The following is a 142158-nucleotide window of genomic DNA, read 5'->3' as shown; positions in this document are numbered from 1 at the left end:
GGAATTAATTTCATTTTCGAATTCAGATAACTTTGAAACGAACTTCAAGTGAATATCGCTATGAAATATAAATGACCTGTGCACGACCTCGAGATGATTATAAACTGAAATGAGATTGATACGGTGAAATGATTTCTGGATGGCACTGATCCTGACATGACCTTGAACCATCTTCGAATGACTATCGAATGGACTTTGAAACTTGTATTTTGTGAGCGCAGTGAACGATATCTTCAGCCAATTAAAGCGAATTGTTTGTAATAGAAAGAACGAAAGAATATTGTGCATACACCACGCTAAGTAACAAGAGAAAAAAATGTGAAACGTAGAACTCTGAAAAGGAAAGTGTTGAACAATTTGCCTCTGAAAGTGCGAGGCAGTCAAAGAGCAACTCGTTACTTTGATAAAAGTATGGTGGACCAAGTCGAGCAGTGCAGAATAACCAACGCAAGTAATGCGTGCATAATGACGCATGCACACGCTTAAAAAGAAGTGTCAGAAACGAAAAACACGTATGAAAACAGTAACATCTTTTCCTCAATTTTCTTTTTTTTTTTTTTTTTGAAATAATTGCAAGCTGTTCTATAGTGTGGCATGAGTGTCACATCGTAAAATATCTATCGAGACCATTCGTATGTCCGATTTGAAATACATGTTATAAGATGCATTTCCTTCCTTTCATCGTAAGAAAATTCAATGATGTTCGGTTCGCGGAATAATACGCACGACGTGAAGATAATCCGCAGTCGCGTCACGCTAATGAATGCAACGCTCTTTTATGTAACCGCAATAAACAATGCAGCGGCGAGATGTGAATCATTCGATCGTATACGAGAACGATTTCATCTGATAAATATTAATCTCCTTCGAGTTGGATCATACTACAACGCGAGGTATACAAGTTCTAATCGAACGTAATTATCCGCCAAATTGCTGTTGCTAGCCTTGACAAAATCCTATGGATAGAACTGCTCTTCGTCATTTCTTTAAACACATTGACTGCAACGCGATATTCTTGTTCCCAGATAGATATTTTTAAATAACTGAAATCTGTCTACCTATCATCGACGAAAAAATTTTAAACAATATGAATAACAATGAAAAATACTGTAGATTGTTTTAGAATTAAACCGGATGATATAGCTATTTCAGAATTTTTAAAATTTTGTATTTCAAAACTATCGGAACGACCGTCCTATTATTCTGTTAATAAATATTTCAGAATTTTAAAAATAATATCTCCGACGAGACGATTTTAAATTAACAATAAATCATTAATACCTGGATACCAGGAAATGAATGATTCGTCGTGCTTTTATTGTAACGCCGTTTTATTTTACAAAAATTCCGTTCGTATTTTCGCGTGGCAATCGCCCCCCGTGTTAAATTAAATCGCTGCCTCCTTTCTCCTCCATCACTTCTCTCATCAATTGGAGAAATATCGATTGGGTATCAAATGCTAAAATTTTAGGGGAACGACGTTGTTTTTTCGAGCCGTCGTGATCCTCACGTACGAATGGTCTCTTGACAAGTGTGTCCGTGAATACATAGAGAATTCTGTTACGTGTGTTGCAGCTTACGTATCATCTCGCCGTCGGGGTCGCAGATACTAGATAGTCGACTCCTTCGAGTCATCAGCAATTGTCCTGAAACGTCAACGATACACAACAATCATTGACGTTAGTCCGACGTGCAATGAAAAATTCCACCCGATTACTATTTTCGCATACGTCGGTGTTTCACGATGACCCGGCATTTTACATCGTGTAAAAAGCTTCCGCGCCATGGCTTCCTCGACCTCGCCACGTGGCCACCTCCTCGAATTAACGAGAAATTACCTTGCAGCTAGCTCGGTTGATATTCAGAGCCGAACGCCTGCGACGCAAATAGCTTCATCCCGGACGAAATTAAAAATGCCGATTGCAGGTCACACGGATGATGGAGCGGCGGGGAAGGAGACGCGAGTCGTTCACGTCAACGGAGATTAAACGACCGTGTCAGGCAAAAAAATCGTAGACTTATCCAATGAATACGTAGATAAATCTGTTTTTTATTTTTTTTTTATTTTTCGGGACGAGTGGATTAAGCTGTGGATCGTGGAACTGCGATCGTCACATTCGAGACGATTGCGCGTTTCTAGATCAATGATTCATTATTGTTGGACCACGGATGTATACGTGCAACTAAACGAACAAAGGAATCGAATCTAATTAGAGATTCGATTCAATCGCCTGTTGGAACAAGTGTCATACTTTGAATATTTTATACATTCTTTTATTATTATTATATGTCCCATGTTTTGCCTTCCGCTGAAGAGATAGAATCTAATCAAAGATTTGTTTCACTCATCGAATGTTATCGAATAAATGTTATATTTCAGACATTTTATGTATTTCTTTTTATAGATGTCTTTTATAGACATCTGACAGAGATTACATTTCTCTATTACAAAAATTTAAGACAAACGCCCGCTTTAGAAAGTCTACCTTTCTTTAGGTTTATACTACTATCAAAGCTAGGATAATTGGATTCTGTTCCCAGGTTGGCAAATCTCTTTAATGATTCTCAATTCCTGCTAAAGCCTAAATCGATTAGAATAATGCGTCCTATTTTTCAACTCGTAATTATCTAATTCATCTAAATTTAATTATTCGCCGTAGAAATCTATTGTCAACGTTTTCTCCTACGTATCCTTCTCGTAAGGACTGGCTGCGGTGTACCACCCGAGAGAAGGGTTGGAAAGCCCTTGTCGGGCCTCGATATCGGTCACCCTTTTGCATCCGATGTGCCAAAGGTAGGGTGAACAGCCGGAGAAGTCGTGACAAGTGGTTGGCTGGTTGCCACATACCGTTCAATAACGCCGCAAAGTGTAACATACCGTGGAACGTTTACACGGTCGTTTCTACGGTAGCTACTTGACGCGACGCCGCTAATGGAAACCATCCCGATAGTTCTCAAAGTGTTACGATCCGTTTGTTGGACGGGCGCGTACACCGTTCGAAAGAGTTTCAGCTCGTTTCAGCATCATTTGGCAGTCTCATTTCTCATTCGCGACAATGGCCGCGCGAACAACTTTTTCAGACGACGTTTCGGCCATCTTAACGCGAACGTTTCGGAGCCAAGAAGTTGCTGTGAAGTTTCCAGCTCTTCGTATCACCGCTTCGAGTGGCTTTCGTTCGTCGGCACACGAGTGGATCTCTTCGAAGCCGCACGAGAACGATTAACCGAGCACGGCGTAGAAAGCGTGGAGTACTACTTTAGCCTCGAAAATTCGTGACCTACAAAGGACATTTGTCTACCGTTTCTATTCGCGGTGGTTATCGATTACGCCGGAGAACGTCGGTTGCCCTTTACCCATTGGAAAACACACACACGCGTATATACATGTGTGTCGGAATCGGACCAGACGAGATTATATTGGTTCTCTCTCGGTTTCGAGACAGAGTGCGTTAACCGATCGATCGTTTTACCGAAACGACGGGCGTGGAATTCTACGAGTTAACCGACCACATAGGGGAAACGTTAGACGCGAGGGAAGGAAAGAAAGAAAAAAAAAAAAAAACAAGGCCAGCCCTTTTGCTCGATCCGATAAATAGACGATCCGGAACAATTGAGGTCTGCGACGCGGGATAAGATCGAACGTAGGGTGAAAAACAAACGAGGGTAGGTTGCCTACATATGTATGTGCGAAGCAGAAACGCGAGCAAAGGAGAAAGAACTTACTGGGCCTATCGTTGTCGACATTCTCCTTATCGGCACTGTACGTTTGACGTTGGGAATGATGGTGCTTGTGATGGCGACGGTGTCTCCTTTCGCCTGGCAGATGCACGCCCACATACACCGTGTGCGCTCTGTGACCTGGAAGCAGATGAAAGCAGGCTCGGCGTCAGTGGCTCTCGAATCGACGTGCCGCGACGTTCCTGTGATGATTATCGGTAATAAAAACATTCTATCGAACTCTCCCGGCAGAGAGAGAAATTCATTCGCGATCTTTTTTCCATCGGTCGAGGACACTCGAGGTGTCTCCCCTATGCACATGCATCTTTGACCGTCGACCGACACACCTTTGTCGTCAGGTTGCTTCTTTCGACACGACCCGACGTTTCTTAACCCTCGCTCGGCGGCTGCAGGGTCACTTTGACTCTGAATAATTCTCGTTTCGCTGTTTCTGAGCTGTAAGAAACGAACGTTCACGTTGCTACATTGAGCCAATGATTTACCGATGGTAAATGTAACGCAAAACGACACGTACGTTAGTAAGTTTACGCACAAATAAATATTAAATAATGCATGTGTATTATTATTTCTTATTAAATACTCATGTATGTAATAATGTTATTACTGTAACACAATTATACATCTATATGCGACATTGCACACGTATAATATTTATTACACGGAACGGCAAATTGTACGTAAAATTATGTTTATAATTATTTATTACATAATATTTTGAGCAATAATTTCCATCTTTCTAGCTCTTGTTACTAAGAATCAAATTGACCCGCATTCGAGAATCCAATCTGCGTTAGTCAACGTAAACAGCTACGAGTTCGCCGAGATAATCCGAATCGATTCGATCGTCTGTAGAATGTCGACGGTTCAAGATCGCAAGACCGGGACAGGTGACCTCGGGGGCCCGATGTTGAACGACATTGCTGAACGAAATAACGATTTTCGAAGCACCGGCAACGCGTTCTATGAGCAAACACCGAAGCCAGATCTGTGTAGATCAGTCCGGCTGACCTACGCGCGAACAGCAGCCATCGTCGGCCTGATTAAATCGTACAGGGGACGTAAAAGTGCGAAAAGTAACTTTAGAGGATCGACGAAAGCCTCTTTTCAGACGATGAGAATGAAAACGGAAGTGATATCGATACCTTCGTAGTCTTTTTCGGTGTAAGATTGATGAGTGATCCGAACACCGGGATCTTTCGGAGCCTCGTCGTCACCTGTCCCACCTGCGTGGGCCGCGCCACCTCCACCCGGCTGCATCCACGGTCTAAAAAAATAAATCGAACGCACAGGTGAAACCATCAAATGATTATGGTGATGAGGATTCTTGGCAAAATCATTCGGTGAAGTTTCTCGAGGGACAGACTGTTCGTTCCGATTACGGCAACGAACCCAAATTTCATCCCCTGGTCAGTCTCTATTGCTAAATAAATCTGTTGATGGCAAAAATTAAATGAATTCGTCGTTTATAGAGTTTTATTCTTTTGTGAGTTTGTTTAATATATAAATGATGTTTCAGTAACTCGTGCTGTCACTTAGTTGATTAGAATTGACAATTAACGTTCAAAAATGGTTTCGTGTCTAATTTGTATCATGTATTTACATCGCAAAGTAGGAAATTATCTTCGTAAAATCACTGAAAGCATTATTTTCATAATAAAACATGTTTTAAAAGATACAAAAGACGACTATGAAATTCTTTTAACATTTTTACTACTAGAACCGACGGGGAGACGAAATTGGGAACACTCTCTTCATCATTCAGTTGGAGAATACTTTCTTTCACATATCCATATATATATTTTTTATTTCATTTCTGAAATATGAATTGATCACGAAAATTGACAGAGTCTCTACTAAGAGTTCAAAGTGATTATATTAATTTCTTCAGACTGAAAAATTGATTTTGTCTTTGATGCGAAATTATCTCGCTGGGGAGATGAAATTTGGACACCTTACTCAGTAGTCTTGGTCCCTCGCGAACGATTTACCTTGGCCGGTCGCAATGGCAGCGACACGTTGGAAAAAAGAAATTTTCTGTCGGCTCGTTATCGAAGCGGAATCCGCGTGAACGCGATAACGACTCGTCGGTAGCACTGGCGGCGCTCGAATACACGACTCTTCGCGAGAGAGTGACCGATAACGTGTAAATCGTTCCCCCGAATTCTCATCTTTCAGCGACGTTCATGAAGGAGAAACGCGCGTGGGATTGCGAAATAATGCGGGCACGGCCGTCTGCCACGGCTGTTACCGGCGATGCACACGCGATTTTATAATAATTAAACTTCCTCGACGGGAAGTACGTTGTTCGTGTCGCCGCGCGAGCACGCACGCATCCTTTTTATCTTCTCGCTTATTTTTTATCGAATCTTTGCGCGTTACACTTTTCCACGAAATGTTTATCCTGCGTCAAACACGAAGACGTTCGGTCTAACCATCGAATAACACAGTGTTGCTCGAAAAACCGTAGACGTCGTGGCTTGCGAATTAAAAACCTCGAAATGTCAATGTTCGTGTATCGCGGATTTTATGTCAAATTAAATTAATCTTTTCTTTCTATATCTCCTCCTTTTCAACCATCTTTGTCTCATGATTTTCTTTTCGAGCATCTTCGACAAGCGTTACTTATTGAAATTAATGTTATTGTTGTAAATATTAAAGCATTATACTTGTTAATGTTCAACGTGAGAGAAACTTAAAATTTAAAGTGACAATTGAAATTTCGCAGGATCGCAATTCGCTTTTCCTTCGAAATTGAATCATAATCTTGTCCCACGAGTACGACTTTATAAGATAAGGGGTTAATTGAATTTTAATGCAACTATGCATCACGTTAGACAGCCTCAGCTATTTCACTTATTATATTACTTCCTCAGATTTATTCGTATCGTTCAGAACTTGCAATTTAGCCAATAATTTTTCTGACGAGTTAAACTTTTTTTCCAGCTCATTTAAAAATTGTTACTTAGAATAGTATTATTTCATGTTATTATTTTTAATACTAATATGGTCAGTGATTAATTTTTAATTTTTTTAAGAAAATCTAATAGATTCATAGGTGTATATAATTTCATAAAATCATATAAATAATTATAATTCGTTTGTTATAAGATACATCTATGTAAGAACAATAACATACAAATATATTTGTATTATAAATTGATTTTTATACTAATGTTTAAATTTAAAAATTGTACTTATAAATTTATCAATTCTGTTTCTCCTCTGTTCGTTGTGACATATTATATCATTACAAGCATTTTACTTTATAAGACACTCCACTGTAAGAGGTTGTATTCTTTCTGTTGCGTTATAAACGTTTCCCTATTTTTCACATAAATTTCTCTGATACAAGTCTTACACTTCAATCATCAATAATTCTAATTCTGTTTACTTCTTTCTTCCCCACAGACATGAAATAAATGAGGAAACGCAGACTCACGAGAGATCATTCCTGTCAGATCGTTCCTCAGGGTTCATACTTGGTCGCGTTTTTTAATTATGTACGTATTACGAGAAGCTGCGTTGATAATAGTGCTCGACCACGCATTTGCGAAACAATGAGAGGGAGTTCCATGCATTTCTGCCACATGCGATCCACTTTACTTGCCTCTCGTGTTTCGTGTTCACACTGCGACGTGTGATTTTCGTGATGGTAGGTGAAAACGCGTGACATCCGGTGTTCCTTAAAGGAACTCTTGTTATCGAGCTGACGACACTTGTTAACGAGCCGAAGTAAAAAAAAAAAAAATCGCATATCATTAGCTGTCACGTAAATTTTAACGTAGGCAATAATTGAATGGTGAATTGCTAATAGCTGTCACGCGATGTGTATAATCGACACGTGCGATTACAGGCGCAGGCTTGATTGTTATTTCCGGAGCAGGTTCGCCGGGTTTGTGTCGCGCAGATGTATCTCATAAAATCGCGGCTCCTCTAGCCGTGTGGATTCTGTGTTTGCTATGCCAAACCAGTTAATGGTGATAACTGTAACAGAGATGATGATACTGGAGAAAAAAAAAAAAATATTAAACGAGAATTTATAAACGTTACAGACAAAAAAACTTAACAATCCATCCTGCACGACATTTCTACACAATTTCGGTTTTACGATGGAAAAGTCGTTCGACGGCCAGATCGCGCACGTTTATATCGTTTTACATTTTTATGAATATAAAAGAATTCGCTTCATCTGCTACGTATTTTACATATTTTTGCACGTTGTATTTTTAGGTCATAAACGCACATTTCATACGTATTTTTCCATCTGTTGATCACTTATTTTCCATTTTTTTTCTCGTGTATCGAGGAAAAGTAATAAATCGCTTTAATGTCGTTGTAAAAATAACGAGGAAATTCATTTGTGAGCAACGGATGCAACGGCTAAAAGGCTATTAAAAAGCACGTGAGGACGTATACATGTTACAACAGTTGGTCGCGAAAGAACATAGTGCAGAAATGCAATCGATTATTCCATATTTACCATGTGCATTTTATGTGTGTTTTAGTACTAGTCCAATAAACGATATTCTCGAATGGAAAAGTTGAGTTCTCGGGGAAAATAAGTTGAAGCATATAATTGAGTTCGAGGAACGTAGCAATTTAAGTTTTATCATAAATTGCTCAATTTGAAAATGTTTCATCACGGAGAATGAAAGAAACGCAGAATAAACGTGAATGCCCAAAATTTTACTAATTATACTATACAAGAGAGTTGCCAATCTCTGCTTGTTAGGATAAATAAATCTGCATGAATTTTAATAGTTCAGTAACAAATAAACTGTGGATTTTAATAAATCGTAAATTTGTAGGAAATTTTAGAAATTACATAAATTATACAAATGCGAGAAATGATATAAAATATTAAAAATTCTGTATTCTAAGTTTCTATAACATCTCGTATATTAATATTTTCTATTGAATGTTTTTATTTTTTCAATCGTATCGTGAGTTAATATGAGTTAGCACAGAAATCCTCAGTCTAAGTATTACGCGGTTATGAATCACTCGGTCATCGCAAAACTCCGTGACATTTTCCAACATATGTATGTAAATACGATAAAACGATTATCGCGGACGCAAGTTGCATTTAAATACAATCGTCAAACGAAGATACGCAATTAACTATTCGCAACCGGTTTCTCTGCTCGTTTGCCTGATTAAATTACCTCAAAACACGAGTATACAATGGCTCACGAAAGTATTCGAACCATAGACATTTTGAAATTTCATTATTTCATATATTTAGAAAAAAAAAAAAAAAAAAAAAATGGATGTAACCACTTTAAACATATAACAAGTTAAAAATGCTTTCATTGAANTTTTTTTTGTACGCATGAATCTATATACCTAAATAGGAACATAACAAATATTTAAAAACCCTCTACGCTATTTAAAATTCATGAAAAATTGCTTGTCGAACCTTTGGACTTTTCGCGGTAATTTTAATGACACTTTACCCGATTTAATGCCTAACCGATTTGAATAATATTCCGCTCCGTGCAAAGTATATTTGGATAAATAAATATTCTGCGTTATATAACATTCTAATACATATGGAACATGGAATATCAATTTCTATTCAATTGTATTTTAACATCCTATCCAACTTCGATTAAATTTTCAATCACAAACGTGACAAAACTATCTTTCGAACGTGATTGTTAATATTCTTCCAACGAGGGAACACGCAGCCAAGATGAAAGAACGACAAAGAGCAAATATTGTGAAAATCAATTGCGCGCTTTATTATTTCAAAGGATCGTTTGGAAACAATAAAGCGATTAACAAAGAAATGCGCGTTGGAGAAGTATCTAATCACGCGGTCGAACGATAAATCCACTCGTTGGTAAATCATGCGATTCTTGCACGAATTGCGGGAAACTTGCGGCTGGTGATCTACGCGATCACGACCACGTGACAAACACTGAAAGCACGTGCTTCGCATCAATTACGGTACGAAACCAAGCGAACAGCGTCCGGGGAAGGAATTCCACGCAAAGTGACTCGCTTCTTTTCGAATACAGAGACACGCTATACGTGCGTATGTGTGTATGTCGCCGCGCGAGGTTTCGCAACCGCGAAGAAAGAGATGCAGAAAAATAGACAACGGAACGTGTTGGACGTTCCAGCTGGAAGCAAAGTGAGAAAAATGAAACGTGTCATCGTGTTAATCGGCTCGGATACGGCGGAAAAGAGAATCCAGAACGATACTGAAACACAATTGCCACGGTGCAACACGTGTAACGTAATTGACACCGCGAGGGCAACATGGTTGACACCGATCTAAGGAATAAACGGAAATGCTATAGTATTTCGTACAATTTAATTCTACTCGGTAATACGACGTTTTCCTTCTTCTCGCGCGATGTTAAATAAATCAATGGAAAGTCCAGATCGTAGATCTTCAATTTGGAGATCAAACTCTGATCAATTGAATTTCAGAAACGAACGACTCGTCGATTTTATTTTCACCGATTTCGTTTGATCGAATTATAATATCAATATTTAAACGAATTTGAACATTCGTCACACTAATCGGCAGTGGTGTTCGTAAAACAAATGTAAAGTGAAGAAATTATTTCAAAGAAGAAAATAGTACCGAGTACGAGGATAAAGCGGACCGACGATTGATAGGAATTGTCTCGAGTTAAATTGCTTGGTGTCTCGATGAGGAATCTCGGATGAGTCAGTGTGGCACGCGTTGAGCAACTTTTAGACCAGCTAAGTATACGAAATGTAAGAGAGAACCGAGGATTACAACACGTTTATTACTTAGAAGTTTTGCTTATATGCGCGTCTGACCTCATCTTTGGCATCTGCGCGACAAGAATCCTGGAAAATATGTATGTTGTGCAAAGCGCAGCCGAAAAAGACACAGAGAGAGAAAACGAATGTATTACGAAATCGGAGTAGGACGAACGAAAGTGTCACCCTCGAAGACTTCGATTGTCGTTGAAATCATCGTTAAACAAAGGCAAATTTCAAATTAATAAATAAACAAAAATATTCGAAAATTGTCAGAAGAAACTAATTAAAAATAGACTAGGTACTAATATATATACATTTGTATATATGAAACATAGATTATATTATTATACATTATATATATTTTTGCATACGAAAGAAAGATATATTAAGTATCATATTAACTACAGCTTTCATTTTTATAGTAGGAACAGAAATTATTAATAGCTGTAAATATCGGTTTGACCGTAAAAATCGTTAAATTTTTCTAGATTGTACATGTATATGTATGTATGTATGTATATGTAATGATTATATAAGTATATTAACTACAGCTTTCATTTTAATAGTAGGAGAAAAAACTATTAATAGTTGTAAATATCGGTTTGACAAGAAAAATAATTAAATTTTATAACGAAACCACTAAACTATATGATAAATATATGATAAATAATGAAAAATACTAATGAAAAATATATGATAAATATATGATAAATCTTGTAAACTTTTAGAGACGTTTTAACAAAGAAATTCCTGAAATTTACAAACTACTAGAGATATACAAGAATATATGAAAATTCCAAAGTTATGTAACTAAAGTTTAAAGAGTAAATCTCTACCGAAAACATCCATCACTTCAATTCACGACCTTTGACATAACCAACCTCCGAGTTATATGACAAACGTAACATTTCGCAGGATTAAATGCACCCAGACGTTGTTTAATCCTCGCCGATGGAACAGAACGAAGCAAAACGAAGAATTTACTTACTCGACTCTCGACGTCCGCTCAATTACACTAAATTTCTCGAGAAAAGGACCGTTGCCAAAGGTTTTCGCAAATAATGCATCAGGCATTGCGTTCATGAATTCAACGAAAGAAAGTATTGCGAGGACGTGGCGGCGGATGACGACGATAATGGCAAATCGCCTTGGCGACCCGATCGGTAAATCCTTGTCGCCACGATGTCTGCAACGGCGGAAGATAGCCACCACCTCCTCGGGCAATCTTATTACTCATCGTTAGAACAAACCGAGAGTACCTCGGTCAAATAAAGCGAGAAAAACGTTGGCAATAATAACGTGCTCGACAGAGACAGACACGCATTGGTACGTACAGTACAGTTCATAAGTATTCGAACAGTTTGATCGGTTGACGGTTATTGGATTGTTAGAATTGGAAAATTCTGTCGTTTTCTTTTCATCTTTCATTCCTTTCACCTCAATGTGCTTTTATTCTTTAGAAAAAATATTGTGGATCTACGGGAAGGCCAAAAATCACTTCCTACTAAATCTGTAATTTGCGAACGCTCTGGTGGTCAAAAGTCATTAAGTTTGAACTTGAATTTAATGTAAAATTAATAAAATTAGTTTTATTCTTATATTTTGATGTTGATCCACTACTGTGTGGACGCGCACAGTACAAGTACAGTACAGTTTAAACCACTTGCGCTGATTGCGGACCATAACGAGTGACCAAACCGTATACAATAATTCGTCGCTTTCTTTTTAAACTCGTCGGTATTATATGATATCACTGGACAGAAATTATTGAGAATTAATAAATTTATTATTTGTTTCGGGTTATACTTAAATACACTTAAAATTGAGAAAAATATTGCAATTTTGGAAACACAAAGTTCTCGACGTGCGTGGCACGTCATTCCAGCGCAAGAGATTAATAAATTAGTGGAACAAGTATGCATCAGATCGAAACGTCGGGAAATTTTATCGTTCTTCTTTTTTTTTTTTAATCTATTTAGCGAAAATACTACAAAACTGTTTTAAATATGCAAACCAAATGCTTTTAAATCTTACGTTAGTCGATATATATATTTCTGCAAAAATGATCGAAGCTTCAGACATGCACATACGCTCATTTAATACTTGACTGTTGAAGTTTAAAATTACGTATCGTGCAATAATTTTCTAATACCTATGTCAACATTTCTCGTTCAATCGCAAGAACTACGTGATCCCGTCCGAAAAATGCGGCAACGATAATGTGTATCATTCGGAAGCGATAAGAGCGTTAAGCGCGATAAGAGTGAAAACGCAGTCTGGAAAGTATACAGACGTTGTGTATTTTTCGAAAGATACGTGTTCTTCGACACTTTTTCGCTGCAACTGTACGATTACGCTGCGCATTATAATTACACGTGTAAGCCGAGTCTATATACGTTGAGTGGCTGTTACTTTGTCGTGAAAAAAGTCTATGGAAGTGAGCGATATTTAGTCACGATGATCATATATTTAAAAAAAAAAAAAAAAAAAAAAATGGATGTAACCACTTTAAACATATAACAAGTTAAAAATGCTTTCATTGAATATGGAAGCTCGTCTGTGTAATGGATTGTGATTGTTTAAATAATTTTGTAATCTCTGCGAGATATAATTTTCTTTTCATACCTGACCAATATAATTGTATGGTTAATATACTTTTCTGATCATGTACAATACGTGAAAACTTTGTATCGAGGAAGTGCATTTACGCGAAATGGCAGGGGATTGTGAGAATTTTCACGAGCGAAATTTCGGTCAAATCTAGTACAATCGAGGAAGCTTCTTCTAATCGAGGCCGATTGGCGGAATGTCAAGATCGCGACAAATGTCGAACCGGTCAGCCGAGGATTACCAGCCGTCAAGTAGATAATTACACTATGATTATCAACGTTCCGCCTGTGTGTATGTATATATATATACATGTAGTTTTACATAATGGTCGGCCCTCTCGTTTGTCGCTTCAACAAAAGGAGAGTGGCATAATAAACGAGGGAAGCACACGATAATTGTTTAATTGTTGGAGGTCAACCCGGTATCCGTTGATATGAAAAGACGAGATATATATTCCCCAGACATCACGCCTTTTCTTCTCGTTTGTATAGGAATGTTAATGTATAGGAACATTTTATTAAATTGTGTTACGTGAAATACTTTGATAGTTTATCAACTTGTAGCGAGGTTCAACTGTCACGATTATATTAATCGAAACGATTAAATTAATTTCTATACATGTATATAGATATCTATTTAATATGAGTGTATATGGACATCAATTATTTAGAGCCACGCAAAATGAATACTTTAATACTTTGCTACTCGTACTATTCCATTCCAGTGTCTCCAACGAATATCTTTTATCGAAATTTCCACTACTAAAACATTTTCACCCCATGCTCCACATATCTAATATCCTATGTCTCGTATTCGATATCACTAATCCTCATTCCTTGAGCCACTTTCCACATTTTTACTCCATATCACGCGCAACTTCGATCGTTCGACTTCGAGAAAGCTAACTGGCAATTAATCGATGCATGCGACAATTTCGAAAGAATATCTGAATGAAACGGGCACGATACTCGAATAGATATATACATTAAAAATTTAGATTAATAGTCTGTTATATATATAATAACGTATTAAATTTAAATTAAAAATTATAATGTGCTAAAAAACGCGACGAAATTCACGACGATCGCTGAACAGCGGAAAGTGCATTAACGAGCGTCAACAACGTCAAATGAAAAAGTCCTTGTGATACGGCAAATATTTTTTTTTCTTCCGATTCATCTGCGACAAAGTTGTGCCGCTCGCACGAACACCGGTCGTGTATAATTGAAACGTAAAAGTATAACGATCGAAATAATTGCTCGTTACGAAGAATCGTCTGAACGACCGAGCCGGTTATGAGTCGGCTCGATTCGTGGGACGCGCGGAGAATCACGATTGATAGAGACTTCTTTGCCAAGAATAGAAACGATCTCTAGAATTCCGATTAATTTTTAAACTGAAATTCGAAAAACAAATCTACGTATATACTATCGGCCAAAAGTTCTGCGTACGAAATATGTGGATCCTCTAATATCAGTAGACATACTTCTGGTATCGATAGTGATTCCCTTGTATAGAGTATATATTTAATACATCTACCATTATTGGCATAGCACAGCCAAGAAATATGCAAGAAAAATAAAAAACTGAAAGATACTATAATTTTTTTAACTGTACAGTCTTTTAACTAAAAATCAGAAAAATCTTAACTTAATAACTTAATTCAAGTTATTATAGTCAGTTCAAAGATGATCAAAATGATTATAGTCATTTATATAATCCTAATTCGAGAGGAGTAAAACTTGTACAAGCTCGTATATGCAAATTGCGATGAAAGTTATGTAAATTGTAATTCTCAATGAAATATTGCATTTGATATTATATTTTCTTTATCAGCCATCGTTCATATTAAAAGGTTTGCTTATAGTCGTTAAAATTAAAATTTGGTGGCATATTTCATCTCATTAAAAATTTAGATTAACAGTCTGTTATATATAATAATGTATTAAATTTAAATTAAAAATCATGTATAATGTGTTAAAATAACGTATTAAAAATTTGGATTTTTTTTAAATCCATTTTCATGTAAATTTGTATATACAAATATAGATCTTCAAGATGGACTGTGTCCAATAAAAAGAAACGTGTCAGATGTTTTATCATCCATAGGAATTTTAATAAAATGTACTGATCCAATATGTTCCTTTGAAAATACATGTAATACAAGTGCAATAAAAGTGTAACCGGTATTATACTGTACTATACGTAGTAATAAAGAAGTCGTAGAAAATCTCTTTACTGTAGATAGCGTTGCTTGCAACGACCATAGCTGGATGACTAGGTCGTTGGAACAACTTCATCGCGGAAAAGCAACGACGCGCTTTAACATTAAAATTATTTTCGCGCGTTGGCGAGTTACGATGAAAATTTCGCAACGTAGCGTGTTAACGCGCATCATTTCCAAGATTACTGTAATGCGCAAGGTGAAGTCGTCTAAGATTTTAAACTTGGGAACATGCTTCTTGCTTCATTATCGCGGGGTATCGTCGAGGTATCACTTCGAAATCATCGCGGTATCAACGATATCAAATCACTTATCATCTTGACAGTTTGTTTTCTTTTATAGTTTAATATTACCATCTTATATATGACGCACGTTCTCACGAAAATATTTGAACTTTCTGCGAATACATTACGTGCATTACACAAAACACTTTGACATTTTATTAACACGAGATTGCAAGATATATGACATATATTTGTTATTACAAGATATTTAATATGAATATGTATTTTGCAAAATTATTTGAACAACTACAACTGCAAGCATGTTTATTACTATTCTATTTATTTTTTGAATATATTATATGTGTGTTATATGAAACACTGACATCGACATTTTTTTATTACCACTGTAGTAAGATCCGACTGTCCTAATTATATTGGTGAAGTTCAAAATGAAAAAGATTATAAGTACATATGTTTTATACTAATTTTTAAATAAATATATAGAAATTCACTAAAGTAGATTATCAAAGCAATTTAAACAATTACAATCCATCATATAAAACATTCAAAAGCGAGTCAGCGTAAGTTATTTTTAAAAATAACTTATAAAAATCTCCTGTGTTACCTTTCGATTCTTTTGTCATCAAAATCTTCAGTCAGAGGAACTGTTTGATTATGATATCGTAATAATTATATTACAGCAATTAAAATTACCTCGACAATCGTCTTTAACATTTAACTCATGTAAGTACACTTCATTCATGTAAGTACCTAATTGTCTGAGGGAGCTTCCTCTTTCATTATCGCAGAGTATACACTTTGATACCATCGCGTTCTCAATATCAACGATGTCGAGTCACTTATCGTCTAGACAATCTATTTTCTTAATTTTCTTCTGTTGTTTTGCGTTCTTTTATTGATATTGGCATATTTCTTCAGTGTGAAATCGCGCGTCACGCCGTTTCAATTTTACGACGGCGAGACTCACTTTTATTTACCGTACGAAATTTAATGAATTTCCAATGCTGTTCGCGTCTGAGCACAGACAGACGAACACCGGCTTCCGCCATTTCGCCGAAAATTCGATGTAGAGTGACACCAGAGTCGAATGGAATGAAAAATGGGTCACCGATAACGCTGTCAACAAATAAACCAATGTTCCCGATGCTCAACGATTCCATTTTAACGCGGTATCGAGCGGACGAGCTGTTTGAATCAGGCATAATTTGAACGAAACGAAACCAGTGAAAATTGCGCCACGGAACGACAGACGAGCGCTGTTGCTCAACGTTGATAAAACGTGGAAATTTCGTTCGGGCGATAAACAGGAAAACGGTATTTAAACGATAACTTTAAAAATAACTTTAAACACACGTTGATAAGGATTCGATCCATTGTGTTGAGTAACATGATTATTAAAGTTGAAACACCGTTGAAAGCCAGCTGACGTTTAAAAGGAAGGGAAAATATTACACCAGCACTGAAAAAGAACGTTCTTTTACTTCTCGTCTTTTATTTGAAAAAACCTAGCAAGATAAGACAGTGTCGTACAGTGTCTCGATGAATGGACGAAAATTAAAAATTCAAAGTGTAATCTTACGGCTTCAATAGCGAAACGTAGTTTGCGATATTACCAATGACCTTTAACCGAGTATGTCAATTTGTTAGAATTAGAATTTACGGAACAAATCGATGCATTTCTCCAAACACGTGCCATTGGCAGACGATTTGTAACTTTGATTCGATTCTCACGAAATGTGTTCACTGATTGATATTTATTTAATGATATGTCTATACGAATTTTGTCCCACAGATGTGCGTGACAGATGACAAGTCAGTGGGAAAGAATCGATTCGATTCGACGATCCTCGGAATCGTTAGGAATTTGCATCGTGCTCGAATTCCTTGCCAATTAAATCAAGGACAAACGTGGTTACCTCAAATTGTACAGTTCGTGCCTGGGAGTGTTCGAATTCATGGTCCGGCGTTTCCTCCTCCGAAAATATATGCTCGAAATTTGGAAGCTAGGGCGACGCTGATATCGAAGCCGGTCGAGACGTTGCAGACGATGAGATCGGTCAGACGAGGATCCTCATGGCCGAATTCGATTAGCAGGGAAATAGAAACGTGGGCGTGATGCACACGCTGGTGATACACGCTTTGGTACGGTGGTACGTTGGCACGCTGACACGCTGGCTGCTAGACAGACAGCGTAATCGCGGTCCGTGCCGGTTAATCGCACTCGCGCGTCCACTCTCACACTCGTAGCTTCTATGGACGTTTACGAACGTCTAAACGGCACGATGATCGCCGATCGACTGTTTACCATCGGCTGACACCGGTGTGTGTTTGTGTTCCAAAGGCTAAAGGCTTTCCACTCGCGATGATCGGCGACAGTCGTGGAACATGAATCAGCCGACGCTGACGAGTCGAACACTGACGAGATAATGCTCCGACATCGTGTGCTTTTCGAAAGATCGTTGTTCGAACGTGTATGAACTTTGTTATCGTGACTCGGGAATTTTTCTAATCTTGCCTCGTAGTTTTTCTAATCTCACGTCGGTTTGCAATTCTTTCGGATGTTTTAGACGTAATTCTGCGTGTGCCACGACTTACAACAAACTTACAACTTCCTTGTTGATCTTCTCACGCGATTTCTGCTCGCATATTTTTACAATTTCAACTCGTGACTTTCCTAGATTTTCCAGAATATATTAAAACTCGCCAATTTCTCAACCTTCGTCTCGCAATCTACACCGACTCGAGAGACTTTAAAAGTCACGACTTCCCCACGACTTCACGGATTTTCCGAGCGATTACTTTCCCTCCCCCGCGATCGGCAAACTCCTCTTCTCTTCTCGTTTCAAGCCGCGTCCACGAGATCGATGGGCGACATTTCAAAAGAAAATCGAGCGTGCGAGCACGGCCACGCGTGCCAAGTGTAAATAGACGCAATCAATTCTCGGGTAATCCGCAAACGTTTACGCTGAGAAATTGATATCGCCGTTGTCTGTTTGCCCGCTCTTCGCAGCAGCTCGCTAAACTTCTGTTCAAACAGCCAATTTTTCAGTTTGCTTTTTTCATTATAGCCGGCGGACTGGCTCGAGGCGGCGAACGGTGATATCATCGCCAAACGATCATAGGTCAGACCGCGTGTCGCAATTATTTACGCGACGATCGTTAGAAACTTATCGTCGCGTTGACCTCGCGATCTCCGAACATCGATGGAAACCGCTCGAAGCCAGCTAGTCAACTAGTTACGCAGTCAAGATTTTCACATGATTGAGAACAGGTGACAGGTTGGCCAAGAGGTGGGAAAACACGAATGCGGTGCATCAACAGCGAACTGCTTGGCCTTTCGCTCGTTATCAATCGACGATAATGATCGGCAGAAATAACACGGTTCGATAGTCGATCGCTCGCGGAAAATTACACGAAATATTTACACGCGACTTTGTCGTCGAATTTTCGTTTCATTTCTTTATGGACAGTTCTTTGACAAATTTTTTAATTATAAGTCGACAGTTGATCAAGTCTTAGTTCTTAATCGTTTAATTTTCGTACGAGTGGTTCTTCTGTTTCATGATAGTCCTTTGGTGGTTCTTGATTTGACAATGAATTGATAATTAACTTGTAAGTTTTAATTGCACAAGCATTTACGTGCGTGTTTGCCTTGCTCGATGCTAGTTTTTTTTGATTGATGATAAATCGATGGTTGATTTGTCGCATTTTCGCACGAACAGTTCTTTAGGAATCTTTGATTGATGGTAAATTAATAGTCGATTGGTGTTTTTCCATCGTTGCATTTCCAGACAACGACAGTTCCTGACTGATGATAAATTGCTGATTCATAGTCATTGAATTTTCCTGTGTTTTCAGCAGTTCTTTGGTAATGTTTGTCGATGATAAACTGATTGTTTATTCTTAGTCATTAGATTTTTAGATAGTTCTTGCCTTGATGGCGGTTCTTTAGTACTTCTTAATTGATAACAAATTGGTCGTAGTTCCTAATCGTTCCCTGATAATTTTTGTTTGATGATAATCTGACAAATTAATACTTTTCAGCTGACATTATCAAAAACGTTTATCTTTGGACACGCATCCATTGTACCTATCATTCAAAGTGATTATTTGCTTTGATCTGTGATTAACGCCTAATTTGCGAGAAAGAACATTAATCGCATCAAACTGGAAGCAAATAACTTTGATAAGAAGACACCTGATAAAACACATTATCTTTACGCGTCGTTTGTTCGGTTTTGGCGACGAGTTTGTCAACTATTCGACGTTTCGTTTGATTTCGCATTCCCTTTACGCTCGTGTCGATGAAAACTCGGTCTCGCTAACTCTCGATGATTCACACGACTTCTCCAAATAAGAAGTTGCTTCAATTTGTTCGAGGGAAAAGAAGGGATCTTCAGGATACTCACCTTCTAATTCGCTGGAAGACTCGAACGCCGTTTGATCACACTTGTGTAACTGTTTCTCCTTTGCAACGCGATCGCGTTCTATCAGGCAATCTGCATCACCGCGCGAAAACTCGCACGTCGGCGCACTGATCCGGACACCTTGGCGATTTTGACCGCTAAACCACCGGACCCACCGATACCCACGATCAGCACGTCATTTCACGTTCTCCATGGATACAACGGCGCACGCTGAAAGCAGAAAAAGCAGAAACGCGGCCGATCTGTCACGAGTTCCTTTTGTCGTTCACGCGTCGACACGCGAGATGAAAAGATCGAAAGCAAGCTGAACGAAAGGGTTTTCGAGAAGCGAGACTCGTCAGCAATTTACGCCCCTCCCTTGCCTTTCCGATATCACCATCTTGCCGTTTCGGGATCGAAATACAAAGCGATCGACTGCCTCGCCCTTTCTCTGTCTCTCTCTCTCTCTCTCTCTTTCTCTCTCTCTCTCTTTTCATCCAGATGACATTATTCTTTGAGCAACTTTTTCTTATGGGCAAGAGAAATTTGTAAATATACTTGCAACATTGAGAGAAAAAAGTAAGAAGAAGGTTTGGTGTCTGGTGAGATTGGTCAAAAGGGAAAGTCGTTCAATTTGTTTCTCAGCTGCTATCCGCGAACAACGATCCAAGCATCGACCCTCATACTGTTCGCACTTGAACGAGTAAATAAAACGATTCCATTTTCACCGTATTCCCGTTTCTTCTGTCAAACTTTCTCATTCGGTGAAAAAAGAACGAGGCGATAACGAGGCGAACGAGAGCGTCCCGGCGACATTGTTTGCAAGAGAGGCAGCCGAGTGGCGAATCCGTTTGGCGGAGAGTCGGTGGTGACAGGTGTCAGGCCGATTAGAAGGAGAGGCAAGGGTCAAACGCCGAGCGAGTCTCTTTCTCGAGAATTGGTTTAAGACCTCGGAGATTCCCTCGGGATCGCAGTCGAGTGTCATGTTTGTACGGCCACGGACGAAGAGGAGAGCGAATGGGAATCCTTGGCGGGGGCAGCAAGCTCGAATTGACGATAATTGGAAGCAAAGGGAAGATCGAGTGGCTGGAGTACGCGAGAGTACGTTGCTTGCGTAGTCGTTGAACCCTGTGCTGTGTGCTGGCTGCTCACTGTGTGCAAAGGCTCGAGCGAGGAACGTGCGGCGCGTATCCGCGGCGCGAGCATACTGCTACTCGCAAACGGTGGAGGCAGCTTCACCCTCTTCGGTATTGATCCACGTGGCCAGCTCGACTCTTTCCGCCACCAGCCCCACCGCCTCTTCGCGACCGTCCACCGATGGCTACCGATCCATCTACTCCAAACTGTTCATCCCCCTTTTTTTTCCCTTCTTTCTCGTTGCTTTGCCTTTCTTCTACCGTTCGACCACCATCATTGCTTCTGAATAGAAGTCACCGCTTACGTACGTGTACCAAACGTGTACCATGCGAAACGTGTATGAAGGAATTGACGTTCCACGTTCTCACGCACGACTTTTCATATTTTATCGTTTTTATATATTGTATACGTGCCTTTTAAAATAGTATGTGTAGTATATGTACGTCTTTCAGTTCGGGGAATCCGCGAATGTTACAGGTGGATGGCGTTTATTGTGACGAAGACTTTGTTGACTTGATGAACCATGTTCCTGTTCTGCTTCTTGAGCATGCTCGTCCGACGCGAACGCAATGTTTGAAAATCGTGTATAGGGAAACAAGAATATGCTTCTTCATTCAGCGGCTATAATCAATTAATCAATTTTTTTGTTCTTTTATAAATAAGTGAAATTGTGGTTATCAATTCCGATAATAATTGACAATTGTCGGTTTCGTAATCGTGCATCGACGAAGCACGATATGTGAATACATGAACGTATATTTTACAAGTTGCGCTATGATACAGCAGATATATTGTATATATTCTATTTACTCGAATTAATGATCCTTAAATATTCGTTTGATATTTTTGTTATGGTGAATGCGTCAAAGACTTCTGATTGAGTGAGGCATGTTGCTACTTGCGAAGAAGGACAAACGAATTCATTTAAAGGATCCTTCGTCGTCGTAATTCCTTTTCTTCTGTAGTCGAAAGGGGAAAAATGAATAAAAATTGCGAAACTGAATTTGTGCTGCTGCGAAAGCAAAGTGAAAGTACGATCGTTCCTCCCTCAGCGTAGGGTTGGAAGCTGAGGGCGGAGGGATTACCCGCTTGGATATATGTAGGTCGTTGCCCCATCTCTCCGTGCGAAAACACCTCGAAGGCGGTGCCGTGATTGATGTTTTACTTCAAACGAACAAAAAGCTTTGTCAGATCTCAGTGCTTAGAAAGATCAACATTATGTAGGTTTTATATTTTTCTCCGCAAGCTCAAATTCTTTTAATAAACTTTGACCAAAGTTATCATGATAGTGATAGTACAGTAGTACAGACGAGATATAGAATTAAATTTTGTCCTGATGAGTAGGCTAGTTCTAGAAATTGACAAAATTTTCGCACATCAGCAAACATGCTTCGATAATGAGTAGAAAATCTAAAATCGATGAGTCTTTAAATATATTGTTAGGATTTCGTCACGCTGTGTCGTTTAAGGTTCAGTCAGGGATCAAAGTATAAATCAGAAAGATATATCAACGAAAATAGCCCACACACAACATTTTACCAAAATCTTACCTTGCTCCAAATATAAATTCTTAATTATATTTTTACAACGTTTTCATTTGTCATTTTCCTTAGTTAAAAATTAGCGGCCTTTATTTCACGTGTACATAAACCTCAACTTCAGAAATCCGGATCTCAGTTTATTACGTGTAGTTACATTAAAAACTTTATAAAGTATAAATCATTTATACTTAAAATCAGATATTAATAATTTTAGAATTTTAATTTATTATATCCAAAGAAAAAAACCATCAAAGTCCGTAAAACATGGATTAGATCTCTTTTTTATATGTAGAAGAATGATTTCGATTAGTTACTAGCTTGATATATCCATATTGAAAGTTTGATAATACTATAATGGATTTCAAAACGCCATATTTTTGGCGCATTCACTATTTGACCAACTTCGATCGTTTAACTTGATGTAGTTCTCCAATCCGCCGTTGTTTAAGCGTAGAGAGCGCTAAAGAACCAATGATTTTTTTTTTTTACTATGTCGGTATTTCAGAACATGGGTACATTCATTGACTCTTCCTCAGACGAGGTATATATTTCACATATCTCGTCTGTGTTAGGGCACTCTATGCTTAAACAGTCAATTGGAAAACCAAAGCAAGTAATAGCAAGCAGAGACGAGCAGTATAAAAGAAATGAAACTTGTTTAATTGTTACAAACGAGCTAAATAACTGTCGAATAATAAATAGATAGATAGATCTTTATTGATTTCCCAAAGGATTATAATTTCCGCTCCATCACATTCTACATACATTTTTCTTATAAAATAAAACACATACAATAGAATAAAATAAAAATAAAATAAAGTAAAATTCTAATTTCTATTTCTAAGTTCTATTTTCCCCTCTCCATCCCCAACAGCATATATATTTCTGCCAATCTCCATACGTCGTTTTTCATTCTAACTTTCAATTTATCCACTCCTCCCCTACCGATCTCGGCTCTTTCACTTCCAAGTTCTTCCTCACCTCCACTAATATACTTCCTATTCCTTTTCCCTTCCTGTTTTTCCTACTTGCATCCTGTCTATGTCAATCAAATCTTATAGCTTGATCTTTCCCCAACCTTTCTTCTCTATCCATGTTTCTAACATGAACATAACCTCCCTCTCCTAATTTCCCCCAGAATTCGTTGTCCTTATTTCCTAATCCTGCCACATTCCAAAATATCACTTTCCAATTACTCTCCACCTTCCTTCCTTTCTCTTTCACACCTTTTCATTCGCTCCTACGCCTCTCTCTCTCTCTCTCCTGTCACCATTACCTCCGGCTCCTTTTCTTCTTTCTCTTCTTTCTCCCTTCTCTGTTAATAAATTATAAAAACACCAAATAAACATTGGAAACCAAAATAAACAGATCAGTATTTGCAGACAAAACAAAATTTCAAAGTTTTCGAAATTGCGATTTCAAATTTTCGAAAATTTTTCAAAACAAAGTGTGTTTACATCAAAAAAATGTAAATAAACATTGGAAACCAAAACAAACAATCAAAAAAATGTAAATAAACATTGGAAATCAAAACAAACAGACCAATGTTTGCAAACAAAGCGAAATTTCAAAGTTTTCGAAACTCCGATTGTAAATTTCCGAAAATTTTTCAAAACAAAGTGTGTTTACATAAAAAAAATGTAAATAAACATTGGAAACCAAAACAAACAATCATAAAAATGTAAATAAACATTGGAAACCAAAACAAACAGACCAATGTTTGGAAACAAAGCGAAATTTCAAAGTTTTCGAAATTCCGATTTCAAATTTCTGAAAATTTTTCAAAACAAAGTGTGTTTACATCAAAAAAATGTAAATAAACATTGGAAACCAAAACAAACAGTCAAAAAAATGTAAATAAACATTGGAAACCAAAACAAACAGACCAATGTTTGCAAACAAAGCGAAATTTCGAAGTTTGCAAAACTCCAATTGCAAATTTCCGAAAATTTTTCAAAACAAAGTGTGTTTACATCAAAAAAATGTAAATAAACATTGGAAACCAAAACAAATAATCAAAAAAATGTAAATAAACATTGGAAACCAAAACAAACAGACCAATGTTAGCAAACAGAGCGAAATTTCAAAGTTTTTGATATTTCAGTTGCTGCAGTTTATTAAGTGATCTACAACACGTGTGGACAGTTCATATTGGGTAAGTATGGGTAAGTATTCGTATGTTAATTTAGTTCTAAGTGAATTATTATGAAATTGTTTCTAACACTTGTGGATAATTCATGGATACTGGGTAAGTATAGGTAAGTATACTTCCAATCGAAATTCCAAAAACTTTGAAATTTCGATTTGTTTGCAAACACTGTATTGTTTGTTTTGGTTTCCAATGTTTATTTACATTTTTTTGATTGTTTGTTTTGGCTTCCAATGTTTATTTACATTTTTTTGATGTAAACACACTTTGTTTTGAAAAATTTTCGGGAATTTGAAATCGGAATTTCGAAAACTTTGAAATTTCGCTTTGTTTGCAAACATTGGTCTGTTTGTTTTGGTTTCCAATGTTTATTTACATTTTTTTGATTGTTTGTTTTGGTTCCAATGTTTATTTACATTTTTTTGATGTAAACACACTTTGTTTTGAAAAATTTTCAGAAATTTGAAATCGGAATTTCGAAAACTTTGAAATTTCGCTTTGTTTCCAAACATTGGTCTGTTTGTTTTGGTTTCCAATGTTTATTTACATTTTTTTGATGTAAACACACTTTGTTTTGAAAAATTTTCGGAAATTTGCAATCGGAGTTTTGCAAACTTCGAAATTTCGCTTTGTTTGCAAACATTGGTCTGTTTGTTTTGGTTTCCAATGTTTATTTACATTTTTTTGACTGTTTGTTTTGGTTTCCAATGTTTATTTACATTTTTTTGATGTAAACACACTTTGTTTTGAAAAATTTTCAGAAATTTGAAATCGGAATTTCGAAAACTTTGAAATTTCGCTTTGTTTGCAAACATTGGTCTGTTTGTTTTGGTTTCCAATGTTTATTTACATTTTTTTGATTGTTTGTTTTGGTTTCCAATGTTTATTTACTTTTTTTTGATGTAAACACACTTTGTTTTGGTAAATTCACTTATCAACTAATTGTTCCTGCAGTTCAGTTTAGATTGTGAAATGAAGAATGGAAAAAAATTTGCACGATCTAAACTGAACTGTAGGTTGCGTAGTTCTTAGCTTGATATCGTTTTACAAACTTTAATGTTTGTAAAATGATATCAATTACCAGGTCGCACCACGAGGAGGTGACTACGCACGAGACCCGCTCTAGATCCTAATCCTGTACAGTGTCAAATATAACTTCTTAATTTTTTACGTGTTAAATTTGAAGTTATTCTTTCGCGATACAAATTTTTATGTTACATTTTTATTGATATGTATTAAATAAAAATTTACATAGAGAAAGTTATGTTAGTCAAAAGTCAAGTTAAGAAGTGATCGTCTGAATAATCGTGCAGCATATAAAAATTTTCTTTTATTTATTGTTTCTGAGAACAAGAAATGTATATATTATTCAATTCTTTTGCATTATTGTAAATAAAATAATTTAATTGTTACAATATATTATTGTTAAATAATGTGACACGATAATGGTAACGGAGCATCGGATGCCCCGAAATCTTGGCGGAAAAAATACATTGGATGCAATGTCTATTCATATACCTGATCTGTGACTATTTTTAGTCAATGCTTCCATTACTAGTAGCGCTGTAGTGCAAAACCTGATTAAATCGATATGGTAAGAAGTGACACGAAAATTAAACGAGGTCGAATAGTCGTATATGCTAAAGAGTGGAATATATGTTAAATTTTTCATTCCAATTTTCATCAATCTCTAATTAAAATCGTTACATTCTTTCATTGATGAAGTACTACCATGTTGAATTCAATAAATAATTCTCGAAACAGATCGGGCAGCACTGTCCATATTTTTTGATTTCAATTCTCATCACTAGTGTGAACTGCGCTGCAAAATCTACCTGAATCGGTATGACAGGATGCGACACGAAAATGGTAAAGGAGCCTCAGGAATCGTGGCCAAAAAAATACATTATATACAATATCCATGCATATACACCTCGTCTGTGTCTAATCCTTAAAATATGAGCGCAGAGTCAATAGCACAGACAAGATATATTCATATACCTCGTCTGTGATTGTGATATGATCAAGTTATTAACTGAAGATAAGTTAGATCTAACAAAAGAATGTTTTCACATATTTCCCAGAGATGTTGCATTCTGGAAGAACAAAGGTATTGAAATACTCTTTCAACGATCGATAAAACAGAATTTATTTGCCCGCATTTGTTTGAAATTGAAATTCATCAATGTCTGTTTGTATTTACAAACTTGTTTAAATGCAAAGGAAAAAAAGAAAATATTATACATATGTCTAATTTAAATCAAATCCAGTTTGTATCTTGTAGAAATTGAACATCCATTAAAATCGTCAAACAAGAATGCTTAACGTCAGTTTTGAAAATGCAAACTCGCGAAATATTATATATATTTTTAATTTCTACATACTTTTATTACATTTTCATTCTCATTATAATGTTTTATACAAATATATAACGGTTCAAGGCTGTAAGACAGCAAAAATAAAACGGAAGCGAATAAGAGGATGAATGGATGAACACTGGTCAGAACGTGACAAGAAAATCGGATAACGAATCGTGCCTCCTCTAACGTTTCCTCCTTTGTTTGGGAATTAAGATAAGGAAGCGAAAAATAAAGGTGTAAGGATCGTGGAAGCCTCTCTGTTTGAGTCGAAGCAGGAACAAACCAGACGCACCTCCTTTTCTTTCGTTCAACTCAAATATTATCGGATACGTGAACGCGTAACTGTGTGCTTTACTTTCGGCACCTGTGACGAACGAACGAACGAACGAATGAACAAAATACACGCTCGTTACACGTGTCGACTTCCCTTGTTTGACATTCCGCGCGGTTTTAAACTATGCAGATGGAATTGAAACTTGTTGGTGGTTGCGCGTGACGATAAATCTAAATTAAATAATAATTATGATTCTGAACGTATACTACATAGAGGGTTGAAGCATACTCTTATCAACATTTAATTCAAAGAATGTTACAGAAAAGAATTATTTTCCATGGAACGAGGATTATTTCGTATTAAACACTATCTAATATTTCCAGCTTTGAAACAAATGTAGTATTTATTCTCGAGTTTTCGAACAGATTCAAATACACATGGGCGCGTGCAACTCACAGTTTCCTTTATACTCGCGTGTTAAAAATTACTCAGCTCAAGATCAAGATCCCGTTTACTAAGCGTGAAATGGGAAAACCTCTAACGATTATGACCTAAGTACATAGGAAGGAATTCGTAGGAGAGCAAGATCGGTGTTGTCCGTTTTAGCCGGGACAGGCTGCCCTGTACTTCGGTGAAAAACCGATTTCATTCGTTCAAGTTTTCTATTTGCCGTGCACTCACGAACGTCGGCGGCCGAGAAACGACACCGGGGAACAGCCGTGCGGTTTTTCCGGCCACGTTGCTAGCAAATATTTACCGGAAGGTGGAGGAGGTCCTCTTTAAATTCCACCAGCAATCGGCGCCTCGGTATATGCCGAAAATAACTTTAACGATCTTTCGGCTTAGTCTCGAATAACCATAAAGCTGGTAATGACTGGGAACGCGATGCAAGGCCGCAACGGAACACTAATAATAAGAGGAGAAGCGCGGTGCACTGTCACGCGGACATTGCGATACGTGGTTCAAGCACGGGAATAGAAACGCGGATGAATTTTTAGCGACGAGAGAGAGAGAGAGAGAGAGAGAGAGAGAGAGAACGAGAGGAAAGAGGACAGCGAGAGGGAAAGAGAAGGGATAGAAGATACAGCAACTGGAAAGCCCGGATTTCGTTCCCAGGACGAGCGTTCGACCGCACTACGCAGGATTAAGCAATCACACAGGCCGATGGTTTCTCGATAGCGATGCTAATGTCGGGTCGAAAGGGCCAAGCACGCGTTTATGGCCCTTCCGTTTGCTTAGGCAAATCGAAGACATTCGCGGCAAAAGGGCGGCCCTGTGTATCTTCTTTCAGCAACGGCCGGGACTGCAATAAAAACTATGACGCTCGCGTCTAATCTTTTCAACGGTGAAAGCTATTCCCGCCGAAATACCCAACCCAACTCCATCGGTCGTGATTTACACTATCATACACAGTGTACTCGTTATTGTCAGACGTTGACGCGCAAGTGGAACATGGCGCCATGGTGTGACATGGCCGGCCCGTACGATAAATATCGGATGTTCTCTCCTTGTTTGTTCCCGCGAATGGGAATGAAACGCGGCAAAGATTGTTTAGGCCTTTCCTGTTCACACATTCAAATCCTTTGTCCTCGATTGGATTACCAGACTCTGTACACACATGCGAATTTACTCAATTAATCCTCGGACTTTTCTAATATGCTTCAAGAATAGCGTGGGACTATTCCATTCGATTGTTTCGTCGTCAATTAGGGTGATTTAGTATTAACTTCTTGATTTCGTCAGCCGTCTGTTAACTTCTGTTTCGTTTCAACGTCCCGATATGGCACAAATCAATTCTATTTTCATTTATATCATTTCATCTTCTTCCACCTTGGTGGAAGAAGATGCATTGATACATTCCTTCAAGTTCAATTGTCACTGTTACGCGTATGATATATATATAGCATCTGCTGTAAATCCTCGTCCAAGATAAGATCGAAAATCAAAATTAGGGTGTTCTCTAGACACATTTTCGACGCCTTCAGATATTCACGAACGATAATGTGATACTAGGGTGCCACGCAGCGCCGCGACTTCTCGAAGAATTCTCGCAGGGGAAAGAGAGGCGAGGACGACGAGAAGAAAAGAAGCGCGAGGGGCGAGAGTGGACAGGTATCGGCGAGGATCGAAAATGACCCGGTGCCGGGCCCGTGGCAAAACGCGCGTCTGCGTTCCATTATCGCCTAATTGGATGAAGATGCACATCCCTTTGTCCCTGGGCCGGAAAGAAGCCAGGGAGAAGCCACGAGACCCCGGGTTCGTAATCTCAACCCGCTTCCTACGGTTGATCTCGTCTTTCGTAGGCATTCGGAGGAGGTAACGACGAGTCGCGTTTAATTGTTTTGTCCCGAGATAATTGGGGAGGCAGTGGGCCCGACGATTGGCTGTTAAGATGACTTAAGCGTTCGCGGCGTTAAAGTGCTCCATTGTTGCACGACATCTGTGAAGTGACGGGCGGAGGCTGTCTTTAAGTAAGAGTTAATCGCTACCAACCCCACCCTTCTGACCCTATCCTTCGTTAAGCCTCTCTATCGACTCGGCTTCTCTCTCTCTCTCTCTCTTTTCCTCTCTCGCTCGCTTCTCTCGGCTTTCTCACGAATTCCGCGCGATCCTATGCGAGAGTGACCTTGTCCTCCTGCCTTCTTCGCCCGCCGGAAATTGCTTCTCCCGGAAACGGACGAATTCGCCGAACCATCGTCGCCCACCTCTCTCTCGATCGTAACGATTAGTTCGACGCGCGTCAGTTGCGCCACATTCTGATCGATCGTACGCGCGGGCAAATTGAAGAGGCGGAGCTGTTGTGACAAAGTTTTATAACCGAACGATTTCGATTCGGGCTCAACGATCTGTGATGAAAGCGTGAGATCGATTCGAATGCCTCGATACATACACGTTGATCTCCCCCTCCACCCCAATCGCTGCCACGTATAATGGATATAATAGACAGGCACGCGTGTGGAGAGGTTGATCGTCATCGATCATTCTCTGCCCAACTTCTGGGGAACGTTCGTTCCATTTCGATTTTAATTTTAATTTCAACCGGTTTATTTGTCGTGTTAATCTAGTCGTTGATTTATTTGTTTATTCGTTCCTTATTATTCGTTCATAGGAATTGAAAGCTGGTTTGACAAAATCTCCGATGTTAAAAGTCGTGTCCGTCTGCGACATTCTATCTAAATGACTATGCTGAAATATACCTATGTATTAAGAATAACGGATCGTTATTTTCTTGATTCGCGTGTGTCACGTACTGTATTTTAGTATACAGTACAAGACCGCAGTCTCTACTCTAACCTTGTCGAACCTCGTATCGTTCGCTCGCACGAAATTTCGTAACGCGTTCAAACGACGATGGACGGATCAGTCGGGAAGGGAAAGAAGTTCGAACGCGGCCCCAAAGAAGAGAGGCGTACGGAAAGCAAACGTATGGGAGTTTCGTAGTAGGAGCCAGCTCAGGAAGGAAACGCGCGGAGACGAGAGAAGCAAGCGAGCCGGCCCGAGGCAAAGACATCGTCCGGATCGCGACAGTCCCGACGATAACTGTTTGCCTGCGTGAAGAGCGTTCGAGCGCGTTACAACTCAAACCTTTTAGCCGTTGTTTGCACGGTGCTTTGTATTCTATTTGTACAACCGCTTAAACAACTCCGGCTGGACGTATAAGCCTGGCTCGAGCCTCCTCGAGGGAGTTGTGCGAACCCTCGAATCGACTGGAGGGTGCCACTTTCCGGGCCAACCTGTTGACGCTTCGATCCACCGATTTCTCCTCGCTTGCTCGCCTGCTTCCTTCGTCTCTCGTTCGCTCGCGCGCGTGGAAGAAGAAGACGAAGAAGAAGAAGAAGAGCCTCTGGATCGTTAACGATTCGTGTTAACGTGACTCCCCTGGCGAGGATGAAGATCGAGGAGGGAAGAAGCTGGTCGGCGCGCACGGCGGCGGAAAAACGTTCGGCGACGTTTCGTCATCGACGCATCGGGAGCACGGCCGCGATCGCTCTCTTTGTTTCCACATTGGATTCCACGTCGGCTCGCTAGCCACCACCGTTTTGTTTTTTTCTATTTCTTTTTTTTTTTGGTTTTCTCTTTGGGGTCGTCTCGATTTCACAATCTCGGGGACGTCGCGTCGCGTTAAGCGAGAGAGGATACGATATCGGCTACCATCGCGTTGGCCGATCGATGATCGGCCAGTCTTCTCGACGAGGAAAGACTCGTCGTCTCGGCCGGGATAGACGAGACGGGGAAGGGGCGGCAGGAAAAGAGGGAAGCGAGAGGGAAAAAGAAGGACGAGAGGGGAAGAAGGAGAGAGACGCAGGGAGATTTACCTGCACGGAAGGAATGAGCTGCTCAGGAGCTAGAGAGTAGAGACAGGTAGGTGGATAGCAGAACGACGGAGCACGATCACTAAATTAAGCTGGATTAGCCTAATCTGGCCCCGCGGATCGTTAATTAACGAGGCTATTAGTCAGCCACGGTGACTATTAATTCGAACGATAGTCGTGTCTCGGCGATACGTTATGGCAATATCGTGTATTTGTCACTATCGTCTGGCTCACAAATTGGTTACAGCGCACCTGGAATGTCGTGCTCCTTCACAGAGGGATCCTGCTCTCAATGTTCTCTCTCTCTCTCTCTTTCTCTCTCTCTCCCTCTTTCTCGTCGTTTCTTTCCCCTCCCTCCCGCCCCGTAGTTGCTGCTGCCACTGAAATTACCTTTCTTTTTCTCCATTTTGATCTATCCTCGTCGTGCGCACGCATTCTGCCGATGCCCGCTTTGTCGTGGTCGGCGGTCGTTCGGCTGGGACTTGTTCGGTGGGAGCGTAGCCCCGATCGCGTCCCACAGGTTAGACGTTTTGCGCGAAATGCCTGCCACCGGGTCGTTCGCATGGCGATGGGATCCGTGCGTCGATCGTTATCGTCCCTCATCAACGTCGTTTCGCTATTAATTTATCGTCGTGTCGCGGCAGAACCGACCGACGGTGCCGCTCTGCCCGGGACCACACTCGGGATACCTATCTCGGGCCTTATGGGCTCGCTTCATAAATTACGACCACGGACGATCGATTAATTTACCGAAATTGGATACTTTATCGTCGAATACTTTGTGAAAGTCAAACGATCGAGAAATCGATCGACGGCCTCTGGATGTATTCCAGTAGCACGCCACCAGAGCCTCGAATCGTTCTTTCGTCTTTTCGTTCCTCGTCTTCCTTCGGTTCTCGGAGGAAACGGGCTCGAGTACCCGGGCGACGAATGGACCCGTTAAAATTGTCACCGAGACGACACGGCAACGAGACAACTAGTTCATCCGACCATTCATTGGCTCAGGTAGGAAGCCACTGCAGGGTTCCACGGTGGATGTCACTGGCTCTTAAGAAGAACGAGCTTCCCCTTTGACCGTGTCTTAACTAGCGTGCATCCGGGTTGTCCGATCCGACCAAAGACTCTATCGCCACCTCTCTCACCTGGCTATGACAAATTCGGGAAATATTTGTAGGCACGCCGCACAAAGGACGGAGGATCGCGTACGCGTATCTTCCACTTCGGGAAGAGAACGGGCTCAATGGAAAATCACCGAGGATAGCTAATTCGGAATTCTGGTGACCAAGGCCCAGACGAAGAGAGTGTCTATCTACATTGTGCAGCGCTGCTTCTCTCCTCCCCGATCTTACGTTTCTATTTTCTATTTTTTATTTTCTCGAGCGCGCCGATGCATCGTCCGCATGCTCCTTTCGTTCCTCGGTCCCGGTTCGCACGAATTCCGCGATTATTAACGATTTTGCACGGGGCGTTTCGGGGCGAACCGCGCTAGAAAACCCGTGGAGCTTTCTGCGCGTTTCCTCGCGCCGAAATTACAACAGGACGCCTAATTATCGTTCGAAGGGAGGGGCCGGCATTACCGCGCATCTTTTACCTACCGCAACGGTCGTTGATTCGTCCCGGGTAAGAACGTCGAGAATACCGCAGCTTCGCCACCTCGCTCTTCACCCTCACGCCAGCCTCGTCGCGCATAATAACTTTATTCTTCAAATTACTACGGCAACGATTCTCTCTCGCTCGCTCCTTGCGGTCCGCCACACGGAGCCGTGGCCTCGCGTGGCTTCGTCCAGGCGAGAGAAAAACTTTCGACGACGAGCGGTTGTTGCTCGAAAACCGTACGCGTCGCTCACCACCCGGTGCACCCGGGTGGTCGCCGGAGAACGAACGGCCGGGAGGAACTCAGGTCGTCGTACCCGTCCGTGCCACGGGAACCATAGTTACACCTATTTGTTCTTCGGATTCCACGTAGCCGAGGCATTTCTGATTTTTCACGCGCGTTAACGTCTCCGTTTGGCTCGCGGGTGGCCGATCACCGGATGCCCATCCGTGACCGTTTCGTCCGTTTTCGCAGCCCTCCCTGCTTTCTTCGCTACCATTCATTTGACCCATCTCTCCTCCTCTCCCCCCCCCACCCTCCCTCCCTCCTCCTCTTTCCTTTCTTCCTCTTAATTTTTAAACTTCGTCGTAAAGTGAAGTTTTGCACAGGCGTCGTACACGCGCGTGAAAACGGAGGCCCCTTCGACGAGACGTCTGTGTCCCTGTTCTCTCGCACGCGGGAATGTCCGAACTGTTGCGAATTTTCGTTCTTACGTGACCTGACATTTGTTTACTATCCTTCACGCCAATTTCTTTCGACTGTGAAAACGAAATATTACGAGTTTCTCGCTTAAAATGGAAAATTGCAATTCAACCTCGCAAATCGATAAAAAAGACAATTGTCCATTAATCTATTTACTATCGAATATTGACCACTTGCGCTGGCAACTGTATGCGAACCGTAACGAGTGACCAAACCGTACACAATAGTTCGTCGCTTTCTTTTTGAACTTGTCGGTATGATGTCACTGGATAGATACGATGGAGAAATAATGAATTTGTTTTGCCTATTTTTACTTGAGTTTCTCAGTTTATACTTGAAACTGAGAAAATATTACAGTTATTGGGACAAAAAATTCTCGACGTGTGTGGCATGTCATTCCAGCGCAAGAAGGATCATTTCTAGTGTGACTGAAGCATGTTCTTTATACTCAAGTCTCAGCAGTTGAAAAAAACTACACTTTTGGGATTACACACGCGTTCATTTAAATACGCGTTTACCGCGGGCGTACACGTGTATACTAGCTTAACACTAGAACTACCGAGTGGTCAAAATGACTAATTCATGATTTCCTTTAGATATACTACAGATGCAAAATAGCGTATTTTCAGAAGTTTAAATGATTTTTTATAAACAAATACATGAACAAAAGTCTGTGTATTCTACTGTGTTTCCATTTTCTTTCACTTCAACATCTCTGATCAAAATTCTACGCTTTAGTTTCCTTGGTAGTTTCTAGTGTTAAGATCGACATTCGACGCGCGTGTTCGCGCAATCTTCCGGGGACGAGGAGGTGGATACGACACGATACGATATGGAACAATAACGAGTCTTGGGAACCGGTCGATAAATCTCGTAGCTGCCGTCGATCGAGCTCGTCGCTCGTGAATCCTGCACGGAACGGCGGAGACAAGCTGGCTGGGCCCGAAGGGGGCAGGAGGCGAAGAAGAAAAGGGAGAAAGAAGGGTGTAGTAGCTCGGGCGGAAGAAAAAGGAATAGAGACGCGTCGAGACGCATTCTTCGCGTGACGGGACGCGTTAATATCGATCGGCTCGATCGTTCCGATCTGCCAAGAAATGACGTATCGTCGAACGCAGCGGGCCTGCCGATTCGCGGATCGAGGGGAAAAAAAATTTACGAGGCGGATCCCGCGGTTGGCGCGAACCGATCTCCTCGGAAAGATTGCGCTTCTTGTCCTGCGGGCAGTGTTTCGCGCGTGCCACGACGCGTCGATCGGCTGTCGGCCGTCTACGGTGACGGAGTAAACGAAGGCGAACGCTTCTGCGCGCGCGCGTGCGCGCGCGCGCGTGTCACCAAGAAACAGACGTCTTGGTTCCGTCTCGATGCTCGACAGCCTACCAAGCGCACCTCCAAAGGCGCGCCGCGTTCCAATTCGACGGAAACGCCATCGCCGATGGAATAAAAATCGTCCAGCAAGGGGAATCGATCAAAGGTTTTGCGGATCCGTCTGTCACGCGCCTCTTTCTCCCTTTCTTCAAAAATTCGACCCGTGAATTCTCGTCGATCGTGTTTTCCGTCTCGTGCACGTACTTGCGGACCACCCCGTAGCCCGCCGGTCCCGCGAGCAGACCGAATTTTTGTTTCATCGTGGCAGCGAAGTCGTCGTCGTCGTCGTCGTTCGTTTCCCCGAGGTCTCTCTCTCTCTCTCCGCCGAGAGGAAAAAAAGTAACGAATGCCGTGGGCGCGCATTAATAAATCGGCGTGGACGCACGGGGCGTAGATCATCGTGTCGCGGGCCCACGATCCACGCGGGGATCCATGCCGAGGTTCGGTGCACCAGGGCGAGAAGGAAGAGAGAAAGAGAGAGAGAGAGAGAGAGAGGGACAAGAGGCGGATGAAGATCGAAAGAAGGTACGGACGGGGGGACACTCCTCTTCTCCTCTTAATTGCTCCGATTAATTAGCCACCACGGTTTCGCTAGAGCTAATGGCCGGTCGTACGTTTCCCCGTGGCCCCGCGGACACGCCGGATATATACGTTTTAATAACGTTGCGTTAATCACGCGACACGCGAGGCGAATCGTCGAAAGGCCCTGTAACTGGCCCGAGGCTGCGCGAGCGTCTCTCCTCTTCCTCCTCCAGCATCGGCGACCTCTCGGCGACCTAACGCGAGAGCGAAGCCAACTCTCCACCGAATCTCGGATCACGAAGATCGTGATCGCGCGCGCGAGCAAGAAGGCCTCGAGATCGAGCCACCCAGGATCGATCCATTAGCGCTCCGCGGGACGCGTTCCCTCTCCGTCATCGATATCTACGATTCCCACAGTGGACCACGAAAGGGTCGAAGACCCCCTAGAAGCCTCTGTTCGGTAGGATTCAGCATCCTGCCTGCTGGCCTCTCGATCGCTCATTTTACCGTTTTATCGTTCGATCGATCCGTCCCTTCGAAAAACGTTCCTCGCGCGAGTGAATCGAACGATATCATCTAGAGAAGATGCGACGAAACTCATCGTACTTGGACTGATTCTGTCATCGAGCTGGCCAGTTCGAGGAAGAGGCTGACGCGAGCACCGTGAATCACCGGGTTCGGCGGGTCCGGTCGCGCGTCATTTCCGCAAATCGTTCGCACGTTCCGCGAGGCTCACCTTGACGTCGTTGAGTCATCTTCTTCGGTGATGTAAACGAACGAAAGCGAGGTCGAACTGGGATTGTTAGAAAATTCCACGACGATCGTCGATATCACTCGCTCGTAACATTCGAACTTCCTGGCTGTGCTAAAAGACGCGTACTCTGTTACATGCATACATGTATTTACATACAAAAACACGTGTAACGTGTACTGCGAGATCTGTTTAACGTAAAAAGAAAACGGATCCTGATGGGATCAAACCGACAGAACGTCGTCGTTGCTTCGTGAATTCACCGTTAAGAATCGGACTTCCCCTCGAGTTTAGAGTAGGACAGTGGATTATCGACGAGGACGAGCATCATTTTGAAGCGGACGGTTCGCGCGACGAGCGGAGAAATCGGCACGAACGAAATCGATTTCGCGAGGTCGCACGGTCCGGACGGAACCGGGCCGACTGGCCGAGTTCAACGGGATTAATTAATATTAGTAACACTGGGGGAGGCCGTAATTAATTACCGGGCCGGGGCAACCATTCGTCTTAATACGGGCGCGCTATGCGCCCCATGGCATTCGCTCGTTTGTTCGCCCGGGCCAGATAATGATCGCGACCTAATGAAAACATTATGTTCGACGATGGGCTCGAGGCGCTTCGAGTCGACTCGAATATTATTATTCCGAGTTACGAGCCCCTGCGAATCGTAAACGGTTCGTTTTTTCGGTCAACCCGTTCTGACTCACTTTCCACACTGCTTCGCGACGCATGTGACTTATTTATTTATTTATTTATTTATTAAGAGATCAAGATCTGTTGGATTAAACGACATATCTCTTCATCTCTCCTCGCTTAGGCCTCCGATTCGATCACCAAAATTCGTGCCTCGAGTCTTTCTCTTGCCTTTTCTTTTCTTTGTTTCATTTCGAGAGTCGGATGTTAAATTGATTAATCCGAATATTTCCTACTTTCTAAATCTGCCAAGCTTTATTTTATTAATGTCTGCCTATAATTCTTATTCCGCTCAGAGATGTTACGTCTGTGCCAAATTCTGTATAAACAGGTAAGCACGAGTTAAAATTAAAGATTTCAGATCTCGTGTCGAGTGCACTCGTTTTACACTCGAGAAAGAAGTCGATCTACCTCGTCGAACCTCGATTTATAGCTCGGCGCACGAACGATCGGGACAAATAACGTTCCGAACAGAATGGCAGGACACGTTGAAACTGACCAACGACTTATCCGTCATTATTTAATTTAATTTGCCATTTAAGCTCGTTGAATAACCACTCGAAAGGCCCGCGGCCTGAAAAAGCGGCATCGGAACTGAGAACAGTATCGCATCAATGAACGACTTCTACCCAAAGTTGGGAAGAATGTCGCGAAACGAGAATAAGAAGGATCGCGTGTCCTCTCTTTTCGTTTTGCCATTCCTCCCGGAGTGTCTCGGTGCTATCTCTTTCTCCCCCCCTTTTCGGACCCTGGCCAGAGTCCCCGCAGCGAGAACCCGAACCAGTGGTAAACGTGTATCGATCACGGTCCGTGACGTTATTATGCCAGCCGTTTGTCCGGCAATAAATACATAAATGTTTGCCCGTTAACAGAGGAGATAATTCGGCTCGTGCAGGCCCCCATGGATGATGGTTGTTGCTTCAGGTACTCGTTCGAGTTGCTCGAGGTGGCACCAGAATCTCTCTCAGGTGAAGCCGCCACGGCACGCGTTTTCGTTCTCGTGAAATCGGTACGGTAGTTGAAAAATCGACGAGTCGCACGTTCGGTGTAACGTATTTATTAAGTCGACAGCGGCTTTCGAAAGGAGACGGGAGAAGCAAGGTGTACACGCAGGTTACGAGTGACGTTGTCCAGCGACCAGGCTCTGGCTCTTTCTTCGTCGCTGACCAGACCTCGCTCCGTGGCGAATCTCTTCATCCGCGAACGTCTGCGAGTTTTCCTAGAACTGACGAGAGCTTCGTTCCCTTCATCCGTGCTGCGTTCGTTTCTATTACGAGCCCGATTCACCGTGGAAACGACCGAGGCAAAATCGGCTGGGGAACGCCTCTCGCAACTTTTTTGCGAAATCATCGCCGACGATTGTTCTGGAACATCAGGCGGCAATTTAGTCATTTATCTACTTATTTCGAAACTAAACGGGGGGGGGGGGCTTCTTCTTCTTCTTCTTCTTCTTCTTCTTCTTATTATTATTATTATTATTACCGTGGAATGCAGATAGTTTTGAAAACTAGACAAAAGACAGCTGGAGAGAAAGATGAAAGTTTTTGAAGCTTTTATGGGCGATATTGGTTCTAATTTAGCTCTGTGGATTGATCGATCGCATTCAATGCGTGTTATGATAGATGAATTAACGTGATCGAGTCCGGATGAGAAGGATCGAGGAGAACCTGTTTGAGCACGATGAAAGTTAATAAGGCTCGATCGAGCCGACCATCAGGCTGGTTTGATAATCCTCCTGATTAACAGAAAACGTGAAATCATACCTTCTCGCGGTAAGTGAATAAACGTGATCACGGTGTTGAAACCCTCGTGTAATTAACCAGTTGTCGTAGCGCGACAACGACGGAAGTGGATCGGCACGCGTGACGAATGATTCGCGACTGTGCGTCGCGCCGAACCGTGGAATGCAGACCGTGGAACGAGGAATCACCAGCGAGTGCCGAACGATCAGTTCTCTTAATTAAGGTCGTCCGCGGAGGAATGTTCGGGAAAGCAGGTTCATCCTGCCACGTCCGTTTCCATTCGGTCAGCCCTAGCGAAGGTGGCGAAGAGAGCGGCGACGGGGGAACGTTTGAGAAGGGAAAAGAATGGGATGAGAAAGAGGGAGGGGGAGGGAACGAGAGGGTGAGAATGGCAGCGCCTATCGTGCAGGCGCCACCGCGTTCACCGTTCCGCTTGGCCGGCATCGAGAAACAATAATTACCTCTCGCGAGTCCTTTGATGTCCACCGACGCGTTCGCACCCCGCCCAGAAATCCCCTTGGTAGGTGTCCGGGTGGTCGTAGACGGTCACGCACACCGAGAATGATTCGTAGCTACTACGAACACGAGTTCGTGGCCGTGTACACTTTCGTCGAACCGAAACCCGCTCGGATTCGTGTACAGCGACGCGCTCGGGTTTTTGCATTCATCCCCCCGTCGTCGGGGGTTTGGAATCCGAGGCGAGGACTTTCGGCTCTCCGACTGGCGCGTCCTTCGGACTTTTTTGCCCGCGGATGAGCCATGGAGAGAGATGAGGCAACGGGGGCCTTTATTTTCTCGGCTCGTGGCTCCTCGGGTGGGTTCCGTTGTGAAACCGATCGCTCCCCTTCCCAACCGTACGGAAAAACCGTACTCGTGCAGAGGCTAATCTAGGAAGTAGGATGAAAGCCGATTTTCCGTTTTCGAGAGAGGGAGAACGAACGGAGCCGAGGAGGATCATCCGAAACAAACGAACCCCCGCGCGTTTGTCGAACCCACTGGGCTTTTGTTACCCGTTTATTCGGTTAGTTAATGAGGATGAACGTTAACCTATATTAAGATAATCCATCCTTGGAAGGATCTTCAGTCGACCGCGAGCCTCTTGAATTCTTCTTCCAAACACCTGGCGTCGCGAATCTTCGGAGGAAGAGAGCCTTCCTTCGTCGTCGCCTTCCAACTTCCTCCAGATTCACCGTTCGCCGTGGATCCGATAAAAATCGATTTCACGCGCGTACTCGCGCCCGTTGCGGTCCGTGAAATCGGATTAGTCGACGAAAGCTTGGAATCGAGGGGGTGCGAGGAGTGGAAGGCGGACACGAAGGTGGGCACGGTGAACATCGAGTCGACGTTGTTACCAAAGAGTATCCGGCTGTAGGTACCGTGCACGCAGGAAGAAGCATTTAGTTGCGCGCGGCGGTGGGACCGAGCACGCACAGGAGACAAAATATGCGGGGTGGTCCGGTCGAGTTTGCGGCGGGCCACAGGCCGCAACTTCATTTACACCTATTCAGCCTCCTTCCTTCTGAACACGGCCTTTAGATTTACGAGCTATCTCGCTCTCACCTCGCCTCACCTTGCCGTGCCCTGCCTCACCTTGCCTCACCTTTCCACTCCTTTCCTCTCCTTTCCTCGCCCTGCCGAGGATCCTCTCGTTTCGCCGCGCCTCTTCCACCATCTTCTTCTGTTCGCCGCCCCACCTTCTCGACTCGATCGGCATCGAGCCCCGAGCGGCGTTAGATCGCGACGCTTCCGACTTTTTCGTTCCAACGGTACACGTTCGAACAGCTCCACCCGCGCATCCCTTTTTCAAATGTTTCGCGTCGCGCGTCTAAATATATATATATGTATATGAGTGCACAAACATGCAAGAAAGCATCGATAAGCTGGTGATTTATCGGTGGGTCGAGTAAAAGGGTATCAGCGGTAAAAGCCACGCGCCAGATCCACTCGCGCGGTTTCGAACAGCTCCGCTTATTTTTATCCCGTAGCTTCGCTGTTCGCGCCGGCCGCGCTGTTTAATTATTTTCGTCGAAACCCCGTAGCCGCGGTTACGCGCACGAAAGCTGCGCGTTCGATCTTGCCACCATCGACTTTCAGAAGGAGAAAAAAGAAAAAGGAAAAAATAAAAGAGAAAGAAGAAACGCGGCAACCTCCGTTCGCAACACTGTTACAACGCGTCGACATTAAGTCATTACCGTTGAGCGTCGAGCCGAACGAGCAATCGGCGCGGACAGTCCGTCACGCGAGACCAAGGCCCCGCTCTCGGCGATTCTGCTCGCTAACAGCTTACTCGCCCGTGACTCGGTCGCGATTATTTCAACGCGAGTCCGAGAAGAAACGCGAGAGCAGCACGCCCCGCGGCGGTCTCGCCAACATTAGCGGCAATTACAGTCGGATATCTGGCTCTCGAGCGTTTCGACTTTTCCTCTCGGCCGATGATCGTTAGATCCGATCGTTAGATCATTAGAGCCGGTAGAAAGGGAAAGGAAATGAAACGACGATCATTTGTCGTCCGGAGATCGCGAAACAAGACGAAGAATACGCTGTAGAACGATCGCGAGTATAGTTGCGCATGTGCAAGTAGATAAGGGCGTACGAGTCTGGCACGCTGGACCACGCGTTGCTGCTCCACTGTCTCGTACAGTATACACACATTCTACTAAAACGTGTTCTCCATCCAATTGCGAAAGAAAGTAGTTCGTTTCTTTTCGATCAAAGTTCGCGTGTTAACAACTCGATTTGATTCGGATAGTGGGGGAAGTCTCTCCAACATGAACGGTTATGGATTAATGCATTAATGTCACGGAGACGCAACTTATATAGAAAATACTAATAAGTGTAACGCTGTAAATAAGAAGGAAAAAATAGTACTACTTTACATATTTGTAATTACTACGATGGTATCTCTATTTGAGATTTTATATCAATTGCATCTGCAAGAGTTCTCCCAAAACTGCGAGTGCACGTTACGTGTCGTGTAAATACATATTGTTAAAATACCAAATGTTGATCTAATAAATTAGAACTTGGCCCAAAAATTACGCCCCCTTCTCACTCGAACGCCTATCGCAGTCTCCACCTGTAGCAGACTGCTATCAATTCAAATCTTCATCGGTCGCTTATCGCGTCGGCGGTTAAAGAAAAAAGGGCGAGAGCAAGGAGGTTTTATCGTGGCACGGTCGATCAATTTGGAGACGTCGACGCTGATCCGCGCGCGGCGCAGCGAAAGAACACGGCCAGGGGAGGAAAGGTGGGTATCAAGTTGGTCCGGGAACGGCGAGCATTCCCGCGGTATAATTGCCGAAGATTTTGCCGGCGACGAACTCGTGGTCCGCTCCTTTCCCTCTGCCCGAGTTTCCAGCGCGATCCATAGAGAACGTTCTTCCTCTTTTTCCATCTCTCTCTCTCTCTTTCTCTTTCTATTTCTCTCTCTCTTTTGAGAGAAAGAGCGAGCGAATACGCGCCACGCAAAAACGTAATTGCGCTCTCGTCGCCGCGACGATTTACGCCGATCAATCTCCCCGTAACTCTTCGCCAGGATCGCGACCGCTGCGAGCTGACCTCGTTCCCGAATATCCGCCGCTCCGATCTTTTTACTCCGCCCGTAAATTGCCCTTTCTTGCCCCGCCATCGCCGCGTTCCACAATCTCTCCTCCTTCTGCTCCTCGTTCGTCCTTAGAGTACGTATACAGCGAAACGACGAGGAACGAGGAACAGCGGCGAACCGAGCAACGCGGTAAAATCGAACTAATGTATCGTAATGCGCCTTCTTCTCGCCGCTTCGCCATAAACGCTCGCATTGCGATACAATTGTGCGTGTGCACGTGTGTGTGTGTGTGGAGAGTGGAGGAGGGAGAGACTAGTACTCCTACGCTTCCCATTAGTTACTTCACCATTAGCTGAGAACATTTATCTTCGTCTATCGACAGATCAAGTTAAATATACAATTTCTGATCTGATCTGTCTTGTCCCTGTCTCCTACATCTCCATGTATTCACTAACAAGGGTGCACATACCGCTAACGTGTCAATCACCGATTTTGATTTGAAACTTGGCATAACTGTAGTTTTCGGAAAAAGTATTTGACACGTATCTTTTTTTCTTTTTCTTTTATTGGCGATCGTCGACGTCGAAGGGGTAAAACTACCCTCAAAGTTGGAGGTTCGAAATATATTTTGTCTCGGGAGTTATTTCACACAGTTTTCGTTCAAACTGATGAAATTAGTGTATTTTTTAACGAAGAATTGTGAGTCTTCTTCGACTCCGGGGGAGACAGACGCCCCCTACTCTTTCACCTCCCCGGTACACCTAACATCTTCAACTCTCGCGCAAACTATTGTACTGCGGCCCCGGTGATATCAGCTTCATTTTACATCGGTAGGCACAAACCCCTTACTCTTTTCGTTTTCCATAAGCGACCACGCTCCTCAGTCCTCCGCGTTTTCCACCGACGCTGACGGAATTCGCGGACCGATGAAAAAAACTACGGTCGCGGGCCGGCTCCGCGGATCCATAGGTACGCGCGGCGCGCTTCTCTTCTCGCATTCCGAGCCACGTTCCCACACACGCATGTGCACCACCACCTTTCGATTCGTGCATTCTCGCGACGTCGAGCCGGGGGAGACGGAAGCGGGCCGAAGAACGGAGACGAACCAGCTGCGACGGCCAAAGGGGAACCAAGGAACGAACGAAAGAGAGAGAGAGAGAGAGAGAGAGAGAGAGAGAGAGAGAGAGAGAGAAGAGAAGAGAACGAGAACCTCTCGACGTATGAATGAAAAAAGAGGAGAAAGGAGAGACGCTCCGGAGGACGGACGGCGAGAGACGGTGGGAGAATTGAGAGTGAGAGAGCGTCGCGGCGTTCGTGTTACTACTCGACTTCAGCTCGAAGGGGGAGAGAAACGATAGAGTAGATAGTAGGGGGAGAGAAGAAAAAAAAAAGAGAGAAAGAGAGTGAGAGAAAGAGAGAGAGAGGGTGATATCTGGGAAGGTTTTCAGAGAGTGGGAGAGCTTCGACAAAAGTTGCGCGATGACCACGAAGAACGTGGTGGGGAACTCGACAGGCGTGGCCTTGATAAGGACCGCCCGCCATTTCCCCTTGAAAGCCACGTGCTCGTCAACGTGGAGGAGAGAGAGGAGAGAGAGACGGTTCTGCCAGAGAGAACCTGCTGGTTTCACTCGTGGTCCAGCAACCCTCGTGGAGAAACGTTCGCTAATCCTTCCGCTTTATGACCGACGCTCATGTTGCCAACCACTGACTCTTAGTCCTTCCTCGTTCGCGCCCTATCTCTCGATGAGTCGATCGGTATGTCCAGGAAGCGAGAGGAGACGATCTTCGAGAACAGACGGACAGTAGTTCGGTCGAGGGTGATTCGAAGGTGACTCCGACGCACGGCGGGAAGAAAGAGGAAAAAAGAAAAGAACGAAACGTAGAGTCGGGGAAGGAAAAAAGGTGGAGGCTGGGGAAAATCGGAGAAGCAGCAACGAAGAAAAAAATCAGAAGAAGAAGAAGAAGAAGAAGAAGAAGGGCAGGGATCGGACGAAGAGAGGCGGGGCGAGATTGGATCGGCGTTGGGGGGTCCAGCGATTGCGAGCAATCGAGGGGAAGCGGGCGCCGCTGCCGCTGGCGTTGTGTCGAACGACGGAGGAGAGAGGAAAACGGAAAAGAAGAGGAAGCGAAGAGCGGAGAAGACCGGCGAAGAGAAGCAAAGCGAAACGAAGAGAAGAGAAGCGAAGAGTAGCGAAGAGAAGCGCGGAGAAGAAAGGAAGGAGGAAGCGCGACGCTTAGCGGAGTAAGAGAGAAGGCAGGAGCCAGCTAGGGGGGAGAAGAAACGAGACGCGTAGAGAAGCCTTGGGGTGGAGAGGGGAGACGGTTCCGTTCTCTCTCTGAAGAGAGATCGGCTCTTCCGCGGAGGAGCGCGTGCAGTCGCTAGCCGAGGCCTATACTTGTCCGTCGAAGGGTATTGGTTCTCCAAGTCGGTACCGTACCCCCCGAGACCGAGCGAAAGAGAAGGAAACGACGAGTCTCCCCTTGGCGCGTTCTCTCGCGGGTCGACGCTCGTTTGCTCGCTGCTCGCTTGCACGTAACGCGTTCGTTCGTTGGTCCCTTGGCCGGTTCGTCGATTCATTGGCTCGATCGGCCGATCGGTCGATCGATCGATCGCTCGCGCGCGCGCACTCGTCACGCACTCTCAGCTCGCCCTCTCGATACGCGATAACACCGAAGGAGGAGGAGGACGTTTGCTGCTGCTGCTGCTGCTGCTGCTGCTGTTGCTGCTGCTGCGTCTCGCAACGCTAGTCTCGCGCGAGATCGAAAGAAACGGGACAAAAGGGAACGATCGGATATACGCGACGACAACGAGGACGACGAACGATTTCGGAGGCTGTCAGCCTGCCTTCGACAACTCCATTATTAGCTGATCCCGATAGAAGATCCCAACAGGAAGCATCGGAGGAAGGTTGCCAGGTATCCTTCGGCTTCAGTGTGCCTCTCCCACCACCTCTGATTCGGCGAGAACTCGGCAAGGGTGACACACCCACCCCTCGAAAAAAGCCCTTCGGGGGGTGAGTTTCCGGCAGTCGACGTCACCCGGTCCGTTCTACCAACTACAGTCGCTCGACGAACGGCGTTACGGTTCTTACGATCGAGCTAGTATATACCGCCGCCTTTGACAACTGACCCTACACATCCTACGTATCCAGCTTCGTGCATCCTACTACTATCGAGACACCCCGGGCCCCTCTGAACGTTCCCCTCTTTTCCGATCTCACCGAATTGGCGAGATTTCTCCAGTAATCACCTCGATGTCGACGATGATCTAGACGCTCGTTGATCGAAACGATTATTCGGCTAGCGTTCATCCCCGTCTCTCGACCTCGGTCCACGAGTGTGTCCACGACGAACCCTTCGACGTTTCTACTATGTGCGCGACACCGTTCCCGACGACGAGTATCGTGTGATGTTTCTAATCCGGTGAGTGAGCGTTGGTGCGTGGTGTTTTGCCGCTCGACAAAGGTCTCGACGAAGCAGAATCGCGAGAAGCAGGTCCGCGCCGCTGTTGTCATCCGATCGCCAACGGAAGATGAGACTCTGGGTGGTCATCGGCGCTCTGGCGGTGGCGATCAACGCGTCCATCGCCGAAATCACCAGGAACAAGAACCGCGGCAGAGGATCGATGTGGTGGTAAGTAAAGAGACAGCGTGACAAGATCGACGCGATCGATCTCGATCGTCGATTGGCGTTGGTTGGCGTTGGCGCGTAATTAAATTTCGGTGGGTTAATTACCGGTAGGGGAGCTGCGTTCAGAACACCTGTCTCGCGTCTTCCACCGAGCCAACCAGTGGCAGCGACACTCGCGCGCCTTCTTATTAATTCATTAATCATAAGCCTCGGCTCGTTCGTTTCAATCCGCCAATAATTTCTCATAGGTTCAAGCGTGCGCACGTCGCCGGGGAACAAGAAAACGCTGGATGGATATTAGATAATGGCTAACTTCATTAGCCGGGTAATAAATAATGTCGGCGGTGCACGATCGAGCGGACGAGCGAGCAAGCGAGCAAGCGAGCGCGAGCGTGCGTGCGTGCGCGGTTGCTCGGCTCAGGACCGAAAGAGATAGCCGCGGAAGTATCCCCGTAACGATAAAGTGTCGGCGATAAATCAGCCGAGCCCCGATTGCTTTTCCAGCCGCGTTGATTTAACGCAACCGCCGCGCACGTCCGCCGCGACGCGCCGGTAATTATTACCTACGAATTAATTAATCTAATGCCGACGGTGAATTCGCGCGGACGCGTACGACACGCCGGCATCGAATATCGCAGCCAGCCTGTAATTTATCGTCGGGAACGTGCCAGCGAAAGGCCGGATTGACTTTTCGGATTGGATTTACGTCGGCGGGTCTCGTTCGTCTCGTCCGCTCGATAAATATCGCCGGCGGATCGATAATATATTCGCCGGTAACTGGGGATCACTTATCGCGTTAGCGCCCGATCCCGCCAAAGCGAAACGCGCGACAGTCGATTCAGGGTGGTCCCCGGGTTTGCAATCGACCGGCCTAGCGTTATCGTGCGAAAAATCGACAACGTCGATTCGCGACAGCGACGGTAGCCGCAAAACGAAGCTTTCAAATCGTTACCGGTCAACGTTTCAATCTGGCTCGCGGCGCGCAATCGCGATTGGGAATTGCCTAACGCGACTCGATCGCTCGATGACTCTCATTGTCAGCCGAACGAGCAAGACTGCCGATCCGACAATTCTCGCGAATCGAACGAAGAACGGGAAGAAGGGGAACAGAGAGAGAGAGAGAGAGAGAGAGAGAGAGAGAGAATAACTCAGCGATAATCGCGCGAATTTAATATAGCCTTTTGTCACTGGGAGCGCGTGGCACCGGATCGTTATTAGCCCTTCGCCGGTCGATAAATTATTTTCATCGTTGGTTGCGGCGTGTCCGCTGGCAGAAAACACGTGGACAAGCTAGACGGGATGAGGCGCGGGGGAGGGGAACGGGGGGCGAGAGGAAGAGAGGGGAGGGTGGCAGCAGGAACCGGGACAGGATCGTCCAGAGTCGTCCCTGAGCATTCTGCCCGACGTAAATTACAAGCAATAGATATATCCTAACCGGTCCGGAGCGCGGGCTTATTTATGGACATCGCTTATCGAACGCATCGTATAAACGTAGCGAGCGAGCGAGCGGATTCGTGGCCAGCGGATTCTTGCGCGCCGCAAGAATTTCGCGCATCGACGAAAGTAGAAGATTCACGAGGAAAACCGGGATGAAAAAGGATGCGAGGTATCGGTCGTGCGCGATGACGCCTCGCGCTCGGCATCTTCTCCCGACCTCTCGGAGTAATTATCGCGAGCGCGACCAAGATTGCACCAAGATTTCGGCTCGAGTCTTTGCCGCGTGATCGAAGAAGGGAAGAAGAGAGTGGAAAAAAATCGAGTGAGATCGCGTCGTCGAGTGACCGCCAGCAGAGCGGCCTGTTTCAGGATGTTCCGCGTGCTCTCGCTGCTTTTACGAGCACGTTGCATCGTGATCTCGTTTATTTACACTGGGGTGCGAGCGTGTCAACGAGGGATCTCTGGCTTCAGCCACCCGGTGCTGGGTTTTCGCGGCGGTGGCATCGCGCGCGGCCGCCCTGTCTCTGCTAGCCGTCAAGCAAACGAACGTCGTTGACAACGGACTCGTCGACGGAGATTCGTAGACGGTGATTAGCTGTTTATTGCGCGCGGCGACGAGAGATCCGATCCCAGCGGGCGCGAGAGCTATTTTTCGAATGGACGGCGAGTGCACGGCGCGAAACGCGCGCTCTCCATTCTGAACCGCTGAAAAAAAAAAAAAAAAATAACCAAACGCGGCTGCGCGTCTCGCCCCCCCGATCCCACGCACGATCGAAAGTCCGTTCCCCGAAAGTTTGCACGTTCTTCCCACGAGCGAACGGAGACACGAACGGGCAGAGTGCCCGTTGCTCTCCGAGCGTTTTTCTTGCGCGACGCTCGATCGATCCGAGAACGCGAATTTTTTCGCAGCCAGAACTCGCGCGGCAGCTTGATTTATATATACGCCGGGGCTACCGTTGACCGAAACTGTTGAACCAGTTTCGTCTTTCGAACTAATCCTTCCCCGTGCTCCTTCTTCTTCCCCCTTTCGCCAACCTGCCCCCGTCTTTACATCTCGCTTCCATCTTCGTCCATTTTCTCTCTATCTCTCTTTCTCTCCTGCTCCCGGCCACTCTCTCGGTGTACCGTTTTTACGCGTAAACCAAATTAGCGTCGAGCGAACGCGCGAGAAATGTCAATGACGCGATCTCGACCGTGAATCGCGTAACGGGGCTATTTCGCACGATTCCGTGCAGTGTGTGTGTGTGTGTGTATATGCGCGCGCGCGCACGTGCGAGGTTTCACGTGCGCGCGTACATACATATGTATAACTGGCGATGAAGCGTCCCGTGGGACGAGTAGAATCGTTCGCTGTCAAAATGTTTGAAAGAGCGTCTTTCGCGCGGTTCCTGTCAACTTCCTAGGCCAGGCTTGTCTCTCGATCGCGCTCCCCCTCCTCGTTTATCATTACTGTACACAGCGACGGATAGAAGAAACGTTTAAAAGCAAAAGACGCGAGATACTCCGTAATCGAAAGGGGGGTCGTCGCAATGGAGCAGGCGCAGAGCTCCATTTTCGTATAATTTTAATAAACCAACGGGTTTACTAAAACGAAGAAATGAAACTGATCAATTTCTGATCAACTGGTATTCAAGTTGATAGACTTTTACTTGCAGCAAACTTCCGTTCAGATCAAGCGAAAGATCACAAGTTTTTAATGGAACGGGATACGCAACAAAAAAATGTACAAACAGTGGGACTGCGTCCTTCTTGTTGCAAAACCTACTACTTTATAAAGTGAAATTAGAGTTAAAAAGAGACGACAAAGTATAGTTGCCATTAATTTGGATGAAAAGAACATCCAGAATAAAACTACCAAATTATTACCAGTGGATACAATAAGAGTCAAAAGTGTGTATCTGTGTATTAACAAAATAAGAAAATTGGAGCATATTTATGGCATTTCAAACACGCGTAAAGACACACGTATATACAGACATAAAACAGATCTCTCGGATGCCATCGGAATATAACGGAGATATTATTACGGTTTGAGACGGAGGATGATTAACTCTCCATATCAAGATTCTCCGAATTTTCCACCACGACACGGTATATTTTCTCGTCTGTCATCTCCGAGCATCGTACTCACTTTTGACTCTCGTTGTATGTTCCAAACTCTCTTTTGTCCGCCACTGTACACTCCTGAGAAGGATTCGATCGAAAGATTCGAGAGGACGGCCGAACTCGACTCTTTTTTATCGAACTTCGACAAACACGAAGGGGCGAAGAACGCAGAGAGATGCTAAACGAGGCGATCCGTTCGCTTTTCTTCCCCAGGGGAATCGCCAAGGCAGGGGAGCCGAATAATTTTTTGCCAATGTCGCCGGCCTCCCTTCACATGGATCCGACGGTGTACGCGACCTTGAGGAGAAAGCAGCGCAGGCTGGCCAGAGAAAATCCCGGGGTACTGATGGCCGTGGCCAGAGGTGCGAACCAGGCGATCGCCGAGTGCCAGCATCAGTTTCGCAATCGCCGATGGAACTGCTCGACCAAGAATTTCCTCCGTGGGAAAAACCTCTTTGGCAGGATCGTCGACAGAGGTGAGCACGAGAATTTCCTTTCTCTTTGCCTCCTCCCCTACTTTTCCCAACCGAGCCGACCAATCGCCGGCTTTCCAACCAATCCGCCGCCGTTTCGTTAATTGCCGCTCGAAAATTATCAGCGGCGCGAGCCTCGCTAATTGGCATCGGAAAGATATGAAACCTTTGGTTTCTTTAACCGATACTGTCGCGGCCGATCGTGAAATTAGCGAACGTTCAAGTCTCCTTTCATTTTTTGCTCTTTCTCTCTCTCTCTCTCTCTCTCTCTCTTTCTCTCTATCTGTCTATCTCTTTCACTCGAAAGAGGCTAGATCCGTGAAGAATCGAGATTCGCGATAAAACCGGCACGTACATATATACATGTATATAACGGACCATAAGGTGGACTCGTTCCACGTTCCAAAAAACAGCCCATTGTCCGTGCTCGTCTGCGACAACCGGTATTCCCCGATAGAGATTTACAGGAGACGAGATTTCGTGGAAAGAGATCGAAAGAGAGACAGAGAGTGAGAGAGAGAGAGAGAGAAAGAGAAAGAGAGAGAGAGAGAGAGAGAGAAAGAAAAAGAAAACGACGAGCGAACGAACGGCCGATGAAATCGCGGTCGACGGAATCCGTGATTTCGTCGCCGTCGACTCGCGCGGCGGGGCTTTATCGTCTGGTGGCGGCCGATCGCCGAATAACCTATACAAAGTGGTCGAGTTTCAACGCCGGTAATATCGTTAGTCGATCGATTCGTGAAGCACCGTAAAAAGCCTAACCCTTCAACCGTGTAATTAAGGTACAAGCGTAATTGGATTACGGTTCGTTAGTTAGTACGCGATTAATTTCGTCGTAGCGTAAATCGGTCACGGATACGGGACGGTCGTCTGCGATCCAGAGCGATCCAATTCTTCCTCGATCTCGAGCGAAAACGCGCGGTGTGATTTCGTCCGGAAACGACCGAGAGATCAAACGACGAATGAGGGAGGGGGGAGGTGGTAATCGGACTGGACGGAACCGCGAAGATCGGCCGTAATTTGAAATTCGGCGGCTGGAAACGGGGATGGTCGAAGCGACTGGACCGGAAGATCCATTCGAAGACGACAGGGGGGTGTCTGCTCGGGAGGGTTGCAGCGGAAACCGGTGGAATATGGTGGGGTGTGGATCGAAAGCATCGCGTAGAGGGACGAGGGGATCGAAAGGGGCGTGCCCTTGGTCCGAAGACTCCGGGCACGTGCCCTCGCCGGCCAGATGTATGTTTTGCAACCTGATAATGGACCTTCTCGTACCAGTTCTCGCTCCCCTGCGGCTCTTTTAGATCTCGTCGAGGCGATTGTAAGCTGAGCTTTTTCGCTCGACCCGCTGCCGCCCTATTACGTTCGGTGTCCCCATATGGCCACTTATCGCGCTGGTGAAACCGAAAAAGAAGCACAGGATACGAAATAGCGGGACGCAAGAGATCGGAGCATCGGTAACCCGTAACGCTGGCGCGACGCCACGCATCGACGCGCATCGAAACGATCTGTGTTCCTCTCGTCTCAAGAGAGAGAGAGAGAGAGAGAGAGAGAGAGAGAGAGAGAGAGAGAGAGAGACGGAATTGAATTGTCGTACGACAATTTCGTTCGAGAAACGATCAAAATTTCGTATCAATTACCGAACAGGGCTCGATCGGTCGAACGAGACCGGTTTCTCCCTTCGAAACGATAGTGCGTCTCCGTTCGTTTCACCCGAGATTAGATCTGCGCGGGGCAAAATTCGCAGATCGCTATCTCCGATACGTAATACTCGTCGCGTACTCGTCGTATTTAGAGAGATCGAAGAGGGGATCAGACTGGTGGTCGCGCGGCGACCTAAACGGTCGTTTCCGGATTATGCAGAGGGTCGAGCGATTACACCCGACGCGTGTGCTTTTCTTCTCGTCTTTTATCCTTTCTTCTTCATCCCCTTCCCCCCTCCCTTTCTCCTCTGTCTCTCTTTCAATTCCTCTCGTGATCGTGAATAGGGATTTCGTTCGATTCGGTAACGTCCGTTCCTCGAGGCTCGAACACGCCGCGCGTGTCCAGCCCGAAAGAGTCGCGCGGATACTTTTGGAGGCGTTTGTACTCGACATTATAGCTGGTAGTGAGTAGGTTCGCGGCCTGTAATCATTTCGCCGCCGAGAGCCACCTACCGCATCGGTGTCTGCCCTCAGTTTCGTTGGCGCTGCCCCTCCGGCTACGCTATTTTCTCTCTCTCTCTCTCTCTCTCTCTCTCTCTCTCTCTCTCTCTCGTTTCGAAGTGTCGGCCTCGCGTGGATACCACTGCCGAGCCCCGTACTCGTCCAATTGCTCGATAAACTGCGAATTTCGCGTTTTCCCCCGATTTCACGGATCTCGCGTCGGATCGCTTGGAAACGCTCGAGAAACGAAGGTGATTCGAACGAGATTCGCGCCAGAAATCCAGTGCATCCGGTGTGCTCGGACGAACTCGCGAGACCGAGAGAGAATGAGAAAGAAAGAGAGGGAGGCGATCGGTAGGGAGGCCATTTACAGGGGAAATTCGCGATCGATATCGGATGAACGGCGTGGCGCGCGAGCGTCGCGTCTTATACGGAGACTCGTCATCGGGTTTTTACGACGGCGTTACGCCGCCATAAATCGCGGCCTATGATGGGCTACATGTGTCGACGGCACGCCACGATTTCTTGCGAAAACGTGAGCCGCGAGCCAATGGGCCCGTCGTCCCCATCGGTCCGCCGTGATTTTTACATCTTGTTTGCTTCCACGCTCGCGTCCGGTACGAGTTCCCGCGGCAGTCCGCGGCCTATATGGCGATCGCATTTTCGCACCCCCCTCCCCATAGTCGTTCACCACCGTGCGCACCACTTTTGCATTCAAGCGACGCGAGCCGGTCGATGCAGTTTTTCGAGGATCGACGTTCTCCTCTACTCTCGACCAACCCGCAACGCGTTCTCTGCATCTTCTTCTTTCTGCCTCTCTCTCTCTCTCTCTCTCTCTTTCTTTCTGTCTTGATCGTCGTCTAGCTTCCTCCACCACCAAGAATCTCCGCGGCGGTAACAATAATTTCCGGGCGATGTTATCTTTGTGGAATTTCAGCACGGTCGCGAGGCAACCGTCGTAAAGCGGACAGCGTCGCGATGTCACTCGACTCGATCTCCACGTCGACGCCTTTTTTAATCCCGCAGACCGAAGAATCTCTCGGTCTCTCGGAACTCCCTTGTTCTGCGTCCGTTTTTTCCTTTCCTTTCCTTTCCTTTCCTTTCTTCTCTTTTCTTTTTTTTGCAAAATCGCGATCATCACAGACAGACAGACAGACAGACAGACAGACACGTTGCCAATGTTTCTCCACAGGTTGCCGAACAGGTCACCGAAAACGATCGAGCCTGAGCGAACGAGCCAGAACTTTCCAGCGATGCGACCGGCTGTTTGCTCAACGGTAACGAGCCGTGCCTCCACCTTGTTCGTTCTATTTGCACGGACCGATAAAGCGAACGTCAAACCGTTTATCGTTCGACGAACGACGTGGTCGTACGCTACTCGTCCACAAGAACAAACAACGTCCCCAGGGATTATCCCTGCATTGGTCGCGCTTTCTTTTTCGCTTCATCGCGTTGTTTCCTTTCGTCAAGCATTTCGTTCCATTCTTCCGCTCGATAACGATTTTTCGTCCGTTTTTCTCGCTCTCTTATCGCTCTCTTCACAGCCAGTGTCGGCTGTTTGACAATCGTAAAATCGTGGGCGAAAAACAATTATGAGAACGACGAACGTTCCGAGTATCGGAGATGACTTCATCGTTGACAACGTGAGAACACGTTTTTCGCAAGGAGAAACTCCCGCCAGCCGTGTAATGACCTTTCGGTCATGGCAGTCGGAGATGACGAGGAATAATATCCCGGAACAGATGAAATTTTCGGGGGTACAGGTAGGAAGTACTCGGTACTCTTACTTAATTTTACGACCAACTGTCGTACGCCAATAAATCGAAAGAGGAGTTGAAACAACGATTAATCGAAAAATGGAAGAATATCTCGCTAAATTACTTAATAAAAAAAAAATTACTGGAAATATGCCTAAGCGTCTGCGATATGTAACAATTTTCAAGTTCAAATATTATAGTTCTTCAAATGTCCGAATATTATTGCCACGCTACATTTCGGCATAATTCAGTTTATTCTTTGATATTAAGAGAAGTATATGCAATAAATAAATAAAATTTATGTTACTATAAACTATAACGAATATTCTAATGTGTTATTAAAAAATTAATCCAAACTTATACTATTACAAACAATTAAAGTCCACAACAATATTTTGAATAGCATGATGTCCGAATATTAACAAGAATGACTGTAAATCTTGCGTTCTATCGTCGTCGGCCGTTCGTCGTGACCGTTGTCTCGAGGCTGAAAGGGACCTCCTCGCTCGTGTCGATCGTTCTCGCCTCCGGTCTTCGGACTCGAGCATTAGGAAAATCCTTGCTCTCTCTCTCTCTCTCTCTCTCTCTCCTTTGTCCCCGTTCGCAGGCCAACGCGTGACAGCTATGCGCGGAAACTCGTGACGAATTCGGATCTGGCTCGACGAAATTTGACGCGCTCGATTACGTCTTCAATACCGGTTTCTTCTCCTCCACTCTCCCTCCGAGACAGTCTGACGTCTCACTTTTGTTCCTCGTGAGAGGATCCTCCTTCGACCTGCTCGTTCCTTCCTCTTGCCTCGGCTACACGTGTCGACACGTTCGCCGAGAGGAACATCACACGATAATCCCAGCGTCATCGGTCCGCGATCTTACGGAGGTGGCGATTGGCGAAACGGAGCTCCTCGGATGGTCGGCTGGCCGCAAAAGGTGCCGGCTGGCAGGCACCTGCGCCTCATGCAGATAACGTCGAGGTGCCTCTCGGGTCAGCCCACTCGGGGTTAAGGTCGCGTTCCCTTTCTCTCTCCTCTTTCCTCTTCTCGTCCGTTCTTGCCTCAGCTTGGTAGATCTCGTGGCGATCGTTCTTCTCCCTCGGTTGCATCGTCGTCGTCGTCGTCGTCGTCCTCGTCGTCGTTGTCGTGGGTTCCTTTTGCACACCTGTGATCTCTCTCTCTCTCTCTTTCTCTTTTTTCTCGCACGCGAAGCAGGTAGCCCACGCGAACGACCAAGGATTGAGACGTTCCCCGCTGACGTCATCGCTCGCCTCCCACGTTCTCGACCACCGTCGTATCGCGAAAGTACCCTCCGCTCGATCGGCCGCGCAATTTCAACTCCCTCCAGAGATGCGCTTCCGGCCCGATCAGATCCGGACAGATCAACGAAACGAAACGAATGGGAGGAACGATCCCGAGTGTTTAACCACTGTTGTCGCATGGTTGCAGGCTGTCGAGAGACCGCCTTCATCTACGCCATCACGAGCGCGTCTGTGACGCACAGCATCGCGAGAGCGTGCAGCGAGGGCAGCATCCAATCGTGCTCCTGCGACTACACGCATCAATCGCGGGCACCGTCCACCACGCGTGACTGGGAATGGGGTGGATGCTCGGACAACATCGGCTACGGGTTCAAGTTCTCCCGTGAATTCGTCGACACCGGAGAGCGTGGCCGAAATCTGCGCGAGAAGATGAATCTGCACAACAACGAAGCCGGCAGAGCGGTAAGTTTCTCTCTCGTCTTTTTTAGGGACGAACGCGAGAGCTGGAGGGAAATACTTCACTCGTCGCCCTCGGCTTTTTATTTCTACTCTTCGCGATTACGTGAATTGTTGTTGTTGGAATTTATTAGTTTATATTAAAATGGAATATTAATTCTTAGAGTGTTACTTTTAATAACGTCTCAGTTAAATTTTAGTTTTTATACGTACTTGTTTACTTGTCCACTAAGTTTATTCTTTCTGAAACTTTCTTCGTTGTACAGACCGTATATGCAAAGTAAGTCTTTGAATGTCGTCATCACCCATGTCAACACACATGTACAACTCTCACATTTTGATACGCTTAACATGTACGCGTATAGATTGGCAGTTACATTCTAACAGTTCCGACATCTAAACTTTGGAGCAGCTTGAACTCTTTACGCCTCTTTGCATTTAATGGGACAGCGTAGCGACTCTAACTTCGTTACAAGAACCAAGTTTTTAGTTTACGAAATTTCGAAAGACATTCACCCCGTATTATCTCGAGAAGAATATTTCTTCGAGCTGTTAGCAAATCTGAAAGAGAAGTCGGCGAATGTAACTAACATTGAAATTTCATCGGTCGTAGCACGTGTCGTCGGAGATGCGACAGGAGTGCAAGTGCCACGGCATGTCCGGCTCCTGCACTGTCAAGACCTGCTGGATGAGGCTGCCGAATTTCCGCGTGGTCGGCGACAACCTAAAGGATCGATTCGACGGCGCGTCGCGAGTCATGGTGAGCAACTCGGACCGGGTGCGTGGCAACGGAAACGCGATCGTGAGCAACTCGGCGAGCAACTCGGTGCACGGCCATCGGGAGGGTCTGGGTCGTCGACACCGGTACAACTTTCAGCTGAAGCCGTACAATCCGGAGCACAAGCCGCCGGGCCCGAAGGACCTCGTTTACCTGGAGCCATCGCCGCCGTTCTGCGAGAAGAATCCGAAACTCGGCATTCTCGGGACACACGGCAGACAGTGCAACGACACGAGCATCGGTGTCGACGGCTGTGACCTGATGTGCTGCGGCAGAGGCTACAAGACGCAAGAGGTGACGGTGGTCGAGAGATGCGCGTGCACGTTTCACTGGTGTTGCGAGGTCAAGTGTCAGCTGTGCAGAATCAAGAAGACGGTACACACGTGCCTCTAGGCTCTGTGCTTTTTCTCGTCCCTTTGCCTCTCGAAGAGACTACCTCCTTCCTGGCGAAGGACGTTTTCGTAGTCTCTCTTGACTACGTTGTCGGGACAAGGTGGTCCAGGTGATTCTACCGCGAAGAACTGCAGTGCACCCGTCTACAGGTTGAGACCGAGTCGCGTGACGAAGCTTGCCGAATTAGATCGAGCCGCTCCTTGTCGCCCAGTATTACGCGAAACCGATCGAGAGACCGTGTATTTGTTACGACGTTCCACGGACTACACGTGGACTAAAGACTGAGACGGTGCGAGGGATCGTTATCGGATCGCGATAGTGACGTTAGTAACAGTTAGACGTAATAATCGGCGCACGCTGTACATACGACAATCCCTCTTGTTTCCCGTCTCGCTTCGAAATCGCGTCGCCTTCTCCCTTCCCCGGGAGAAGACACCGCGCGACCGCGAGGCTCGTTAGATTCGTTATTTATTCCGACCCTTCGGATCGCGTATTTGTATATATATTCGTAGACCGTAGATAACGCGTAAATTCGCTGATTTATATGTAAATGTATAAATATAAATATATATTTTTTGAAGACCGCGTTGTAAATAATCGACGCCGTGGAAACGAAGCGAACGCACCGCGAGGTACGAGTAAATTATTTTTATATACGTCACACTCTCCCTCTTAGATCCTTGCCGCTCGATTCGCGCGAGCCTGTCCCGTAGAATTAGAGAAACCATTAGCCCCGTGTCGAACGTCTCGACCTCCATCCCCGAGCGAGAGAACGATAATTTACGACACCTGTAACGCATAGTAGACTTTTCTTTTTCCTTTTTTTTTTTTCTTTTTTTAAAATTTTTAAATTTAAAAAAAAAAAAAAAAAAAAAAAAAAAAAAATGGACGTGTAAGAAGAGAAAATAAAGATGACTACGAAAGAGTTGAAGGATTCGTCGGCGCGTTGTTCTTGCCTCACACGACCTTCAAGACTTGCTCACACGACGTCCTCGTCGTCGAACACGACGACGATGTCTCCCCGCGAGGCTACCTACCTACATCCACCGCTTCGACGGTGTTGCGCGAGCGGACTATCCTCGCGAGACACAGCCGACTGGTTCTCCGGCTGGACGACTTCATAACTCCTCAACCGGGCGAATATCGTGGGAGGCCGCGGTGCCTCCGAGAGGACTGGTTCGACTCTTCGTCGACCGCTTCCCCTCGTCTCTCTTGCACGACCGTTTCCCATCGCCCCTGTCCCTTCCCACCGCGTCTCCGCTGCCTTGTTTCGCCTCTCCTCGGCCGCGCGTTGCACGCGATGATAACGAACGAAGGAATCCCGCAGGAATCTCTGTACCGGGATAAAAGGATTCTGACCGCGTACGAACAGGCATCCGCGCTAATGGTTCCGACACTCCCCCTCTCACCACTTGCACCCGGTGTCCCTTTCTCCCGTTTCTTTCCTAACGATCGGCATTTCCACTTGTAAGCGCATTCCGAGAGACTCTGCGCGTCGATCGAGCACGATCGAGAGAGATCCGGTGAACGTTCGGTCGGTCGACCCTCCCCTCGAGTCGGTCGGTCGGTTCTCGATCGAGCGATCGATTCGCCAAGAGGCAGGGTTGTTCTGGCGAGAGCGCGCGATGGAATTAGGTGGCATCAGGAAGGGTAGGTTGGCCGCGAAAAACGCTAAAACAAATTCTTGCTGCGCGCGCGCGCGCGCTAGCAGCTCCCAACGTCTCGACAGACAAGAATCTCGAGCAGCCGGGCCACTTCTCACGGCGGCGCCTTTGATCTCGACCGACCACCCCCTCGTCTCCATCACGATCACTCGAGCACCGGCAACGCGACCGCCTCCCTCGCTCGACCGGCCTTTTTACTCGCTGCTGTTGCTGCTGCGCTCCGAAAAACGGCGCCGGAGATGCACCGGACGCGAAGGCGGATTCATTCGGTTTTACTATTATTACGCATACCGTCACGCGTGTGGCTCGTTCTACGCTCCGGAATCTTCCAGGGAGGATCGACTCGACTAAATCTCGCTCGACTAAATCTCCCGGGGATCTCTCTGCCCTGCAAGCTCTGTCCATCTCGACCGCTGTGCGTCGATTTCGCTTCCGCGAGATCTTTTCTTGCGCCCGCCACGCGTTACGTTGCGATCTCGCGATCGAGAAAGTCGCTCTCGAACTGTCTCGAGGACGACAGGGGAAAGAGGAAGCCGCGAGCGACCGCGGCCAGTGTGTACCGTTTAACGCGCGAGTTCAAGGTCTCGGTGAACGGAGTCGGCGCGCGCGCGCGCGCGCGTTTCGAAAAAACACGCCGAACTCTGTGGGTAAAAGTGGCCCACGACGGACGAGACGTTCTCTCACGGTCTCGCGAGAGGATTCATCTTCTTCGAGCGGGGCTCATTATGCTCGGCGAATACGAAATTCAGTCCACGATGTTGACAATCGGGGGCCCCCGAGAGACAGTTGCCTCGCGCGTCACACACCGTTGCAACAGTGTCCCATCAGGGATGCCACGCGCGATCGGCCACGACGCGCCGCGTGCCGTTTCGCCCACCTTCCCGTGTCCGATTTTATCGTTCCGTCCAATTTCTCGTAACCCTTGGAGCTTCCCCCTCTTCTCCTCTCTACCTCTATCGTCCCATCGCTGACGGACTTTCGTTAACAAAGTCAATAAAACGAGAAGAGATCGGTAATTTCGTGGGACGAAGAACGTGTGGAAAGGAGACAACAACGCCATCGTCGATGAGATAGTCAGTTGTTATGCGTTAGTCTTTTTTTGCCTTGAGTCCAGCTCTCATAGAAGACGGTCGTGTACAGAAAGAAATAAATTAAAGCAGTATATATATAAATATATATTATTAGTGATTCTAGCTATCTTTCTACTCCTTTGCCTTTCAACAGAACGGATCCGAGTAAAAAAAAAAAAAGGAGCCCGGCAAAGAGGTTTAAAGTAAACGGTTACGCAGACGAAGATGAAGGAAGGGAACCAAGAGAGAGAGAGAGAGAGAGAGAGAGAGAGAGAGAGAGAGAGAGAGAGAGAGAAAGAGGTGGAATAAAAAGAAAACGGTGAAAGAAGAGGAAAAGAGAGTGTGTGTGTGAGAGAGAGAGAGAGAGAGAGAAAGAGGACGAAGAAGTCCGGCGTGCTTCCTGTTGCCCTAATCTTCCACTCCGGCGAGATCTCGTCTCCTCCGGTAGGAATTATTCCCGATAAAAAACGGGCGAGTAAATCAACTAATTTATCGTTTTTGCGATTGGAGGGAAGGTGGGTCGTGAACGTGCGCGTTCGCCGGGGCACAGGCTGCCGGAATGGCAGGAATCCCTTTTGGCGGGTCCTGTGGACGTGGTCGTCCTTTCCGAGGGCCTCTTCGTGGGAAAGAATATCGGCTGACGTTCGGGACCACACGGTCGAATTATCGGTGTTTTGGCGTGTTATAGGACTCTCGGCCGAATACTCTCGGCTCTCCTCTCTGTCTCCTCCTTTCCCACCATCCTCTCCCGTTCGGCCGAATTGGCTCGCGCGAGCGCGCGTCCGCTCGCATACGCCTCTGCCCCCCGCCCGTTGCTCCCCTTTTTCGCCCGTTCTCGGCCGTCTTCCGCGGTACGAGCAAAGGGAATCTCCTTCGGAATCCACGTCCCCGCCGACTGTGGGAACGAAAGCACGAGATCGCGATTCCCCGTACACCGTGTTCAGAGGCGTTCATCGACAACCAGATTCCTATCCTATCTAGCTTTATCTCTACCTCCGTTCCTCCGCATCTTTCCATTCGCCCGCCGCGGGATCCGAGTTCGTTCGCATCGAGCGCTCGTCCGGGATTCGCTATTCTAGGCTCCAACGTTTTACGCGAAGAACGAGAGATTGGTTCACAGCTACAGTGAGGTTTCCTGTAACTGTAGGACTCACTCACGCACGTTTCACGACGATACAACGAAGAAACGTGATCTCCAAATGTTTGCGGAGAAAAATTTCAAATTTCATTGGTTTCGTTCGGTCGAAGAGAAGAATCTCTGTTGCACGCGCCGAGCGCTGTTACGCCAGTCTCTCTGCACGGGACAAATCCCGCGCGGTGAGACGATTAATCGAAGGGGACGGTCGACCAAGTGGAAAGCGATCGGCCGAGAACGGAAAGCGGTATCAGTAATGAACCGAGAGGAGGAAAGTGGCCCTTTCACGGAACGAAGCGACTCGGCTCAGGATCGAGAGACGTTGTTATTAATGTCGAGCAAAAACGCCGAAATACATCATCCGGTCAGCAACGGCCACCTAAGTAGTGGACCGACACCGAAGGCAGGAGAACGAGAGGAACGAGAGAAGGAGAAGCAGAAGGAGGAGGAGGAGGAGGAGGAGGAGGAGAAGAGAAGGTTCGGAGGCAGAGCGAACCGATATACCGACACCGGGGTCCACTTTGTAATTAATGGTTTTACGATATTGGAAATATCTTGCGAGCAGTCGAGCAAAATCCGCTCAGGCGTCAAAACGAAAGGTCGGTCCCCGCCTCTTGATCCGCTCCCGATTCCACGATACGCGCGTTTTTACGATCGATCCGCCACCGGCCATCGTCGAGCGGGGCCGCACGACGCGAGCGCAGACCAACGGGCAAGAGGAGATCGGGTTTGTTTAGCTAAAGCGATTCGACGTCGAGATCATCGGGAGCGAAGACGGAGCAGAGCGAGGGAAAAAGTCGAGAGCACTCGGGTGTGTACGCGCAAACAGGGGACCACCTGGTCATCCGAGGACTCGACTCATTCTTCTGTCCAACGTTCGACGAACGAGAAGAAGGCGAGGTAGCGGCAGCAACGGCGGTAACGGAACAAGGAGGATAGGAAGAAGAAGGAGAAGAGAGAAGAAGAAGAAGAGCAAGAGGGATTCTTGGTAAATTAGCATACACCAAGCTGAGATCGGCGACTCCGTGGGTATCGTGCCTCTTTGTCCTCGCTCCAGAAAATTTACAAACGATCTCACCCGCCCCCTCCACCTCCTCCTTCTCCTCCTCGTGCTACTCGCCAGCGTAGCCGCGACTCGCGAGCATTCGTTCGTTCGCGTGGAAACACCTAGGCAAATTTCGAATGGATCGAGAATGGTGGAAAAAGTCGAAAGGTGTGATGGAGGCAGGCGAACGAAGTACACGAGGAAAGTGTGAGAAAGAGAAGGAGGAGAGGAGAGGAGAGGAGAGGAGAAGAGGGCTAAAGGGCCTCCGGTGGACCCACCGCCGTGTTCTGCGAGCCACGTAATTACACCGCAAGGCTGCCGCGAAAGAGAGGCGTCAAAATCATCCTTTCCTCTCCTCTTCTCGCACATTCTTTCCTCCGCGCCGTTCTCTCTCTCTCTCTCTCTCTCTCTCTCTCTCTCTCTCTCTCTTTTGGCTTTCGTTGCCCGCCGCGAGAGATCCCGCCCGGTCCCACCGGCCATTACCGAAATTGATATTTTATCGACGGCCCGCGCCACGTAACCCACCGGGCCTCTTATTGAGTTATTTCCCGGTAATTACGAATCGACGACGATGATTCGAGGTTAATCGACGGAACGAGGTTGCCGTCGGCTCTCGATCTCTCGACCTCCACCGTGACCACGATCGAACTCGCAACGGGCAGCGGGACGTGACGAAATTTTTTTTTTCTTTTTTTCTCCTCCAAGCGGCGACGATAAAAATTAGGCTACTCGACGAACCGGCGGCCCGGATAATTTAAAGGTAATGGCCGAAATTAAAAACGGGCGGACAACGGAGTGAAGCGCAGCGTGACGCTCAAGTGCGACAGAGAGGGAAAAGCAGAGCGTCGAGCGGAGAGGCGAGGACGTTTGGCGTTTCGAAGAGACGCGCGAGAGTGGTCGGAACACGGAGGCGAGGAAAAAATCCCCTGCGGTCGCAAAACAAAATGTCACGTAATTATCGCGGTAGGTGTTCCATCGGGAAAGAGCGAGAGAGGGAAAAAAGAGAAAAAAAGAGAGAAAAAAATAGAGAACAGCCCCTTGCCCGTTCGGCTCGTATTGGCCACCGGTAGATAAGCTTTCAGGCAGCGAGCAACCGGCAAAAAGAGTGCAACGAAAATCACCGTTGGGATCGTAAAACGGAGCCGTTTATGAGATGGGACCGACGCGTTCGGAGGAGGGACCGTTTTCACGGAGAGATCGTAACGCAATAAACGGTCTCTAGTCTGCTAGACTCAGCACTGGGCCAAAACGCACCTGCGCGTCACTGTCCTATCTATCGCCATCTATCTTCTTCTCTTTTTTTTTTTTTCATCTCTTCGCGTTGTCCGACAGATCGGACGCAACGCATGATTCCGGAGGAAAGGGACACGGAGACTGGAAACGATTCGCGATTTCGAACACCACCGTGCTCGCGATGATTCAACCGCGTCGCAGCTCGTCCCCCCGACTAACTGCTCGCATCCATATCCTCCCGGATCGTGGGTGGACGCGCGACATGAGCCGAAACCCAGAGGGACAAGCACGCGAGACGCAGTCGCTCTGTCCTGGATTTTCATAACCGACCGCCGGCTTCGTACCAAGAAAAATGGCTCGCTATTCAACGCTAAACAACGACGCCGGCCAGCGGTGTCTTCTCTGGTATCCCGGTTTTCCGCAAATACCTACGCAATTTTCTCGAAACGTCGATCGATCGCGATCGAAAAACGAGAGATCGAAATCGTAGGCACGGCAGGGCATCGGGAACGATCGAGGAGGTCCGAGTGGACGAGAACGGCGGGAGATCGTGAATTACGTTCGTAGTTCGGACCGGTGGATCGTACGTGGATACACGAAGTAGGATAAACGTCGATCTCAGATCGACCGTTCGCGATAAGGGAACGATTCTCGCTCCCACCCACGGGACAACGGGTGGCTTCGTCCACGAAAACGGCTTCATTAGGGCATCTGGCATGTCCCGTATCCCGCTGCCCCGAAAACTCGCAGACGTCGAGTCTCGTTACTTCTCGTCGATCCGTTTCGCGTCTCCTTTCATCGATCGGCCAGTCGATCGGCGCGTCTCGCGAATCACGATCCCATCTTTCGACGCACGGTTACGCTCCTCGTTGCTACGGCGTGTGCACGCGTCTGTGTGCCCTCTTCGTTCGCCTTTGCGAATCCAGCCGCTCGTCCGAGCTTCCGCAACACTGCCGCGATCTGATTTGTCGCTCGGTTGCTGATAACCGGCAAGGGTTCGGAGCGCGGAGAAGACGCCCTCGACAGAGAGAGATGCAAACGAAGCTTCTTTCGTTCAGTATCTATTCTAAAATTTTATTACTGTGAATAATAACGTTAAAATCGGCGTTTAAAAATTGGAATTACTCGCGTACGCTCCGAATTAAACGAACTGATGCTTCGAAGAGAAAACGAAAGGCGACCCGTTGATCGTCCGATCAGCTTGATTTTTGTAGCACGCTCTGTTTACGTAAGAGAGAAAGCCATCGATCGCGATATTCCCGCTGTTTCAGTTCGACTCTTGGCGATCACCATCTTCAGTTCTCGTCAACGAGACAGAAGATGACGCGTCTCTCTTTCTCTTGTACCTGATGTACCTGTTTCCCCGAAAGGCCAAGCAAATAAGACCCAAGCAAATAATCCTCGTTTCCTTTACCCCGAAGTTTGTTTTCTTCGGATAAAAGCGATTATCGCGTAAACAGATACACACCCGCGAAAGGGAAAGGGACGCGAAGAGGAAATTGGGGGAGGGGGTGGCTAGGCGACAGCGAGGTGCAAGTCCGACGACGACTCATTTTACGTCGTGCGCTCATCGCTCCGTCGTCACCCCATCTTAATTCACAGCCAGCCACGGTCATAACTCGCGTTTTACCTCGCGGTGTTTATGTACTTTTAATAATGCCTGATATCTCGTCGAGGAGCTGCTCGGCTCCTCCCGCCCCCTTGTCCCGCGAGCCACGATTCTCGCAGTCCCGAGCTCCCCGCTGTGCGCCCGTGCGTGCTCCACCTTGCCCGAGAAACTTTCGACCGTTTCGAACCTCGGTTTCCTTGCTTTTCGCCGATCCTTCTCTCATCTTCCTCCACCGTGTCACAGTTTTCGTAACCTCTCGACTGAGCCTCGCAAACAAGGATTCGTCTCATGGATGAAACAACTCCAGAGTAAACAACTTCACGAAGAATTCTGTCCTTGTCATCGCTCGTCGAAACTTTCGCAATGATAATTTCGTTTAATGAGACAACGCTCGAACGTGTGACATTGAGAAAGAGAGGAATTGAAGGGGAACTGCGATGAAATTTTTGGCGCGTACAAAGTTTCGGAGGAAGCGCAATACTTGCTCGGTCGTGGGCCGAACCTTCCTGTTTCGTGGTCGCAGCTGGTCGTCCGAACCTCCCGGCCGGTCTCTCTCGCTCGGTTTCTGTGGCGCGCTCGCCGTCACCGCCACCCTCCGGCACATGTTAACAGCACTTTAAAGTTTTATTAATAAGGATAAATCAGAGGCGCCCCGCGGATGAAGTTGTCGGTGCCACGGTCCAGCGCGTATAATCTGGCATCGGGAACAGAGAGCTGGAGCTCGGCCAAGAAGGGAGAGAGAGCCGAGGGCCGCGCGAGAGGGCTCGGCAACACGTCGCTTTACGACCATTGCCCACAATGTCGTGTGCTCGCAAACGCGACCTCACAAAGATATTTATCGTCCTGCTGCCGCTCTGCCTCTGGTCCCTGCATCGTCCCGCTCCATCCCCCTTCTTCCCCTTCTTTGCTCGTGCACTTCTTCGCTTCTTTCCCGACGATTTTCTGCCGATCGGAAAAGTTTCGCCGAAAGGCGTTCTCCGTTTGTTTGAACTAATCCCGTCACGAGGTTTCGTGGATCGATCGCTGAACGCAATAATTGCCAATAACGGACTTGTTCGATTTAAAGAATCAATCTTTCTCTCTGCCCGTTTCAGTCCTGATTTCAATATTGAATGTTGCACATGCTGTTCTAATTATTGTTGTTGTCATTCAAGTATTATATCGAATATTGTTTCTCTCTTTTTAACTATCATACCCGTTAATAAATGAGAATTAAAGTTAAATAAGATACCGATTCAATGAAGAAGCATTGGTTCTGCCTTTCTATCGTTCGCGTGTCGCATTCGGGAAATTCCTGAACTGAAAGATGTGTATCCACAGATTATATTGAAAAATATATGTAAATATATAAAGGAACGTGCGTGCGTGTGTGTGTGTGTGTGTGCATAAATTACATCCAAAATCGCAATCTCTGTTATCGAGAGAAGGGAACGTACGAACGTGGCTTTCCTGCGGGTTCGAAACGAGCTCAGCCAGGTAGCCACGGCGATAGCGCTACGCCGATAAAGCGAAATTCCTGCGCGCGGAGGAAAAACCCCGTCGTATAAATTCCGCGATATTATGCGATCGATAATTACGACACGGTGCGGAGCGCACGCTCCGGCCCAGGGAGAATTACGAGTTCCTCTCGCGACGGTAATTTCCACCCATTCCACCAGTTCTGGCGCGACTCTATCCGCCGAAACTATTCGCTCGGCTTAACCGATTTTCCGCGATTCGCTTGAATCCGCTGGGCGAATCGAATCGCAACGGCCGCGCGTCGAACCGGCGCGATAAGCATCGCGAGCTGGCCGCGGGCCGCAATTTCCCCGCTTTCGTTTCAACGATACGAAACGATACGAGCAAAGGACAACGTCGAACGACTGCCGCACTACGGTGGAAGGGGAGAAAGGAAACGCGAGGCGAAGCTCGTTTCTCGGAGGAACGCGGAAGACCGATGGTGCACGTCGAACCGCTAACCGCTTCTAAATGTTTCACGAATCGACGCGAATTGGCTGGTCCGAGGCGCAGACCGAGGCGAGCTCCGTGCTTCCAAGCTCTTCCGACGAAAATCGAGCAACGCGAGCAGTCGTACCACCGAACGACGAACGACGAGGATGTGGAGCGCAAGGACGACGAAACGTCGCACATCCGGTGCGCGTTCCGAATGAAAATTGCCGACTTCTTCCTTCAATGTGCTTCGACGATCGCTCCCTTATTCGAGACGAAGGTGGAGGAGGGGTGGCTAATTACGCAAGACCAGTATGTCCAGGGGGGCGGAGGGGAGATCGAAGAAATTCCGAGAAGCTGGAGGAACGGTAAAGATTTCAACGACCTCCTCCGCCTACCTCGCGCGACGCGGGTTCCTTCGTCCTTCGAGAGCTGCTGGCTGGTGAAAAAAGAGCGCGCGCGCGAGAGGCAGACTAGAAATATCTTTGGAAGGAATAATCCCGAGGAAAGTGGTGAGAGAAGAGGAGAGTCGTCGCGGCCGGTGGCCCGAGTCCGGTAGAAACGGTAAACGGTGCACCGGCTTAAAGCCCGTGGAATTATCCTCCTGTAAACACCTACCTAATTAAGATTGGAACATTTTAACGTCCTGCTCGGGGACCCCAATAAACCACCTAACGTACAGCCAGTTTGTTAGGCGCTTATGGGATCGTTTAATTAATATTGGCGTCGGAGCAGCTCGGCCGACTCGAACGACCGACCACCTCCGGCGCCTCCGTGTCTTGCCCCTGTACACTTGCAACTTGCACCAGTCTAACGCGTACCAGAACCTGCTTCCATTTTCTCTCTCTCTCTCTCTCTCTCTCTCTCTCTCTCTCTCTCTCTCTCTCTCTTCCTTCCGATCTTGCATTATCCTTTTCGATTCGTTCGACCGCTTGTTCAGCGTTGGTAGAAAAACGAGTCGACGAACGCTATGGTCTTAATGTCGTCGCTTTCTTCGGAATTAAAACGAGGAGAACGAGGAGAGACGCGAGCGCGCGAAATGGCAGGACCTCGACGAGACTGGAGCGACGACAGAGAGAAGAGAAGAGAAGGAAAAGAGGAGAACAAGCGACGGCGCGTTGCCGGCGCACGGCACTCTCGATTCTCCCTCTCGGGAAGGCGAGCAGGACGATTAATCACGGTCGCGTTTTGCGGTTTTGTCGCGCGTCACGACCCACGTGCGTTCCGCGGACCCCATTGTTCCGCGTCTAATCGTTCCAAGAACGGTGCCGAACGATCGTTCTTCGTGGGAGAGTTCCGTTCGCTCGCCCGGTCAGCCTCACTCGGACAAGCTAGCGCCCGTTCGGTCGTTCCGTCATTTTCCCTTCGTTTCCGTCTTTACGAGCTTTCGCGGTACTTCACGTTGCATGTTCGCGCCGAAAGTACGTCGAGCAACAGAGACGAGCGCAATCGTTGGAAATAACGCGCGATAATACGCGACAATCGCTAAAAATCGAGCGTCCGATGTGAAGTGGACAACGCGACGGCGATGTTTTCATTAGCGAATAACAACCGGACGGATGTCCGAGCGAAATTGAATTACAGCCTGAGGATCTCCCAGGGCCGTGTCACGTCAGAGGAATGGCGAGAGTAAAGATGGCGCGTTCCGGGCGCGGTGAGCAGCGGGTAAGGATCAGCGGCACGCGGTACACGCGCGGTAACTCCAGCACCAATTTCAGGGGGCCATTTTTCCCTCGAAGGGGAACGTCGACGGCAGCCGAAAATTACCCCGGTTGGACCACCCAGTCGGCTCAAAGCAGACCAATCTCCTGGCCATGGGCTAATCGAGCCGAGACGGCCCGGCCGGTGCGGTCTGGTGGGGCTAATTGCAGCTCACCACCTTCCTACCCTCCAGAGGTCGACCTCTCTATTAAGAGACCTTTACGCGGCCTCTTCTCGCCGTTCTTCTCTCTCTCTCTCTCTCTCTCTCTCTCTCTTTCTCTCTCTCTTTCTGTCTGCCGCGTCACGTATTAAATTGGAGGGTGTAAGCGCGATTCGAAATTTTTTACTTAACTTAGTGCCAACGAGTTTTCTCAGCCTGGAGGCTCTTACCCTCTTTCTCTCCTTCTCTCTCGTCCTCGTTCAACCCTTCCGTTCATCCTTCGCCTCGTTTGCGTCCGGCCGACGTTCCTCCTGCTTTCTCGACCGTACAGTTTCGTTGGTTTTCTCTCGCTTTCGGCAAGGGTTGTAATTCGTACGTGAGTGTAAATTTTATAATAATAAAAAGACCCGTGGTCCCAGTCGTCCCGCGCGATACAACGACGGACGCGTTAATTTTCACGTCCATCGAACGGACGAGACGAGCTGCCTGTCAAGGGGGAGAGAAAGATCTCTCCTCACGGAGTTTATGGCTTCCGCTATCGCCCCGAAACGTGGCGAGCGTGTCGCGATACGGCGCGAGCAGCCTCCTTCCCGACTTTATGGTTATGCGAAATTCCTCTCTTCAGTCTGGTCGTAAAACTATTTTATAGGAGATGTAGACACCGGTTGTTTATTGCTTGCACGACCTCTCCCGTGTACAAGGTCGAATTACAGCTAAAAGCCCGTGTTCTACACGACGCGATAATATATGAGGCCTCCTAACGTCCCGACGTTTCGCCGATTTCCCTCGCCGTCTGGCCGGGCCTCCGGCGTTCACGACTTACCGCCGCGAGCACGCGGTTCAAACGTTTTTACATGGCCACGGCGTGTCTATTGTCTCGCATTTTTACACAGATCGTGAAATATCTCGACTTACCTCGGTGGAAAGCTGCGCCTCTGCGTCGCTGGATCTCCATAGTACTTTGCTGTTGTCGTAGAAACGTTTGCTGTCGATCGACGTGGTTGCGGTTTGTGTGTGTGTGTGTGTGTAACGAGAGTAACGAACGAGAATTCGGTCGGGGATACACGTTTTTATTCGCATTTCACGCTGCACTATAAACTCTTCGCCCTTCGTTCAGTCTCATTATGTACAGAAGATGCGGAGAACGCGTAAGCGCAAGGAGACAAAAAAAAAAGAAAAAAGAAAAAAGAAGAAAGAACAGGGAATGGGAGAGATTGAAAGGTGGCGGACACAAGCGAGAAAAGCGACGCGAGAACGCTCGGGAACGAACAGCTAGGGAGATACTTGGAAAGCTTCGAAAGACATATTTACGACTAATTCTTCGTGACTGGAACCCTCGCGCCCGAACAATCCGACGGCGCGACAAACGTATATTACAAACGTCTATTCGAAATACTGTCGGCGGACAGCCGGCTCGCGTTAGCGACAAGTGTTGACCGTTTTCTTAACCAGGCAGGTGTTGCAAGTGACCTCGCAGCACCATCGGAACCTACATTCGCAGCTGATCTTCTCCTTGACGACCCTGGTGTCGTAGCCTCGGCCGCAGCAGAGCAGCTCGCATCCGTCGACACCCTGGCTGGTGGAGTTGCAACGTCGTCCCTGCGTGCCCAGCGAGCCCGTTTTTCTGTTCGGCTTGCAAAAGTCCGGTGAGTCCTCGCTGTAAATCAGATCGAATCTGTCCGGCGGCTTGATCGTCGGCCCCTCCGTGATGAAGCTGTGCCCGTCGTTGCTCGGTATCACCTTCGCCGCGCCGTCGAACGACTCTTTCAGCCTGTTCCCGACGTCGCGAAACGCCGGCATTTTCCGCCAGCAGGTACGGACCGTGCACGAGCCCGAGAGCCCGTGGCACTTGCACTCCGTGCTCATATAGTCCCTGATGGCCTGCACATATAGATACACATACATACATACAAAGTGGCGGCGCAAAGTGAAATCGCGGGAATCTTCGGATAAAATAACCGTGGATAAAACATCCGCCTACCAATCGACCGGCGTTGTTGTTGTGCAGCTTCACCAGCGTCTTGATGTCACTGCGCTTGCGATAAGGGGCGTCCATGAAGTCCCGCGACTTCTTGAATCCGAACTTCACGTTGTCGCCGCAACCGCCCCACTCCCAGTCACCCTCGTTCGGCAGGCTCTTCTCCATCTCGACAGTACGGGTCAGCTTGTCCAGCCGATTGCCTGCGCAATTCGCGTCGTTCGACATTGAGTCTCTCTTACGGTGAACCACCTTTTTTCGGGGGAGGATGCATGCAAGTTCGTCCGTTGCTTACCTTTCGACGTCATCTTGTCGCACGAGCATTCGACGAGATGTCCCATGGTGCAGGCTCTCGTCACTGCGTAAGTCACACCGGCCGCGGTGATGGCGTTCACGAAGCCCGTCTCCCTGGTATCTGCGAACATCGGCACGAATTTGCAATCGATCGGGCAAGTTTCATTACCCTCGAGAAGCCTCGAGATACAGTAAGGAGCAAAATTCAGTCAATAACAAAAACATTTTTTACTGTTAAATAAAGTATAAAAATATGAAAATAAATCTGATTCTTTATTTCTAGTTTAAGGAAACTGAAGCTATTTTTTGATTTTTATATAAGTAAGGTTTTATATACGTTAAGGTTATATATACATATGTAGGCATGTGCATACATATGTATGATGTGGAGGTGTATGACGAGAGATGGTATTGGCCCATTGCGCAAAATTGAAGGGATTGTGAATCAATACATGTATAAAGAACATTTGTCAAATTGTATGCAAGAGATGCCCGTTTTTCAACATGAAACATACAGCGAAAAGCGTAACTAATTGGCTGACTACTCAGGCATTTTCGATCTTAGATTGGCCTGCACAAAGCCTCGATCTAAACCCCATTGAGAATCTATGGAATATATCGAAAAAGAAAATTCAAGACGCATACAAATCTCCTCCTAGCTCAGTACTGGAATTACATGCTCGTGTTATAGAACAATGGAATCAAATGCCTGATTTCTGCTCAAGAGTGTTTGAAAGTGTGCCAAGACGTATCAGAGCTATTATCTAAGCAAATGGCTTATGGACAAAATATTAAGATATGATAGAGCTTGTAAATCTGACTATGAAAGAATTCTGGTGCAAAATTGATTCTATGTGTTTTAATTTGTTCAGCCAGGAAGAAACCTTATCTTAAAAGTTTTCATGCTTTTATACTGTATTTAACAATAAAAAAATATTTTTCTTAAAAATTTTTGTTATTGACTCAATTTTGCTCCTCGCTGTATCTGACCCGACGCGATCCCTCTGGATCAGAGACGCCGACTCGAAGGAAAGAAATCGGATTACCCCGAACCGAGGTAATCGCGAAGGGGAGATAAGTCGATTAATCGGAGTGAACCGCTGAATGGGCGGAAACGGATTCGACGTTCGGCGACGACGCAGGATCGGAAAGAACGAGGCGCAGAGAGAGAGAGAGAGAGAGAGAGAGACTCAACGGTCTGAATTCTCGATCTGGAACCGTACGGAAGATCGGAATTCTCTCGAGGAGAAAAAGGGCGCGCGTCCTCGAAGTGGAAGGATCGCGAGAATGACGAGGTTCGTCGCGACAGGCTCGACGTTCCGAAGTGGAACGGACGACGAGAGAACCAAGAGCCAAGCGGGAGAGAACCAGGACGTCGGATCTCTCGGTGGCGTGTGTATTCGGTTTCAACCTGTCACGTTTCCACTCCATCATTAGACGGACAATGCACGCCGGAGGTTCCACCCCTTTTCAAAACGGCAGATTACCACCGCCTCCGTCCAACGGCTCCCTGTCACCCATTGTCTCTCACCTGTCCGAGCATCCGGGTTTTGCAAATCCTCCCAAGAACCCTTTCTTTATTTCCGCGTGTCCAGAGAACCCTGCTATCCCTCACCCCTCTCTCTCACTCTCTCTCACTCGTTCCGATTCACTCTCTCACTTCTATCCGTATATTTCTACGTATGTTTCCGATCGACGACACTCGAGAGAGGAGAAACCTATGCAGCGTGGGTCTTTCGCGATCGAAGGGATGGAAATTTGCGCGAGCGGAACCTCGATGGAATCTCGCGAGTGCCGGTTGGCCCGTTAGCGGATTAACTTATAATCGGAAGGCGGAATGCGAGTCCAATTACCGGTTCCTTTGGAGGCGCGGGCGCGCGACTGCGCTTGCCTGGTTGCTCGCGTGCAGTCGCGCGGCCAACGCGCCGCTCCCCATCAAAAGTATCGGGAGCGCGTATCTGTCGGCGATCGTTCGAGGCCGATCCAGCAGCGGCGATCGAATCGGAGCCGAAGCGTTTCCGCGCCGCGAGGCAATTATCCTTTTCGAACGTTTAAGCGAAAACCAGTCGCGAATACTAATGCCGCGCGGCGACGCACACACCGCCGAAGGATCGAGCCTCGAAATCTCGCCGAGAGGTGGACGATTGGGAAGAAAACGCGAGAGAAGAGGAAACGATTGCTGGGCTGGCCAGAAGGAGAGCTTCCAGAGAGGGAAAGAAAAGGGAGAGACGTGGCTCGCGGCGGATGGTCTCTCTGGCTGTGGTCTGCGCGCGAGCTTGGGAAGGGGTTATACGCGTTAAGCTCGGTTCGCCGTGGTTCCCATGGATTCCAACCGGGTATCTTCGGCGCGGATCGACACGCGGACGGACGAACCGACGGACGGACGGACGGACGGACGGACGAACGAACGAACGGAACGAACGGAACGAACGGAACGAACGGAACGAGAAGACGCAACCCGAGAGGGGCAGGCTGCCACCGCCCGCGTATCTTCCGATGCATCGCCTCACCTTTCAGTGCGTATTTAAACGATACGATAGTTTTATACGAGCGATCTGATATCGAGGTTCGAGAGCGAAAGGCTCTGGCTGGCTCCTGCCTTTCGCCTCGTACCCGTTTGCTCGCCCAGTCGTTCGCTCGATCGCGATTCCTCCACTCTCGCTCTTCGCCCTACCCTTCCTCTCTTTCATTTTTTCTTTTCCCTTTTCCTTCGCCATCCTTTTACACGATGGTCAGAAAACCTTCCCGATGGCCGAATCTTTCCGGCTCTTCCGGATCTCGCGCGAGTCGTGCGTACGACCAAGTTATTGGTACCTACCGGCGTCTCTACGCGTCTTCGCGGCTCGATCGCTTGGCCAGCGACGACGTTCGTGGTCGAAGAAAAGGTAAAAGAGCGTGGCGTGGAGGGCCGGGAATGTTCGAGGCGGAGAGGAGCAGCAGGTAATATAAATCACTTGGAATCAATTAGACACGAGGGATCGCGAGCCGATGATCTTGCAGTACTCCGCTGCCAGGTGCACGGAGCGCCCATCGTCTCGGGTCGCTCCGACGGCTCAGCCAATTATCAACATTCCCGGGCATTATCCTCCGAGCGAGACTTACGCCGTGTTTAATTGCGAGTGGTCGTCTTCTTTTTCTTCTTCTTCTTCTTCTTCTTCTTCTTCTTCTTCCTCCCTGTCCCGCTGCACAGTCGTCTTTCTTCCTCGCCCCCAACTCTTGCGTCTTATTCTTGCGTCACTTCTGATTTTCGCGTTTACTCGCGAAGCGTTTCGCTGCCGAGCTCGTCGTTAGTCGCCGTTGGAGATGAGCGTTGGAACGTGGAATCTCCGTTGGCATCGTTCGTCATCGTCCTCCGCTCGATTCGCGATCCGTTCGCTCGTCGATTGTATAAGGTGACGAGGATTCATCCGCGCAGTATTTATAAGCGAGCGAGGCTGCCGCCGCGCCGCTGTCCTTTTTTGCGACGCCGCTCGCTTAACGGGACGCGCGTAACTCTTGTCCGCGGGTCACGCAATGAAACGCAACCGACCGACGAATCTCGGCTCTTGCCTTAAACGGACGCGTCGAACGTCCTCGCGGCAACGCTCAGGGTGAGATACCGCAATGCGAATGATACCAAGGGGATTTGAAAATTCGATGAGGTTCGATTTTTGCAAACCAAGGGCGAACGATTCGATGGAACCGATTCGACAAAAATCGAGGCGTCGCGATCAATCGACGACCGATATGTGATCACGCAAGTATGTGATTCGAGACGGTGCACGACGCGCAGCCATTGTAGAAATTATGTCGCGGACGCTGAGGATCGACGCGGCTGAATACCATCGATCGGTCTCGCCGGTCGAGTGATTTGTTTCGCCAGGACGGCGCGCGTAAGTCGAACGTTTGCCCGCCTTCCCTTCGATTCGGATCCAGCTGTTTTGAATCGAATCGGTCTCGCTGAACCGGATACGCGCCGGATACCCTCCGCGCGTTTTCATCGAGTCCGCTCTAATTGCGGACGATGCCGCGATTACGAGGAGCGTAAAAGCGCGAGCGGTTGCCGCGGCGCGAGCTCGCCGATCGCCAGCGAAAAGGAGAACGAAGACGGAGGAGGAGGGGGGAAGGACGAAGGGGAGAAGATAAATCGCGGGAAGCGCTCGTAAATAAAGAGGAGAATATCGAATGAGAAAAGAGGCACGGCTCACGGCGTTTAGTTAACCCTCGTGTACAAGCAGATCCTACGAGAGAAACCTTTCCAATAAATACAGCGAGAACGGACGCATGAATGCCGGCAAAAATCGCCCAATGACCAATTGCGGCAACAGCCACTCGCCTTTTCCCGAGATTCCGTGGAATTTTTGAGCTCGCGCTCGCGCTCGTATCACCGCCTGGATTCTCCTCTCTCGCTGGAATTTCTCTCCCTCTCCGGCTTCTCCGTTCTCGCTCTTTCCACGCGGCTCTGGCCACGACGACACCCGTCGTCCAGCGAACTGCTGCTACTTCGCCAGCCGAACGAACGAACATCGGAGATACCGCGGTAATTACGAGGCGAATCGTCTATCCGTCCTTACTCTCTTTCTCTCTCTTTCTTTCTTCTCTCTCTCGGTCCGAGGGAAGACACACACAGACCGAGCATCATGCGTGGAAAAGCGACACGCGTTTCAGAACTGTGACAGAAACCAAACAGCCCTGTGCGTACAGAGCGTACGGATAAGTTCTCGTTTTCTCTGGTCGACTCTTCTTCCTCCCTCTCTCTTTCTCTCTTTCTCTCTCTCTCGGTGTTCCCTTGGCCAATGTAAAATCGACCGAGCATTCAAATGTCACCGGCGAACGGGCAGAGTCCAACGGAATAACAGATCTGTCCCGGTGTTCCGATCTCCTTCTCCTTCCCGCGATCTCGCGTCTTCCTCTGGTACGCCGCCTTTCACCCTTTCTCCTCGGGCTACCGATCCCGAGTTAAAGCCACGATACGGTAGCCGAGATACAATAAACGCACGGGACATTAAACTGTTTGCTATTGTCAGCCCCTTTGTGGGAGATACCGGCCTCCTCGTGTCTTCTCGTGTCTCCTTCGCCTCTTCCTCCCTCTGTGTACAGTCCCACGAACAAGTACCCACGGACTTCGTTATTAATCTCGCTTAGTCGACTGCCTCGCCGACGAAACAAATTTCGATCCCTCGTTTCGCGAGGAAAATTGACAGCGAAACGCGTGTCTCGATGGTATTTTGTCACGATTTTTTGTGGCACGTCCGGCTTCCAGCGGGAGGTTCGACGTTCCTCGCGGCTGGTAAACGGCGAAGGAACAATTCTCGAGGAAACGTCGAGAACGAGAAAAAGAATCTAGAATGACGAGGGAGGGAAAAAAGAGTACTGTTCCGGTTGTCAGTCGATATCTAAAGGCGTCTCTTTAGTTACGGACAATTTCCACCCTGGGCGACTCGGCCGCACTAGAAGCGAGAAAAATCGGGTTTTCCCTTTTCATCTGGAAGATACGCTTCCTCGATAATCGGTGCTCATGGCTCGTGCATTGTCGTTTCCTGCGGCGAGGGTGCTCGCTGCGCCGCCACATCATCTCACCGTTCGAAGACCATGAATAACGCGTAAAAAATGGTCTCCGCTTCGGACCACCCGTTTCACTCCACCGCGTGTCAATTACGATTCGCCAAACAGCGCGGAACGACGACGACTGAATTTTCGACTTTGCCTTTGCAACGCTTTGCCCACCCACACACACACACACACAAGGGACACGACGGATAAAAATCGTCTTCGAAAAATTTCTCGAAACGTTCGTGCGAAAGTTTCTAAATGGACGGAGCCCGTCCCGAAGGGATCGGGAAAAGCTAATGTTAATAAACGAGGGACCAGCGTCGACGTGTGTGGCAGTGGCTCGAAAGAGTACGCGTAGCGAAACGCGCTGGCAAACCTTACGAGTGTCCGAATCGGTAAAGGTAAGAGGCGAGAGAGGAGGGACGCGGTCTGCGTCCTCTGCGAACCGCATTAGTTAGCACCGAGTTCGCAAGGCGACAAAACACTTAGCGCCGTGGCGCTAAATCGCTTTTAGCTCGCTCATTATCGTCCCTTTCCGTTCCGTTCCGTTCCGTTCCGTTCCGTTCCGTTCCGTCTCGTTTCGTCTCGTCGCTCTGTCGCAAACACTCGCTCTTTTTTTCCAGAGAAAGCAGCTAGAACGGCCTAGCAGCTCTCTCTCCGTGTTACTCGCCAGGCGATTCGACGCGTTCTGTAAGGCACGCCTGAAGATCGTTTTGGTTAACGGACAGTTGGGTTAAAAAAGGAGAGAAAAGCTCGAGGTACGTCGATCGAATGGTATGTTCGATCTGCAAACAGGTTGCCCGCGTAATCGTTCGCTCGTCGACCAGAAATCTCCGTATTCTTGCCAAACCAAAATAGAACGCGATAATTACCGTTGCGAGGACAAGGAGGAGGATCGAACGGAGGATGGAATAATCGGGCGACTCGTGGCTCGAGTTTATTAACGCGCCAAGGTGAGCATCTTCGTTAGAGCCGAGAAACGATCTACGAAAAGAATGCCCGAGGTAATGGAATATACGATCTCCGGTCTTCGTGTACGTGCGTATGTATATCGAGGCGTGCAATGCGCCCGGTGAAAACTGATCCTCCAGATGGCCGATCCTCCGTCGCAATTTCCCAACAGTCGAACATTATCCGAATTTCCATCCATCGGCGCGCGCGGGAAAATTCCACGAATCGGACGAGGGTAGAGTACGGTGCGTTCATCCGTTTCCAACGGGCTTTTTAAATCTCGAACGATCGAATAAAATCGTCCGTGCACCGGGGGGCTCCGCCTTCTCCGATCGTTCGAGAAGAAAGAGCAATTTGTTGCTTCGAGGAGGCCGCTTTTAGAGAGAGGCCGTTTCCACCGTTGCCGGGTAATACTCGACGGAATCCCGGTGAACGAAGAAAACCACTCTCTTAATTTGGTCGAGACAGGGGCACACGGTATCGAGACGAGGATCCAGCGATCGTAGTCCACAAGGTGAATCCCTGCCTTCGTATACCGACGCGCGGACGCGGCCGTGGCAACACAATAAATTCCTTCCTCCTCTTTCCTTTCCCCTTGGTAGCTCTTTCCACGGGTTTTTGACGCCCGTGTTCCTCTTATCGCGACACGCGGCACCCCTCAATTAAGAGGTGCTGCTCGTCCACGAATGTTCTACCAGTCCAATCCTCCGGATCTCTTCTCCGCTCGGACCACACAGCGGGAGCTACCTGCGACGGCTGAACCTATCGGCCAGATCGCGCCCATAAAAATTAAACGTCGCCAGATAAATAAACGTCAATCGGGAATTAAGATAGGCGCCGCCGGTAGCGTGCCTTCGTCCTCCGCTTTTTCCCTATGCGTGTTTGCCCGTTAGGAATTTTCCCTCGCTTCGATGTCCTTCTCTCTCTTTCTCTCTCTCCTCGTCCAGAATCCACGGATAAACCGACCGTTCGATGATACTGCTCCCACGAATTGCTCTCTCTCTCTCTCTCTCTCTCTCTCTCATTCTTTTTCTTTCTTTCTCCGGCATCGACACCCAGTTCAACTAATTACAAGTCGACCTCCCATCACGATCGCTTTTCCTTTCCCCCCTCCGGATATACGTACACACATTTTTCGCAATTGCGTGGAAAAAAGGTCAAAGACTATCAGCGATCTTCTCGACTTTTGATCCTGTTTAATAATGTTGGTTGCAGAGTATTAAATAAATCCTTTTAATCTATTTATATATAGTATTAAACATTTAGTGTATATATATTATTCACAAATAGTTTAGGTACGTGTTTATTTTACAACGCTCTAACATGGACTGAATGAGTGGCGATCAACTGAATGGTTACGCGATGGCCTCACACGCATACTCATCGGTACAAATAAGAAAAGAACGAATATGGTTTGCCAAATATCAGTGGATCTTTCAGAGCAGAGATGCGGCTATACTTCTAACAAATTGAAGATATTTTCGAAGAAAACACAGAACGTGTAATAACAATATCAATGCAGATTCGTACAAAGAGGAACACGGGTGCATCTTTTCACCACCCCACCGCCCCCCCGAGTGCAAAAAGCACATTGTCGTCGTGACAGAAGCGCGCGCACGACGCGTCGAGGGTGGGCCAAAAAGTCGTATATTTCTTCCGTGGTAGACTTCCCAGGGCGAGCTGTCCTCGCCCGGGGTCGCAGATAAATGACGATCGTCGAGGATTGTCACCCGAAACGAGCAGTTAACACATCGCCGCTCCTGTCATCGATCCGCACCGTTCAATGACGCACCCGGCAGCCAGGGTTTATGTACCTGCCGTTCCCCAGACCTTCCCTCGCCCGACCTTTCATTTTCGTTGGCTGCCAACTCCATGGAAAACCCCGGTGGTTCACTACACGCTCGTAAACACGTGTCCCGTAAACCGGTGATCCGGCCACTGGTCAACTGCAACGATCGAACGATCGCGAATTTCGCAAGTAAAGGAGTCAAAGACCCGCGGCGAAAGCCTCGTTAATTGTTCATTCGGCCGTTGCGGGTTTACGATTCGTGGACGAGGCATAATGCGATCGGACTTTGTCGTATTTACGACGCGTATTTTGTCTTTTTTACGTCGTTTTTTTTTTTCTTTTTTTTCTTTTTTCTTACGGAGTGAGGCAAGCTCGTAAGCCTGCCCAGCTGAAACGCAAATTAGATGCCTTTCTGGTGGATTCTCGCTGGTTCCCTCCGCTATCGTCGTCGTCGACCACGCGGCAGTTCCCTCCAGATATTAACGTGGACTCCGTGTGCGGTATCGAAACTCGATTTAGCGAATTCCATCTCGTGGCAAGAACATCGCGCGCAGCAAATATCGCTGGTGGAGAGTTAATTAACCTGTTGTCCGGTGGGTTTCGCGTCGGACCGGCCGAGCGCCAAGCGAGTCGAGTATAAAACGGTATATATCCGTCGTATCTCGGGAATCTCGGGAGGGAGGGAGGGAGGGAGGGAGGGGAGGAGGGCGAGCGTCTCCCCCCTGATTGTCTCAGGCATCGCCGACAGTGTCGGATATAATTCGATCATCGATCGTCCGCTCTGGAATCCACGTGTCCGATATTTCGTACCGCTCGTACCCACCGACGAATCGCATTCAGTCAGCTACGAATCACGATCGATACGATCGATCGTGTAATCTCTCGGATCGGAGGGAGGGAAGAGGGAGGGACGAGGACGGGAGGGAAGAAAGAGAGAGAAAGATACTGGAAGAGGATCTGGAATGATCGTCGAAGACCGCGGTCTCGAATGGCTGGCAATGAAGCCTTCAATTAAGGGAACATATTGCCACTAATATCCGACGAACAGCGTCAATCTGTCAGGCTACCAAAAGGTACCGATCTGATAGCGCGGCCTAGAGAGCAGTTTCGGCCTATTGGACATCGGCTGTCTTCGATTTAGTTGTCGTGCTCGATCACCCGGAATTAATACATCGGACGGGTAACTAAACGAGCCACGCGGACAGGTTCGCTCGCCTCTCGTCTCGTCTCGAATGCGCACGCCAACTCAATCGCGTGAGAATTTTTCTTCGGACAGACGATGCCAGGCTCGAGCCGGGGCTGCCTGCCCCCATCCACGTTTAATTTCGCACGCCGTATCTCTCGTCGGTTACCGAAATGCCTCGGAATCCGGCAACGCAATCCCGACCAGAATATATACTCTGTTAGAATAGATAGTAACTGTAAAACTGTATCGATATGATAGAAAACAATAGCTGAGCGAACTTTTATTATTTTTTACTTTTATTACTTTCACTGTTTTATTTTTGTAGAATGTTCCCTTTAAGGAGCCAACGGTTCAATATAGTCGCATAAGTTAGAAGTGAAGAGAACACAGATGTAACAAGACGTGCTTTTGCAAATATATTAGATATTGTTGATTACTCCTTTGCCTAATTATTTAATAAGAATAACATACCCCTTTCCTCATCGATCGCGCATCTTCGCGATAACGCGAGGCCAAGTTTCACGAGGCGAGCAAGAAAATTCTTACTCCAAGAAATGAGCATCAAGTCGAGGAACGAACGAACCACCTCGAGTGGTCACGGATTTCGAGAGAAGAAGCACGAACGTTCACCGTGACAATTCCGAGTCGCGCGTGAATAATTTCCGTGATTAATGGAATCGACTATCGCGCAATCGGGTCGACAAAAACCGCTCGTTCGGGCGGCTTTCCCTCGCTTCGCGATGGCCTCATCGAGGTTAATTCGAAAGTAATGGCGCGTGTTCGAGAGCATCGACAGCGTTCGTCTCGAGTCGAAGGTGGAAGGACGTTGTTTAGTCATCGGCGTTTAATCGTGACGAATGGGGGAACGCAGGTCTGAAAGGGAGCGTGTAATCTGCCTCCGTGCGCGTGTATCGTCCCTCTTCGACTTCGATCTCGCGCAGAGAGAAAAATATATCGATCGACTTACCACGTAGCAAAATTTTTCGCAGCGATCTTCTCATGGTGGTGCAGTTCCATCTGCGATTACGAAACTGGTACTGACACTCTTTGGTTCCGACTTGGACGCCCTTCGCGATCTCCTTCAGCAACGAGGGTTCCTTCCGACAGATGTCCGCCATCTTGCCCTTCAGTCTTCTAGTCTTCTTGCAGATGAGCATCGGGTCCATCACCACCTGATTTCCAACGGTCCTGCGAACAAGCGAAACATCGATCAGTCGAGCGAGAGCAGACCGACGCGTCCATTTTTTTCGCGCGTCGTACCAAAGTACGTACACGAGGGGAGGAAAATAAAACGTAGCCGTAGCCATCACGATAATTAAATCTCCGATCCGTCCATTGTGTGCTCGTCGTGGCGAGCTAGCAGATCGACAGAGCGCGGTCTACGGGGACCGCGAGCGAAGAACAATCCAGAAACGGAGAGGACGAACGCGAACGCGGAGGCAAAAAGAAAAGCGGACGGAGGAGTATCGCGAGGAAGAGTTATCCTACGCACAGTGGGAACCGCGAGTCCTCTCCTTCGGGACCAGAAAGAAGAGGAGCAAGCACGGAGAGACGACGAGACCACGGAGCTGGGTATAAAAAAATTGAGGAAAGAAGAGCGGAGAAGGGGAGGAGAAACTGGGAAGAAAAGAACGAGAAACGAAGGGAAACGGACGCGAGAGAGTGTGTGGAGAGACGGGAGGGGAGCAGCAGGCAACGGGGAGGACACAGTCCGAGCGACCTTCGTTACGAAACGTTAATTAAGATCATTAGTTCTGCGTCGGTAGGATGCCGGGGCGCGTACACGACGGCCTCTCGGGAATGCAACGACCTTAATGGCAATAATTCCGTTAAGGACGGTTGCTCGCGCCCGTGTACGTCGCCGGCGCGGCCAGCGATGCTTCTGCTTTTCGTTCCGCACGAACCACGAGTAAAAAAGAACCACGAGCTACGTAGGTAATACAGGCGGACAGTCGTGCACCGGTGACATCGTCATTTGGGCGAGGATTCCAGCTTCGCGGACGACGAGGCTGTAACCAGCGGGGACAAGAACGTTCGATGCGCGGACAAGAATTCTCGAGAAACTCGCGAACCGGAGACGGTCGAAACGCGTTCACGAGAGGAGGGATCGGAGACGGAGAGAAAGAGAGAGAGAAAGAGATAGAGAGAGAGAGAGAGGAAAAAGGAAAAGAAAAAAAGAGACTCAGTCGCGACCCGCGATCCGCCTTCCCCGAGGAGAAAAAAAAAAGCTAAACGTTGCTCTCGTTCGCGAGCAAAATATGGCTCATGTTACGTCTCGCGGGACGATCGGACCCGCTGCCAGGGTACAACGCGCAAGAACTTCATTCGCCTGCTCGATATTCTTGCTCGATGTTCGTCCTCGATAACCCCATAACGGACCGCGGTTCGTTCCAACTTCTCCCCCGAGCGCGTTGGCGCGATCTTCCATGGAACGTTTCGCGAATCTCGCTCATTTCGAAATAAATCCACGTCGCGCCCTTATCAAGAGGAATCGCGGCTCGACTCGCGATTTCCCGGAATCTGCCGACAATCGCGAATGCTCGCGGGGAATGCGACAAAGGCTCGCGCGATTCGTTCGTAGCGTCGCGCGTCGTGTAATAGACGGCCGACACGGACTACAAACGACTGACATTCCGAGAAGAGGCGAAACGTTGCGACACGATTTCTCGATGACGCGCGTCCGTCAAACGACGTCTTATCGTCGCGCTGACAAACGAGGAACCAACTCTTACGCGTGTCGCTAAAAATAACCAATAACGCCCCGGCTCGAGTGTTCCTTCGTTCGAGAGGAACGAAGCGCGAAGCGTTGCACGCCGATGCTCGACGCGCGTGTGTTGTAATTTCACCGACGTTTCGCCGCGGTGGAAAAACATCGGTGTGTTCGTTTGAGAATTTTCCTTCGCTGTCGGCGAGATGTCGCGACCAGGTGGAGAAGAGAGGAGAAAGAGAGAGAGAGAGAGAGAGAGAGAGAGAGAGACCCCGCTGCGTGACACTGTCCTGACATTTACAGTTCAAAGGATCGCGGCCAAAGAGTATTTGCGCTGGTTCGTTAACGACTGCGTAGCTAACCTCCGCAAGTCAAATAAACGTGAAGATCGTGGTCTGTCGATACATCTCCTCCCCGTTGCGCGAATAACGTTACGACGTTATTAATGGAAACGCATCGCCGTCGTTTGACGAGCGGATATCGGTCGGCTTCGAGGTGCCGGGCTATTAATATCGGGTGTACTTTGGTCAGTTTGGAGGAATTGGCGTGGTCAAGAACCGAGCGACCGGTACTTCCGCGTAACTTGTTCCCGCGACACCGATCGCTCTTTGGCGGTGGATGAGCACGATATTCGAGGCGATGCGACGCGATGAAAAGAAAGAAATACACAGAGAAAGAGAGAGAGAGAGAAAGAGAGAGAGAAAGAGAGAGAGAAAGTCGAGAGAAGATATGGAAGAGTCTGTCGCTAGCAGAAGAAGACTCAAGGTGGAAAGGGTTGGAGATCCGGGCTAGACCGGGAGAAGGGGTTGTCCTCATGTACGCGGAGGCAAGAAAAGAACCGGAGGATGGACACGTCGTTGCGAACGAAAAGCGTGGAGAGGCCGGTTAGGGCGGTCGACTTATTTATTGCCTCATTAGACGCACTCACTTTGCTCGCAGGCAGCTCCACGCTGTCTGCTCGGATAGACAGTGACGAGAGAGCAACGTTGCTCTGGCCTCAGTCTCCACTCGTCGGTGTTTGTATGCGGTCAAATAGAGAGAGAGAGAGAGAGAGAATGAGAGAGAGTCGAAAAGGGAGAGAACCACTCTCGATAGAGAGAGTACCAGAAAAAGAGAACGGATCCGTTCCTCGGCTGCCGAAAGCAGTTCGAGAAGAAGAAGAAGAAGAAGAAGAAGAAGAAGAAGAAGAAGAAGAAGAAGAAGAAGGAACGGTACGACGCAGGAGGAGGAGGAGGAGGAGGAGAACCAGCAGAAGAAGAACGGTCGCTGGGTCCACCGGCGAATTCTTCGAATATCTCTCACCGTTTCGAACGAGACCCTCGAGGATAGGAAGAAAACACGACGGAAGTTGGGAACCTCGCCTCCAAGGACATCGAGAGTAGGGTAATCTGATCGAGCAGCGCGAGATCCATTGCTCCTTCCTTTCCATTCGTTTGGGTTTCCTATCGCGCGACCACCGGAGGAATCTGTCTGTCCAGGGATGCGACGAGACAGCAACGAGCAACAGAATGTACGAAAGGGGGAAACACGAGGAAGAAAAAGCACGGCAAAATGGAAGTGGAAAGTCACGACAGACTTGGGCTTGTGTCGACTAAATACGGGCACTTAATCTAAATCATCGTTTTATTGCTCGGCGACGCGGCAGAGACACGGGACACAACGCGGCGCAACCATGGAATACGTGAAGAACGAGAGGCCGAGCAAAGAGACCACCGCGGTACCATGATCGTTCCATCCGCCCAAGTGGATCGAAACGCGTACGGTCTCGTTGCTCGTTTCGATTTCAAAGTCGATACCAACTGCAAAGCGCGTGTATCGCGCGGATACAGATAAGCCAACGCTAAGAATAGAAGAAAGAACGCGGAAGAAAAGTTGGAAATCCGGAGGGAAACCAAGTAAATCCTTGGCGTACGTAGAAAAGGCAGGCCGGTTCTGAACTGACCCGAGGAATGCTCGAACAAATTGGTGGCAGGGGTTAGCGCGCGACCGAGTCTAGGCTGCGTTTAGAGCAAGACGTCGTTTCCCAAGAACGCCCGGCGGAATTCGTGGCGCGACTGCCGAGCCACTCGATCGGTCCCAAAGAGAGGAGAAAGAAAATCCCCGCGTGATCGCAACGCCTTCCGTTTCCGCGTACGATCTCGTACGATCGCTCGACTCCGGGCTAAAGCGTGCACGCGCTTAACAAATTATTCGAGGCACGCGGCTTAATGAAACCCGATCGAATCGGCAGGGGGCTAATAAAATTAGAGTAGGCTCGGATAAACGCGGGGGTCTTAAAATTCCGTGCATAGTACGGCTACGTCGTGCGCACGCCGTCGAAACAATTTCAAAATTCTTCCGCCGGAGAGGAACGTCTATCGTCGGGAAACGCGGCTACGCCCCCGTCCAAACATTCCACGAAAATCGATCCGCTGCTTTTGCTTGTACGGGACACGCGTTTCAACCACGTTAACTACCTCGGCCGGCCTGTCCCCCCCCCCCCCTAACTTTTATCGTCCCCGACGTATGTACGTTAAGTACCGTCCGGTGGAGGCAGCGCTTTAAACTAATCGCTCGTTACGTCGTCTGAACGCGCGTTCGCCATTAACCAAGTTAAATGAAACGCCTTGCGTTTCGCCTGGTGGTCGAATAAATCTCCGACAATTCGAAGAGACGACGATTCTCCGTCTTCGAACGAGGAGAAGGAAAAAGGGGAGGACACGGTTGGCGCGATTGTGACACGTACGTGTAATTAATCGCGGAGGCGATGGACTGGCGCGTAATTGTCGTTAACGCTCGTTTACGCGAAGTTGTCCAACTACTATCGGAAAGCGCGACAATTGCAACCACGAGCTGAACGTTTTTCCCCAACTGTTGAACGTTCCAACGAGATCGAACGAGACGCGAGATTTGTTCGTTATTTATACGGAGGAGGAAGAGAGACTAGAATTAATAGTCGAACGAGCCTGGCAAACAGACCAGACGAACCCAGCGTGGAGTTTGTTTTGCGCGCGAATGTTTCGCGGTCCACCGCAGTATCTCGGCAGTGTTGTACGTTAGACGATAAATCAGAGGGCCGGACGAAAATTATTTCTGTCCTCCGCGAGTCTCGGTGGATCGAGATGTCGCGCTCGAGGAAGTTGAGGACTAAATTTATCGCTTCGCCGACGTACCGTGAATCGAAACTGACCCTGGACAAGAGACAAAACGTTACGTCCTCGGGCGCCTCTTTCTCGGTTCTTACACACGCCGCCGGTGTTTCGCGGCTTTCGCGACAGGGATATATCAGGGATACCGTAAGCGTCTGACTGTAAACGGAAACGGAGCGCAGGATGCCACGTTTCGCGGAAGGGGCACGAATTTTCCGTGTTTACGTTGGCACCACGCGCATCCCACCTCCGCCTCCTCCGCCGCCACCTCGAACGAAAAGGTCGAGCTTTTACGGCCGCAAATAGACAAACCGAGCCGCAAGAGGATATATCTACTAATCCTCCGGCGAAACACGGAGGAGCGTCCGCGACGAAAATAAGCATTACGAGCGGAGGCTGACCGAAATACGGCCGAAATATCGGGAGCAAACATCCACTGGGAGCCGCGGTTTACGACACAGGCGTGCGTGCAAGTTGCAGTTGCAGTTGCAGCGCGCAGCGGGTGGAAGGAACCCGGGAAGGAGGCGAAGGAGGATGATCGATCAATATATCCCGCGTAGATTCGGCAGGTTGCCGGTGCTTGTGCAAGAGATCGAGCAGGCGGACAGATGTTGGAATCAAATGGTTCGGGCGAATCGACTCGGCCATGGACCGATAAAAGCGGAACGGGTTGACCTCGCGTCGCGCACGGTCCGCGTGCTCTTATGATTATGATTATACCGGCGCGGGAAAGAAAGACAGAGAGAGAGAGGCCAGGTAAGACAGAGTGCATCGGGTGGGAGTATCGGGTTGTCCAACCAGCGAGAAGGTAGCTGCGGACTGCCCACCGCGGCTCATTGGCCAACTTTGCGACCCGACCGAACGCTATCGTATTATCGGCAACCGCTCGTTACGATACCAGCCGATCGATCGCCGATCTTCTGACACGATCCTCCGCCGCCTGCGCTCGTCCGTCCGCACAGCACAAAATGAAACAAAGTTAAGGATCATAGAGAGAGAAAAAGAGAGTGACAGGTTCCAGAGAGAAATAATCGGTAACACACGCATCGCCGTTGTTCCGCTTGGACTAGGTCGTCGCGCGACGATCTAGAAAATTAACAAGCGAACCGCGTACCGATCGCCCGCGTACGTATCGTTTCGAAAGCACAAGTGCAAGAACGGGAACGGAACACGAAAACGGAGTTCTCTGGCAAAGAATGCGTCTGAATCCACGGCGTGGATCGCGGTCTTTCTTCTCTCTGTGGGCTGCTCCCGATTTTTCTGCTGCTTTCGAGAGACGGCTCGCGCGGCCTGGGTTGCAGGAGACGAAGAGGGATCGCGCGGCCGGAGGAGGCGAGGGAACAGGCGAAACGGGGCTGCTGCCGACTTACAAATTATACGCGCTCAACGAGATTTACGGGTGACGCTTCGAGCGAGACCATTGTCCATCCTCGCTCGTTTCTTTACCTCTTTACTCTTCTATTCGGCCGTCTTTGTCCACCGCAAAAGTTGGACGCTGCCAACCGTGCTCTCCACGCCACCGTGAAACGCAACGAGAGAAGCAAAGAGAGAGAGAGAGAGAGAGAGAGAGAGAGAGAGAGAGACTGACCGAAAACCAGGGGAACGAACCGTGGATAGTATCCTTCGCGACGAAATCGGGGAATCTCGATCGGGAACGAGAATCCGGTTCCCGATCGAGTGTAATCGGCCCCCGATTCTCGCTGAAACGAGCGGACGAGACGCGTTGATCGGCCAACTTCCCCGATGAGAGACTCTTCGTGCAACGCGAGAAATGCCGACGATCGACAAGAACGCGACCGTCGCGAAAGAAAATAAAAACTTTGACGTTGGAAGCCGAGTCGACTCCGCGGAGAACATTCCTCGAACCTACTTAAATATCTGTTAAATACCTGTCGTCGAAACAAACCACGAACCTTCTAATGTATTTATCAAACACGTCCCCGTCGTGTGGACGTCGTGCACAGGTATGAGAGCAAGGTGCGACGGTACAGTGTCGACTGCGCGCAGAAATCCCCTTTTAAATCGTTGACAAATATTTGCTCGACCCTAGGAGAGAGAGACCATCGCTTCTCGTCACCTTCACGGGAAACTACACCTTCGAATTTCAACGCGTACATAGCCTAATCTCGTCCGCGAGAGCCACTCGTCGAATTTTCGATCCGCGTGGTGGATGGAAAAAACTCGAGAAAGTCGGAATCGACAGTGAAAAGATCGTATCGCGAGTCGAATCGGAGAATCGCGAACTCCGTTGGAGGTCAAATTCGTGTATTCCTCGTGAAAAACTAGGCGAATTAGGCGAAGCACCGAGGGACCGTTTAAACGCGTTTGCAACGCGATTTGTTTCTGGATGCTGCTACCTTGAACGACGAAGCAGCGATAACCGACTATCGTCGTACAAACATTTACATAATAAACCCAAGTACACACACGGTGCACTCGAGCTACCGAATAATTTACTGTCGTTCTCGCGATACCTAGCCGAGCGTTACACGTAACGCAGTTACGAAGAGCGTGTCACTCGCACGCCAGTTACGAATCCGCGACATTTCGGGCTGATCTCTACCGAACTCGGTTTAATTTACGTATCGCAAGACAACGAGATTTCGAGCGTACAAAACGGACAAACCTCCGCTCGACGACTGTCAATCGGCGGATCGAGCCTCGAGGAGAGGCCGAGATTTTCCGGTAACGGTAACGAGCAATTTAAGCGAATCGAAATGAAACCGTAAATCTCAGGACAAGTCTTACTTACCGGAGCGCAAGTAACTTCCAAAGGTGGATTTATGGCGTCATTAATCATTCCGCGTGCGCGTAACGTGCCGCGTAATTGATAACCCAGATGACGTACTTCGGAACTGGAGCACTCGTTAGTTCGTCACGTTTGGAAAGTACTGACGTTAATCGCTCTTGAGGAGCAATTATTTTTCACAGAATTACCGATATAAAAGTGTCATGATTTTGATTACGGACGATCATAAACATATATCTCATTCCTGTTGCAAGGAGAACGTAACATGTTCGAGACGCGCGAGCAAGGATCCACTCCAAGGCGAAAAATGTCACGATTCCCGAATGATAATTTCTTTTCGTAATATTCGTTAGACAAAAAGAGAATGAAAACGAAGTGAAGAAACGAGTACTACGTACCAGAACGAGCCGGCGATGGGGGTAACGAGAAGGAGGCAGATCGCCACGAGAACGAGGCGCATCTCCATCCCCTCCGCCCCTCGGCGTGCAGCTTCGACAAGTGCCGATTGTTTTTTCCCTTGTCTGCCTCCTGTGGTTCAGCTGGACACGACGGAAACGACCGGGATCTCGAGACCGGGTTCTCGACTCGAAGGGACGAAGAAGAACGAAAATCGATGCCGATCGTGTCTCTTGCGCAGCGTAGCGCCACCAGATTCCTGACCTACGAAACCGGCGTAAAAATTGGACGACTTTTGCGCGTGACGTGTCGGGTGGTAGCCCGGTAACGCGTCTCGGATCACACGTGCCCACCTCTTGAAAGGTACTCGAGGATCCTTTTTCTCGATCTCGAAGGTGAAATTCTTTATCGAGCACCCGATCTCCTCGGCCGTCCACTCTCGACTACTTTCTCGTATCTGGTCTTCGCTTCTGCCGACACTTCACCGGACGCACGATCGTTTTCTTCTTCTTCTTCTTCTTCTTCTTCTTCTTCTTCTTCTTCTTCTTCTTCTTCTTCTTCTTCTTGTACTTCTTCTTCGTCTTCTTCCTCGGCGTCGTTGCAGCCCTCTTCTTCCTCTTCCTCCTTCGGCCGTTCCTCCGCTTCCTTCTTCTCCAGCTTCGAAAGTTCAACGATCAAAGCGAAAGAGCCTCTTTGAAACACGCGAATGGATACAAATATTGACCACGCGAAATCCTCATGATCTCTCCTTCCGGAGGCCACTGCTGCAACCCGTGAAAAAACAAGCAAATTTTCTCGTTTGCTTTGACTCGGCCAACGCGTAATCTTTTGGAATCGCAAATGGTCCTTGTCACGGCTGACAAATTCCCGGAAGACAGAGAAACCCTCCGCTTCCGGTCTGCTGAACTAGATACCCCTCCCCACCCTTTTCCGTTACTTCGCTTCTTGCTCTTCTTTCATTCACCTCCTCTCTCTTGATCCCACCTCTCTTGATCTCCGTCTCTTCGCCTATCTTTTCTCGGTCCTTTCCCCCCCGGTTCTCGCGCTCCCTTTTACACGCGATGCTCGACTCGACGCAAACACCAACGACGAGAGACGATCTAAGAATCTAGGAAGCTGTTATTTCCTTCCGGCGGGGACAAAAACGCGTCGCGTTCCTGCCACAACTACGTCACCACGAACTTTGAGTGTTGCCTTACCCCCACCAGAAATGTACCAAGGAGTAGAGAAGACAGCCCCACCATTCACCTTCATCTGCTTCTTTCTCCTCTTCTTCTTCTTCTTCCTTCTCCTCTTCCTCTTTTAGTTTAGCTTCTTTTCTTCCTCCTCCTCCTCCTCCGCCGCCGCCTCGTTTCCTCTTTCGGCTTGTCGGCCTCCGACACACCACCGTTACCACCTTCACTACACCACCAACGTCGATGTCACCATCGCCGCGGTATCCTCGGTGTCGACGGTTTCGTGACCGAAATTGTGAATCCGCCGTCGAGAGGACATCCCTCTGGTAGAGATCCGACAAATCTTGAATTTTCCGGACAGTGCGGGAAACGCGCGACGGTGTCGAAGACGAGATAAGATGAAAAGATTAGAAAAGAAGGGGAGGAATGGGGGGGGGGGTATGAACGAGGGAGCGAGAAAGTCGGAGAAAAAATGTAGCGGAGGGTAGGAAGAAGATCGAAAAGCTCACGTGGTGCAGCGCGATCGTGCGGAGGTGGAAAGTGGTCGATGGTAGGGGAGAGGAGAGGAGAATCGCTGGTCCGTGATCGGAGACGAAGCTCCTGGCCAGAGCGAACCGTACGAGACTGTTGCGGACTAGGCAGGTGAGCGCCGCTCGGCGGCAACGAGACGCAACCGAGCCCCTCTTTTCCTCTTTTAACTCTCCTACGAACCACCTCGTCTCCTCTGTGCCTCCTCGCAACCTGCCGGCTTTGGGATCCCACGGAGGGAGGACCACAAGCTCCCAACCGCGCGCTGCTACCTTTCGACCCTCTCGTTTCCATTCCGTTTCTGATTTCCGGCTCCCGCGAAAATACGATCGACCAGATTTCAAGACTCGAGGCTCGTCCTCGTCCCCGACACGAGTAACGAGCAGCCCGACACGCGCGATCGAGCAAATCCTTCTCAAGACCATTATTTTCTTTCGCGAACTGACCCGCAACAAAGACGCAGACCCGGATGGAATATCTGGCTTACACGAAGACGAACGTCGATCACAATGGTATCTTGGTCGTTTTCTTTCGGAGTTCGAGATAAACTTGGCTATCCGATTAAGAGAGATCGTTCTAAACAGCTTGGTACCAATCTGCTCTCTCTTGGCCCTGTTCTTTCACTCTCAGCATCGCGTGAACCTTTTTCTTTCACTCGAGAGTCCGACTGTGACTACCATTTTCCCCCTTGTTCCGCGTTACAGGATTACAAGGGGTTTAAACTGTCAGCATTTGATCTGCTACGTATTCTTTTCGTTTCGAACGAATTCTCTCCATTTTGTCTTTTTTCTTTTCTTTTTCTTTTCTTTTTTTTTTTTTTGAATTGTAATAAAAATATGTTTCAAGGAGTTACCTATCAAGTAATCATCCGGTGTAGAGACGAAACACGTATGCGTAGTTCTGACACCATCCAGCTTAGCTCCATTTTCTGAAGTAGCGTTCGAGAGAACGTTCAATTTCAAAAAATTCAGGTGAAACCGAAAGTGTCGCTCTCGCGTGGCACCGAGACAAGATACCAGCCGTACTTTCGTTCCTCTCCTTGCTCCCTTCTCTTTCTCCATTCGCGTCTGGCGGCGAGAGCACGGAGAACGGCTGACCTAATTGATGGATTCGTTCTCTTCGTGTATCTCTAGCGACGGGTCAACTGCTTCGTTGACCGAGCAAATGCGCGAGCGATCGGTCTCGATGCTACGACCGTTCTCCGTTAGTTCGCGGAAGCGACGAGAACCGTTTCGTACTGCCCGTTCCCTCTGACGTAAACGCATACGTGACTCTGTTTGTCGAAACTGCGAAACGCTCGTTATCCCCAGATTTTCAACGGGGTCGAAGCGCGTCGAAACACGTCCAATGACCAGCCAACGAAAAGAAAAGAAAAGAAAAGAAAAGAAAAGAAAAGAAACGAACGATCACAGCGACAGAAAGACAAGATAAAAGGAGCGGAGAAAGCAAAAACATCGGAGCAAGTGTGCCGGTAAAATGAATCGTCTGGCGTTGCTGTATCACGACCACCGAATTCTACTCGCGCGGAACGAGTAGTTTTGAACGGCACTGAGGGACGAGGGGGCAGGGGGCAGGGGGCAGGGGGCAGGCAGACGGAAAGGTACAAGTGAAAGAACGAACGTCTCGATAGAGTCGGAGAAGAAGAAGAGAATTCTGCGATGGTAGGAACTGGCGATGGAGTGAAAAAGAGAGAAAGAGAGAAAGAGCAAGCTAGGGGGCCAGCGGGGGTCCGTATTACAGCTCATTTAGCAGCGGGGTCCTGTGCCCCCCTTCGGCCGGTCGAGAGATCCTCCCGGATCAGAATCAGGCGTTAGACCTACGGCAAAGATGAGCCCGTTTACGAGTACCACAGATCTCTTGGCACCTAGATCCTTTCCACGATTGACCATCAACTTGACCGTGAACGTTTCGTCGGTGTCACGCTGCTGTTTCAAACGTAAAGTCGCTCGTTGATTGTCGAAATTTTTGTGTCAGGCACGAACGAGTCAGATCGTTTATTTCTCGGGAACCGACGCGGTACCGGGGAACGTCGGTTTAAAGAAAAAATAAAGTAAGGGGGAGGAGTATAGGCGAGAGAAATGAAAGGAAGAAAGAGAAATGAAGAGGCCGGGGGAGAGGACGAAAGGGAGAACATTACCGAGTTGTGACCAACACAGACACGAAATAGCTAGTAATTTATGGGTGAGACTAATTACCGGGGAATGCCGCTCCTCCGACTCTTCTTTGCTCCTAAGACCGCGCGTCTCTGCCAGACCAGTTTTCAGAGACGAGTGGAGCTTCTCTTAGCCCAATCTTCTCGTCTTCGTTCCTCGTCGTTCGTCCTTTACTCTTTTCGCCTCTTTTGCCCCCTTTTTCCATCCTCTCTGGCTCGCGACCGCGATTTAAACGTTAATTCGCGCGGCTGTGTCGTCGCAGGAAGACGTCGATTCGATGATCGACTTTATCACGATCGATCTTACCTCGCAAAGATCTCTAACGTTCGAGCTGAGTCGAAAAGAGCTGGAGAGAAAGAAAAAAAGAAACCAACAGAAAAGAAAGATGAGTATTTTCGAAAAAGAAGAAAAATATCGGGCGAGGGTGCTCCTCCGGAGGAGGATAATGGGGAAGAGAAAAAAAAAAAACAGGCGTGTTCCCACGAGCCATCAGCACGAAGGAGGGTGTCGGAACAATACCAGGCCCGTCCTCGGCCCGTCGTTTCGACATTAGCCTGACCTAACAATTTGGAGCAAGCTCACTGCCCCCGCTACCACGATTCCTCTTCGTTAAATGCCATTATACGTTTCACTCGGACACCCGGTCGTCGCATGAGTCGTGAATTCCTGAGAACCTGCTCGAACCACGACGGGGCAGGCAGCAGCGTGCCGGTGGCGGCCACCGGTGCCGCTCGAAACCGATTCAGACGAATCGTAGTGGCGCAGCCACGAACAGATTCCTCTATTATGACGAGAACGAATCGAGAGAAAAAAAGGATCGCCAGCGCGTGACGAACGCGCTTTGATAGAACTGTACGTCGCTCTCTTCGCGCGTCTCCATTCTTCCTCAGCCTCGAGTACGATCGTGGCGATCGCTCGCGAAAATACCGAGCAAGTAGAAAAAGAATGTCGCGAAGACATTCCGTCGTGAGACGAAGTCGAGAAATCGCCAAGTTTGAAATCGATTCTAACGAAGTGTAAGAAGAAGAAGAAGAAGAAGAAGAAGAAGAAGAAGAAGAAGAAGAAGAAGAAGAAGAAGAAAAGAAAGTGGAAGGGGAGAAGAAGGACTGGCAAAACAGTTTTTGTCGCAGACCTCGCAAGGCCGCGTCGCAGACGGTGAAGCGGGACCTCGTGACCGAGTAGTGGACCCCGAAAGCCGCGGTTTGGGACCGATGACACGGCATCGGTCCCACGACAAAGAAACACCGAGACGAGCTGGATCCGGCTGTTTTTCTGCCTCCTGACGTTTCGCCAATTTATTGCGCCTCTCTCTGTCATCCACGTTCCGACGTATCCTCGAAGAATTTCGCATTGGTCGATCGGCGTGGCGCGGCGCCGGGATTTCGTGCGCGGATGAATCAACGAAAAATCAGGGAAGTCTCGCGTCGAAGGAAAACGCGCGGACGTGACGGAAAGTCGAGCGATTTCAGCGGGTTTACGCGAACGAATTCACGCCGTCAACAAACGATTAGACGATAATTACGGTGAGGGTACGTGACAAACGGCAGCGACGCTCGTAATTCGTGTTATCGAAAGACGCACGCGTACAGCTTCCAGGCAGGAGATATCGAAACTAATAATTATTCGATTCGCGCAATTTCATTCCTAATTACCGAAGGCCACCGTGTCGAACGATTTCGAAAGAGCACGACGCGGAGTCGCGTGTTGTTAATACGAAATAGATATCGATCGGCAGCCAGTTCGGTAGAGGTAATAAGCGCGCCGTTTGCTGGAGATGGAAACCGATCTCGAACGATCTCGAATGGGCGTTTACAGCCTCGGCGCGGTTTTGCGATCGAAGTGGGTAAACAGATGCCCGAGCAAACGCGCCGTAGCAATTACACGGCACTTTCAGACCCACGTATAGAACTGGCCTCGAGATACACTCGAGTAGTTTCTCTCTTCCTCTCTTTCTCTCTCCTTTCGTCTCTCTAGTCCCGCACTTTTTATCGTCCCTCTCTTCGAGCGTATACCTTCGCGTTCTCTCCTCCTCCTCACCCTTCGATCTCCTCGTCTTCCTCTCCCTCTCCTACCTCACCCGACGATTCTTCCCCTTGCCCACCTCCAACCACCCTGGTTCACCCGAGTTTTCACAATGGTAATTACGAGGCAGTCCGCTCGTAAATCTCGCATAGGCTAAACGTACGCACGCGGCAAAACCACGAATCACCGCGTGACCACTTTCTATTTCCCATAAGATCTCTCTCGAGCCGATGGAGGAATCGATCGACGTTCCGATCGATGAACGGCGGGGGATTCGACGACGAAGAAGGGGACTCGATTCAACTGACCCCGCGCGCGACCGTGTTCTCCACTTGTCTCCCCGGTTTACCTCTGCTCTGCTCGTTTCTCTTTTCTCGCATATCGCGGATAGTCAGTTCTCTGCTTCTCGAACTTCTCTCTTCTTCTCTTCTTCCCGAACGGACGAACGAACGAACGAACGAACAAACGTCCACGACGAGTGGATTGCACGCGATTGACCGCGATCACGACCGTCTGTCCACGCAGCGGAGTTTTTCACACGAGGAATCGCGGCGAGTTGGCGAGCGATGTTAACTCTAGGATTGAAAGTATCTCGCGACCGCGGGCGATACGTTGTCCCGATGCGGGACACGGGCACGGACAGGCGGACGAACGCGTTGCATCGAGAAAAGGCCACGAGAGGGTCGATTGTAGTTCGTGGAATCGGCGCGGAGAACCCACGCGAAGGTCGTCGGTTCGACACGAGACATCGACGAAAGAGGGAAGCGATCGTGCTTGTAAGTCGCGAGTTTATAGGCCACGGTCTAACAACGACTCGTTCCTTATGAAACGCTCGTGTTCACTGCGATCAGGGACGCGTTGTACGTCGTATCTCTCGACGAGCGGCTGTTCGATTTATTGCGTAGAGAAAGAGTCGCGACCGGCGATGGACAGCACACGGAAGCACGTATTCGCGGAAAAAAGAAACAGGGAAACGGAGTGGGGTAGCGAGAATAACAGAGAAGGAGATATGCCTCGACAACGGAACTAGAATCGCGTCCTTCTGCTGAGAGAAGCAGCCTCGAGATCCACTAAATGTTCGAAACGTGTCTCGAGCGCATCAAAAGCGGACCGGCGTTATAATTTCAGGCAGTTTCAGGGAGGTCCTGGGCCCGGGGGCCAAGCGAGACCAGTTCAATGAAGTCATCAGCTAGTCGGGGCTGGGGTGCTCTGTTATTATACCGTGGTACCGCGCCACCATTCTCGTTTCTTCCTTCCACCTCCTGCCTGAGAACTATCCCTCTTGCCTTATCCGCGGATTTCTCTCCAAGTTGCTTCGACGTATCGACCGAATACTTTTCGTCGGGGGGGCGAACGAGAGGGTCAGGCAGAAAGAAAGGGGGGGAGGGGAAGAAAAAAGGAGAAAGAAATACCGGTGGAAGCGAAACGATGGTTGGCGATAACGAAAAACGATAACAGGATCCATGGTCGAGACCGAGAACGCCGGCCAAGTATGCGGAAGTGACGATTAGAGGACCGTAAAACGATTGGAAACCCGAGGGGTACGCGCGAGTAAATAGAGGCAGGTTTCACGACAGGTTGGAAAGCAACGTTAAAAGAGAGATAAGCTCCAAAGGGTATATACGAACGAATCCTAATCTCGTAGCTGGCAATAAGGCCGGGCGAGGGTTTCCTTTACGATCGGCCCGGGGGCCAATTAGATCCAAAGTTCTTAATCCGTTTATCAGCCGCGCAACGATGCACGAGAGACCCCCTTCCCCCTTTCAACGGGATGAAAGAGCATTTCCAGTTCCAGTCTCGAAAGTTTGAATACGATCGGGATTACTCACTCAGCGTTCATTGATTCGTCGATCCGTGAAACGGAGACGGAATCGAAACGGTGACGTAACGAGAAGAGCGAGCAACGCGAAAAAATGCGACGACTAAAATATAATCGAATACGGGGCGACACCGTTGGTGTTAATGAAAAAAAGAACGCGAGCAGAAGGAACAAGAAAAGAAGAAGATAAAAAGAAGGGAGAAAGACAAGGGAGATCTCTTACTCGTGGGTAAAGATGGTCTGGCTGAGTGATAGAGGGTAGAAAGGTTGGAGCAGAAGAGAGAAGCGTAGAGAGGCGGCCCACGTTGGGCCACGGGGGCCTCAGGCACGGCATTCGTGTGGATATTAGAGCGATTGTCGTGCCTGATTCGGTACGGTTTTGAAATAAGGCCCCCGCGGGCTGACAGCGGCGAGGACTCCTCGTACAAAACCGGCTAACGGTGCCCACCCTCCGACTCTTCCACACGAGAGGACCCACCGTCGACTTCTCTCCAACGCCTTCGAATACCCTAATCTTCCTCTCAAGCTTCTCTCAGTCAGCCTCTCTCTCTCTCTCTCTCTCTTTCGTTTTTTTCGCTCCGTTCGCTCGTTCCATCTATTTTCGGGTTCCCGTTCGGGACACGCACACGTCGCGTTGCGTCCTGTACCGCCCCATTCGGTTCGCCCTCCTAATTCGTGGAAGCAGACGCTGCGCTCGCGTTCTCCCGATTCCTTTCAAGCCTGCGAGTGGCTTGCGAGAGGAAGAAGCACCGAAGGTTGGCTCGGTCGCGAGGCACGTCGACGAAGCTCGAGCCCAAGCGATTCGTGAGGAAGGACGAGGATGGAAGCAGCGGCAGCAGCTTCTTCCGCGATTCAAAGTCCTCCCCCGGAGGTCCGGCGTTGTTTCGTCCTTGTCTCTTCCTCTCACGAACCCGTGGTCCGTATCATCCTCGGGGGCCGACGTACCGGTCGGCATCGTGTGAAGTCCGGCCGAGCCATTATATCCCCCTTGGCCGCCTTCGAGGTGTATATACCATCGAGGCATCTTCGGTCACTGCGAGATGCAAGGAGGGAAAAAAGGGGTACGAGAGAACTCTGGCAGTACCGGCCGAGAAGATGAGGAGGGAGAGGAGACTCGCCTCTCTTTCACCGTTGTTCGTCTTCCTCGTTTCTTCCTCTTTTCTTCCTCTTTTCCATGCTGGAACGGCCAGAGAGAAACGGCCGAGAAAGGGGAGAAAGGAGAGAGAGAGAGAAGATGGAGCGGCGAGAATCGGGATGGAGGGGAAGTGCGTGCTGGATCGCGGACTCGAGAGGTGTCGGAACTCGCATTAAGGGGGCGGAACGCCTCGAAGGGGCCCCGAATTATGACGTCACGGACCGCACACGTCGCGATCAGGTGAACCGAATACAAAAATGAATTGTTCGATACGAGGCACACCGCGATACAGCGACCACGCGCCTTCGTCTTCGTCCAGATAGTTGGTAGCCTCTCCGCCGCCCCCCCCCCCTCTCCCTCCTCCTCAACGAAATTTCTGCTCTAACATGCTCTAGCGCTTCTCGTAGTCGCTTTCGGACCACGCGTCCAACGTCGAGACGTCGTTCGGAACACACACGCGGAGGAAGAATAGAGGAGACTCGTCGACCATGCTGGGGCGAAAAAGAAGTCGTCAAATTAGTCGAATTCATTCTCACGGGCGGACATTAACGAAGTGAAACGTGTGCTCAGCAGGTCGTGCCATTCTAGCGGACAGAAGAATCATTCGGTCGATTATAAGATAATGCTGGTTCAGCGGATGAGAAAAAAAGAGTGACCAAGCAGACGAGGAAGCGACAGAGAGACAGAGAGATAGAGAGACATAGAGAGAGGAGAGAGGATGAGGAGGGGGAGAAGAAGAGACTGGAGGGGGGGGGGAGAAAGCTCCACCTTTAGAAACGATCGTTAGATCTTCCGAGGAAGCCGCAACGCGCGTGAAAGAGAAGACAGGCGATACAGGGTGGATCCAGGTGAACAACAGAGAGAAACCGAGAGAAAAATAGAAAGGATCGGTCGTCGGGGATCGGGCTTCATTCATGAAATCCTTTATCTCGTTGGATTTCGACGAAAATTGGTTCCCACAGGACGGGAGACAATGAGAAACATCTTTCACGACTGCATACCCGTAGGTGGCCAACTCATTGTGAGCTTTAGGCCGCGTTACACGCAGCGTCCGAGCGATCTCTCGCGCGAGAACAGCTTCGTCATAGGTGCCCGCTCTCGTCGTTTTGTTTTTTCCCCTTGGAATCTATGATTCGGCTGTTTTGCCGATCTCTTTGCCGAGAGAAGATTGAGTTATCGAATTCCTCCGTAATCTTTCAACGAACAGCATTCCCCTCCCCGGGGGACGTCCATTTTGCGCCTGTTAGTCAGCTTTCCGCGGCCATTACCCACGACAAACAGAAACTTGGAAAACTGCTTTCTTGCTCAACTGGGAGGCGGTAGCGTGAGAAAGGGTGAAAACATTCGTCGCCGCGACGAATCGCAAATTGGGCCGATCCGCGAGGAATCGATTTGCTCCGACGTATGCTCTCGATGCATGGCAGAAACTCGCAACATCGCGACGTCGTACGTGTATTAGAGCAAACAAACACGCTTCGATACATATACAGAAACTAAAGATGAGAGAATCCGAAATATCGGGTCGGGTCGGGTCGGGAACACGAAATTTTTTTCGGATGGGTACCCGAATTTATTGGGATTCCCGAAAAAGTTGGGATTTCGAAAAGGATTGGGAACAAGCTTAAATAATTCGTTAAAGCCCACGCCTTCGACTATATCGAAAGGTCGCAGATCCAGAACCATCATTCGAGCAATTCCTTCTGTTATATCTTTAGGTTTAACAATCTTTCGCGTATCATTTTGTACATGCGACAAGTTTTATACCGATTCGTTTTCTTTTCTAGTACATATACTAATGTTTGAATGCATATGCGTAATAAACCAATAATATTTGCATACTTGGTTTTAAATTCATGGTGACAATGCGTGCATTTCGCCTTTGTATCATCTTTTTCTTGAAAATGTCAAACAGAGCTTCTCTTTACCTTCTTCCTTTGCACATCTTCTGCACTACTTCCTGCTACCACAACTTTACTCTCACTATCACTCGACACTTTTTTTAAAGATTTTTAATCTTTACTAAATTCACGCAGATTTTGAGATATACGTCTGAACTGCCCGAATTTCTCAGCGATACTGCTCAACAGCGTACATAATATCCAAGTACTAAGCACGCAGTCACACGTTTGTATACATCAGGTCACACGATTCTTAGAATCCGTGTGTCCAGTAATTTCACTGGCAGAAGAAATTGAACTGTGTATTTACATATTTTGTAGATTGCTATACAGGATTGTAAAGTAGTTCGAGAAACGGTAGCCGGGTTCCCGATATTTTCGAGTTCTCGCACATCCCTTACAGACACACGTTCAACACGCGTCGTTTTCGTCGCTTTTTTTCCTTTCTTCGTAGACAAACGCTAAATTCGTAAAAGTAATAAATTTCAGCAATCGATTTCGCTTCGTTCGTCGTTACAGTCGTCGACTCGCGACTCAGGTACGAGATATCTGCTGTCCCGACAGCCACGAAAGCCAGCGATAAATCTGGCTACGAGCCGAAGATGCTCATCAATTACGTACAGGAATTCGTATATCCGAATTTGCCACCCGTGTAAGCGTAACGAAGTCGACCTGGGCGGTGGTGAGAACGTCGGTGGACAAGCGAAAGCCAGAGTCAAGTGGAGAGAAGCGAGAGCAAGAGAGACGGAGCAAGATGCTGCCCGCACAAATGAGTATTTATGAGCCCGCCACGGCTTTATATTATGCCTCATTTTGCCGGAGGATCGATTAGCTCTAATCGAGATGTACAAACAAAACGTTAATAAACGCTCGCTCGTTTCTCGTCCCTGCTGGCTTTCTTTCGCGAAAGATCGAGGCGACGAGCGAGAAAGAGAGAGAGAAAGAAATCAACCGGCTCTCGGATCGAGCGTGTGCCCGCGCGTACGTACAGGTATTCCGCGTGTGTGCTCGCTGCTCGTCGCCAGCACGTGACACGTGTTTCTCGCACGTGCTGCACGCACGTGTACGTGTACGTGAGTTCGAACGCGACCCCCGCGCGATTAATCGATTAGTCCGCGCCGCGAACGTTCGACGAAGCCTTTCATTTTTTGGAACGTGGACTGCCGAACGCCACGAAAAACCAACGTTTCGCAAACTTTCGTGCTCGTCGTGACATTGTCCGGTGGCCGGTCGAAAGAATGCGAAGAAAAAGAAACGCCGAACAGAGGCTGGGATCGATACTCCGAGTAAAACCTACTTTACTTCGGCCGTGATCGATCGAAGGTGCAACGAATGGATTGCGATAAATCCCCGAGGACGAGTCCGCTGGGACTCTACGGGTGGTTGGAAACGTCGATCGAGGAATCGATCGCGAATACCGATCGACAGCGAGTGGCCAGCGAAGAAACGCGTAAGTCTGGTTGTCTACGTAGATCGGCGGGTGGTCTCGTGTCCGACTCGCTGGAACCGCGAAACAGGAACAACGTTTACGACTCGTGCTGTTTACGACTCGAGGAGATGAACGCGCGCGTTCGATACTCGCGATAAGAAGCGTAACACGGCGATCGGCCTCTTACAACGTTACTCCGTCACTCCGCGGAACGTCGCGACGTTGATGCGTCGAATAACGGACCAACTCGGCAACAGAAATCTGTTCATCAGGAGATGAAACGACGGCAGGGTGAGACGAGGGACCTACCGCGCGCCGCTTGGAAAGTCCCCTCGATCTCTCGTTGGCACTGGCCAACGATCGGATCTACACTCTCGTCGATCGCTGCCCGGATGATAGAGCCGCATCATCGTATTTAATAATCGTACAATGGCCGACGCGATCCGATAAGATCGCGATCGTTTCGGTAGACGGGCGAAGGAGGAGGGCCCGATAAGCCGGTACGGCCGGTGTAATAACGCAATTAACACTTCTTTGTTCGATCAATTTCCATCAGCTTGTCTTCGCGGCTCGTCTTCGCGAATCGAAAGAGACTCACGCAGAGAAAAGGGATACCAGATCGTTCGAGACGTGACTCTCGCTCGCGCATCGTGCACCAACGTGTGTCCGCGTTCACTTGCCCTCAGCTGGCCGTTGGCTGACGTTCGCCTCCCTCCACCGATCGCTGGCATAAAAACGCGGATCATCGCCGATCAACCCGGCGGATCGTCCAGCCAAATATAAAGTACCTATATTATATTAACTAATATATTCCACTTGGTAATTTTCGGGGCATCCCGATTTGCTCGATGCACCAGGGCGGCTCGAGCCCCGGCTCAGGCTGATTACGATTCGTTTACGACCGGTAAATCACTCGGGCCCGGGCTCTCCTTACTTTTTTCCTCTTTAGCCGCGAAACGTCACGATAGCCCTAATCGTTGAAACCGGTAGTAAAACGATCGTTACTAGTCGCGACAAAGAAACCGCCACCTTCCAGAACAAACGAGCCAATAAACTCGTTTTATCGGTCCCACTCCCTCCCGCCCCTTCCTTCCGTTTCACTCGACGTTCCTTTCAAACGTTCCTCGCGTAGCGGTTAAATACGCAACCCTCCGTTGCGTATTTAACATACCAACTAAATGCAGACAACGCTACAGATACCAACAGAATCAACAGGGTCCGAAGGGAGGGGCGAGGGGGACCGAAAGAAAGAGCAGAGGAGAACAACGCTCGTTCTCCTTCGACGACCTCGGCGTGGGTGTCGAGATCCTAATCGGATCCGGCTGCGAGTAGAACATCGACGATTAGGCTTCCTCCTTCTGCTCGGCCGTAAGACACGCTTGTAACCGTTGATTTTCGTCGTTCGAATTCAAATTTTCTTTACGTAAGCTCGTAATCGAATCATTGACAAAATGACCAAAAAGGAAGAAAAAGGAAACATGTTAGTCGACGTAGTCGACGGAGAAGTAGTCCGTCGTCGCGGGCCCGCGTGAGGGTAAAGGACGTTTCGGAAGATGGGGACCGGTAACTGGATGAACAGGTAGGGAGGGAAGGAAACGGAACGATCTGCAGGATCGAGACGGAGCCACATACATATGCATGGCAAGATAGCTGCGCATCTACACACACAGAGAGTGTGAGATCCGACAGCTTCGGAGGTGGCAATGAGCCTGGGTCCCGCCTGCCGCCACACCCACGCGCATATATCTTATTTTCCTTCTTTATTTATTCGAATTGCCGTTGGTCGAGGGCCACTCACCGAATCCCCATGGCTCCTTTGCCATAATAGGCGAGCATGGTGGCCCATCGCCTCTCTGGCCTTCTCTCGATCACCCGGGCTACCATTCCTCATCTTCGTGGATGCTCCTTATTTTCAGCTCTGTCTCTTCCCTGTCCCTTCGACTACCACCGCTGAAACGCCGATTTCGTTCGTTCCCTGCTCGAGTCGCCACACACATACACACACACACTCTCTCTCTCTTTCTCTCTCGTCTAGCGGCTACTTTGAAAATTCTTTTCGCAACCGCCGATAATTAAGGATCGCTCCTAGCGAGGAACGCATCCAGCAAGATGTATCTAGCTCGTTACTCGCGTACAGGTCGAGATACAAGCCGTTTCCAGAGAACAATGGAAAACTCGGAATCGAGATCCTCTTATCCTCTCAAGTCATTATCCGCGTGGATCGACGTGAATCGGCCGCCGGACGTACCCGGGCGTACAACGAAACACACTCCGCTCCGTATCGAGAGACAAGCATTGTCCGATCCCACAGACCGATTCCATGCAAAAGAAGCAACGCCAACGGGGGCACCGTGTTGCGAAAGATTGGAAAAACCGTGCACGATATTTCCCGTATTTCTCCCGAGTTGCTTCTCCGAAGTGAAACTTCTTTGAAGTGTCGGGACATTTTACAGATGCGTGCGCCCGGGAATACGCACGAGAGAGCACACGGGGAACAAACGAGTTCCACCGGGGCTCGTTTTTCTCAGCGAGATGCGAGCGAGCACCGGCTCGCACTGGCAAATAATAAACAGTCGGAACGTCTATGATCCTCGAAAGCAGATTATCCGGGAGCTACTTTTAGCCGGGAAATCGATCACGCCCGAGCGCACTCCAACAAGTGGCTTTTAACAGAAACGATACCCAATGATCCGCGCTCCCGGTATCTCCTGCTCGATCGTGCGATCGAGCGTTACCATTTTGTAACGGATATCTTTTCGACCGGCGCTGCTGCTCATCCTGCAATGCCGTTCGAAAGCGTAGTAGCCCGGTGAAAAATACCAAAGAGGATCCTTTCTTTCGCCCGATTTCTCGACGATCCTCCGACCTCGTTCGGCTCTCTGTTCCGCACGCATCGTTTCCGAAGAAAAGGAAACTGCCTCTCGATCGACAGCCTCCTTCAACGACGCGTTTCGCACTCGAGTGAATCGACTCCCCTTTTAACCGAGATCGCGATCGCGAAACTACCATTTCTACCGATTCTGGAGAGCGTGTACACGATTCCCTCGTGTACGCGAACGAAGCAGCGCGGGAATCTGGGTCAAACCGAGTGTCGCGATCGAACGAGATCGCTCCAGTTCTCGGGACGGTCTCTCCCCGTTTCGGGGAACACCTCTTCGATTCTTTTCCGGTCCATTCCCCAGGCATCACCGTCGACGCGTTCCTTTTCATCGTGCGCGTTCCTCTACAGCGTGCCCCGGCACCGAAATAATCGCGAAGAACAAGGCATCGAGCTCGCTAAAAGGATGGGGGCGTGCGCGCACCTTTCTCTCTTCTTTCTTCCGCGGAACGTGGGTGTTGCGTTCACTTGACGTACGGTTCTACGGTTCTACGATATAATGCTTAATGACCGGGGCCGGTCGAGCATACGAGTAAAAATTCGTCCTTCTGATGCGTTCGTCGAACAATGTGCCCCCTTTAAACGCAATAGGAAGTGGGACGTTCGAAACGAGTTCGACTTTCCTTCCACCGTGTTCCTATTCGTTCACCCTTCTCCTCTCTTCTTCTCTCTTCTTTAATATCGTTTCCATAAGTTTAGTATCGCGTTACAACCTTTACAACCTAACAAACGGCGAATCGTTGTCGCCGTTGTTCGCCGAGAAACATAGCTGCATTCTTCCGACCGAGAAAAATAGCTGGCTAATTATATCATAGTTATTGTAAAGCGGACTGCGAAGGGTACAATGCAATCCTCCCCCCAATCCTGGAGGGGGAGGGGACGGACGCTTTCGGCGTTCATCCGGCAGGAATGCATATTATTAAAACATTCCGGACAATTCTCTGTCTCGGCCTCTGTAGCTCCCACACAGCCTCCATCCACAGTTTCCATGGTGAGCGGATCGCTCGAATTGCCAGGGCTTCTCTCGCGCCGACGCCAGAGCTCCCCGCACCTTCCTTCAATCGGGCGAACCGGCCACGCTCTCGTTTCGAACCGATCCGCAACGAACAATGAACGTGCAATTCACACAGTTGGCGTGATCGCCGGCTCTTGATCTCGATCTCGATCGGTGGTGCTCGATGAGTCGCGCGGCTTTTTCCGCGCTTCTCGTTAGGAATTTCTCGCTCGATTAACCGATCGACGTCTCAATCACGTCCCGCTAACGGAGAAAGATCCATTCTGCCACGTCCCGCGAAAACGAGTGTGAGAATCGATCGATTATCACGCTCGAGACGTGAAGCGTTTTTCTGGCACAGCGAAACGCGTCTCTGACGAATCGGTCGAATCGCTGATTTGTAAAATCGGAGGGGGAGAAAAGGCTAAGGGGTGTGGAGAGGGAACTAATTACGGGAGAGAGGATGGTTTGACCAATCGAGCTAGACGAGGCGAGACTGAAGGCGAGAAAGATAAGTACGTACGACACCCTTTGCGGTGAAAGATAATTCGTTTATCGGGATTTTCATACCTCCAAAGGGGTAACACGGGCGACAGCGTGACACGCGAGCAGACGGTAGTTTTCTTCGCGCAGAGAACATATCGCGCTCGACCGTACGCACGTGCAATCGAATACGAACGAACGAAATCTTATCGAAAATAGACGTTTCGGAACAACGAGAGAGCGACGGGTTAAAAAAAAAAAGATAAAAGAGAGAGATAGAGAGGGGGGGGGAAGGAAGAAGGTGGGGTGAGAGAAAGAAAGTGAGAGGGTTTATACCCCTTTTTGAACGCCGGCCAATTAGGCTTCCGAGCGAGGAGTGCACCAGGGCGCATTGCACGGCGATAGGATGATCGAGTGGTTCGATGGTATCGGCGTTCGCGTGCCAAGATCATGGTCAGGACACTCGATAGCCCGATAAGTAATGCACCCAGATAGGATGACAGAGGGTACACGTTGAAAAGGAGGGCGGGAGGAGAACGATCCGAAGGAGAGAAAGAAGAGACAGCAAAAGCCGTGTTGCGGGACAGAGAGGGAGAAGAAACTCCTCTGGAAGCACGAACGATCTTATCGCGGTGAGGTACCCGGCTCGGCAATGAGCGTCCACTACCAAACGAATGGAACGTAGTCGTTGGTTCTCGCATGCACGAGCAAAAAGATCGGTCCGCGTGCCTTGACAAATGCTTTTTTAACTTGTGCAAACGGCGGTTGCCACGAACGGCCACGAAATTCATTTACCAGGAGAAACGACACAGACTTTCCTTTTTCTCGACCTTTTCCTCGAGATCGGACGACCTCCGACCTCCGCCGTCCGATTTCTAACTCGTTCTACGATTGAAGACGATCACGGAGCCGCGCGAAGCTCGGAGCTCTTCCTCTTCGGAGAGAGAATGAGAGGGTTATCGGTACTTAGAGGACAAAACGAGGAAAAGACGCGAGGAACGTGAACTCTAATTAGGATACGTAGAGGTAAATTGCGGCACGGGCGTCGTCAAACGAGTTCCACGCGTTTCGATCCGCGTCTCTGGCGATCCTCCGGAGACCCCGACCGCGTGCGCTTTGATTCAGGATGTCGTTTGATCTTCGACCACGTGGCACGTCGTTGGGGTAACTACTACGATACACATCGGCGCAACGCGAACGGGGTCGTTGCCAACTAATTGCCAGCTCAGCGACCACGTCCGTGAGATCTGCGCTTTCGGCGCGACACGATCGAACATCGAAAGAACGAGGAGAGAAGATGGGGACAAAGGACTGGTCAAAGGTGGAACCGAGGGGGAGTCGAGAGTTCCCTTATTTCACCCTTCTAATCGCGAGATCGAGTCAGATTCGATTGCGTTCGTCGACCGTTACAGCCGAGAGAGCCTCGCTAATTGGCTCGAATGACAAAGAGACGCGACGGTTAAAACGATTATTAGGTAAGTAAGATGAAATTCGGCGAGTTTCGGTTCGCACCGTTAATTTTCCTTTCGTTTTAACCGGGCGTACGGGCCACGATGCGAACGGTGCGCGCGAGTGTGTGAACATTTCAACTTCCGTCGAGGAAGTAACGCGGAGAGTTACTATTTCAGGACGAAACGGAGCAACCCCTGCGCGCGTGGTCCAGTGGAATCTGCGCGCGCGCTCCTGTGAGTCTGTAGAGTTGCACGGAAACGGGCAAAGAACGGGAGGGAAACAAACGGTAGGGTTGAGTAGGCGGAAAGCGGAGTCGGGGAACGAGATAAACCTCAATTATGCCGATTGAGCATCCTCCAAGGGATGCGAGGTAGGGGAAGTTCGCTCCTCCTACTTTTCCTGCCACGTGATCAAGGGCAACCTCCCTTTCTTCTTTTTTTCCTTTCTTCCGCTCTTTCTCCTTCTTCTTCCGTCCTCTCGCGCGGCGACGGCTCGTCCGATCGCCCGTAATTTTCGATCCGAATGAACGTTCGGAGATGAATCGTCGCGCCGTGAATCACCGCGATGGAACGATTTTAACGATCGATCTCGCGGAACAGCAACGTTCCCTTGGGCGAAAAAGAGAAAGAGAGAGAAAGGAAATAGTAAGGTGCAAAACAATCGGATCGAAATACCTGTTGGTCCGCGAAGAGACGTTTTCAGGCAATTGCGTTCGGGAAAGAGGACAAGACAGACAGACAGACAGACAGACAGACACAGAGAGAGAGAGAGGGGGGGGGGGGAGTGGAAGGAAGAGAGAAGAAAAATCTGGAGAGAATCAGAGAGAAAGAGATGATCAGAAGTGGGAGAAAAAAGAGGGAGATGCAGAAGCAGCCTACGGACTCTCCTCCGTTTGACCATCTCTCTCTCTTCATCTCTCCTCTGGCCTCTTTCTATTTCTTTTTCTCTGGGCTCTCCGTTCGTCTCTTGGTTAGCTCCGTGCTACATCTCGGTTCGTCTCTGTCGATCTCGGTGCCTCACCGGTCTCGCGGCGGTCCTTCCATCTCCGTTGGTAGTTTCACTTGCGATCGTGCGTCCTTGTCTCTCTCTTTCTCTCTTTCTCTTTCGTGTTGAATCTCAGGGTGGTGGCCGACGGTAGTGGTGGTCGTGTCTAGATGGTGGTGGCTATGGTGGGGGGGTAGTTGGTTTCTTCGTGCTCACCGCTCCCTATCGCTCCTTTCTCTCCCTATGGGAGGGCGAGGAGGGCCCCCGTAGTCGCGCACTGCGCACCGAGTTCATCATAGACAGACCGATCTCCCTGACAGCTCCTCGTCGGGCTTGAACGGAGGTGGAATCATCAGATTCTGTCCATCTCTTCTTCGGCTCGCAGTAGCGTGTCGGGATAACGAACGCAGGAACACAGCGACAACGAGAGTGCGTGGTCCTGCGTGGTCTCTTTCTCGCGAATCTTCTTCGGCCATCACGCTCGTCAAACGCGGCTCGGTCTCCGCTTATCGGGCAGCCTTTCTCCCTCTCTTCTCCCTCAATCACCCGAGGATTCACCCTTCGTCGTTTTCACTCTTTTCCCGACGACGCTCTTCTTCCCTTCTTCTCCGTGTCAGCCGTGTTCGCGCGGTCCTGGCCAACACTTTCTTTTTTCCCCCATCTCCCTTTTATCGCATACCACCGTCCTTCCGCCGCTCTTTCCACCCCTTTTCGTTTCTCTTTTTTTTTTTTTTCTCGGCTCCACTCGACCTCGCCACTCTTTTTTTGCGTTGACTCACGCGCCGGCGATCGTTTCTCCGATTCGAAGGAGCACCACCGTCGAAGGAACGTTCCATCACCACGGGACATAGCGCGACGCGACGGCCGATCGTCGTTGAACGACACACGCGCGCGCTCGTTATCGTGCTCGGCGTCGTCGTCATTGTCATTGTCATTGTCATTGTCCTCGTCGTTGTCGTCGTCGTTGCATTCGTTCTCGTCGCCATCGTCGCCGGTTTCGTTGCGTAACGCGACCACGGGAAGTTTGCTATTCGACTGTTTGCACGGACGAAAGGATAGCCGTGGTGGTACGCGCGCGAGAAAGAGAAAGAGAAAGAGAGATCGAACCAGACCAACGGTGGAAGAGGAACACAAGTCGAAGGAGGGGGATGTGTGCGTGGGAGGAGTAAGAGATCCCGGAGGGCGACTTTTCTTTTATTTGAGCTTGACACTTCGCCGTGAACGCGCGCACACACCGGAAGTACCAAACCATCGTCGACCTTCTTCTTTTTCTTCGACACGTTCCAGCGTCTTTCGTCCACCGTTTGAGAAATCCGCGACGAACACCGAGTAGAAAATCGAGAAAGAGAAAGAGGGAAAGAGAAAGAGAGAAAGGAGAGAGGGAGGGGGAGAGAGAGAGAGAGAGAGAAAGAGAGCAGAAACCATCACGAGGAAACGCGGATCCACGCCACCGATCGGTGCTCGACGTTACGGAGGGTGCAGGAACCACGAGCAGAATGCCACAATACCCAGCAACGAGCTTGGCGAACAAGGGTGTCGCGACGCGCGTTCACGTCGTCGGCCGAGGATAAACAGTTTTTCGAGTCCGGAAGTGTTCTCTCGTTTCGTGGGATGTGAGATACCTGAGGAGGATCGAATCGATCGCGGAAAAAAGGAGTTGCGCGAAACATGTTCAATCGCGACGACGTATTGGTGTTACGTTCGCGACGGCCGTTAGCGTAGTGTCAGTGTGTCGTGGAAGAACGAGAACTCGCCCGAAAAAGTAGCTCGAGAGACGAGCAGAGAACGTACTCTTCCCGTGCTCCGACTCTGATACCAACAGTATTTTTCCCCAAAGACGAGAAGGAGGAAGACCAAAGGTGATCGAGTATCCAGCTGAGCTAGTTAGTTAGCTAGCTACTTCCGGTAATAAAGAATCTGAAGGCATAGAGAGAACAGCGAGAAAGAAGGGTAGAAAGAAGAGAAAGAAAGACAGAGGGAAAGGAAGGGGGAGAGAGAGAGAGAGAGAGAGAGAGAGAGAGAGAGAGAGAAGGAAAAGGAAGAAACGAAAAGAACGGGGTGAAAATCTACGGTGGTCGGTCGACGAACCGTTCGATCGTCATCGAGGATATTGTCACGGGGTAGTTTTCGGAGCAACCCCTCGAAGCGGCGAAACTGGAAGCTCTCGAATCGTACTGAACGTCAAAGCAGAAGCGCCGGTGCCCGGGGCGAGGAGGAGTCCTCGACGCGTGCCAGGCTGCTGATCACAGGCACCGCGCCAGAGACGAGAGACGAAGAGTAGGAGAGGGATTCGGGAAAAAAACCGTACAGAAACACATAGAGAGAAAGGAAGAAAGAAAGAAGGAAAGAGAGACGGCGGATCGTCTCTCGAGCGAGGGGTCCTTCCGTTCGGGTGCTAGGGGTGTGCAGCCTTGGACGAGGGGTCGCACTCGACTCTTTTAAAGTGGGCAAACCGCGCAAAGAATAAGAGAACGTCCTCGGGGCGATGACAGGATGCCTCCTTCTCGATCAGGACGCGTCTGCGAAGGGCCACCGTCTAGAATCGCCATTAGGATCGGACCCACCATTGCCCTGTTGCTGATTCTCTTCGAGAATCGTCGGTAAGTACCCACGTATATTTCTGCACAGAGAATACTCCTCCTTACAGAGGCGAGAGAATCATCCTTCGCTTTATCTTATCCTCCACGATTTGTTATTGTATCAATCGTACAGCGTGTCCGACTCGCGAACGAAATCATTTACGTCCGATATCGCGTCACGTTGTGTCTTGTTGAGTCTTGACCATCGAACGAGAAATATTTGTTTATTTTAGATGATCGAGCCGCGCGATCATCGTATATCGCTAAGTAAAATAAGTCGGGCGTTGAGCACTGGTGCAAATCGTTCGCTCCACGGGTGATCTTTGTCTCAGAGGCACGGAGAACAAAGGAGAAACGACCGTGATGAAAATTACGACGAAAATCTCGAAGGAAAAAAAGAAAGGAAATGGGAATCGAGGAACGAGGGAGAACGACAGATCCAACAGATGATTCGACTGGGAAAAATTGGCGAACCCAGTGGCAAGCCGCGATTTCTTCGGTTTGGTTCTTTCGTCTGCGCTCGTCCGTCTTTCCACCTGTTACGGAAAAATCTGCAAAACTCTCGAAACGCTACGGCCTCGACGACGGCCGCGCTCGACGGTTCCCGAAGCAGAGTGCACAATGACGAAGTGCAAATAGGCTCTTTCAAGCAGCTTCGTGCCACGAACAACAGACGATCCCGCTGCGATCTTCATTATACCTTCTCGATACTGGCTGGCACTGTGTCGAACGCCCTGCACGCTCTAATCGAATCTTTCTTCGAGCAAAGGGGCGCCCGGCGGCCGGTTCGTTTCGCGTGAGCAACATTCTTTAACCGAGCAGCGAAGGAAATCGGCCATTTTCCGGGACGCGGAGTTAAACGCGGAGGACGGTTCCGAGAACCGCGATAAATTCCTTGGATGGTTACTTCCAAGAATACGATTCGCTCTCGTCCTCGGTACACGAAACGACAAACATTCTCGACTATCTGTGACAATGTTGTGTCTTTGAGATAGAAGTGCCTGCAGGCGTAGGTCTGACCACTGCGTCCGCGGCGTATTCTCCTTCGTGCCCACGCTCCTCGTAAATAATTACAAACAGCATCCGCGAACAAGGCCGTACGTGCACCGACACGCACGAGCAGCGCAGATATAGGTACGCGTGCGCTTCTCAGCGTATTTACGGAACGACATTGCATTACCGCATCGCGAATAATTCCCGTGATGTAATCGTCGATAAACCAGTTTGCGCGACGCGGCCGCTTAGCACCCCTCTGCCTGTCACTCCCTGTTGCGCCAATTTCACTCGAGACACACACACACACACACACACGCACGCACATGGAGACACAGAACACATCACGCCCACGCCCGATTTCCACGTCCACGTCGTTTCGACGTTAGATACACCATCTCGACGTTGTCCCTTCAACGTCGCGGCTTCCGAATCGAGCCGAGAATCGAGCGAGAACACGCGAGAGACGCGATGCCGAGAGACCGAGAGAAGGAAGCACGACCCCGCGAAAATAAGAGAAGCAAAGCGATTCGATATCTGCCGCAGGAATTCTCGCGAGTCACTCGTAACGAGTTCTCTCTCCGCGGGTATATACCTCCATTAAACGCGAAATTCCGTTCCGTGATTCCCTCTCGCTGCCCTCCCCAACACTCTTCCTCTCCTCTCGCTCTTTCTCATCTGTTTCCTTGCAAACAAGTTAAATAAAACACGTGCATCCCCGACGCCATCTTGGATTCTTCGGCGACCCCTTGGATCATTGCAAAAATGCAGGACGCGCTCTCGCGTCTTCGACCTTTGATTTGCTCGACGATTTCCCACGAGTTCGGAGAACACGATCCAAAGATATGAACTGAGAGAAAGAGAGGTTAATCTCTCTCTCTCTCTCTCTCTTCCTTATTACACATTTCCTCGATATGTACACGTCCACCACATACGAAGTACTTACACGTATGTACGAGCCGAGAGATAAAAATTCAAAGTCCTATTTATTCTCCTCGGTGTGACAAGAAAAACGTGAAAAGAAAAACGGGGAAGGGTAAAAATGAGAAACAACAAAGGTGTAATGGAGAGGAGAGTGTAACGGGAAGACTCGGCACAGGTACGCGATGTCTTTGGTAATTTGTTTCGAGGAGTAAAGATCATTAATCTGCTTTCGGTAGATCATCAATAGCGCGAAAGATAACAGCGATGCAACGGTGTATCGGTAATGGGAGCCCTCAATAACCTCTGCGACCCTAAAATCTCGGTCTTCCACCACCGTCCTTTCCCACACTACGCCAGAAACCGAGCTGCCAGGACCTTCTCTCCTTTACCATCGACAACACACCACCACCACCACCACCACCACCATCACCACCTTCGCCGCATCGTCCGCATCCTCCGGATACGTTCTTCCTTTTTCCTTTGTCCTCCCAGATCCCTTTATATCTCTCTTTTCTCTCTTTTCCACGTTCGCGCGGGTGCTATACACAGCTTTTACTTTAGGAGAAGCTCGTCGACTAATTTGTACCCGCAGATAACCGACCCACCGAGAATCCTGCACCCGTCCGTGACATCCTTCCAGACTTCGAAAGACCCCGAGAATCCTCCGCAAAAAAAAAAAAAGAAAGAAAAAAGGAAGAAAGAAAAAGAAAACAAAAGAAGAAAAATTGACCACTCCGACCGGTCAGCAACGAATGAACCGGCTCTAAATCCCTTCTTCCGTCGCTGCAAACGCATAACCCGTGATCTGCATCTTCCGCGAAATATCGCGAATCCTTCCACGCGGATTGACTCTTCGTTCTCGAACCCTTCGTTCTCTTTCATCTGGAAATTTGATTAACACCGCGGGCCTACTTGGTAACGCTCCACCGCTAGATAGAAGCTGTCGCTTAAGATAGCGCTTGAGAGAGCTCTTCTTTCGAGATACGAACGGCGTTATCGCGATTGATGATGCGAAAGGACAGGGGACGAATGGGGGCTGAAAAAGAAAAGATTAGCAACCGAGACGACCGATACCGAAACAGAGGATACAAGCCACGAAAAAGACGAGCAGACACTCTTTCGACTGGCTCTTTGAGAGGTATCTGCATCTTTGACCCCGGCCTCATAAAATTGTCTAATGGAAAACAGACGACGCGTGCTAGATGCGCGCCAGTATCAAAGCGGACGCGTGTGCAACTCTCTTTCTCTCTTTCTCTCTCTCTCTCTCTCTCTCTCTCTCTCTCTCTCTCTCTCTCTTTCTCGGTCCGAGTGCTGTATCAGCGCGCAGTTTGTAGAATAATTTTACGTTTGGGCTACTTGAAGGGAGAACTCGATTAATCAACGACGAATCCAAAAGCGGCCGCGTTCATGATCGGGGGTTCGATAACGGCGGTGGTAACGCGTGGTAACACGGTTGCACAGAGCGAAACGAGGGATCGTAAGGAGATTGCGGCGTGCCATAAGCACGGAGGAATGTGTTCGGCTAAATTCCCTGGAAGCAGAATCACTCAAAGCGATCGTGCCCACGGCCGCTTTCACGAAAAACCGACCATCAACCGCCGCGCGAGCCCGAGTTTAATTGGCAAATTTCCGTTTGATTTGCAGCGCAACCTGCTTAATGAGCAACTCCGTGGACGACTGGGTGAGCGGCAACGCAGTGGTCTGCAACGGTATCCCAGGGATGACGAAGGAGCAGCGCGACTTGTGCAACAGAAACCCGGACGTGACGGTGGCTGCGATCAAGGGGCTGCAAATGGCGATAGCCGAGTGTCAGCATCAATTCATGTGGCACAGGTGGAACTGTTCGTCGCTGACGCCTAGAATCCGTACCCAGCAAAGCAGCGTTCTCCTTAAGAGAGGTAAGAGAGAGAAGAAACGGAACTGTGTAGCGCGCGTGCGATACACGAGACGACGCACGAAACGTCGCACGACTTGAAAAAAANTAAAAAAAAAAAAAAAAAAAAAAAAAAGAAAAGAAAAAGTTTCAATGGCCGCGAACATAGGCGAAGCACGGTCCCTCCCTCCCCCTCGCGCCGTTGACTTGGAGAGCAGCAGATCGAGCCTCGAAAACCTCGGGAGGAAAAGGTGAAATCTTTTACGACGTCGTTGATGTCGACGAACCGGCGTAGGCGAGAGACGGACGCGCTTCCTTAAATCAGAATACGGTGGTAGTGTGCCTTAGTTGCGGCCACGGCTCCGAGAACCTGTCCCGAAATCCACGCAGGCGGGAGCAAGAGAGGAGACCTGCCTGAGACGAGAAGAAAAGAGATTGCCCCACGACTGTCCTATTCCAGTGTGACATATAAATTCGTCGTGGCGCGTACGTGCGTCGAAAGAGGAAACATATATCGTGTCGGACGAGTGCGCGAGAGCGCGACATCGAGCGCACCTGACCTGAAAGCTTAAGAGATCGTTCCGCGCAGCCACGATCTCGGTGCCCGCCACGTCTGTCTTCTCGTTATCTGTCTCCGTGGATCGGTACACCTTTTTTTGCCCACCGGCCAACAAGAGGTGTCGATTCCACGGCTTTTTCCCTCCCCGGCGAAGTTCTTTCAAAAACGACGTCTTCGGAACGCGTATCGACACGCGTTTACTCCCCGTGTTCACTTTACTTGAAAGTTTCGACGAAAGACGCGATCGCTCCTCCGATCGTTGGTTGGCCTCCGTTGACAGATTTTTCGAAGAAAGACCCGACGATGGTTGGATCCGCCGATTATCCGGCTCGAAGGGAGCTGGTCGATCGTCGTTCGAGTTCGACTTTGAAGTCAGAGGGCAGCAGCTTCCGAGAAACAGCCCGTACTTCATCATTACCAACGGTTCCAGGTTTTTAAGGAACGACATCGGTGGCCAGGTGAGAGAGTCCGCGGTCGTTCGAGAAATCCACCGTGTCAAATTCGTGCTGGCTACGTATCTCGAAGAGAACGCACATCGTTAAATCTCTCAGACACGGTTCTCTCGTTGCTTCTTCTTTCATTCCCTTCTCGACACTGGCTTGCCTCGTGTTGCCTCTCTCCTTTGCACTCACCCACCTCTCCCTCTCACACACACACTCTCTCTCTCTCTCTCTCTCTCTCTCTCTCTCGTCCTGTCCTTCAGCACGTCTCACTTTTGCCACGTATTCGTTAAACCCCGGCAAAACGACTTAATGTATTATGAAATGTACACGAAACGGTCCTGTTTTTTCTCCTCCTCTGTCCCAGAAGAAGTCTCCGTCTCTTGTTCTGGGCCCGATGGCCCACACAAGGCGCGGTACACGACGTTCGCTCGTCCGCCAGGAACAGCCACGGTATTTACAATCGTAAATACAGCGAAATACGTCTTGAAACGAGATCCAACTTTCGTACATTTCTTCGTGGTAGGAACCATGTACAGAGTCTTAAATCTGTACGAGATGTACGTAACAAGTTCATGGTGCGATTTAGATCGCGACAGAGGAACTAGTAAATGCGGGAATCGTCGAGAAAAATAAAAAAAAAAAGGGGGGGGGAGGAAAGAAAAAGAAAGAAAGGAAACTACAAGTCGAAAGTTCGTGATGGTGAAGGGTTAAGACAAGCGTAAAAGTCGTTCGGACGCGACGAAAAAGAAGAAGGCACACGCTCCCGTAAACATTACCGAGCGTGCGTACCAGCTACGCTATCTATTGAGTTATCTAAACAGTGATTTGGGCCTGACACAGGGTAGCAGGGTAAGGCCTACGCGCCATCCGTCACCGGGTCCCTGCGTCAACAGTCGAAGAGAGTAAAGAGGCAACGTGGCCCTCTGTTGTGCACCTCAGCCTCGTTCCCTTCTTCCTTCCACCTCGGCTTCTCCACTGTCCGACAGAAGAGACGTACAACTCCCCGCGGAGGATTTATTACGAGTCCCCTGTGTGTGCTCCTCTTACCACCGAGCTACAGAAGCAGAAGCAGAAGCAGAAGCAGAAACAGAGGCAGAAGCAGAGGCAGAAGCAGAGGCAGAAGCAGAAGCAGAAGCAGAAGCAACAGCAACGGCAGTTACAGTAGCTGCAGCCCTCCAACAGTTATCTGCATTATAAAACAGTTGCTGCCAATAGCCGTATAAAGCGCAAGCTTTCAGTCACCCCTCCTACCGTGAGCCCATATAAAGAGCTGTTTTCGTTTTCTTTCGACTGGAAGGAGGCCGGTCCTCCTCTCGGCCGTACTCGAAGGAGGTTATCATCCTTCGAGACGAAGCACGTGATATCCTCCGCCGCGGCAGAATTCGATCGGCAGACTCTCCTCTCTCCTCCTCACCTCCCCCTTCGATCGTTCTTCGTCGTCAACGTTTCTATCGGAGCAGCGATCTCTCTCTCTCGAGGAAGGGGGGGTAAAAAAAAAAAAAGAATCTGCTGTTGGTCGTATGCTTGCTATACTTCGCCTCGGCGTCGACTCTTTAACGTCGCCAGGGTTTCGTACGATCGACGAAGGGCGACGTAATCGAGCGACCGGCTGTCCGATCTCGTTCACCGAAACGGATCCGTCCTGTCGGTCGATCCGGTTCGTCCACGGATCCGTCGTTCGCAGGACGATTCCCTGCCGCCGTCACGCGGTCGAACGTCGTTCGAGGTAAAAGGAGACGTTCGGAGAACGCCTGCCGAATGAAATCGCAACGGCAAGTTTCACGGTGATGGGGGCCGATCGATTCCGGTGCGACGGCTTCGATCGAACGACGAATCGCTCGTCGACGCGACGGAGGCGAAATTAGAGAGAACCGCGCGTTGAAAACACGCGCGCGCGGATAGATGAGACGCGCAGTTTGTTGGCTGAGCCTTGACGCGAGTCGCGTTCGGAACATGGTCTTGGAACGGAACGAAACGGAACGAACAAAAGGGGCAGCTTGTCGAGAGGGGGACGACGTAACGACAGCGCAGTGGCTCATCGGGTGTCGAGAACGAATACCACAAATCCTTTTCGAATGTGCCTTTAGCGCGTCTCCCCGGTATCTCGTTCTCATGAATACTGCAAATACCGCCCGGTATTCGCGGATTGGAGTGGCTCCTTCTGGACCTGAGAGAAGAGGGGGCAGAGTAATGTGTGGGTATTGTCGAACGAGTCGTGGAGAAAGGGACAGTTTCGAGCGCGTATTCCGTAGCCGCCGGCAGTCGTGTGTCGTATCGTTTGTAAGTTGACAGCCACCATTGCGGTTTGACGATCGGCCATCCGTCAATCCGACTCCAGCGACGCTTCGGACGACGAGAGAGGCCTTGGAGGTAGCGAAGAAAAAGTGCGTTTAACGTCGCATTACTTATCGAACTGGGTCCAACCTAAACCCCTTTTGTTCGCCGATGGACGAATTTCCAAATTCTGCCCAGAAAGATTCTCGCCCGTCCTCGAGGCTCATCCGTCCTCTCTCCTCTCTTTTATCGTTCAACTTCAATTTCCCCCCCCTTGAATCGAGCGACGGCAACGCGTGCGAGAACGAGAGCAAAGAAAACGATCGAGACTCTCGGGTCCAATTTCGCCGAGAGAGATCAAACGATCGTTACGCGCGGAAAGACGAGCGTAAAATTGGCGTAAAACGTCGAGATTGCTGGAAGGCGCGGCAATCGTGGTCAGAGTTTGGCATCGCGTCTTCGGCGACCCCAGCGTGAGATCATTTATACATGCAGTCAATGAATGCCCGCCGGCCGCCGCTGTTGATGGCCACGCTTTGTTTTGACGGACGGCTGAATAATCTACCACTGTGTGGAACTTCGTCTGATGGCTGTCTGTCGATGGCCGATCCGTCCAACGATCCGTCCAACTCGCTACCGAAGCTCCTTCTACGGAAGCTCGGCTCCACGGTGTCCCGCTGTTTCGTCGCTCCTTCTCATCGCTCACGAGAGAAGCGACGAACGTGATCGCCGCTGTCGCGTTGCGTATATTACTCTCGTTCCGCGAGCTGTGTGAACAATTTGCTAACCAGTCCCTCTTCGTTTCCTCCTCTGCGTGCGCGAAAAACACCGTACGACGATCGAAGAAACGTCGTGGCGGCAACAACGCTTTCAAAGATTTCTCCGAATCTTGAGTTGACCTGATTCCTCCACGTTGACACGTGTAGAAGTTCAACAGCGACGCATAGAGAAGAGAACGTCAAGAAATGAATTGTTTCTGGTTACAGGTTACAGGGAGACCGCGTTCGCGTTCGCGATCTTCGCAGCTGGGGTGGCGCACAGCGTGGCCCGCGCGTGCAGCATGGGACGGTTGCTCTCCTGCGGATGCGACCCGTCCAGCTACAAGGATAAGCCGCCTGGCAAGGACAGGGGCACCCAATGGAAGTGGGGCGGCTGCTCTCACAACCTCGACTACGGCATGGAGTTCTCGAGACAGTTCCTAGATACGCGCGAGATAGCCGGGGATATACAGTCGATGGTCAATCTCCACAACAATCAAGCTGGCCGCTTGGTAAGCCGTTTGATTAATCTTCCCTTTCGTTCTCCCTCTCTGTCCTCTGTCATTCGTCTTCCTTGCTCTCTCTTTCTCTCTCTCTCTCTCTCTCTCTCTCTCTCTCTCTCTCTCGCGATAAATATTTCATTCCGTGACAATATACTTCTTCTCCCGGTATTTTTGTTCGTTCCATCAGGTTCCGCTGATTCTTCGCGTTTTAACGGTGATTCTTGCCTGCTGGTGCTAGAGCAACGCGAAAAGAAAGAGAACGAAGCGAAGAAAGAGTGTATGTGTGTGCGTGCGTATGTGTGTATGAGAGAAAGAGAGAGAGAGAGAGAGAAAACGATGAATAGGGGTAGAGAGGAGGAGTAGAACTACAGCCGAGTCCGTTCCTCTCCACCATGCACCTCTCCACGCTCGGTCTCGCCTCGACGTTATTAAGACGAAGCCTCGGGCTGGACCACCCAGTCGTAGACTCATTAACTGTTTTGTACGCGACACCTCTTTGTTTAAAAGAAATTGCCCCCCTTTTCTCTTCAGCCGCTGTTCATGCGACTCTTGACCACTCCGCGTGCGCTCGGTCGAACCGAACCGCGTTCCGTAACCGTTGTCGTCTTCGTCTGTGCTTTCTCCCTTTCTCGTTCCTTTCGCGACTCTCGTCGTTTAATTCTCGTCTAAAAACTTTCGCCCCTCCTCTCCCGCCCCATTCGATCCATTCGATCACGACACCAATCACGGTGAGATTTCAGGCGGTGGCGAGCAACATGCAAGTGCGCTGCAAGTGCCACGGTATGTCGGGTTCCTGCGGGCTCAAGACCTGCTGGAAAGTGGCGCCGGACTTCCGGATAGTCGGGAAAACGCTCAAGGATCGCTTTCGAAACGCGGTGTTGGTCGCGCAGAGCAACGTGGGGAGCGTGACCTCTTTAACCAGAGTGAGGGGATCGCGAAGGAGGAGGCCGGATCGCCAGAGGCAGAGGAAACACCGCGGCGGCGGAAACGGTGGCGGGCGCAAAAGAAGACCGCGAGATCTCGCCAAGCAGCTGTTTTACTACCAAGAGTCGCCGAATTTCTGCGAGAGGGACCCGAGCGCGGACATTCCAGGGACCGCCGGTCGGAGATGCAACAAGACCAGCTCCGGCAGAGACGGATGCAGCAGCCTCTGCTGCGACAGAGGTTACAACGTTGTGAGACAGAGACGCGTCGAGCGATGCAGATGCAAGTTTCTTTGGTGTTGCTTCGTGCAATGCCAAAACTGTACCGTGGAGGAGTGGATCACTGTTTGCAAGTGAACGGACGTTTGAAAACCCGGTTCAGAAAGCCCTCGCGGCAATCGGAACTCGTCGGATTAGAGATCGGATCAAAGTACGAACGAGATTTCGGATTCAATCTCTGAGTCTTCGGTCGTTGAATCTCGTTGTTAAAAATCGCTATCTTTTTGATTACCCAAGAGGACGATGAGAATCGAGCTGATTCGCGTTCGTTTCACGAACGAGCTAGCTTTCCAGATCTCAAGTTAAAACGCAGAGAAGATGCGCGATTCGCGGTTGAATACGCGATCGGCCGTCAGCCATACGGAGATCAGCTGTGACAGATTGATTTAACACCGCGGCGGACTCGGTGACCGTACATTATTCACGCTTAGTAACGCTATCGAGACCGCGTCGCTCTAACAACGCGTAAAGGCAATTACAATTTGCATTTGGAGCGCATTCGCGGCAGAGACAATGGAGTAACTGTTCTTAATCGCGCGAACAACGTAATTTAATTGGTAGATTAAGCGGGCCAATAATTTATTTATCACGTTGCCTCTATTTAATTAGTAGATATAATTTTGAATTATCCACCAGCAACTGTAACACCTCCGTCACAGTATTATTAGAGAAAAGCAATTTGTGCGTGTGTAAGATTTGGAATGGATGCGATAATTGTATACAATTTAATAATGCGTGTACAATAAAGAGTTCCTTTGACCGATAATCGGACCGATTTGTCTTCGTTTCTTGCGGACGTCCCGTCGACGGCGAAAGAATATCGCTGGTCGATAGGCGGCCGATTACCAACAGCACCCCCTCACGCGCGCGCGAAAAAGAGCGTAACTTCTTTCGGACAGATATTTACAGATGACCGAAGCCTCTCCGATACATTTATTCCTTGTTCCGATAGATTCGTTCGACCTTCTTTTCCATCGATCGAACGATAAATTGCCCCGTGTTAAAACCTTGGAAAAATCTGTGCCAATCCCACTTACATACCGAGCGAAAAGAACATAGCATTTCAACGGTGCGACGTTACGAAACATCACACACAGAGAGAGAGAAAGAGAGAGAGAGAGAGAGATAGATCGTCTAGCTCTTGACTTTCGTTTTCGATCCGATTCCATCCACTGGCAGCTCGTGGCTTTTTTTCGTTCTCAGCCACGGGAAATCAAAGAGAGCCCTCCCTCCCAACACCCTCCTCTCTCTTTATTCGCTTTTACACACCGGCACAATTATCTTTCGCAAACGTTCAGTATCGAGCATCGTAAGCTCATCCACTCGAATCGAGTCGCTGAAAAGCCCGTGGAATGGCAGCAGACGGCAGAGTTAGGTTCTCGGAATCTATATCCCAGCGGCTAGAATTCCGATTAGATTAGCACCGAAATCGGACGAGGACTTTCATAATCGTATTTTCCGCGGGTCGGTGGACGCCCGCGACGTCGATAGCCGGTAATCCAAAGCGCTACCATTACAATTTTAAATAAACCGTTGATCGATCGGGGCTCGTTTTCAGCGTGGAACGCGAACGCGCGACGTCAACCACGATTTCCTCGATAATCACGAGGGTGAAGAGAAATCCCGAGAAATTGTCCGATCGAGATTAGCGTTCGGGGGTTTTGCGTGGAGCGGCCCTGCAAAAAGATACGTCATGTCGCGTTGCATCGGATCGGCGTGGCGCGACGCGTACTCGCATTAAACGCGGCTCCCTTTGACAACTACGCCAGCCAGGACGACCCTGAAGAAGCCGCGATAAAGCGCATTAATTTATCGCGCGACCCTCGGCGAGATCTTTTTCAAGGCGCATCGATCCAGCCAACGAGATTAGAAGCGGGGAAAACGACGCGACACTTTTTACCACTAGAATTTTTATCCCTTTACTACCACCGACAATTATTCCCGTTGCCCTTGCGCTTTGTGATCGCGATCAAGGACAATCGCTTATCGTTGGATAATGATAACGGCCGCTTCTCGAATCGCTTCTCCTTCGTTTCTTGTTCGATCCAGACGCGAGAAAAGGGAAAACGAGAGATTTTCGTCGATTTCTCGATAAATTAGCACTCAAGAGACAAAAGGAGGAATCTCGACGTCCTCGAGAGGAACAAGAAGAAATGAGAAAGAGTGAACGAAGCAGAGGGAGGAGGAGGGGGGGGGGGGGGGGAGAGTGAGTCGAAGCTGGACGACGATCTCGGGAACGAAATCAATGAGCTAACAGGCTTGCGAGTTAGCAGTTAGTTAATTAAGTCGGCGTTATTGGATCATGGAAGCCAAGCACCCCCTCGACGCAATCGTGACTACCACCCTGCACGAGCGTCGTAGAGCTCGGGCTCTTGCTCCGGCACACGAGCATTGCGAACATTGCGAGGGTGGACGCCGCAGGGCCTGCACAACCTGCCAGACGTTTTAATTAGAGGTGAGTTTCATCGCGAGCCAACGCTAAGAGCACCCCCTACCGTTACTTGCCCCCTTACGAGTAAGTGTTTTGCACCTTCCGTGAAAACCCTTCGTTTCGTCCGTCGCTAGACCTTGCGCAGGCAAAGTCCTCTCTAGTGCGTCGACACTTGGAAAACCGATAGTGATAAGAATCGTCGACGAATGCCGCCGAATAAACCGCGTAAACAGTGGCCCAATCATCTCTCGTTCTCCTCGGGTTCGTCCTTTCGATCGATCGCGAAATGAAAAAGAAAAAAATATATATCTACTCGTTTTCGATCTTCCTCTCCTCCTTTCGCGCCCCGCCGATCGGTCCAACAGCGGTCCCGTGAATCTCAACGCGGTCTCAATTTGGAAAGCGACCGTCGTAACGGAACAAGTGGAATTCCACGATATTTATTCGTACCGATCCTCGGTCGGGACTCACAGAGAGGAAGAGAGAGAAACCACGTTATCGCGAACGACCTCCTCGGGATGCCACGAGAGATCGCGAGCTTCGCTGCCGAGACACCATTATCGTTCCCGGATCGCGAATAATGCCGCAATTAACAAGTTTCGTTCGGAGGTCGGGATAAAAAGAAACGAGCTGGCGAAATGGTGAGAAAGGGAGAGGGAGACAGGAAAGAGAATCGGACAAGTGTGTTCGCGACGAGAAGAAAGAAGAAGACGAGGAAGACGACGAAGAAGAAGAAGAAGAAGAAGAAGAAGAGGTGAAAGAGGAAGAACGGAAAAAGGGGATGTGCTTTACGTTCTGCGGTGCGTGTCTCGAAGGTGCCGGAACATGTGTTTCACGATGTTTTGCCAGGACGACGGGGAAAAAGAGAGAAATCCGTAAACACAGAGAGAACTGGTGAGAACGGAAGGTAGCTGAGGAACTTGCGGAGAGCGTTCCTCTCTCGTAGCGGTGCAGCTTGCCGCGGAGGTAAATCCAGGCAGGTGTTGTCTCGAGCCAACTTCGGTAGAGCAGGAATGACGAAGACGGACACGCGGTAGTTGGACCGACGGTGTCGGTATTTCCAACGTGAACGAAGGGGAAGGAAGATGAAGAGGGACGAAGAAAAAGAAAAGAAAAGAAGAAAAGACAAGAGATACATTGTGGTAAGACAAGATCGAAAGAACGGGTAGACGAGGGAATCGCAAGCGTGAGCCGCGAGCTCGAGAAGAATATAGCAGAAAGTTAAATGTTGCATGAGCTTCGAGGAAGAAGAACAGCGGCGAGATTCTCGGTATCGATTAACCCCCTGACGGAAATAACGTACGATCATTGGCGAACGAACGAGCGATTTTTCGAGCCTCGCTCGATCGCGAGAACAGCGACACCTCCGCCTTGGAATCCCAAAGAGGAGGACGCGTTATCTGCCGATAGGATCGATCTTAGGAGAATCTATAAAAGGTAGCGAGTGAAAAAGAAGGAGAGAGAGCGAACGGAGAGCAAGAAGCGGAAGTCTCGTGCCTCGCGGGGAAAACAGACCGCGTGCGTCTCGTCTACCACGAGAGACATCCGTGTACCTCAACGATCTGTCTGCATCGTCGATCGGCGAGCCTCGATATCGTCACGCAAGCCGATCGTCACTCGACGACATCGATACACCAGTTTTTTCCACGAACGGACGAGAGTCGGCGTGATAGCCAACGAAGGGAGAATCGATCGACGCCGAATCGAGACGACAAACAATTCGCGTCTAACTAGTTTTTCCGATTAACGAGGTGAGGACGCGCCGCGAGATTTAAAGGTACGGAGGGGGAAGACTCTGCGGAGAAACAGAAAAGTGAGAGAACAAGCCACTTGTCACCAGTTTACCGTACTTTCCGGCGAAAGGAGTGTCGAACCCTTTTCAACCGGTCCGGACCGGTCGGCTGCCGATCGTTTTCGGCTGCTGCGTCTCTTTTTCTTCCTCTTCTTCTTCCTCTTCCACCGCCACTACCGTTGGCGTTGCTGCTTCTTCCCAGGGATTCGCGGTGCTAACATTCCGGCGCTATAGCAGGGGACCTTTCTCGACCAACGAATATCAACTTTCCCACACGGCTCTTTTCGGGAAGCGCGCGTTCGAAACCTCGAGCCCGCCCTTCTTTCGTTTCGCTTCGTTTGCTCTTATCGGGAACGAAGGACGAGATGGACGCCAGAGTTAGAAGAAATAGGTCGGCGATGACGAGGATGACGGTGGCGCGACCGAGACGACCACCGAGATAGAGAATGGTTAATTTTTGATTCGGCCGGAGGATCGTGTTCGTCCGCAAAACTTTCCCACAACGTGCTGTTTCGTCGCGCCCACGTTTCGTTTCCTTTTAAAGAGCGCAAGTTGCTCCGCACGGGTTCGCGATCGTCTTCGGCTTCGGGAGAAGGAAGGAGAGAAAGAGAGAGAGAGAGAGAACGTGACTCGCGCGTCCGCGGACCGGCGCGAGAACGAAGACGGCCCGAGCGAAAGAACCGATGGACCGAGTGGCACGGAAAGCTTTTTCTGAAATCACGGGACCCGTCCTTACCTCTCTGCCTACCCTTCTTCCTTTCTTCTCGTTCGTCTTCTCGCGAGCGACGCGCAGTCGGGCATCAATAATTTAACGCCCTGTCGTACCGATAAACCTGCACCGCTCGACGAGCAACGACGAGGAAAAGGAAGAAGCAGAATGAGAGGGAACAAAGGTGCGCGACGCTCGCCCGCGAGAGACCACTGAGAAAACGGAGAGGAAGCGGAGGAACACCGTCGTATCGCATATGAGCAGAGAAACAGAACCATCGTGTGGACATCGTGGATCAACCAGAGTTTCTTACGCCCGTTCGTTCACATATAGTCAGCGACGCGTCGCCCTCTCGCTCCAGTCCTCTCTCTCCCTCTCTCTCTCTCTCTCTCTCTTTCTCCCTTACCCTTTCTCCCTTTCCCTTTCCCTTTCCCTCTTCGATTACAAGCGGCAAGAAGCGGCAAGAAGCAGCATTACACGAGACACGCCGCGCCGACAAATCGACGGATTATGCCAGACGAGCGCCGACCCACCAGGAATAAATGAATTGGCCAACGACGCGAATCCTCTCGTTACTCACCTCCGCCTTTCCCTCTGTACCATCCTGCACCTCGCTCCTCTCTCCTCTACCAGTTTCTCTTCCCTCGCGAGTCAATCGTCTCGCGATTCACGCTGTTTTCGCGTGCGGAACCGAACCGAGAGAAAGCACTCGCGCCTAGAACCGAACCGATATCGCGGAAACGTAAACGAATTAGCGGGAAACGAGCAAACGAGCATTCACCAGAGGTAAAGCCTGTCGCTAAACGCGACTTGTTAGCTTGGCGACTCTACCTAATGAATCGGACGCAGGGGATTACGCAACTACTACTAATGATCCAATAACAGAGATACTATGGTACCATGGTACAAATAGTAAAAAAAAACGCAGATCGACGCGGAGTCGACGAAAGTAGAACCGCATCGATCGATCGTTTCTTTGGCGAGACAGTTAAGCGAGCCACCCGTAACCCACGGACTTGCCTAGCCCATTAAATACTCTTACGCAATCCGTAGGATCCGATAAATGGGATGTGTATTACCCTGCAGCGTTTCCGCAGCCCTACAAGTACCAGCAGGGATGCAAATGGCAAAAAAAGAAAAAAGAAAAAAAGAAAGAAAAAACACACGAAACTTTTGGCGTTTGGCGAATTAATTCGGTTTTCCATCCAGAGAAATTCATCTCGCGTTGCGTGCTGTCGCAACGCAACGGCGACAGTGTTACGACATGAAGTGAGGTCGTGAAAATTCGTGGAAATTCGTCGTACGTTCCACGACCACGGTACGTTTTACGAGCATGGCTCCAAAGCCACAGAAAACCCGCAAGTTCTACCCGTGTACTGGCTCGTGTACATCGCGATTATCCGAATCGGTACAACTGTAGCGCGAAATATTCAGAGCTTGAAAAAAAAAAAAAAAAAGAAAAGACACTTTTCGTAGCACGTAGTAGACAGGAGGAAAAACGCGATCAGATTTCCGATCGCCGAACCGAACGCGGCGTATCTTTCGGATTCCTGGCGTAGCTCTAGCTTTTCCCTCGTGGATGCTTTCAGGAAGCGAGCTACTAATTAGCGATTACCACTCGTTCACGCGGCACTCGAGAAAGAATATAATTAGCACTCACCTTTGTGTCGATGCGCCATGAAACCCTCGACCGGCCGAACCTGGCCTCTCGTAAAAAAATCCGCAGAGCGTTCTCTTCGAAGAGTCATTCTCGACCATCTCGTCGTTCGAACGGATGGAAAGAGGCACCACCGGTCCCGCTTTCCCGTGAGTGTGAAGAGGTACGCGACAACGATCTTCCTGTGCTCGTTGTTGCTGCGCCGACTCTGCGAGCACTCGATCCTGGAAACGAGAACAAAGTTAATGAACTTTTTGTCGTGCGGTTTCCACCGGGATGCACCGAGCAGAGGTATTCCGCTCGATGCGACTCGATCGGAACCGTTTAAATTTTGTTTTTTTCCCATTTTTCCCTTTTCTTTCCTTTCTCCTTTTTTCTTCTCCTTTTTTGCCCTCTTTCACAATAGAATCATTTGTCACATTCATCTTGACACGTTTCGATCGCGCAATCGTTCGTTTCAAAAAGCCACGGCAGGTTTGGATTAGGTTTCCCTGCTCTCAACAGGCTCTCCCTGTTCTCTCGTTTCCCTTCGTCTCTTTTCGTCTCTTCTCGTTTAACCGAATATCGAACGAGCAATCGTTTTGTTACCCGACTTTTCAGAACAACGGGACGAGAAACGACCGAAAATGAGCGATTATGGATACGACAGCAGAGGGAGGGAACGACAGAGACGAGGAGGGAGCAGAGGCGACGAAGACGATCACGATGAACGAAGAAATATCATGCAGCGTTTGGATAGCATACAAGATCCCGGAAAGCGTTATCTCCTCCGAGAGTGCATAGGTTCTGGCGTGTGCGGCGATGTGTACGAAGCGATCGATCAACAAGCCGGTACAGTCCCGACGATATATGTTTGACTGAATTTTCGCGAAAATTCCCATTTTTCACCGTACGTTTTCCTTTCCTGTGCTCGCAGGGAACAAAAGAGTCGCGGTGAAGGTGCAGAAGCTCACTCCGGAATCGCAGTCCCTGATCATCGAGGAGTACAAGATTCTTCGTGACTTCGGGTCACATCCGAATCTGCCAGACTTCTACGGGATTTATCGCAGAAGATCCGGCAAGAAGACCGAGTACGATCAAATATGGTTCGTCATGGAGGTAAATATTGCGTACGATTTTCACCGCAGGCTCGCCTCGAAAACCGCGGTACTATCGCGTCCGACGTAACTGTTGTTTGTCTGGCACGTCGATTTCAAAGATATATATATCCACGTACAACGCCACTCCTCTAACATCGTAATTCTCCGGAGAGAAAAATTAAAGAAAAAAAAAAAAAGAAGAAAAGTCCGACGATCGCGAGATAGAATAGATCTCGGCTGGACGAGACCGAAGGGGTAGGAGAGAGAGAGAGAAGGAGGGGAAAGGAAAAAAGAAACAAAGATGGAAGGCAACGGCGATGGAAGAGTTGCTGTACGTACCTATGCCAGGACCCGGAGGCAATTTCAAGCATTTGAGACGGTCGAATACACGGATAATTTACGACACGCGCGGCCATTAAACAATCATTAAACTCGTTCGTATACGCAGGTGAGCCTTGGCACGTCGCGGCCCTAATTTACGGGTGGACCTCCTCGGTGCGCCCGAAATATTATTACTTATCTCAAAAAGCAAAGCGTCGATATTCGAATTTAACGCATGTACGCTCGATCGTTCTGCTGTTCTCTGTAATACCAAATCTCTTTCGCTTCTTCTCGTTCCTCTTTCCGTCTATCCTGAACGAAAGGATACCATACGATATTTGCGAATGTTTCTACTTGGTAGAACGAAATTGGTAATGGAGCGGTATCACGAGTCGATGATTATACGGTCTCGAGACGAGGTATATATCGGCGAGGATCGGAAACACGGCCAAAGAAACAGGTGTACAGTAGGTGGCTGGCTACGAGCAACAAAATGACTAACGACGGTTTTGCAAGTCAATCGATCTTGGCAAAAAAGCTTGGCAAATCTCGATTACCGAGAACGAAGGACGAGGAGGACAAGTTGAAAAAGAGGAGTAATATAACACGCAACGACAATGTGGCTCAGATTTATCGCTGATGGTATTTCATATCGTATCGCGGACAGGTTTTACGTGCATCATATATACGAACTGTTGCCAGTAGACCAAGTTTTCTCGTGCAACGCTCGGTGGGCTTTCGCTCGAAAGAATGCATCGACCGCGCGCATCGCGTGCTTGCTCGGAGCCCGGCTTAAAGCTCGTGTGCGATACTTGCCAATCCATATTTGCAGACACGAAACCAAACGAACGTTCGCCAGAACGCGAACGACGCTTGAAATTTCCGATCCTCAACGGAAACTCCTGCTCCAAGTACCTAGCTGGAAGTAGGAACAGAAACCGTTAACGCTGAGAGTCCTAGATATCGAGATCGCGGCCAATTACGCGATACAAAATCACTCGGAAAATTAAGCTCCGTCCCGAGTGCTCGATTTAAATTGCTTCCTCAATTTCGCGGGCAAGGTCAAGCTATCAACGCGATGCGCCGAAGTGCCGACTCAAATCGAAGATTGCTTTCTTAAGCCACCATCACGGTATAATTTTAAGAATCGGTACTCTTCCACGTCTCTTAATACACGTTGTTGTTAAAACGATCACCTGACTCTACAAGCTTCGCGTCCTATTGTCCATTTTAATATCTCTCGTACGATTTTTTTTTGCAGCTCTGCGAAGGTGGGACTGTGATGGATCTCGTGCACGGGCTTCTAGCTAAGGACAAGAAAATGCGCGAGGAGCACATCGGCTTTATCCTGCGGGAAGTGATCCAGGTGAGTATCGCGGAGCGGACGGTTTCAAATGGAGCTTGACGAAGCGCACGGAACGCTGCAATTTCTCGAACGCGTTGAACGCGATGATTTCGCGGTGTCCCCTGCGGGCCTCTCGTCCGACGCTTTAGTTAGGAACGAACAGCATCTCCGCGAGGGTACAAAACCGATGGCATCAGGTACTTTCACCGATTCTTCGGTATGTTTCGAGTATGTCCAGCTCCTCGTTGCGCTCGAGCGTAGAAGTCCTCCCGAGTGATGCGGGAGCGTTTTTGAAATTGTTCAAGTCGAACAGAAGGAGAAAAAACGAAAAGAGAGGCAGTAGGAGAAGGAGAAGTAAAAATGACGTCGAAAAGCGAGCAAAGAGAGAGAGAGAGAGAGAGAGAGAGAGAGAGAGAGAGAGAACGAGACGGTTCGTTCCGTGATCGCGAGCCAGAATGTCTTGCGTGGCGTCGACGAAAAGAGGAGAGAGCTGGATTCGCGCGACGGGGTAACTCGCGACTCGACGGCATTTTTACGTACGCGCAAAATCGAGGGGCACGGGAAGGATCGCGAAATACGCGCGTCAATGGGTCGCATTCTACGGCGTATAAATTACAAATAAGACAGGCGAGATAGCTCGCTAATTAACCTGCTCGCAAATGAAAGGCTGCCTGGCTCGTTCGCCCTTCGCCGTGTTGTTCGCGCAGCGATCTCTCCGGGTGCATCCAGCGGAGATCAAGAGCGCAAAGACTTCCGTCCTATTCTCTTCTGACACGTACTCTCGCGTTTCTCTGTTCTCCAAGAGAACGAAAACGAGAACGAGAACGAGAACGAGCGCGCGCGTTACAGTCAAGGACAGAAGCAGAGATCCCGCGCGCGGTTAGAGATGTATGGGACCCCAACACTCGCGGCAGAAACGTAAGAACGCGAAGAATAAACCAAGGAATAAACCGAGAATCGCGACACGGGGCGAATTGCAAACGTTTCCCGCCTGGAGGCCTATAATTTTACTAGGGAAGGGATTCCGCTCGGTCACAATGGGATAATGTTGTCGTAATTCCGTTCTGTTTCCTCTCGGAATATAATTTACGTTAATATCAGGACAGGAGAGACGTTTCTCCGACTCGATACCCTCTCCGAGCCTCGCGGTACGCGAAACAACCGCGGATACTGAACGAACACACCGGGGGAAACGGTTAGAAAAATATACTGGACACCGGAGTGAAACGGGTATGTCATTTACGCGTCAAACGCTGCTGCAACCTGATCGGCGCCGAGGGTAAAACGCGCGTTTCCGTTTCGAATCGTGCGTCGTTTCCTCTCCGAGACGTGGTTCGCGGCTCGGTTTCCCTGCAAAAACGTCGGGACCGAGTAAAATCGATGGGTTCTACTAATTATCTCCGCCGTGAGAACCTCGTGAACCTGATCCCTCAAACCTCGACGAATTCACGCGTGAATTTCTATCTCGCGGACGATGCTTCTCTCTGTAATCGCGCTACCCTAACGGAGTTGGCTATCGACCAATCGAGTTTCTCATACATGACGTTGCCAAGAAAAGATGGGATCGATGAAACTGTCAAGTAGCATGAAACGGTGGCCACTCGATACGCATTACCGTCGCCCGCTCACCCGTGTTACGGGTTAAATCGTTTCTAATTTGTCGTACGTTACGCGAGAGAAGCCATGCTTTCTTTTCTTCCGCGTCTTTACTCGAGGTGTGCGAAAACCCGAAATATCGGGTAGGGTCGGGTCGGAAACACGAATCGTTTTGTACATGCGACAAATTTTAAATCGATTCAATTTCTTTTCTAGTACATATACATTATGTACATATGCATATGTTTCAAATGGCGTAATAACCAATAGTATTTGCATACTTCGTTTTAAATTCATGGAGACAATGCGTGCATTCCGCCTTTGTATCATCTTTTTTTTAAAAATGTTGCCAAACAGAGCTTCTCTTTACCTTCTTCCTTTGCACGATATCTTCTGCACTGCTTCCTGCTACCACAACTTTACTCTCACTATCACTCGACACTTTTTTAAAAGATTTTTAATCTTTATTAAATTCACACAGATTTTGAAATATACGTCTGAACTGCCCGAATTTCTCAGCGATACTGCTCAACAGCGCACATAATATCCAAGCACGCAGTCACACGTTTGTATACATCAGGTCACACGATTCTTAGAATCCGTGTTTCCAATAACTTCACTGGCAGAAGAAATTGAACTGTGTATTTACGTATTTTGTAGATTGCTATACAGCATTGTAGAGTAGTTCGAGAAACGGTAGCCGGGTTCTCGAAATTTTCGGGAATCTCGACTTTTTCGGGAAACCCCGATTCCTTCGGGAATCTCGAAATTTTCAGGAACCCGACCCGACCATCGGGTTCCCGATATTTTGGAGTTCTCGCACACCGCTAGTCTTTACCCTAATTGATTCCCGATCGAACGAAATTATCGGCGAGCGTTTTCAGTCTCGGCATCGACGATATTTACAGGATTGTTTTCCAACCTATTACACACGCGCGGAATAATCCACGTTCTTTGCTCTTGTCTCACTATCGTTTCTCGTAAAGTGCACGCAACCCCTTCTTCTTTTTCTTCTTCTTCTTCTTCTTCTTCTTCTTCTTTCTCTTCTTCTTCTCGGACGTCGCCTTCTTATTCGCGTTGCTACGTGTTCCATGGACCCAGTAGCGATTCGTCCACGGTCGCTCGTGCGGTAAATCAGGCCACGTTGACGTTTAATGCCGGCAAATTACACGCGAAATAAATGCTCGCGAGGAACGGGGTGCCGGTGTCTACTCTCACGACATGAAATCGCGGTCCGCAGTACCGAAAGGAGAGGAAAGTCTCGAACCGGAGATATTCGATCGCGCTTCGTCGAGTGCCCTTCGTGTCCGACTCGTTCGTTCTCCTTCGAATCTCAACGATTTACAACGTCCTCCGCAGGCAATGGTCTATCTCAACGAGCACAACGTGATGCACCGTGACATACGCGGCAATAACATATTACTGACCAAAGAGGGCGACGTGAAGTTGGTCGATTTCGGGCTGTCGAAGATGTATCAGGGTGAAATGGGGAAGAGGTACACGTGCGTAGGATCGCCGAGTTGGATGGCACCAGAAGTGGCCATGAGCAAGGAGAACAATTCCGAAGGATACGGTAGCAGAGCGGACGTCTGGGCGGTCGGTATCACAGCGATCGAGTTGGCTGACGGTAAACCGCCGTTTCAAGACATGCACCCGACCAGAGCGTTGTTCCAGATCGTTCGAAATCCGCCACCGAATTTGTACAGGCCGTCCAACTGGTCGCAAAATTTCAACGATTTCATCGCCGAGTATGTTCAAACGCTTTACGCGTGCAAACGCTATATTTTCTATAAACGATGATGTCGTTCAATGTCGTTTCAGATGTCTCGAGAAAAATCCCGAGAACAGGCCGTTTATGGCGGAAATAGCCGAGCATCCATTCTTAGCGGATTTACCGGAGGAAGATTTTCTGGTAACACAGTAAAACGATTTTTTCTGGAATAGCCCTGGAATCCCAAGTAGAAAAAAGTAATAACAGATGTTTCCAGCTGGCAAAAGAGATCAAGATATTAATGATGGACGCCGGTGAGAAAGGCAAATACGAGAGGAGGCCGGAAGTAATAGTGCGAAAAGGTTTCTTGAAGGTAACGTTTTGAGTAAACAGGTCGCTGGATATCTATATCTATATCTAAATGTACCTCACCTCCGTCTATTCTCCAGACTCATCAAACCGATCCTTTGGAGCCTATGTTCATGGAGGATTTAGCTGCGCTCGAAGTGCTCACGGAGGACGCGATTTTGGACGAGCTGCACGAGAGACTGCGGCAAGGTTACTTCCACAGCTTCATTGGCGACATCCTTTTGATTTTGAATCCGAACGAGAAACAAGACATTTACGGGTCCGATGTAAGGATCGTTCGTTCGATCGTGCTTCGCTGAACAAGATCGCTGAACAAGTTAAATTCAACTCTTCCGCTGTTGATTCCAGTATCACACGAAATACCAATTCAAGTCGCGTTCGGACAACGCGCCTCACATATACTCCGTAGCCGACAGCGCCTATCAGGACGTGTTGCACCACGAAGAGGCCCAGTATATTTTACTAGCCGGCGAGAGCAATTCGGGGAAAACGACCAACATGATGCATCTCGTTCAGCATCTCATGTACCTTGGGAAAGTAAGCGATCACCGCGTACGCTGAATCGCGTAAACAGGAAAAGCTACTTCCCGACAGATCGTCGTTCGTTTAATTTCAGAGCCTTCAAGACATCGGTGCGAGATTAATGCGAGCTATCAAAGTGATTCACGCTTTCAGCAACGCCGCCACGCCGCTCAACACCAATTCGACCAGATGCGTGCTGCAAATAGAGACTACGTACGGAAGTTCCGGGAAAGCCTCCGGCGCCATATTTTGGCTGTATCAGCTGGAGAAATGGCGCGTTTCTACCCGCGACAGGTTGGAATCGGTGTCTGCTATTCACGCTAGTACGCATTACCGAGTTTCACGCGAGCAGTAAACTAGCAATTTGCTCGTACGTTAGATTTCGAGATTGCATGGCAACTTCGCCTTCGGTAGATCTAATCGTACGTTTATCAATTGGCCACGGTGGCCACGAGGATCACGAGGTCTATCTCTTCTCCGCAGAAATCAATCGAATTTTCACGTGATGTACTACTTTTACGACGGTCTCGACGCCACGAGCAAACTGAAACAGTATCACTTGCCACCGGGCAGAAGGATGCGGTACCTGAGGATAAGCGAGAAAGGAACGGAGAGGAAACGATCGTTCAAAGTTCGTAACGATCCGCGCGGCAACGTGGCCAAGTTCGAAGAACTCAAGGAGAATCTACGAATCTTGGAAATGGAGGAGTATTGCGAGACGATCTGGAGAATATTGGCGGCGACCTTAGTTCTGGGAGAAATTCGTTTCGTCGAGGGTAACGACGGAGAGGCTGACATGGACAACAACGACGCGGCCAACAGAGGTGTGAAGTACTTGATATCTCTATCGAGTGAAGGTTTATGGCTAAATGATTCTCTCTTCGTATTTCAGTCGCTCAACTCCTCAACCTCGATGAAAAGAAATTTAATTGGGCGTTGCTTAATTATTGCGTAGTCGTGAAAGGGAACGCTGTACGGAGAAAGCACAGCTGCGAAGAAGCGAAAGAAGCGAGAGACGTATTAGCTAACACGATCTATCAGCGACTGGTCGACTGGATAGTCAACACTATCAATTTCAAATTTACGGTTACTCGTTCTCTATTGTGAGTTTAATCATGGCTAATCACCATGGATTTATTTAAAATACATGGGTATCTTTCAGCGGTGACAAATACGCGATTAACATAATGGACCTGTTTGGATTCGAGTGTTTCGCGGTAAATCGACTCGAGCAGTTGGTGGTAAACACCATGAACGAACAGATGCAATGTTATTACAACCAGAGGGTATTCGCCTGGGAAATGGTAAGATCCCGCACTGTAAAGTAAGGTTCTACGCTTCTAAATTTGTACAGGTGTACAAGATTCTTATAGGTGTAATGATTTTTGTTCGTAGCAAGAACAAGAAGAGGAGGACATACCGATACAGCGTTTGCATTTTTACGACAACAAAGACGCGATAGATCAATTGATGAGCAAAGACAGAGGTTTATTTAGTATAATCGACGAAGCATCGAAAAATATGCTCGATTATCAATATATCATGACCAAAATCCAACAACGAGCGGACAATCTTTATATAAAACCGGTGAGTTCTCACGAATTTACCATCGCTCATTACACAGGAAAATTGCTTTACGACGCTAGCGAGATTGCCGAGAAGAACCGGGAGTTCGTCCCACCGGAAATGATCGAAACGTTCAGGCAATCGACCATCGAAACCATGAAAGATATGTTCACGAACAAACTGACGAAATCTGGGAATTTGACGGTTGTCGTTGACCATCCGAAAATCGCGGAGAAGAAGACGAGCAAAGGGAAATGGGGCGCGCTCATGCAGGAGACGTCGAAACCAAGGGTGAGATCGCTTAATATTTAAGTTCAATTCCTGTTCTTTCGTAAGACTAACAAGTATTTCGTAAGAAAGAAAACTGTAAACAGAAGAGTAAGAGAAAACGATACGATAATGTAATCGGCGGTCTAACCGAAACGAAATGGAAAAGTAATGATCGAAGGGTAAAGATTGTGAGATCACCTCGCGATTGTTATTTTTCAAACAGAGATATAACACCGCATCCCGAGGGCAATACTCCCAGACACGGAAAATGAGAACCTGCGCGGCTACCTTTAAATCTACCAGCCTTGAAATCCTTAAGAACCTTTCGGTAGGTGGCGGAAGTAGTGGTATCCACTTCGTCAGATGTATAAGATCCGATCTCGAGGGTGCGCCACGTGGTTTTTATCGAGACGTCGTCAGACAGCAGATCCGTGCGCTGGCTGTTCTCGACACTGCCAAAGCCAGGCAACGTGGTTATCCACATAGGGTATCATTTCCAGTATTCCTTCAAAGGTAATTCACTCGAGTACCCTTCGAGCGCGTCGATCGATTCTCCGTTTCTCTCTACTTTCGTCACGCTGAAACTCCCTCGACTTCAGGTACCAATTCCTGGCATTCGACTTCGACGAGAATGTCGAGATTACCAAAGACAACTGCCGATTGCTACTGATCCGGTTAAAAATGGAAGGATGGGTGATCGGAAAGACCAAAGTGTTTCTAAAGTATTACAACGAGGAGTACCTCTCGCGGCTGTACGAGACTCAGGTGAAAAAGATAGTAAAAGTTCAGTGCATGATGAGGGCCTTTCTAGCACGCAAGAACATAGCGTCGAAGGTCACGAAGAGCACGAAAAAAGAAGTTGGTAGGTAAATTGATCGTCAGGAGTAGCAACGTTGAGAGTACGAGCTGATTCACCGTTCCGCCGCGGAACTATTTTTTGCTTTTTTGCTGAGAGGCTCGTACTTGCTTCTCCCGTCCGTGACGAGAAATTTAACGGGTATTGTTTCAGTGAAGAAAGCGTCTATAAAGAAGAAGGAGACGGTGGATCTGTCGGAAGATCAGGCAGCGGTGATGATTCAGAAAGGTAGGGGAGACGGATAAAGAACGAGAAGCGAGCGAAAAACAAAATTTGATTTTTGACGAGCCTAATAGTTGCCATTTCCATTCGTGCATTTCGTTTCATTCGCTCGCGGTGTTGTTTCCTTTTTTCAAAGTTGTTTGATCGAACGATCTCTTTTATATGGAAACTAGCATACAGGGGGCACACAGTGAGGAAGGAGATGGGGCCTCTTCTCGGGAAGGAGAAAATGAGTCAGGAAACGATGGACATGATGAAATTCTACAGCAGCAAGTGGAGGTCGAAGAGCGTGTTCCAAGTCCTCCTACGTTACCGTGCAGCCCGTTATCAAGACCTCGTGCAATTCTCGCAACAAGTGAGTGATCTATGCGATTTCCGCGAGGGAAGACCGTTTAGTTCCTCCCCCCCCCCCCCGCCCGAATGATTTCATCTGAAAATTTTCTCGCAAACAGGTGCATCTGTTCAATCAAGCAATAGTAGCGTCTCTCGCGACGACGAATAAACAAATATCTATAGATCGAGTAGATACAAACGTTTCCAAATCAACGTACTTAGGCCATTTGAAACCGCCCCAAGTGCACAAGTTACCTTTCAACTTTTATCAAGAGTTACCTTTTCCCGACATGAAGAGACAAATGAAAGGTGTTGGGTGAGTCAATCTTACATTATTCTTTCTATGGATGTTCTTGCATTAGCGGTAGATAGATGTATCAGAAATCCCGGGCCAACGGGCCCGAAATCGATAGAGAAGCTTAGACGAGAAATATCGTTCTAATAAAATTAGTATCGACCCTCATCGTTAGACATCATTCACCATTAATCGTATCGTACGTAGCTGTCGCATATATTGTCTTGCACGCGTTTTGTCGCCAAGAAATTGACACGAGGCAAAATATTGAAATGCAAAAATTTAACAATTTTTGATGTGTCTTGCTTATTTTTTGTCCCCAACATGTCTGTCGCGGTTGCATTTTATGTACGCGCGATGTTTTGTCATTATTTTTCGTTCTCCGTTGTGTGCCGTCTCTATCTCGAGTAAGAGTCGCTTAAGAACTCTTCGGAGACTTGTGCCGTCAACTGAGAAATACGTTCTCGCAGATCCGCGTCGTCATCAACGTCTGACGACGAGCACGAAGCCTGGGACGCGCCATTACGGAGACAAACAATGCCTTGGGCCAACAGGAACAGTCGTACCAGAGGTGCCTATCACATTTTGTTTCGTTCAGTCGAGGTGCATCGATACCGATACTCGCTCCTACACTTTCGTTCACGCGAGAACAGAATTCTTTTTCATACCTTTTTCGTACATTTCAAATATCATTCTTCTTTCTTTTTACCTGATCCGAGTTCGTCGAGTACGCATACAGGATGGGCAGCGGATATATTTTTTCTTGGATAGATAATCTTCTTTGCAAGCTCTTTATGCAAAACGAACGACAGACGTGTCTGATTCCGTGTCACTCTGTGTATCCGTAGCTCGTCTGGACTCGGCACGTTTTCATCAAATTCTCTTTCTCTTTCAGTCGTAATTACGATCAGTTCGACCAATTAATCCAATTCGTACAATTACAATAACTAATTTCGAATTGTCGATAACGATAACAATTGTCTCGCAAGACTATGTCGTTTAAAAGATGCGTGTTGGGAATCGAAAGTACGAAAAAACACAAAACAAAAAAAAAAAAAAAAAAAATACGAGAAAATCTCGATTGCCTGAGCCGAGTGGCGACTCGTCTTCGCGGAGAGAACTCACTCTCCATCGGATTGCTCTGCATTTTTCAGACGTCGAGGTTCAGACAACGAACTCGCCACATCGAGTGGCGCATTCGGGCACCGAGGGACAGAGTCTGATCGACACTCCGTTTTCCAGAGACCCGAATATCTCGGTCCGATGTCCACCCGAAGAGACGTCCCGAAGCAGAATGGGTAACTCTGGATTTCAACACCATTCGACCAACCGTAGCCCTGTACCACCTGCTAACGTTCATAATCCTCGCTCAGTAAGTTTCATCAATTCTCAAACCTTGCTTGCCGCAACATTCTCTCGCCATCTTTCTCTTTTCAGAATTACGATAGTACCGGATCGATACGCTCTAGGAAACACGCACCGCCTCCACCTGTTCCGTTCAATCAGTCACAACCACCCCCGACGCGCAGTACCGACAGTTATAGCTCGAATATTCGAAGTAAAAATATAGACGCTGGTAGCCACGATTGGGAATACGATGATAAAACTAACAGGAGTAGCGGCAATGCTAATCGGTTCGATCTCGCTAAGTAAAACTGATAAACTATCGCGATTCGACAATCCTGACAGAAATTTCTTTGCGTTTTCGTTGCAGTATCAATCCGATTCAGGAACTGCAGATGATCGGTCGTAGAAACAACTACGACGGTAACGAAGACACCGACGAACCACCGTTTAACTTTCAGGTGAGATAAAGCAAAAAAATTACACAGGAACGCGTATATCTAAAATATATACGTGAATATATATGTAAGTATTTGAATTAATCACCGACGTTGGTTCAAAACAGGCGATGCTGAGAAAAACGAGTCATCATCGAGCGTCGATGAAACGTACACCCGTTTACGATAGTTATTCTCATTCTCCGTCACCACTGCCAAGTACAGGATATCGTGGGAATCGCGAAAACGAATCGAACGTTGTATACAGAAGCGGAGGTAGTCGCAGAGACTCTCCCGAATGGAGTCCCAACGAAATGGTCAGAATGTCCGAGAAATATGGGAAGGAGGGAGCTTGGGGAGAAGATCGAATGGGGACCAGAGGTCGAGGCAACGTAACCTCGGAAAGTGTCACCGAAGAGATTGCACCGGGAATCGTCGTCGAGGGTTACGTGGCCGAGTTGTAAAATTCGAGCCAACAACGAAAACTCTTCATGTATCGAACCACGGTAAAAACTGGACCAGTTGGAATTGCTAATACCGTGAGAAAAAAAAAAGAGAAGCCTGCAAGATACCTGTAGCTGTCCCGATGGAAACAAATGCACGATTTAAAAAGATCGATACCCAATTCACTACCGTTGCTGACTCGGGGAGAAATTTTTTTATCCACGAATGTGTACATACGTATATTTTTTTAATACTTTCCTTTTCTTTCTCTTTTAAATAGAAAAGAACTACTGTAACGATTCGACGATAAACTTCTTTTGTAACTTTCATTCGCGCCTCGAGCGATCCATAAAGTTGACACTTTTGTCCAATGTACAATAATTTTCATCGAACGATTCGTTTTTCCATGAGCCTGTCTTCTCCAACAGTTAGCAATGCTCCCTACCGATATACAATACTTGACCGTTATTTTTTTATTAGCCTTGGATAAAATACACACTCACACATACACACACTCTTGTTAAAAAAAAAACGTTAACAAGCTATTCGCATTATTACAAATGGAATCGCGATAATAACAACAAGAATTCAGTTTGAACAAATGGTTACAACAATACACGAGAGTGTCATAAAATTAACTTGAAAGTTTTTGTTTCAAGTTTTTGCCTTCAAAACCCTTCATCGCACGCAACGATGCTCATTTATGGAAAAAACCGAATTATTATCGAGAAAGTGCACCTTGCACGATCGGCTCTATTGCATAGCACGAAACTCCTGTCACTTTTACGAAGTATATAGTATTTATAAATGTCAACTGACTGATGCACGATTGTTAAGAACATTTTAAAAAATAAAGAATTAAAAAGTAACATAGTGATTTAACTGTTTAAACTACACCTCGCCTTCCTTTGGTAAACATAGTGACGGAAGGAGTACTTTAATGTACGTTAAATATTTATTTTTTTTCTTTTTTTTTACAAAAATTTAGTTAATACGACAATAAAAATATTTTGTGATACTGACCATCGATAATAATTGTAAAAGCGATATATACAACGAAAATACATACATATACCAGAATACGTACATATATAAAAAAGACGATTAGGCAATTGTAAAAAAATTTGGTTCATTAATGCGTTCTCTGAGAACGAGAATAACTTAATTTTTATTTTTTGTTTTATCCCGTAATTTTGTACAAGGTAGCTTTCCTTCTGTCTGAACGAATCCGTGCCCCGAACCCGAATATAGACAGCCCGATCATGTCGATACACAACAATCCAATGTTTCGATTCAATCTTTGTCCGACTGAGTATTCTCTTGATTGTTACTCTGTTGAGAATTTTGTTTAATTATGTTAACTAAGGTGTCTAACCTAGTAGGATGCGCGATTTGTAAAACCATGTGCGCTTCCTCCAAAATTAAGAGACCATTATGCGCGTCGCTCGCAGACAAATTGTGCGCTAATATTACGTGACGTCTCCAAGCCGCATGCGTGGGAAGAACCTGAAATGGATTGCATTTACACCTTCACATCTTATCGAACGTAATCGTAATCGTTACTGTGATGTAGGATGTAATCGTTATCTACGCACCTGCAAGCACCATTTGCAGTTCAAAGACGGTGAAATCGTGTGGACGGCTTTGATGTGCCTTCGACGAAAACCCCAACTAGTGTACGCTCTGTCGCAGAACGGGCACGGAAATGGTGGATACGCAGTGACGCCCTTCACCGTCTCTTCCGGGAATTCTGAATTGCCAGTGGTCCCGGGACACGTTGGAAACACGGAACTCAGAACTCTTGCGTCTCGTTCCATAAGAATGTTCGTAGATTCCTGTTGATCGTGCATCGATTCCGAATATAAATGATTCGGCGAGTGAAGTTCGTCAGTGTGTCGATAAGTATTCCAAGGTGGAGTTCGATCAAGGTCGATCGGAAATCTCACGCGCGTATCCGGCTCGGAGGAAGGAGTCGAGGTCTCTCGTGCGTCGGCGATTACGGTTACATTCGGCTTCGATGATCCTGCAAGTAATTCCAGTCCGCGACTTCAAATTTTCTTCACTCAATTTCGAGATATTTGTCTGTCTTCGTCAAGTCAACAGGAACTAGTTGGAAGGAATTCAAGCAAGGATCTTGTCGGTTTGATCTGGGATCTTTCGTTTTTCTCTTTCTCTGGGAAATGCTGGGATAAGCTTCGAATGATGCAAGGAAACGATGAACTCGTAGGATATCCAATATTTCATTCTTCTTATAATTAGTCCAGATTTTTCTTCCAGATTTTTTCGAATATATGTTTAAACGCACATATTATCCAAGAAAGATACATCTAATAGTTCGTATATATAGTACGTACACAGAAAAACAGGAATATATATATATACATACATATATATATATATATATATATATATATATATATATATATATATATATATATATATATCCGAAAAATGTATCGTCGTAA

At 48.3% G+C, this 142158-nt stretch overlaps 6 protein-coding genes across 27 annotated transcripts in view; 3 read left to right on the top strand and 3 right to left on the bottom strand.

The window, feature by feature from the left end:
* The window catches only part of LOC122536768 (sodium bicarbonate cotransporter 3), a 37386-nt gene extending 16214 nt beyond the window's left edge, over window positions 1–21172 (bottom strand). Inside the window, exons 1-5 of one of the 12 annotated variants that reach the window (XM_043669425.1) lie at window positions 20920–21172; window positions 19974–20201; window positions 4881–5002; window positions 3724–3858; window positions 1581–1646 (exon numbers count right to left, since the gene is read on the bottom strand). In XM_043669425.1, coding sequence (XP_043525360.1) covers window positions 1581–1646; window positions 3724–3858; window positions 4881–4995 — 316 coding nt within the window. In that variant the 5' untranslated portion in view covers window positions 4996–5002; window positions 19974–20201; window positions 20920–21172. Of the gene's footprint in view, window positions 1–1580; window positions 1647–3723; window positions 3859–4880; window positions 5003–5726; window positions 5880–17480; window positions 18115–19973; window positions 20202–20919 lie in introns of those variants that run through there. The other 11 variants (XR_006308469.1, XM_043669432.1, XM_043669433.1 and 8 more) reach the window with 11 other exon arrangements.
* Window positions 21173–45079: 23907 nt separating this feature from the next.
* On the top strand, window positions 45080–57881 carry LOC122536758 (protein Wnt-1). The gene is made up of 4 exons (XM_043669400.1): window positions 45080–46290; window positions 50044–50306; window positions 55641–55915; window positions 56523–57881. Exons 1-4 carry the CDS (start codon window positions 46190–46192, stop codon window positions 57078–57080), a joined length of 1197 nt encoding a protein of 398 aa, XP_043525335.1. The 5' UTR covers window positions 45080–46189; the 3' UTR covers window positions 57081–57881.
* An 11794-nt stretch (window positions 57882–69675) lies between these two features.
* Window positions 69676–131726, bottom strand: LOC122536754 (protein Wnt-6-like). 6 transcript variants are annotated; one of them, XM_043669389.1, is made up of 6 exons: window positions 131695–131726; window positions 126987–127207; window positions 81324–81544; window positions 70900–71019; window positions 70608–70807; window positions 69676–70507 (listed from the first exon to the last, which is right to left on the bottom strand). In XM_043669389.1, the coding sequence occupies exons 2-6, from the start codon at window positions 127082–127084 to the stop codon at window positions 70046–70048; spliced, it is 1101 nt and encodes a 366-aa protein (XP_043525324.1). In that variant the 5' UTR covers window positions 127085–127207; window positions 131695–131726; the 3' UTR covers window positions 69676–70045. The 6 variants fall into 6 exon arrangements, with proteins under 6 accessions (XP_043525324.1, XP_043525326.1, XP_043525328.1 ...); XM_043669391.1 differs by lacking the exons at window positions 126987–127207; window positions 131695–131726 and adding an exon at window positions 125907–126083; XM_043669393.1 differs by lacking the exons at window positions 126987–127207; window positions 131695–131726 and adding an exon at window positions 93235–93535.
* On the top strand, window positions 110280–121151 carry LOC122536753 (protein Wnt-10b). The gene is made up of 4 exons (XM_043669388.1): window positions 110280–110886; window positions 114427–114680; window positions 118918–119201; window positions 119933–121151. The coding sequence occupies exons 1-4, from the start codon at window positions 110780–110782 to the stop codon at window positions 120470–120472; spliced, it is 1185 nt and encodes a 394-aa protein (XP_043525323.1). The 5' UTR covers window positions 110280–110779; the 3' UTR covers window positions 120473–121151.
* On the top strand, window positions 122725–140562 carry LOC122536752 (neither inactivation nor afterpotential protein C). 6 transcript variants are annotated; one of them, XM_043669383.1, is made up of 24 exons: window positions 122726–122849; window positions 127584–127814; window positions 127900–128081; window positions 129645–129749; window positions 132684–133072; window positions 133146–133236; window positions 133313–133408; window positions 133485–133670; window positions 133753–133941; window positions 134021–134220; window positions 134410–134750; window positions 134819–135029; window positions 135089–135230; window positions 135322–135783; window positions 135986–136275; window positions 136362–136624; window positions 136772–136846; window positions 137014–137195; window positions 137293–137489; window positions 137939–138039; window positions 138623–138840; window positions 138906–139102; window positions 139183–139273; window positions 139378–140562. In XM_043669383.1, the coding sequence occupies exons 2-24, from the start codon at window positions 127610–127612 to the stop codon at window positions 139711–139713; spliced, it is 4749 nt and encodes a 1582-aa protein (XP_043525318.1). In that variant the 5' UTR covers window positions 122726–122849; window positions 127584–127609; the 3' UTR covers window positions 139714–140562. The 6 variants fall into 6 exon arrangements, 4 of the variants coding, with proteins under 4 accessions (XP_043525322.1, XP_043525318.1, XP_043525319.1 ...); XR_006308466.1 differs by lacking the exon at window positions 139378–140562 and having other exon boundaries at window positions 122725–122849; window positions 138711–138840; XM_043669384.1 differs by lacking the exon at window positions 136772–136846.
* Window positions 140563–140861: 299 nt separating this feature from the next.
* LOC122536755 lies at window positions 140862–142069 on the bottom strand. The gene is made up of 2 exons (XM_043669396.1): window positions 141289–142069; window positions 140862–141199 (listed from the first exon to the last, which is right to left on the bottom strand). Exons 1-2 carry the CDS (start codon window positions 141541–141543, stop codon window positions 140987–140989), a joined length of 468 nt encoding a protein of 155 aa, XP_043525331.1. The 5' UTR covers window positions 141544–142069; the 3' UTR covers window positions 140862–140986.
* Between the last annotated feature and the right edge of the window lie 89 nt (window positions 142070–142158).

The sequence above is a fragment of the Frieseomelitta varia genome, unplaced genomic scaffold (assembly GCF_011392965.1).
Source record: "Frieseomelitta varia isolate USP_RPSP 00005682 unplaced genomic scaffold, Fvar_1.2 scaffold_870, whole genome shotgun sequence".
Lineage (NCBI taxonomy): Eukaryota > Metazoa > Arthropoda > Insecta > Hymenoptera > Apidae > Frieseomelitta > Frieseomelitta varia.
Note: the sequence above shows the minus strand (reverse complement) of the source record. Positions and strands in the feature narration are given on the sequence as shown.

What these genes read in the sequence shown, in the direction of transcription:
- LOC122536754 (XM_043669389.1), bottom strand. Translation starts at nt 127,084, where the DNA reads ATGGTCGAGAATGACTCTTCGAAGAGAACGCTCTGCGGATTTTTTTAC. An exon ending in CGACAAGATGACGTCGAAAG is followed by an intron (nt 70,808 to 70,899) that starts GTAAGCAACGGA and finishes CGAATTGCGCAG; the next exon opens with GCAATCGGCTGGACAAGCTG. An exon ending in ACAACAACGCCGGTCGATTG is followed by an intron (nt 70,508 to 70,607) that starts GTAGGCGGATGT and finishes CTATATGTGCAG; the next exon opens with GCCATCAGGGACTATATGAG.
- LOC122536755 (XM_043669396.1), bottom strand. Translation starts at nt 141,543, where the DNA reads ATGCACGATCAACAGGAATCTACGAACATTCTTATGGAACGAGACGCA. An exon ending in ACTGCAAATGGTGCTTGCAG is followed by an intron (nt 141,200 to 141,288) that starts GTGCGTAGATAA and finishes AATCCATTTCAG; the next exon opens with GTTCTTCCCACGCATGCGGC.
- LOC122536752 (XM_043669383.1), top strand. Translation starts at nt 127,610, where the DNA reads ATGAGCGATTATGGATACGACAGCAGAGGGAGGGAACGACAGAGACGA. An exon ending in AGCGATCGATCAACAAGCCG is followed by an intron (nt 127,815 to 127,899) that starts GTACAGTCCCGA and finishes CTGTGCTCGCAG; the next exon opens with GGAACAAAAGAGTCGCGGTG. An exon ending in CAACGACGCGGCCAACAGAG is followed by an intron (nt 134,751 to 134,818) that starts GTGTGAAGTACT and finishes TTCGTATTTCAG; the next exon opens with TCGCTCAACTCCTCAACCTC.
- LOC122536758 (XM_043669400.1), top strand. Translation starts at nt 46,190, where the DNA reads ATGAGACTCTGGGTGGTCATCGGCGCTCTGGCGGTGGCGATCAACGCG. An exon ending in GGCAGAGGATCGATGTGGTG is followed by an intron (nt 46,291 to 50,043) that starts GTAAGTAAAGAG and finishes TTTCTTCCCCAG; the next exon opens with GGGAATCGCCAAGGCAGGGG. An exon ending in TGGCAGGATCGTCGACAGAG is followed by an intron (nt 50,307 to 55,640) that starts GTGAGCACGAGA and finishes GCATGGTTGCAG; the next exon opens with GCTGTCGAGAGACCGCCTTC.
- LOC122536753 (XM_043669388.1), top strand. Translation starts at nt 110,780, where the DNA reads ATGCCTCCTTCTCGATCAGGACGCGTCTGCGAAGGGCCACCGTCTAGA. An exon ending in ATTCTCTTCGAGAATCGTCG is followed by an intron (nt 110,887 to 114,426) that starts GTAAGTACCCAC and finishes TTTGATTTGCAG; the next exon opens with CGCAACCTGCTTAATGAGCA. An exon ending in ACAATCAAGCTGGCCGCTTG is followed by an intron (nt 119,202 to 119,932) that starts GTAAGCCGTTTG and finishes GTGAGATTTCAG; the next exon opens with GCGGTGGCGAGCAACATGCA.